This window comes from Camelina sativa, chromosome 14 (genome assembly GCF_030686135.1).
Source record: "Camelina sativa cultivar CO46 ecotype springtype chromosome 14, ASM3068613v1".
Lineage (NCBI taxonomy): Eukaryota > Viridiplantae > Streptophyta > Magnoliopsida > Brassicales > Brassicaceae > Camelina > Camelina sativa.
Window position 1 is genome coordinate 32,887,774 of NC_141893.1, and position 114,703 is coordinate 33,002,476.

Consider the following 114,703-nt stretch of genomic DNA (forward strand, 5'->3'; position numbering starts at 1 on the left):
GATTTAAAAGTAACAAGAGGGCTATGTAAAGTACACACACAAAATGTCCTAGCTCAGTGTATGCGAAGATTTAAATAATTTTATTCGAGTTAATTAGTTGTTGAGTATTATAGATATACTTGGTTACAAGAAAATAAGTAGACTTACAGATTCCACCGGAGCTCCGAGAAGAGTAGCATCGGCGACGGCGAAACTAGCTCCACGTGAGACATTTACGTTCGGTTTAAGAGCAGCGGGGATCTCGATCGGAATCCCCATGAATTTAGCTGTATTAAAAGTAGTTTTGTTATGCGGACGAAAAAAATAAAAAATAAAAAATCATCGATTTGTGCATAGATTAGTGAAACTATATATGCACTAATCTTCCTATTTGTCTTATATTTTTTCAACATTATTTTAAGTAGTTAATGGCAACACTCGTGATATCTTTAGCATGTATCAAGATTGGAGACTAGTGTAACAAAAAAAAAAAAATAATAATAATAATAATAATAATAATAATAAAGGAAAAAGAAAAAAAAGAAGTGTTTACGAACCGACGAAGTCCGGAGCGATGAGGCCGTCGGAGAATTTGCCGTAGGGATCATCTCGGGATTTTCCGTACGGCCAGAAACCTTGAGCGACGAAAGCTTTAGCGAGAGTCTGTTTGTTTCCGGCGTCGAAGTTGGAGTCGCCGAAGGTAAACAAGCCCACCGCCGGAATAGTCTGTCCGGCGACGGTGATCGGGTTGTGAAAGAGGGTCAATACCAAAAGTAACCCTAGAACACTGACTAAATTACAGTGGTCTGCCATCACCCTTTAGTATAGAGAGAGTAGTGGGAGAATGATGAGAGATACACAGACAACAGTGAGTGAACCAATTGAAGTGCCTTTAGCTCGTATACCGTTTCGTTATATAAATAGATTTGACATCAGAACCAAGGATTCATTAACAAATACATTCTCTCTCATCGACACGCACTAGTTTGGTATTTACTGTGTATGTGAATAGACAGTAACACCCTCAACACATATTGACATCGTTCCATTTTTTTTTGAAATAGCACATTCTTACCTCTTCTCCCATGTTTGATTCTTTCTCCGACCAAACGAGCGAGACTCCTCTTATCTCCTCCAGCATCTCTCCGGCGGAACATCACTGTCTTCGCCTCTCTGTGATAAGACCTGAATCTCTCTTGTAACAGCTTACATCTCAGTCGCCGGCATTTAGATAGCTCGATTGTAAAATAAAAATCAAACATAAAACTAACTAATTTGCAGGAAAATGGCAAATGATGGGATCTCTGTTTTTAGATGTAAACAGATTACACACGTTATATACGTAAAATGATCACTAACGTCCAAGTATATAATTAATATACTGGGTTAAATAAATGATTAACGTGGATCAGTAGGTACTTATTTTAACAAGTTATATGATAATAGTATTTAGTAATAAGTTATCATGCATGCACGATTCGTACTTTGAATAGTTTATTACAGTAACATATAAATCATGTTTTACACAATGATAAATGTAAAGTGAAACGTAAATCTAAGTTGTTTTTTAAAACTCTATGTACTATTATTGTTCTATGTAAGTTGTTATTTTAATGGATATCATGTCACCAATTAAGCTTGCTTATGAACATATAAAGTTTGTCTCACAATAACCAAGTTAGTTGCTAATAAAGTACTTATCAAGTTAAAATTACTTTTTTACTGCGATAAATAAAAAAAAGTTAAGACAGCTTTCTAATTAAAAAAGAGAGTTTTCTTTACAATGGCAGTTTCTGTAATTAACTTAAAAAAGAAGGATACATATGGTAAACAAAATTAAAATAATTAGTTAATAATGGTAACGTGTAGCGCGAGGTTCATTTCTTTATACTATTCCTAATTAACGCAATCGGCTACTAGGTAATAAACGATTATTGATCAATTGAAGAGGTAGTTTGCTAAAAAAAAAAAAAAAAAAAAAAGATCAACTGAAGAGGTGTTATTGAATTGTGATTTTCAGTTGATTTATAAATTTTTGATGAATTCAAAACATACATATATATATATATATATATATATATATGTAACTTGGGTGATCAGGCTTAACGGATAACATGACCATCTAACCAGGTTGCGTAAGACTTTTGTTGTAACTTGTTTTCGGGTCAAGGAGCCATGAGATCTGACTTATTCCAGAGCCAGGAGAAGCTATCTGAAAACCTCGGACTCAGACATGTTTGTAGAGTAGTTTCTAGGATGGATCGAATCTAAAGTAGCTTATTACAGCCGTTTGCCAAAAAAAAAAAAAACACAAAAAGTAGCTCATCAACCTTTCTTAGTCTTACTACCACAGCATCACTAGATCATGCTCGTGTGGGTTATACGATAATTTTTGTTAATAACAGTTCATATTAACCCCGTCTGACGGATTACTGGTTTCTAATTTATTTCAAAACTATATTTTTTTCTAATAGTACGTAGTATCAAGATAGTGCATTATTAGAGGCTAGACCAAGATTTAAAATTATATATTTTAATGAAATATTTTTTATTATTTTTAGTTTTTTGTGAAGTGACTTTAGTGGAGTAGTGGGAGCCAATTGTGAGATAATGATTGACAAAAAAAAAAATATGTAGAGTTAAACCTCTCTTGTTGTTTCCTCTAATTAATATTAATTCTGTTTACCATCCAAGTGTCTATAAAATTAAGGATAGAGTTGAAAAACAATCTGAGAAGCAAACATAATGACTGACGCTTAGTTTCATTCTGGTAGATGTGACGATTGCTAAGCCTACAAGTTCCATTCGGTTTCATTGGAGATGATTTTTTTTATATTCACTCTACTGTAAACACTGTACAAATTATTAAACGAAATTAGATCTGAACAAATATTTAAAGATTGTTGATATATGAATTAGAAAATATAATTAGAATTAATGAAATAGAATTTTTTTTGTCAACCAAACATTAATTAGAAAAAAACTCTAAAGTTGGTATTCCAAACTAGAGAAAACAAAAGTTTAAATTAGTAAAATAGAATTTATAATTATTTAAATCCTAATATATTTTCAATCAAATCTACCATATATATCAATTTAAAATAATATATAAATTTAATATTAATGTATTAGTTAAGTTAGCATTTTATTATACAATTATGAAACAACCCGATCCATTTTTTTGTTTTTAATATAATAAATAACTAGTGATCTCATACTCACTAACAGCATAGTTCCAATAAACACAACAACGGAAATAAATCATCATCAAACCAATAACATTAAACCAGTAATTATCCAATAACTAATAAACCAATAATAATAAATCATCCAACAATTCCAAATAACCAACATGAACCAAAGAATCAGCAATCCTAGGCAACATTCTACAGACTCGACTATAACAACCTATCCGAAGCTAGTCATCAACCAATCGAGCCACTAGAACATCCTCTTCTCCATTACCTCGATTTTACGATCAAATTTTGCATTTACCTAGATCACAAACAACAATTGAGACACATGAATATTATCACAAATACTCAGTGAGTCAATACTCCCATCTATTGGGCTATATACACAAACAATTGAGAATCTCCAATCAACAAACAACAAATAATACAATCAAACCAGGCAACAAACGAAGTTCAAATGCTGCTGAAGGATCATGTCGACCGACACCCTCATGGTGTCGACCGACACCATTCACAATGACACTTGACGAAGGTTGTGTCGACCGACACACTCCTTGTGTCGAGCGACGCCTGGTCAACATTTCCCAAAAACCCTAATCCGCGTCGATAAACACCTGCACATGGCATCGATCGATGCTCGTGAGGTTTTATCGTGCTGTCCTCGCACTGTGTCGACTGACTCACTCCTTGCATCGATCGACACAGATGTCGAGCATCGTTTTCCTGCGATCTCCAACGTGAATCTCCGTCCCAAAACGCCTTCCTCTCGACCAAGGCACACACATAACTAATCCCAAGCCACAGAGACACGCAAAATTCGCAACAATCAAGGTAAATACATCAACCAATCAACAAAAACACAGAAGCTGAGAATCCTCAAGTTTAGATAAATCATGGACATGCACTCACCTTCGAGAGTGACAAAACTGATTCTAAAACCCACGAAAACAGCTTTCTAACAAGTTTCTACCACACTCCTAACCTCAGATCTCCACTCCACAGAAACAGGTACCAAAATTGCTAAAAACTCTCAAAAACAACTTCTCTCTTTTCTTTTCTCTCTGGGAACGACAATGGAGGCTAAAACTCTCAAAGTCGTCGAATTCCCACTTTTTATACCCGATCTTAGAGTTTTCCTAAGTAAACCACATTGAACCAACGATTTAAAAACTAAATTAGCTAAACCGCAGATGCTTGTGTCGACCGACACAACTCACCTCTTGTGTCGACACACATCCCTTAACCATCCAATTTGGTTCATGAATGTTTTAAATAGAATAAATTCGAACTTTATAAACTACATTTTTCTTTTCTTTAGGCATAAACCTGTCAAGCGAATCTAATTCACGATCCATCCTGCACAGCAGTAATTATATGTTTTTGATATGCACCAATTCATCCCGTCAAATTCACAAAAAAAAATATAGTTGACTTGCATCATTCCCACTTGAATCTTTAGATACACATGGATAACTCGCAAATATTAAATAATATTAAAAATTAAGTAATATACAATAGAAAAAAACATAAATTCAGTTGACAAAAAAAAAAACATAAATTCAGTTGATTAAAAAATAAACTCAAAATATAAAATTCATGATTTATAAGTTTCTAAATAATAAAATTTATAAAGAGTAAACATGCAAATATATTTTAAAAATATTTGGGCCAGTCCTATCCTCATAGTTACAAAATTCACATTTTTTTTAAAGAAACCATATGTATAGAATGAACATTCATCTGGTCCGATTGGTAACATTCATAAAATTGTACATAGAAATTGTATGGTAAGCTGTTACAGAATAATGTTAATCTGTTACAGAAAGCGGTATAAGAAATCTATACAAAAACATTGAGAGTAAAGTTTTTAGTAACAGGTTTTGTAATTGATAAATTTTAAAATTGTATACTTTGTAACGCTTTTTACTGCTTTGTAAAATTATTACCAATCAATACCAAATAGTTTTAATAATATATAAATAGAATCTTGTTTCATTTAATTTAGACATAGAAAAAACCATATTGTTCTATTATATTAATTATTTTATATTAAAATTTAATGTATTAATAAAAATTTAACTCTTAATAGTTTTAGTATAATTTTGATGGAAAATTACAATTTATAATATGTATAACTACTGAATACAACAAAAAAAGAGATAATGAGTGTTGCATTATAATTTGGAAAAGAAAGAAAATGATGTAAAATGTTAAATTGTGAAAACTATTAGAATATTGTAATATTAAATTAATGTACAATGTACATAGTTTTACTAGATTATTTATTTTGGATTCTTCTCATTTGACTGAAAAGATTCATCGACACATCGCAAAGCCTAATTAATTTTTAATTAGTGTAAAATCTTTATACTACACTAGATACGGATCCGCATTATACCGCAGAGACATGTTTTATTTTTAATTATTTTATTATTCAATAATTTAGTTTTTTTTAATAAAATAAATATTGTTATACATATAAGATATATTGTATACTAATATATAACGTAAACGTATATACTAAACTAATAGCAATAACTTTAGAGTGGGTTAGTACTATTATAGTACACCACGGGTACACCGCGGATGAATTTAAACTTCAAAAAACGTTATTGAATATTGTTGGTTTAGGGATACAGAAATTGTAAATCACAAAAACAATGATTTATAATTAATTTTTCTTATATTTTCTTAATATGTGTGAAAATTCTAAAAAATGAATTAAATTAGGAACAAAGTGAGCATCAAATTCATAAAATCTTGACTATATATTAGGGTAGATCAATAGCTTAATGAACTCTAGCTAGAATCAATTCCATTATGTGGTAAGAGTTGCAAAGATCAAATCTTTTTTTTTTTTGGTAAGAAGATCAAATATTTCACAAATAGTATCACTGGACATTTCCAATATATCTTTTGAAGTTTTTTAAATTTATCTTTCACTCAAAAGTTTTTTTCATTGAATCTAAATTTACTAATTACTGAGCACATGTAGAATTCAAAATTTTCTTAATTTACATGAAATGTATCAAAATAACATTTTTTTGTGAAACGGGAAAAATATTATATATAGAGGAAAATTCATTAGAGAAAACAGGAAACAACGTTGCGAACCGTTAAACATCAAGATTCCGATGTTTGATACGGAACTCATTATCCTTGTAGGAATCTGATTGATTTATAGAGAGACTTAGTAAAATTTATAACCGCAGCTAGACAACGAGCTACAGTTGCTGGCTTAGAAAGTGGCTGACGTTGTAGGCATCCAAGACTCACGCATCGGTTCATCGGCTGGGTAAACCACAAGCTCACGGACGTTCATTGGTTGGATAACATTTGGATCGGCTCCAAAGAGTAGATTTCCAAACATTTCTTGTGCCTTCTCCGTGTTGTGACGTCCGTCGAAGAATAAGTAAGACCGTTGGTACTCGCATAGCTTCGAGTGCACGTTAGGTAAACCGCAACCGTATGCATTGTGTGTCCCAATTCCGCAGCACGATGAGTTCGTAACGAAAAACCCTAAGAGTAACAAATTTAAAGGTTTCGTATATTAGTTTCCACATGGTACCAACTAATAAAAATTGAAAACCATCGTAATGAATTAACTCACGGAAGTTCAAGTTCCTCTGTGTCCTACGAAGAATGACATTGTAGAAATCGAAGACGGTGAACTGGAAACCAGGAGATGCTTTGGCCATTTCGTTCAACATCGGTCCAATTTTCTTGTTGTGTTGCTTAGCCAAATCGTTGAGTTTTTCATAGCATTGATCCATCCCGGTGTTGTAATCTTGTCTGACGATAGGTAAGCAACCCAATGGAGCTAGGGTTTGGATCACGAACTTACTCGCTCCTGATGAATACAACAAGCTGATATCGTTCTTTAACTTGTTGGTCACGGAAATGACAAAAGCTTGTTGAGCAGATGCATCAGCGTTAGGGTTGTTCTTGGTGAAATTCAAGTAATCGTTTGCACCAATGTAAATTATAAACACTGACTTCTTGATGAAGTCATCATTCCAGTTTGCTGCTTTCATATCAGCGAATTTTCTAACTTGTTGATTCAGAGTCAACTAAAGAAACACAAAAAAAGAAAAAACAATATATATTTATAGATAATTGCAAAAAAAAAAAAGTTCAGTGTCTTTATGTAAAGTACAACACTAACTCAAAAAGAAACCAAATAGAGATGGCGGCGATCGAAGGGAACCCTAATGCTCTGACTACGACGACACAGGATGCTACCATGCTGGATGTGGGGGAGAGAGGTCGTCCACCGGGGGATCCTCCTGATCGGCCTATGTCATGGGTGAACAAAGTGAAGAGTAGTGGTGGTGCTGGGTTTTTAACACCGGATGAAGTGATGGATGATGTGTTTGTTAGGGAGAGAGTGCGGCTGTCTTTTCCTAATGGGAAGAATGGTGAACCTGAGATCGTTATAAGCGAGGAAGTCCTATCAGCGATGAACAGCTTATGGCAGCGGTGCATGATTGTGAAGGTGCTAGGCCGTAATATTTCTGTATCTGTGTTGAGCAGGCGACTGCGGGAGATGTGGAAGCCGGCGGGGAAGATGTTGGTGATGGATCTCCCGCGTCAGTTTTTTATGGTGCACTTCGCGGTGGAGGAAGAGTTTATGGCGGCTTTAACGGGTGGTCTGTGGAAAGTCTTTGGGAGTTATCTAATAGAGCAACGGTGGTCTTCGGACTTTGACCCGTTACGGGATGAGATCGTTACAACTACTGTTTGGGTTCGGTTATCGCATCTCCCAGTGAACTTTTACCACAAGGCTATCCTGTTGAGCATTGCGGAGGGTCTGGGGACACCGCTTAAAGTAGACCTCACTACGTTACACTTTGAGAGGGCTAGTTTTGCTAGGGTGTGTGTGGAAGTTAACTTGTAGGCTCCGCTCAAAGGCACTGTGTTAATCAACGGAGAGAGATACTTCGTTTATTATGAGGGGTTAACAAACATATGTTCGAATTGTGGAATCTATGGGCATTTGGTCCACTCTTGTCCACGGATTGTACATGAAAGAGAGGTGAACCCTAGTATTCCGGGGGCCAGTGGAGAGGATTCCACCGCGGACAGAGTCGGGTGAGGATGGTGTCACATTGGTTGCTTCGAGAAATAGAAAGACGGTTACACAAGATTCTCCGGTGGTGTTTGCGGTGGGGGGTTCCGGTAAGGGCTCAGGAAGGGACCGTCGTGTTGTGGCTCGGGGGAAAGATTCTAGGGATATTCCGATATCTAACAGTTTTGGAAGTTTGGAGCTGGATTTGGCATCCCGCGAATCAAGGGAAATTGATATTGTTACGGGAGATAAGGAAAATCAGGATCCTCATAAGGTGATACGATCGGATATGCGTCTGGAGTACGTAAGGGGGAACACGTCGCATAAGGGGTGATTAAACAACCAAGGGGAGCTAAAGAAGGCTTGAAAGAAAGGAAGGCAGAAAGCCTTAAAGCCCAAGATGTGACTGGTCCGAGGCCCAAATCTTTCAAACCTAATAGGCCCACACGAGGGCTGGTGTTTGGCCCAACTAAGGGAGAATTGGAACTTTCTGCGAGTGGAAAGAGATTGAGAGTGGAGAAGTAGAGTTGGGGTCGATCGGGAGCGATCAGAGTGGGGTCGACAGTTCACTCGCCCCGACGAACTTAGATGTCGGTGGTGGTTCTCCGCTGGGATCCGGTGGCTCTCCCGCGGTGGGGGTCACCATTCTCTAGCAAGAGGAGTCGACGGTGGAAGCAGCGATTGCAGCTCTGCCATTGGGGAATAAATAATGGTCCTCCCCGGTTGTTCCAATCTTCTATGAAAGCTCAATGATAGATCTAATACTATGGAATTGTCGGAGGCGAATAAACCTAATTTTCGGAGGTCAATCCGGTATATGTTGAAGAAGTGGAAGGAAGATGTTCTGGCAGTTTTCGAGACGCACGCCGGTGGGGATCAAGCAGCTCAGATATGCCGTGGTTTGGGTTTTGACTCTTCTTTTCGGGTTGATGCAACGGGTCAGAGCGGGGGTCTATGGTTACTTTGGCGGTCTGGGATTGGCGAGATGGAGGTGGTGGAGTCTTCGGACCAATTCATATATGCGAAGTTAGTCAATGGGGAGATGATATTGAATATGATGGTCGTCTACGCAGCTCCAACGGTGAGAAGACGTAGCGGTTTGTGGGATCAGTTACGGGAGATTATGCGAAGTGTGGTAGGGCCTTTAATCGTGGGAGGGGATTTTAACACGATCGTGAGGGTTGATGAACGCTCCGGAGGAAATGGTAGACTTTCGCCGGACTTTGTGGCGTTTGGAAACTGGATTAATGAGTCATCGTTGATTGATATGGTTTTCCAAGGTAAGCAATTTACTTGAAAGAGAGGGTGCGTTGAGAGTTCTCTAGTGGCAAAGCGCCTTGATAGGGTTCTTTGTTGTCCCGAGGCTCGTTTGTTGTGGCAGGAGGCTTAGGTGACACAATTGCCATTCTTATCCTCGGATCATGTTCCCCTATATGTGCAGTTATCTCTCGATACATCAATGGATGTTTGAAGGAGACCCTTTCGTTTTGAGGCAGCATGGATGAAGCATGAGGGATTCAAGGAGCTGCTGTCGGTATCTTGGAGAAGGGATTTGAGCACTCCCGATGCTCTGAAACAACTTCAATCAACACTGTCCAAATGGAACAGGGAGGTGTTTGGTGTGGTTCAGAAATGTAAGGAGATACTGCTGAAGGAGTTAGACAGTGTCCAAACCCTACTGGAGCTTGTTCCAACTGATGAGTTGTTGAGCCGAGAAGAGAGCTTAATTAAGGAGTTTGACCTGATTCTGGAACAGGAGGAGTTGTTGTGGTTCCAGAAATCTAGGGAGAGATGGATTACTTACGGGGAGAGAAATACTACTTTTTTCCATATGTCCACGATTATTCGGAGGCGGAGAAACCGGATTGAGATGTTGAAAAATAATGAGGGGAACTGGATTACTAATACGTAGGAGTTAAAAACTGGCTGTAGAGTATTACCGGCGTCTATACTCTTTGCAAGATGTGGAGAAGGTAGTTGAGAAGTTACCGAGTGTAGATTTTATGCAGTTGTCAGGTATGGATAAGCTGGTCATGGATAAGTCTTTTGTTGCTTCGGAGATTGAACATGCTATCCAGGGAATGGGGAATTTTAAGGCTCTAGGACCAGACATATATCAACCGGTTTTCTACAAACAGAGTTGGGAGGTGGTTGGTGAGTCAGTGGTGAAGTTCGCTCTGGACTCTTTTGCTACAGGAATATTTTCGCCGGATACTAATGACGCTTTGTTGGTGCTTATTGCTAAGGTGGCTAAACCTGAGAGCATCACCCAGTTTAGACCGATTAGTTTGTGCAATGTGCTGTTCAAAATTATTACGAAGACCATGGTGGAAAGACAATATTGTGGTAGTGCGGGTCATGTCGAAGCTGGTGGGACCTGCACAGTCCAGTTTTATTCCTGGGAGACTGGGGACAGACAATATTGTGGTAGTGCAGGAAGGAGTACACTCTATGAGGCGGAAAAAGGGTCGTAAAGGGTGGATGCTCTTGAAGTTAGACCTGGAAAAAGCTTATGACAGGATCCGATGGGATTTACTTGAGGATACACTTCGAGTGGCAGGACTTTCAGCGGTTTGGGTCCAATGGATAATGCAGTGCGTTGCTGGTCCTTCAATGATTCTGTTGTTGAATGGAGAAAAGACATAGGCTTTTAAGCCGTTGAGAGGCCTCAGACAGGGTGACCCGTTATCGCCCTTTCTGTTTGGTCTTTGTATGGAAAGGTTGTGTTATCTCATTAGTAGGTCCGTGATAGGTGGAAGGTGGAAACCGATTCGGTTGTCTCAAGGAGGTCCTAAGGTTTCCCACATTTGTTTTGCAGATGACTTGATTCTATTTGCAGAAGCTTCAGTCGCACAAATATGGGTTCTCAGGAGTGTGTTGGAACAGTTTTGTGGTGCTTCGGGGCAGAAGGTCAGTCTTGAGAAATCTAAAATCTTTTTCTCCAACAATGTCTCAAGTGATCTAGGGAAACTCATCAGTAAAGCGAGTGGTATTAAAGTTACCAAGGACTTAGGTAAGTACCTGGGGATGCCGGTCCTGCATAAAAGGATGAAAAAGGAAACGTTTAGTGCTATTTTGGAGAGAGTGTCCTCACGTTTGGTGGGTTGGAAGAGCCATTCTCTGAGTTTGGTTGGGCGCCTGACACTTATTAAAGTGATGCTATCTTTTATTCCGGTTCATTCCATGAGCACAATAATGCTCCCTCAATCGATATTGTCCTCTCTGGATAAAACATCTTGATTATTCCTATGGGGGAGCACATAGGGAAAAGGAAGTTACATCTTCTATCTTGGGAGAGAGTCTGTTTGCCTAAGAGGGAAGGTGGTGCAGGACTTAGAACTGCAAAACAAATGAATATGGCACTGATTGCTAAAGTGGGTTGGAGACTCCTTCATGATAGGGAGAGTTTGTGGGCGCGTGTGTTGCGAAGTAAATATAAGATTAGAGATACCGTTGCTAGTCATTGGTTAATGGTAAAGTCGAACTGGTCTTCGACATGGAGAAGCATTGGTGTTGGATTTCGAGAAGTGGTTTTCAAGGGTCAGAGTTGGGTACTTGGTAATGGGCAGTTTATTAAATATTGGACTGATAAATGGCTATCGAACACACCGCTCATAGAATCAGTGGATGGAGGTCTGCCAGATGCGGCGATAAGGTTGCTGGTTAGTGAGGTATAGAGGGATGGCTTGGGTTGGGACTTTGCGAGCATTTCTCCATATCTTCCAGTGGATAAGAGTTTAGAACTCACAGCCTTTGTTGTGAATAATCAACCAGGTGTGAAGGATCATATCTCTTGGGGTGAGACAGGAGATGGGAGATTTTTGGTGAGTTTAGCGTATGCCTTAATAACACAGGATGGTTCCCCTAAACCGGATATGTCTTTCTTCTTCAAGATGATATGGAGCACACAAGTACCAGAGAGAGTAAGAGTGTTCTTATGGTTAGTGGTAATCGAGCAATTATGATTAATGTGGAATGACATCGAAGGCACTTGTGTGACTTCGCTGTTTGTCAGGTCTGTAAAGGGGTTTTTGAGACAATTATTCATATTTTACGAGATTGTCCGGCTATGCATGGAGTGTGGGAGAGACTACTTCCGACACTGAGGCATCAGGTATTCTTTGATAGTGCTCTGTTAGAATGGGTTTATATGAATTTGTCAGATAGACGGTCGGTTGATGGAGTTCCATGGTCCACCCTGTTCTCTATGGCCGTATGGTGGGGCTGGAAATGGAGGTGTGGGAACGTGTTTGGGGCGAATGGGATATGTAAGGATCGAGTGCGTTTTCTCAAAGATTTGGCTAAGGAGGTGACACTTGCGAATCTTCAAAAGGAGTCTTTGACTAAGAAACGGCCTCGGGTTGAGCAGTTGATTGGGTGGCAGAAACCGAGTGTTGGCTGGATGAAAATGAACACTGATGGTGCCTCACATGGTAATCCAGGTCCTGCAACAGCCGGAGGAGTGTTACGGGACAGTGCGGGCCAGTGGTGTGGGGGTTCGCTTTAAACATAGCGCGGTGTTCGGCAAGTCTAGCAGAACTTTGGGGAGTTTATTATGGGCTATGTACTACTTGGGAGAAGGGTGTCACATGTCTTGAGTTGGAGGTGGACTCGGAGGTAGTGGTGGGTTTTCTTAACACAGGGATTAGTGATTCACACCCCCTGTCTTTCCTGGTACGCATGTGCCATGACTTTCTTGCTAAAAACTGGTCAGTTCGGGTTACTCACATTTACAGGGAGGCTAATCGTCTAACAGATGGATTGGCTAATCATGCTTTTTCGTTACTTTTAGGTTTTCACTCCTTGGTTGTTATTCCCTCGGAGCTATGTCAGATTTTTGGAGAGGATGAACTTGGTTCTTTGTTTCCATTGCTGTGTAATTTTTTAGTTTTTGAATAAATGCTGGGAGATTCTTCTCCCGGTCCCTTACCAAAAAAATGTAAAGTACAACACTTAAAGTCCTTTGAGTTAGGTGTTGAATATTATAGATATACTTGATTATAAGAAAGTAAGTTGACTTACAGATTCCACCGGAGCTCCGAGAAGAGTAGCATCGGCGACGGCAAAACTAGCTCCACGTGAGACATTCACGTTCGGTTTGAGCGCCGCCGGGATCTCGATTGGAATCCCCATGAATCTTGCTATATTTAAAGTACGTAGTTTGCTTTTTATTCACATCTCCGATTGTCAATACCAAAAATTTGAAGGTTTTATGAAGGAAAAAAAAAATCATTTCCATGTGATTAATGCATAGATTACCAAAACTATGCAATAATCTTCCTTTTCTTCTTAAACGCATATTTATAAACATTTACAACGCTATTAAAGTACAACACTGAACACGTACTCGTGATTTGTAACTATATAAACGTTTTAAATGATAAAACATCATTTTTACATGTTTCATGTTTTGGAGATTAGTGTAGAATTCGATTAAAAAATCTTTTGGTTATAGAAACAAAAGAAAGTCGTACCAACGAAGTCCGGAGCGATGAAGCCGTCAGAGAATTTGCCGTTGGGATCATCTCGGGATTTTCCATACGGCCAGAAACCTTGAGTAAAGTTAGCTTGGGAGAGAGTCTGTTTGTTTCCTGCGTCAAAGTTAGAGTCACCGAAGGTGAACAAGGCCACCGCCGGAATATTCTGTCCGGAGACGGTGATCGGATTGTGGAAGAGTGTCAATATCAAAAATACCCCAAGAACACTGACTAAAGTACAATGGGTTGCCATCAATTTTACAAAGACCAATGAGAGAGAAGATTGCTGCTTTAAGTGTATCTTAGCTCCTAGATCGTGTAAAGGAGATATGTATCATAAGGCTATATTTGTAATTAGTACTTACCAAAACCCCATGGTCTCATACTATATTTTGTATCTCTGTGTCTTCTGAGTTTAAAAACCTAAAAAAAAAAAATTCTTTGGTGGCGGCCTTCTCCTTCTCTCTTTTCTCTTTCCTTCTTCTTTTTCTCTTTTTTTACCGACCATGTCTGCTACTTCCGAGATCGTTGCTCCTGCTAATGCAACAACCCTTGTTACCGTTAATATGTCTAACGTTACCAATCTCACGTCCACCAATTTTTTGATGTGGAAATGCCAAGTTCATGCCTTATGCAAGGGTTATGATTTGGCCGGATATCTTGATGGTTCCACCGCTGCGCCTGACGAATCTCTTACCACTGATGGTGTCTCAGCTGTGAATCCCGTGCACAAGCACTGGCAGAGACAGGATCAGCTCCTTCTCTCCAGTCTTCTTGGCGCCATATCTCTCTCGGTGCAACCTCTCCTCTCCAAGGCGAACACTTCTGCCGAGATCTGGACCACTCTCACCACCACGTATGCTCAGCCGAGTCGTGGTCACATTCTTCGGAACAACTGAAGCAATGGAAGAAAGGTACTAAATCCATTGAAAACTACTATCTTGGTTTCACGACACGCTTTGATCAGTTGGCTTTGCTCGAAGCCCTATTCCGCATGAGGATCAGCTTGACTATATTCTCAATGGGCTTCCTGAGGATTATAAGCAAGTCATTGATCAGATTGCTGGTCGTGATACACCACCATCACTGACTGTCCTTCATGAGACACTCATCAATCAAGAACTGAAGATTCAGACGCTGCTTACGGCTTCGTCCTCGTCCCTTCCTGCTTCGGCTAATTTTGTGTCGCAAAAAAGCAACAACAACCGCAACCACTCTCAATCTCGGGGAGGTTATCACTTGACTTCTGATATTTCCAATTTAGCTCTTCACCAGCCTTACAATGGAGGAGAAGAAGTCAAACTTGCGGATGGTTCTGGTCTTCAAATTGCCAACACGGATTCTGGTTTACTTCCTACACCAACTCGTTCTCTTAAGCTTCAAGATATATTATATGTTCCTGATGTTCGCAAAAATATTATCTCGGTATATCGCTTATGCAATGATAATAAGGTTACTGTGGATTTCTCTCCTGCCTCCTTTCAGGTGAAGGATCTCAACACGGGGGTTCGGTTACTCCAAGGCAGGACTAGGAATGAGTTATATGAGTGACCGGTTTCTGGAAACATCATCACTGCATTCTCTGCTTCTCCATCGCCGAAAACTGACCTCTCATCCTGGCATTACCGACTTGGCCATCCCAAATTATCTACTTTAAAGGCTATTGTTTCTCATTTTTCTTTACCACTTTCAAATTCTTCCCAAACACAATTGTCTTGCTAAGACTGTTTTATCAATAAGAGTCATAAATTGCCTTTTTATTCAAACACAATTGTCTCTTCTCAACCACTTGAGTATCTTTATACCGATGTGTGGACCTCCCCTCTCTTTTCCACCGACCATTTCAAATATTATCTGGTTATTGTCGATCATTTTACGAGATACACATAGTTATATCCTTTAAAACAAAAGTCCTAAGTCAAAGAAGTTTTCATAGCCTACAGAGCTCTGGTGGAGAACTTTTTTCAGTATCGTATTCGTACCTTATACTCGGATAATAGTGGTGAATTCATTGCGTTGCGGTCGTTCTTGGCACAACATGGGATCTCGCATCTTACCACCCCACCACACACACCCGAGCACAACAGTATTTCGGAGCGCAAGCATAGGCACATTGTTGAGACAGGTTTGGCTCTTCTCAGTCATGCGTCGGTTCCTCACACATACTGGCCCTATGCCTTTGCCATGACGGTTTACCTTATAAACCGAATGCCCACAGATGTGTTACACGGTGTGTCTCCATATGTCAAGCTCTTTAATCAATCGCCTAAATACTTAAAGTTGCGAGTGTTTGGCTGTGTGTGTTATCCATGGCTCCGTCCCTATGCCAAGACCAAGCTCTACACTCGATCCACAATGTGTGTGTTTATTGGATATTCCCTCACGCAGAGTGCTTATCTCTGCTTGGAGATCTCGACTGGTCGTATTTACACGTCACGCCATGTTCAGTTTGTGGAAACAAGTTTTCCCTTTGCTTCACTCTCACCGACCTCTCCATCTCCTACCAAGTCTGAAGAACAAACCTCACATACAGCTTCGGTCAGTTTCCTACCATCGCCACTCACTCAATTCTCGTCGCCTCTGTGTTTGAATCCTCACCCCCGGCTCCTTCTCCCCCGCCGTCACCTCCAGCGGAACCTGTCGTACAACCATCACATGTGCCTTCGTCTCCACCGTCACAGGTTAGTCCACTTAATCCTCCATCTCCTGTGCCACAGTCCTCGTCATCGCATTCTACTCCAATGGATCCCGCTCCGTCGTCACCACGCCAAATGTCCAGCCCAACACCTTCTCCAAACACAGGCCCAATAACACTAAATCACCAAAGCCCAACAACTTCTGGTCCATCGTCACCTTCACTATCGAATTCTTCGTCTTCTCCATCCTCACCAAACATCGCATCCTCCCGACAATCCACATCCTCTGCAACTCCATCTCATGTACAACCTGATCCTTTACCACCACCACTAGAAAATTTACTCCCTATGCGTACCCGAGCCAAAAATCGAATCACCAAACCCACACAAAAACTTAACCTTATGTTTGTGGCGACGCCGGTGATACCAACGACTGTGGCTCAGGCGCTAAAGGATCCAAATTGGTGAAATGCCATAGCAGTGGAGATTGATGCACATATGCGGTACCGTATGTGGGACTTGGAGAAACCAACAACACCGAAGCATGTCATCCCCTGTAAGTGGATCTTTACTCTTAAATATAGACCTGATGGTTTAATTGAACGGTATAAGGCAAGGTTGGTAGCTCGTGGATTTAATCAGCAGTATGGGTTAGACTATTCGGAGACATTTAGTCCAGTGATAAAGTCCACCACCGTTCGACTTGTCCTTGAGGTTGCTCTTAAACGTAATTGGAGTATTCATCAAATCGACATCAACAATGCTTTTCTTCAAGGTACTCTTACTGAAGAGGTTTATGTCTCGCAGCCACCCAGGTTTGTTGACCCTGATCGCCCGGACCATGTATGCCGCCTCCGTAAGGCTCTTTATGGTTTGAAACAAGCGTCTCGCGCATGGTATCAGGCACTCCGCACCTTCTTGCTTCAAGCTGGCTTCAAGAATTCACTCTCTGACGCCTCTTTGTTCACTTACAAGCACAACAATGAATATCTCTATGTTCTGGTGTACGTAGATGATATCATCATTGTTGGACCGCGTCCTCTAGTCAGCCGTTTTATGAGTCTATTGCTTCTCGGTTTTCCCTCAAGGATCTCGGTCCCCTTAGTTATTTCTTGGGTATTGAGGCGACGCGAACAAGACAAAGGTTACATTGATGCAGCGGAAGTATGTCACTGATCTCCTAGCTCGAACGAATATGCAGGAGGCAAAACCGGTTGCTACACTCATGTCCGACATAAACAAGCTCACGCTGCATTCCGGAACACTTCTTGCTGATGCCAAGCAATACCGCATGGTAATTGGAAGCCTTCAGTACTTTTCTTTCACACGTCCTGATATCGTGTTTGTAGTTAACCGTTTGTCTCAGTATATGCACCGCCCAACCACAGACCATTGGCAAGCTGCTAAGCGAGTCTTACGGTATCTTTCCGGTACAAGGCCGCATGGTATTTTCCTCTGCTCTGACTCTTAACCGTTCATGCGTTTTCTGATGCGGATTGGGGTGGTGACAAAGGTGACTGTATTTCGACAAATGCCTACATTGTTTACTTTGGGGGCAGTCCTATATCCTGGTCTTCGAAGAAACAACGCAGTGTGGCAAGATCTTCGACGGAGGCTGAATACCGTGCCGTGGCAAATGCAGCATCAGAACTTCAGTGGATCGGGTCACTTCTCACTGAATTGGGTGTTACGCTATCTCTTGCTCCGGTGATATATTGTGATAACATGGGAGCTACGTACTTATGCTCTAATCTTGTGTTTCACTCTCGGATGAAGCACATTGCTCTTGATTATCACTTTGTCCGCGGCTACATTCAATTTGGAGCTCTACGGATTTCATATATCTCTACTCATGATCAGTTGGCGGATGCTCTCACCAAGCTTCTATCTCGTCCAAGGTTTCAAGAATTGGCTTACAAGATTGGAGTCAAATCTCTGCCTCCATCTTGAGAGGGTGTGTAAAGAAAATATGTATTATAAGGTTATATTTGTAATTAGTACTTACCAAAACCCTATGGTCTCATACTATATATTGTATCTCTGTGTCTTCTGAATCAATAGACGATCTTTTCATAATAGATCGTATTCGTATATTTATATTGCAATACACAATTTGACAATTAAAAATTGTTTATGTAACAATGATAACGTAGCGCTAGGATTTTTAAAAATAATATACTATTAATGCACTAGCTAGTACCATAGCGATAGTTGGCTGTTCAAAGTTTAGCTTAGCGATAGTTGGGTTGTCATATCCATGTTCAAAGAATAGCTTAACCATAGTTGGGTGTTCAAAGTTTAGCGCATGCCCGTATAGCTCTGGTCCAATAACTAATAGCTGCTTAGATCTGGGAATGTGCTACAACATTTCTTTAGGGTTCGAACGTCTCTGTAAACAAAAATCATAACGGGAAATTTGGACCTGGACTTAAAACCAAGTAGTTTACTAAGTAACTCAGTAGCATGTAATCTGGTTATTCTTTGGCATTAGTCGGAAACTATTTCAAATTCGGAACAGATAATATATATTAGTCGTTGGGAAAGAAGTCCACTTTATAGCACTTTGTGTATTTTTACTAGAACTAACCGGATCAACCATTAGAGTTTATTAAAAAAAAATGGAGACTATACAAAATTTAATCGAAAAATAGCTTTTTGATCATTTTTAGTGTTATTATAAAAATTTGTAATGCTATGAACTTATAATACAAATATACAATTTGATAATATGGTTGATTTGTCTCGATTTCAACAACACTTTGGTCACATTGTATTTTGGTTTCCATTAGGTTGAATATCAGAAATTAGACATAAAACAACTAAAAAGAAATAGATTGTTATCAGATTTTTATGTAATTGGGCAGATTTTAACTAAATTCTGTAGAAGAAAAGATTGACTAGGAAAAAGTTTTTGAAAAAATTCCATCAATGTATATTAATCACGTCTAATACAAAAAATTACAAAAAAATCTGTATACTGATACTTGTTTCCAAAAACAATATTTTGTTATTACTCGTCTCAAAATCGTACATTTTTAGAGGTCAGACCAAGACGATTAAAATTGCAAAATATGTCAAATGGAATGACTTTTGTTTTTTCTATAATTTACTAGTGACGTTTGGCCATCAAGTGTTTTTATATAAACTAATAGAGTTGAATGTATCAGAAGCAAAAAATAATGAATGATCCTTAGTATTGAATCATTGAAACAATAAAACGGTCCACTCTTCTTTAACAAAAAAACAAAAAAAAACGGTCCACACCTCAAATTTGCTTGACGTAGAGATAGAGTTTTATGTTAAGCGTGCCTTATTTGTGACTCATCTATATGTATCATTGAATCTTGTTCTAGTTTCGTATGAAATTTAATATATATATATATATATATATACATATATATATATATATATATATTGATATATATATTATATGCATAAGGAAAAGTTTTGAAGCAAGATTCTATTAATTTCTAATCTTTTATTTCTAAAAGGTTTTAAAATATTACATATCCAAGCTTTGTAAATGGTTTTTTTTTTTTTGAATATAATTTAACATTAGATTAAAAAAAATAAGGAAAATTTTTATAAATACCATTAATAAATATTTTTTCAAAATATCATAAAATCAAAATATCATAAAATTAAAACTAAATTTTCAAAATTTTCAGTTGACAAAAAGGAAAACTTAAAATCAGACCTTAAATTCTAAATACTAAACTCTATGTTTCAAACCTATATCCTAAATATAAAATAGTTAACCCAAATCAAAAAAAAAAGTATGCAAACTAATTAAATATTTAAAATCAAAATTTTTTGATGGTATTTTTGAAACATCAAATTAATAATAGTATTTTTGGCAACAAAACTTAAAAGTGTGGCATTTTGAAGAATTTCTCTATCTATAATTAGTTTTTTAAAACAAATTTCTTTATATCTACTTTTTTAATATCAACCATTCCGATTTTTTTTTTTCAACCTAACAATAATTAAAATAGAACTCCTAGATTGGTTGCCCAAACTGAAGGAAAGTTGTTTACAAAAATCGTTTCCGACAATAACAATCTAGAAGAATGAGCTAAACAATCAGCCTTCACATTGGACGTCCGAGAGATTTTGGGAAAGATGAAAGGAGGCAAGGAGGCACTAAGCACCTGGAACTCATCAAGAAGCGTAGAGAACCGGACAGTTTTTATTCATGAACTCATCAAGGAGGCAAGGATGCATTCCGATTATTTTATTCATGAATATTCGTAACTTATTAGTTATACATATTAATATATATACAATAATACAAGAAAACTGCAAAAAGAGAAAGGTAAATGTTGACTCAAGTAAGTTATGAATCAATAACCTCTTAAAAGTATGGATAATTCTAGTAAATACAGCTAAAATGACTTTCTTAAAATAAAAATACTATTTTTAGTTTTATTCTAAAAAATACAATTATAATCTATTTTTCAAAATACCACAAAGCTAAAACTTAAATTTCAACAGTAATAACTAAATTTAAACACCTAACCCTATAACCTACAGCTATCCTAAATTTAAAATAGTCAACAAAAACCTAAAATATTAAATTTAACACCTTAAAAATCAATTTACAGATTTCTATTTTTTTAAAGATAAAATTTATAATATTTTTGAAAAATAAATTAATAACAAATATTTTTTTAAAAAAGTTAAATTGTGGTATTTGAAAAATTCCTCTAAAAGGATTCTCAAATTCTATCACTTTGTTCTAATGGAGTGCAATACATGTGCCCCCAAACTTGTCTAAGTTGAGCACAGAGCCGGTCATCGGACACAACTCATTGAGCTTCCCCTATATAATAACCTAATTTGAGCACAGAGTAGGTTCTTATTCTCAGGTTCTCACATAACTCATTGAGCTTCCCCTATATATAATAAAATAGAGCCGGTCATAACATTGTTTTGTATACTATATAATTTTAATAAGTTGGTTATAAATAGGTTATAGATTAAGTTTTATACTATTTGTATAGTCTGGATTTATTGTTTTTAAAAATATTAAAGAGAATATTCTAAATAATCATTTGATATCATCTAACTTACCATATAAATTTTCTTTATTAAATTATTCATCAAGCAAAATTCTTTGATATCTAACTTAACATATTAATTTGTTAATTATTATTATACTTCACCTCTCATTTTTATATATGAGTCTATTTTGTGAAACAAATAAATTATCATATTATTTATTATAATTAAAAAATAGTTTTATTTCCGGATATACCATAAGTTGAATTTTTAAAAACAAATATAAATGATTCAATCTACAAAATATCAATTTTTATTAATATTATTCTTTAAAAATAATATCTATTGAATTAAAAAATTTACTGATTAACGGGTCAAAATTTGAATATTTAAAATCAATTTCATACTTTTTGTTGAATTTTATAATTTTATATAATATAATAACTTTAAATAATTTATTTTGAAATGTTTTTAAAATATTGAAACTTGATATTAAAGTTAGAAACTATAAACACGCTAAATTGGTTTGTTATAGCAATGTCAATAATATGTCACTATAATATGAAAGAATTTCAAAAAACCAAGTATATTAAAACAAGAGCTGGAGTAAGCTGAACTGGTTGAGGGCGGAATCCTGGCGGTGGTCCTGAGGGAGCCTGATAACCTTGTTGGAATTGTTGTTTAGGCACGAATCCGTGATTGTAAGGCACAAAAGGTTTCTGTTGACCTTGTTATTGCTGCTGAGGAGGGTACACTTGATCCTGGAGATTTGCAACGTTGGTGCTCCTGTAAGATAAATTGGGGTTCATCTTATAGGGGTTGTAACCTTTGTTGTAACCACCTTGATTCTGGACATAGATGATCTCTTCAAATTGATCACCCTCCCCATCTTGAACTTGGAAATGGTCATCCTCAGATACGAAGTGGATGGTCTTTTGCTAACTTAGCGAGAGGCGATCAAGCTTGTCGTTGACAGTCTTAAGGTCCCTCTTGTACTTCTCCTCAGAGCCAGCATCTCCTCTAACTATGCGATCATAGTCATCAAAGTCTTTGTTCAGGAAGTTACCGTTAGAAGCAGTGTCGAGCAGCATGCGGATTTTTGGAAGCACACCACGGTATAGAGTGCTCAGCAGTGACTCGTTGCTGAAACCATGGTGTGGACATTGGCTCTGGTAACCCTTGAAACGTTCCCAGGCTTCACAGAATGATTCTGAGCTCTTCTGAGTGAAACCAGAGATGTCATTCCTGAGACGTGCTGTTCTGGCGTTGGAGAAGAACTTTGCCAAGAATGCTTTCTTGCAGTCATCCCAAGTGGTGATGGATCCTTTGGAAATATTTTTCTCCAATTGATGAGCTTTATCTCCCAGGGAGAATGGGAAGAGTCGCAATTTGTAACTATCCTCACTCACTCTATTGATCTTGGTGAGACTGCACAGACGGTCAAACTCGTCCAGGTGATCGAGTGGATCCTCCATAGGCAACCCGTGAAACTTGTTCCCTTGGATCATGGAGATCAGACCACTTTTGATTTTGAAGTTGTTATTCTGCACAGCAGGAGGGACAATTCCAGCACGCTGAGTATGAGTGTTCGGCGCATCTCCAGCACCAATGTGTCGCAGTCTCGGATTTGGTCAGTTAGGTTGTTCCATAATGACTGGTGCGGGATGATTAGTGAGAGGACGAGCTTGTTGTGGTCTTTGCAACCGATTGATGTCGTCAATAGCAGGAATGAGATTATGAGTTCCTCTTGATATGGTATGCATGCAAGGTTGCAATCAACAGGTTCCTGAGATGCAAAACAAACAAGCAGACAACCAAAACAAGTCAGTATTCAGAATGATAATTGTAGCAGAACTTAATCTTGCAAAACTTGAAATCTTAAATGTATCAAAACGAATCCCAAACGGCAACAGCGTCAAATTGATACTAGGATTTTTGTGTGTCCTAGCAGGTTCAATTAACCTTATGTGTTGTAGTACTTAAGGTGTCAATCCAAATGGGATGTTGCTAGCAATCAAGATGCAATCAAGCAATCACAAGTCAAGCCAGTTCAGAGAGTGGTTTTATGTCTAACAATCCTAGAATAATCAGAATGCAAAACGGAAATGAGTTACAGAACTAGAAACGAAAATGTATGACAAGAAGTAAATATGAGTAAAAAGCAAAAAATGATTCTAAGCATGAAGTAGATAGCAGGATCAGAAACGGTTTCAGGAATGCAATATCAATCAGGAAGATAGAAGTCCTAAGGATGGGAGTAATTGATGTCGGTGGGGTATCCTAATCTACAGAGTGTTTAACATGTTAAAAGCAAACTATCCCTAAACAATGAACATCACAACTTAGCTAATCCAATCTCTTGACGGAAGCTACTCAGACTCAACCACTTCCAAACCTATCTCTCGCTAGAGAAGCATGATCAAGCAGGCATGACAAACAAGTTCATGCACGTCAACAAACATCCTAGACAACTAATCTCTTAGGCTAGGAATGTAAGTCTCTGGTACTAGTTGGTCAGACATTTCATCAAACACCTTTTGGGTGTGGAAATGTCTAAGACTTAGTTCCAATTGATCAGAGAGAAATTAGTAATTCTAACTCTAGTCCAGAAGGGAGTCATACGAATAAGCTTAAACACCCTACATACTAAGATCCTCCACGTAATCTATCTCATCCTCAAGAACTCTAACACTACTCGGATCTAGAAATCATCATCAACGATACAAACTCAGAAAACATTGAATCAAGCATCATTAGATAGATAAAAATGGGATGAACAACTTTGTAAAAAAAATCAAATGCAAAAACTGAATAAACTCGAAGATATCAGATTACAAAGTCTCAAAACGTTTTAGGTGGCTAGGTAAAACCTTAAGAAAAAGAACAAAAACGAGATAAAAAATTCCCCTGGTAAAAACTTAACAAAAAATATTTATAGAAAAACATGGAAAGCCCTAAAACATAAAACGACAAGATAGAGCGTCGGTTCGGGAATCGGGTTGTCCAAGTCGCGTGTCGTCAGTTCTGGGAGTGCGTCGGTCGATCTGGGTCGAGTGGAGTGGTGTTGGTTCAACCAGAGTGGTGTTGGCTCGAGCTGGGTGTATACGCATACACTAAAACGATGATAACTCTTGAACCACACCTCCAATTGGCTTGAAATAAACGGAATTAGAAAAATGACTCAATTCCTTACAACTTTGATGAAGACGTCGAAAGCTGAATCTCAAGGCAAAATCTTCACTCGACTCTATCAAAGAGGTGGAAGAAGTCGGATGACTAGCGTTGTCGGTCGAGCGGGATGACATCCATTCTAGGCATGATGGATCGAGTGGGATGCTGGTGCTTCTTCCTAGGAGCGCGTCCAAGTCGCATGTCGGTCGAGTTACATTGCTTCTCTCTCGGGAGCGTCGCTCGAGTCGCATGACGTCTATTCCGGGCATGCTTGGTCGAGCCGCATGTCTCAACCTCCATTTGGTTCCAATAGTCTGGACTTCTCCTAAACACTTGAAATAACTCCAATATGCAAGATGAATGCAAGACCAATGCAAAGACTACCTAGATATGCAAAAGACACTAAAAACAATGCAAAACAATGAGTTAAAAGAAAAAAAAATGAATAAAAAATGCATGATGAAAGAGTGTAAAATATTTACATATCAGCATCAGAGCCTAAAATTCGTGTCTTTCTTTGGAGAGCTTTGTCAGGAGCACTGGCGGTAGCGGATTGTATGCGTAGCCATGGTCTCTCAGTTAACCCTCTCTGTTCGGTGTGTCACATTGAAGATGAGACAATAAACCACGTTTTACTCGGCTGTCATTTGGCGAGTGGTGTTTGGTTTGCAGTAGCTCTTCCTCTCCCCTCCCAGGGTTTCTCTGCATCTGTGGTAGATAATATCTATCTGTTGTTAATTTTAATAAAGAATCCTGCAATTGCAGAGAGGGTCGAGAAGCAATCCTTTGGATCCTATGGAGAATATGGAAGGCAAGAAATTCTGTGGTTTTTACAAACCGTGTTCAAGATCCCCATGTTATACTGGCTACAACGTTTGAGGAATCGGAGGAATGGCTGAAACAACAGAGTTTGATTTTGCAGACTCTTTCTAGAGAGGCTTGTCGAGGTAATCCACAGTCTCACTGTTGGGTTAGACCTCCTCCTGGTATGCTTAAGTGTAACATCCACTCAACGTGGGTTAAGGAATCATGGTTTTTTGGAGGTGCTTGGATACTACAGAATCATATTGGAGATGTTCTTTATCATGTGAGAGATGCATTTCTTCCACAGATTAATAGAATCGCTGCTGAACTAAGTTTTCTTTTATGGTGTTTACAAAGTCTCCATGATCTTCATATTATGGCTTGTGAAGTTTGGACGGATTGTCCGGCGGTGGTTTTGGCGTTAGAATCTCCAGATAAATGGCCAAAGTACAGGGCTGAATTGGATAAAATTACTAGTGTAATATGGTGATGGGGGAGTTCGTTATCAAATTTTCTTCACCGAAAGCCAAGAACGGCTTAACTCATACCTTGCTTTAGACGGTCCAGCTTGGTTGCAGAATCAGATTGAACAAGAACGGTGAAGGTTTGGAACAGAGTCATAGGTTTCTCTGTTTTATTTTTTAACTTGTCCCTTTGTTCCTTCTAGCTATATTAGCTTTTTGTATCTGGATTATCCATTTCATTTATTCACATTTTGAGTAAAAAAAAAACAGAATGAGTAAATAATTAATCCAGATAATAGTATGACATACTAGTTTCTAAGGGAGAAACCCCAAAATCACGGATCAAGTTGTGACAACAGAAAGCGTAACTAAATTAGTTTTGCATTTTTGATAAATTATTAGTTAGAAGATAAGACTTGTAGTCATGAAGAACATGTCAGTTAAGAGGAAAGACTTGTACTCACATTTTTTAGTTCTCAACTACCACCACCAAGTCCGCCAGGACCACCACCACCGGTCCATGAATGTATCCACATTTTTCGATTACTATTAAAAGTAAAAATTAGACAAGCTAGGAAAAACATGTACCCCGTCTTTTGAAGGTAACTGAAGTCTATTGATCTATTCCTCAAAAGACTGGAAAAGCCAATCTCTGCATGCATTTTTCTTAATTTAATGTGTAGCGCTGACAAAAGAAAAACGTTGTACAATAAGACTATAAGATAAGCAGGAATTGTTATTTATTATTTATCAGCCGAACCATAGATAAAGTTACAATATTGTATCAAGGGTTGGCAGAAAAATTGGATCCGGAAATTATCTAACCCAATCTTTTTATCTTATTGGATCATATGTAGTTTTATGCATGAATATCGGGTTAGAAAAATTTGAAAGTAAACATGAGATAAATGGATATTCAAGATGAACAATACTTAGTCGGACAATGTCATACATGACGAATTATATTACGTTGGTTAGCAAATATAGCTCAGTTTCATTCCATATTAGACTATATACAGTATATATTCTTTTCCATTTGCCGATTTTAAATTGGATTTTTAGAAAAAAAGAAAAAAAAAACAGTATCACGGTTCTTTTTGGGAGGGCGAAAAGAGCGTGGATAAAAAAAAAAGTAATTCATTTGACTATTAAGTATTACTTTTATCCACACTCTTTTCGCCCTCTTAAAAAGAACCATGATACTGTTTTAATACGTCAAATGAAGAATATATATGTTGCCATAAAACCGTAACATATAGGAAGAAAGAGTGTAGATTCAGTTCTAGAACCGAAAAAAAAATGATTGGAGGCCAAAGTGGCCAACTTATTTATTTGGTAAGGTTTTAAGGTAAGGTATTCAGGGTTTTGGAATGGGGTTGAAGCTCAACGGGAAGCGGATGCAGTTGAAAAGATTAGTCCTAATTTAAGTTTTTTCCTTGTAAGAGACAAACAAATATATATATAAAAGATACATTGCTTCAACGTAAGTCCAAAGTTTCTGTTTATATCATGTTGGTGTCCTATCTCTTGATGGAGAGAGAAAAAACCTCTCAGACACGATTCCACATCTCCGCTTCGTTCAAAACTTTTTTGAATCTAGCTTTTAGATCTGAGCTTGGTTTCTTATTTCTCGGATGAATATTTATCACATCCATCATCCTATTCCTCCACATCTCCTTCTTCCTAAAGAAAGGCTTTATCTCTCTTGGAAACTTTTCCTGCAAATTGCAGAGTCCAACTTACAATGCTGTAATTATATATTCAGTTCAACGAAGCTTCCTCATGAGTTCCCTCTGTGTCAAATTAGGTTTGTGTGGGGAGATTCTCACCTAACTATTCTCACACTTGTGAAGAAAATTTGGCTACTAAAACATTCAAGGATGTCTCTTCTTCTCTCGGTGGTCTATGCCTTGTCAAACCCAATGGATCTAAGCCTCCACTACGGGTCATCGTCAGATCTGAAATCAATAGCTAAATCCTCCTGCATGGAGAGAAATCACATTTCAATCTTCTCCATTCTATCTGTTGTAGTTTGGATTTCCAACAATTTTAACCCAAAAATCACAGTCTGCCTCTGGTACTGTGACCCACTTCTGGGTAGGTTGATTTTCTCGGGATGTACACCTGAAGCTTCATACTGGTGGTGGCGATTCGTCCTCTGCTGCGCCGCCGGTGATACGTCTTCTGCCATCTCCATCAAGGGGAAGAGAATCATCTCAACTAATTACTATTTCTCCTTTGAATCCGCTTACATCTCCGCTGCTCTCCCCAATTACATACCCAGATCTCCTAGTTCTGGTGCCTGTGACATCTTCCCTCCAGTTCTGTTACCACGGACCCGGAAAATAATTAGAAGAGTCCCCTACCAGTCGAGGGTGAGATCGACTCAACCATCCCGGAAAACTACTCCGATGCTCCCTCTCTTCCCTCCGGTTAACCGTCGCCTTTGCTCCGGTGTTAAAAAACCGAGTCTTTTAACAAATGAAACCCTATTTGGGATGGGCCATAGAATAATTCTTAAGTTTTTGGTGCTAACAAATGATTTATGTAAGATGGACCAGTTCTTGGCTAATGGGGAGGTATTGGTTTAGGATTTAGAAAGAATTTTAATAACTTTTATGTTCTTTCTGATTGTTAGAATCATAGAAAATTGAAAGTTAAAAATGAAGGATTCTAAGAGATTGTTTAGTAAGTTTTTTAAAATCTTGATGATTTGTTTTTTCTAATCTTGTAAAATCTTTCTATTTGATGAAAGAGTTTTCATGATTTTTGTTATGAAGGAAATGATATAAAATCTTAAACCAATAACATAAAATTTGAATTCATTAACAATCCAAGATTCTTTTGTTTTACTTGAATAACATAAAACTTTTAATGACTTTATAAAACTCTTAATCCAATAACACTAGATTTATCAAGATTTTAGATAACTTTTTACAAATCCACAACCAATAACACCAAATTTTTAAAGAGTTTTTAAAAGTCTTGATTGAATAACAACATATTTTACCTAACTTTTAAAGTCATTAAAATTCTTTCTAAATCCTAAACCAATACCTCCCCCTAAGATGATTATAGGACAATTTTTTTCCCCCATGCTAATGGGACAATGTGGTGTTTCTTTGTTAATGGACCTATTGAAAAAGTCTTCATACTTCCTTCTTAGTGAAGTGTATATTTCAGCAAAGGTTACAATTCCGAGTTGCAAGTTTAGTACGGTGGGGTTTTTTTCTCCCTCCGGAACTAACTTATGAGAACCATAGCATGGAATTGCCAAGGGGCGAGAGCTAAAGAGACTTTTCGTCGACTGGGAGAGATGTGTCGAATATACTCACCAGGTTTCATGTTTTTATCTGAGACTAAAAACGATAAGACGTTTCTGCAATCTTTGCAAGTTGATTTAGGATTCGAAAACCTCCAAACAGTTGAGCCTGAAGGTACAAGTGGAGGTTTAGCCCTTTTCTATTCAAAGGACTATCCGGTTAAGTTCTTGTTGTTAGATGATCGATTGATCGACATCGAAACAATCATTAATGGAAACAGAGTTTTTATGACTTTTATCTATGGTGACCCTATTCCCGCAAATCGTGGATATGTGTGGGAACGTCTAATGCGTATCGGAGTTACCAGATCCGAGCCTTGGTTTATTATTGGGGATTTCAACGAAATAACCAGGAATCACGAAAAAGAGGAGGAAAAAAGAGATCAGAATCATCCTTTTTACCATTTCGTGTTATGATTGATTCATGTGGATTAATCGATTTTCCTTTCCAAGGTAATCAATTTTCATGGATTGGTCAACGGTCAAATGGTAAGATTTAGTGTCGTTTGGATAGAGCCATGGGAAATGAAGAGTGGAACAATATCTTTTCCCACACTAATGTGGAGTACTTGAAGATGTGGGGTTCAGACCATCGTCCTCTCCTTGCATCAATACTAACACGTCCAAAAAAGTATTTGAGAAGGTTTATGTTTGACAAGAGGTGGATTAGTAAGCCAGGCCTCAAAGAGGCGGTGTTAGACGGATGGGGAGGTGATGAAATATCCATCGAACGATTCATCATGAAAAAAATCCAGAATTGCAAACGAGCTATCTCCATTTGGAAGAAAAATAATCAAACAAATTCAGAAAAATTGATTAAAGATCTCCAAAAAAAGATTGATGAGACCTATGAAGATGATCAAGCATCGTCGGAAACTCTCCTCAACCTAAAATGGCAGCTCTGTGAGGCCTATAGGGAAGAAGAAGCATACTAGCACCAAAAAAGCAGAGAACTTTGGCTTGCAAAAGGAGATAAAAATACAAAATTCTTCCACGCTTCCACAAAACAAAGAAGGGCAAGGAACAAGATCACTGGTATCCTTAATCAACTTGGAGTTTGGGTTGATACAGAAGAAGGGATAGAAAAAGTAGCGGTGGAGTATTTTGACAATCTATTTTCTTCCTCGAATGCGAACGACCCTACATTGGCCATAAAGGATGTACCTACATTGGTCACACCTGACATGAATGAGCATCTCACAAAAGAAATCTCAGAAGAGGAGGTCAAACGAGCTTTGTTCTCCCTGAATCCGGGAAAGGCTCCAGGACCGGATGGGATGACTGCTTTGTTCTTCCAAAACTTTTGGGAAACCATAAAAGGCGATCTCACTAAGATGGTGAAGAACTTTTTTAGCTCAGGAATTTTTGATGGCAAGCTAAATGAGACAAATATATGTTTAATCCCGAAAGGAGAACGACCTCGTGAAATGTCAAGATTTCGCCCTATTAGCTTGTGTAATGTGAGCTATAAGGTCATCTCAAAAATTCTGAGCTTACGTCTCAAGAAGTTTTTGCCGGAACTTATATCCGAGACCCAATCTGCCTTTGTGTCAGGAAGATTAATCACAGATAATATCCTCATTGCTCAAGAAAACTTCCATGCCCTCTGTTCTAATCAGGCCAACCGGAAAAAATTTATGGCAATAAAAACGGACATGAGTAAAGCTTATGATAGGGTGGAATGGAATTTCTTAAGAGCTTTGATGGAAAAAATGGGATTTGATCAAAAATGGGTGGGTTGGATAATGCAATGCATTACTTCTGTCTCCTACCGTATTTTGATCAATGGAGATCCCAAGGGACGAATTAGGCCAACACGTGGGATTCGTCAGGGGGACCCAATCTCTCCATACCTATTTATACTTTGTATTGAGGCCTTAATTGCTCAAATTAGGAACGCCGAAAGAGAGGGAAAGATCCAGGGTTTACGTATTTCAAACGCAAGCTCACGTGTTTCCCACTTACTTTTTGCAGACGACAGTTTATTCTTCTGCAGAGCCGATCCTCAGCAATGCAAGGAAATTATCGATATAATCCGCTTTTATGGTGAGACGTCTGGACAAGAAATTAACTTCTCCAAATCTTCCATCATGTTTGGAACCGAGGTCCCGTCCCATATACGTCAAGAGATCAAATTTATTGTTGGGATATCACAAGAAGGAGGCATAGGTACATACTTGGGTCTCCCTGAGAAGATTCATAGGTCAAAGGCACAAGTCTTTGCATTCGTGAGGGATAGACTCCATAAGAAGGTAAACTTATGGACTTCGAAATTTCTATCCAAGGGAGGCAAGGAAGTCCTGATCAAATCAGTGGCGCAAGCAATTCCGACATATGTAATGTCGTGTTTTCTCTTACCAAAAGCTATATGCTCAAAACTAACTAGCGCGATAGCCAATTTCTGGTGGAGTAATAAAGCAGACAGTAAAGGACTACACTGGATATCATGGGAGCAAATGTGTACTCAACTTTCGGAAGGTGGGCTAGGCTTTAGAACACTAGAAGAATTTAATCTTGCCCTTTTGGCAAAGCAACTATGGAGATTGCTGAGATATCCAGATTCCCTTCTTAGCCGAGTTCTAAAAGGGAGATACTTTCGATATTGTAGTCCATTAGAGATACAAGTATCAAATCGACCTTCGTATGGCTGGAGGAGCATGTTGGCAGCAAAGCATGTTCTTTCGTATGAAATTCGTAAGACCATAAGCTCGGGTTTTAATACGTGCATCTGGACTGAACCATGGATACCAGATACGCCAGCACGGCCACCCCAAAGTTTAACTAATGAGAGAAATCCCTTGATTTGTGTTAACACCTTGATAGATTTTAACACAAAAAAGTGGAAAATTGAACGTCTTCGGGAACTCTTCCCCCCGAAAGAAATTACCCTTATTTTGGGGATTAAACCGAGCTTGAATGCCTCGAGGGACGGCTATTCTTGGACTCTGACAAAGTCTGGAAATTATACCGTTAAATCTGGATACGAAGCCGCGAGAGCTATCTCTCGCCCTGCTTGCGACCTCCCTTCTCAGGGACCTAGTGTTACGACACTTAAGGCGCAAGCATGGAAGTTAAAAACATCACGGAAGCTTAAGCATTTCGTTTGGCAATGTGTGACTGGGTGCTTGGCAACATGTCAACGCCTGCATTATCGCCATATTGGTAGAGATAAAGATTGTCCTAGATGTGGAGCGGAGGAGGAAACTATAAACCATATGCTATTTGAATGCCCCCCCAGCACGTCAAGTATGGGCTTTATCGACAATCCCTTCCCATCCTATGGTGTTCCCTTCATCTTCCCTATTTAGCAACCTCGATTTTCTATATGGGCGTGGTAGAGACTCTGGTGCAACTGATCAAAACTTGAGAATGTTCCCGTGGATGATGTGGTACATTTGGAAGGCAAGAAATAAGAAAGTGTTTGAAAATATCTCTGAATCTCCGCAAGATACACTGGAGAAAGCTATCCAAGAAGAAGAAGTTTGGAGAAGAGCAAATAACAGAGACTTAGCACGAGCGGTAGTAGAAGCATGCATACCTTCGATCCCAATTCCTCAAGAATCCCTTGTATGCTTTATAGATGGATCTTGGCATACAGAGGTGGATAGGAGTGGGCATGGCTGGATTGCGTCTATCGGTGATAGAATCCTGCACATGGGGCTAAAAGGATCGCGCAGAAGCTTATCCCCATTACATGCAGAGTTAGATACCCTTATTTGGGCTATGGAGTGCTTATTAGCGTTGGACTTGGATAAAGCCCTTTTTGCTACGGATTGTTCAGACCTCCTAAGGATGACATCTAATATCGAGGATTGACCGACCTTTTCATCAGAATTGAAGGATTTTATTCATTTCAGAGATAGATTTGCTAATTTTAGTATTAGATATATTTCCCGAGAGGATAATATCCGTGCCGATAAACTTGCGAAATGTGCAAGAGCACGAGGTTTCTGTTTTTCCCATGTAAGCTCGTCGTGTACCTAATTGGCTCTCTTTCGAAGAAAGTCATCTCCGATAACTTAATATATGGGGTTTGATCGTCAAAAAAAAAAAAAAAAATCATGTTGGTGTCCATTTTACATGTTGAATCGGCACGCTAGAGGCATGCGAATGATTTACTTTTTGTTAGTGTGATGTCTATTTTACATGTCACGACTCATGGAATTTGTTTGTCAACAACTGAATACAACTCATCATTTCTTTTCCAATGTTATCTAATCCAAGTTCGCAAGATTGAACTATATATCGGATTGGGTTGTTTTAGTCGTCAAATATTTAGAGATCAGTTACGAAATTGTCTTTGATGGATATATATATTGCTGAAAGTTATTAAATCCCCCTTGGGGAGGATGATTGTATTCACCGGCTTTAAATAGCCATAGAGGTTACATCGATGTCCTATATACTTGGGATACATGAAATAATATAAACTAGATATTAGCTATGAAGTTGAACAGAATATCCCTATATTCTATCACCCTCCCTCAGTTGAAACTTCGGGACTCTGATGGTTAAACTGGCTCGAAACTCATTGAAAAGGCAGGTTGGTAAGCCTTTTGTGAAAATGTCGGCATATTGAAGAGAGCATTGTACATGGATAACTTTCACCTCGCCAATGGCTATCTTTTCGTGGACAAAGTGGATATCGAACTCTATATGCTTGGTCCTTTGATGTTGAACCGGATTGTTGGCTAGGTAGACTGAGCCTATGTTGTCGCAGTAGACCAGGGAAGCTTTTCGCAGTGGTAAATGTAGTTCCCGTAGTAGATTGCGTAGCCATGTGAGTTCTGCAACCACATTCGCCACTCCTTTGTATTCTGCTTCTGAGGTAGACCGTGAAACCGTTTGTTGCCGTTTGGATGACCATGAGACAATATTCGAACCAAGAAAAACACAGTAACCTGATGTGGAGCGTCTAGTATCGGGACAGCCAGCCCAGTCTGCATCCGTATAAGCTGTCAGAGTTGTAATGTCACCTCTCACAAGCTGCAGACCATGTTTCATTGTCCCCTACAAGTAGCGGATTATTCGTTTCAGTGCATTCATATGTGGGATGCGCAGATCGTGCATGTAGAGGCAGATTTGGTGGACTGCATATGATATATCTGGGCGTGTGAAAATGAGGTACTGAAGAGCATCAGCCAAGCTCCTGTAAGTCGTCGGATCTGGTATTGGTTCCCCATCAGCTGCAGAGAGCTTGGACTGAAGATCCACTGGAGTTGCGCATGGTTTACACTCAGACATACCCGCACGATATGTAATGTCTTGCGCATAGCTAGGTTGACTTAAAAACATACCTTGTTTGTTGTAGTCAACTTTGATGCCGAGAAAATGTCGAAGCTTCCCCTCATCAGACATTGGGAATCCATCTTTTAGCCTGTCTATTATCCGCTTGAGGAGTGTGACAGATGAAGCAGTTAGCATTATATCATCAACATAAAGCAGGAGATAGGCAAGATGAGGACCACTTTTGTAAACGAACAAAGAGTTATCGGCCTTGCTAATGACAAATCCAATCTTGGTTAGATACGGTGTAAACCGAGAGTTCCAGGCCCTTGGAGCTTTCTTTAAGCTATAAATGGCCTTATTGAGCTTGCAAACATGATTTGGAATTTCTTTGCTCACAAAACCAGGTGGTTGGTGCATGTAGACTGTCTCATTCAAGTCCCCTTGAAGGAAAGCATTCTTGACATCCAGTTGATGCATAGGCCAGTTCAAAGCGACTCAAACATCCAAAACGGCTCTTATTGTAGCAGGTTTTACAACCGGACTGAAAGTCTCGTCGTAATCAACCCCTTGTTCCTGCGATTTCCCATTCGCTACAAGTCTTTCTTTGTGGCGCATTAGAGCTCCATTGGCATCATATTTGTGTTTGAAAAGCCACATTGAGTGAACGATATTGACTTTAGGGGGCCGAGGAACCAAATTCCAACTTTTAGTCTTAATCATGGCACCAGATTCATCAGTCATAGCAGGATTCCATTTAGGGTCTTGTAGGGCATGGTTGTGACCTTTTGGAAGTGGTGATTTGGTGGTGATGTTAAGGGACAGAACAAGTTTTGGTTTAGCTATGCCAGATTTTGATCTGGTGGTCATTGTATGGCTAGGATTGGAAGATTTCGAAGTTGTGGTTATTGGTGGAGGAAGAGTCGGAGTTGGTGTTTGTTGGTGGATAGGTGTTTCGAGTATTGCTTTGAAATTTGTAGGGGTATCATCAACAGCATCGAGGAATGTGTAAGAGGAAGGATGATGAAGCTGTTGATCTGCTGCTGGAAATTTCTCTTCGACAAAAAGGACATGTCGCGAGATAATGATTTTCTTTGTTTTCAAATCCAGGCAGCGATATCCCTTGTGTTGTGAAGGGTATCCAAGGAAAAGACACGGGGTTGATCTTGGTGAGAGCTTAGAGAGATTGTTATGGTTTAAGGAAGGGAAGTATAGGCACCCAAAGACCCTAAGATGACCATATGATGGAGGTTTGTTGTACAGCAAAGTGAAAGGGATTTTTTTAGGCGTGATTCCTCAAGTTCCAGCATCGATTTCGCCACTTCAAAGGTAGGGAACGGGTCCTTGTGTTTGATTACATTGATTATGTAATCAAACTTTTCATTAAGTCCATTCAGCAGGTACATGACCAAGTGGCGTTCACTTACTAGGGCCTCGACATTGGTGAGTAGGTCGGCGAGGGATTTGATTTTCTGACAGTACTCCTGAATTGAACGATCGCCAATGACCAGGGCCGGCCCTGACCTAAAGCCAATGAAGCGAGGGCTTTAGGCGCCAAATATTAGATAAATTTTAGGGGCATCATATAAAGAAAACTTCCTTTAGTGTAGTGGCTTTTATTTTTAATTTTTAGTGTCATGTAAGGGGTTCAAACCAGCCCCACATTTATATTTTTCCTATTTTTATCTTAATCCATAATATTTTGTTCTATCTAAATTTCTTAATATTGTTTTATTACATAATATAAAGATTATATGGTTAAAAATAGCAATTGAACTAGTTTACAAGTTAATTTGTTATGGATGTCATCGTGATCCATAGACTAACTTGTTACAAGTGTAGATAATTTGTTACAAGTTAAAACGTTCATGCACTTAGACTAATTTCTATTTTAACATTCGAGTAGATTTATTCTCTACTAACTATTTTCTATTTGATGATGTGTTGTTTCGTTGATTGCTTGTGGTTTTGGTGTATAATTTGATATTGCCATCTTTAGCAAACGTAAGTGGTTAACTGATTATACTAAAATATTAAAGTGTTTTATGTGTTCTCCTCTGTTCTTTCTCTATTTTTCATTAAAATAGAATCATCTCATTTTTTTTTGGAAAAAATAGTTGAGTTAAGGGGCACCATTTTTTTTTGTGCTTTAGGCGTCATACACCTATGGGCCGGCACTGCCAATAACCATGGTGCGAAGCTCGTTGTCCAGCTGAATTGCACTTGCCTCCTTGTTGTTGCGAAATTGATTTTCAACACGAATCCAAACATCACGAGATGTCCCACCAGTTTTAAAGGAAGAGCGAAACAAATCTGGTGCTAGAGTGCCGTAAATCCAGAGTTTGACCAAGTCATCACGCTTGTACCAAGCAGCATCGTTTGCATTAGTCGGACGTAGAGTCTCGTCGATGTGCCCGAGGACATCAAATGTTAGGCAATGAGTGAGGAAAAGCTCTCTCCAGGCGTCATAGTTGTGGTCGTCGACGTCTAGGATGAACGGGATGTGAGATTTGATGTTTGTGACACCAAAGGCACGCTCATAGAGACCTTGAGGAGCATCCAAGTTGATTAAAAAAAATAATAATAAAAAGAAAAAAATAAATAACGAGAAAGAGCTAGAGAGAGATAGAGAAAGAAGAGAGACGGAAGCAAATGATATTAAGAGCGAACTCACTCTGATACCAAGAAAGTTATTAAATCCCCTTAGAGAGGATAATTGTATTCACAGGCTTTAAATAGCCATAAAGGTTACATCAATGTCATATATATTTGGGATACATGAAACAATATAAACTAGATATTAGCTATGAAGTTGACAGAATATCCCTATATTCTATCAATTGCGACAGGTTTGCACTGGTACGCTTTGTTAACTCGTGACAAAACGTCGTTTCGGTCGATGAACATATGTTTACTTTTCAAGCTTGAAGTTGATGATACTTAACTTAATACTTGCATTTAATACTCGACTAGCTTAGCTTGTGTCCGCGAACGATTCTAATGTCAAGGTTAAATTAACGATCGTGAAACCACTTGACACAAAGAGAGTATAAATTATATTTTAGTATTTGATCGAAATAAGTACTACCACAACACACTCTTCTAAATAAAACAATGATTTTTACATATGCTCACAACATGTAAGTGGATGTAAAATGAAGTTATCATCATTAAAATGGTGTAATACTTTGTTTTCTTGTCGACTAAATTAGTAAAAGAGTCCATTACTATATTAAACACTTTTTTTGAAAAGTAATTGGAAATATAAACAGTTTTTGTTAAAAAGTTTGAAGAATAGGCACTTTTTAGCTTTTGTGAGATAGATAATTTGTGAGAGAGAGTATAAAACAAAAACAAATAGAATAATCAATATATCCATGATTATGTGTCATATAAATCTGGTGTACCATATGAATTTGGGATATCATATGGTGTACCATATGAATCTGGTGTACCATATGAATCTGGTGTACCATCTAGCTTTGGTGTACCATCTGAATCTGGTGTACCATATGAATCTGGTGTACCATCTAGCTTTGGTGTACCATCTAGCTTTGGTGTACCATCTAAATCTGGGATATCATTTGAGTATGGTGTACCATCTTTGGTGTATCATTTACGTTTGGTGTATCATCTAGGTCTAGTGTACTATCTGGCTATGGTGTACCATCTGACTCTGGTATACCATCTGACTCTAGTGTACCATTTGGGTCTGGTGTACCATCTGAATCTGGTGTACCATTTAGATATGGTGTACCATCTGAATCTGGTGTATCATCTAGATCTAATATACCATATGGATTTAGTGTACCATCTAGGTTTAGTGTACCATTTAGATTTGGTTTATCATCTAAGTTTGGTGTACCATATCGGTTTAGTGTACTGTCTAATTAATATTTCAAAATGTAAACCCTACAATCTGTATACCAAACCATATCCCTTCAAAACTATACCCTAAATGTATAATAGAGAACCCAAACATAAAAAATCTAAAAACTAACTTAAAAAATTGAAATGTGTGAAATACTGTAATTCTGGTGTACAATCTGGGTTGGGTGTACCATATGAGTTTAGTGTACTATCTGGGTTTGGTGTACCATCTAAATAAATTTTCAAAACTAAACCATACACTCTAAATACTAAACCCTATTTCTTCAAAACTGTAACCTAAATATAAAATAGAGAATTCAAAACTAAAAAAAAAAATTTAAAATTTTGGGAAGTTTATGAAATTTCTAAAAATTAATTTAAAATATTGTAATGTGTTTAATAATGATATGTTGGGAAGTTTATGAAATGTGTGATATAATTATCCATAATACATGTTTTAGTGTTGTTTAGGATAAATCAATCACACATCTAAAATTCAAAACACATAAATCCATTAAAAAGAATTTATTCATTTATAAAGATAATTTTTTTTTAGGTTATTATTTTGGTCATGTCTAAAAAATAAAATGTATAAAATTCATCAATTATTAAAACATACATTTGTTATTGAGATGATTTTTATTAGGTTCAGTTTTAAAATAAATTTGTCTTTATGCAAATTTATCAAATAAACAAAAGGTTAAAAATGTCATTTTCTAAATATTTCTCTAATAAAACTTTCCATTAGAGAGAAAATAGAAAAATGTCTATTTTTTTAATTTGTTTTGAAAAGTGTATTTAAGTCTTAATAAATAATGCCACCAACAAAGGGATAACGTAGAAAAGACATAATATAGGAGTAGTAAATTTTCTTTTTAAAAAAAAAATTAAAAAACGTTGATCACGTAGCTTCATCAATGCGTTTACGTTCATTCCTTCATTGTTCGTGGTTTCTAACTAAGTAACCAACGTCGAAGCTCTCTCTCTCTTTCCGATATTTCAATGGCGAGTCTCAAATCTCACTTCTTCGCTACTCTACTACCTCTTCTTCTTCTACTTCACTTCCCCACCGTCTCTTTTGCTCAGACGCTCTTCGTGTTCGGTGATAGCCTTTACGACGCCGGAAACAAACAGTTTCTCTCTCAGAACAGAGTTGACGCAAGTTTTCCTCCTTATGGAGTCACCGTAGGACAAGCCACGGGACGGTGGTCCGATGGTTCTATCGTTCCGGATTATCTTGGTAATTATACTGATCACTTCAAGAATCTATGACTAATATGGTTTTTTTTTATTTGATATTTTGTTTTTTTTATTATTGTTTTTTTCGCAGCTGATTTCATGGGAATTCCTCATATCTCTCCGATTCTCCAAACCACGGCGGATTTTTCTCACGGAGCTAATTTCGCTGTCGCTGACGCCACCGTTCTCGGCTCTCCTCCGGAGACGGTCAGTTTTCTTTTTCTTCTTTAAATTATATTGCTAAGAACACCCTTATTGGTTTAGATACCTAAAGTATCTGATGAGAACCTTTCAACTCTTCTCTCTCAAATTTTTAAAAAAAATATTTTTAATTTATTTTAATGGGCAGGTATCTAACTTAGATATTCCCATGGAGTCATGGAGATGGCCTTATTGTTGGATATATATTTTTTATGACTTCGGAATCAAGTTTGTAGTCAAATCAAATCTTGGGTTGGGTGCAAACAAAAATCAATGTTACATTTAGAAACAATTGCATAAGTATAATAACTGGTTGAAGCTTTTGGTTCTTGATGGTAGAAATTTCATTATAAGACAAATTTCTAAGGAATTTCAGATTAAAAGATTTAGATATTTTTGAATGCTTTGTACAGATGACTCTGTCACAACAAGTGAGCAAATTTTTGGAAAACAAGAACAAATGGACAAATCAAACATGCTCTGAAGCTATCTACTTGTTCTACATTGGGTCTGATGATTACTTGAACTATGCTAAGAATAATTCAAGTCCCTCAGATGATGAGAAACAAGCTTTTGTGGATCAAGTCATCACTACCATAGATTCACAAATTAAGGTTAAAACTCTCAGCAGCTACATCTCGTTGATCTGTTTTTTTCTTCCCGCTATATATTTTGTTTTCATCTGTTGATTTTACAGGCGGTTTATGGAGCTGGAGGGAGGAAATTTGCGTTGCAGAACTTGCCACCGTTGGGTTGCTTACCAGTCGTGAAACAAGCAAGCGGAGATGTTCAAGAATGCGTGAAACTGCCTTCTGAAATGGCAACTTTACATAACAATAACCTGTTGCAGCTCATGGTTAAACTCTCACGAGAACTCAATGGTTTCCAATACTCGTTTTACGACTTCTTCAGCTCGGTCCAAAACAGAGTTATCAAGTCTAAGACTTACAGTAAGTATCTTACAATAATGTATGCATCCGTCAATCATCATCGATCACCATATACCTTTGACATTTATATTGTGTGATGATGCAGCATTCGAGACAGGGATCGCTGCTTGTTGTGGAACTGGATCTCTCAATGGGACAGGTTGCTCGGTCGACAATGTATGCACCAAGCCTGAAGAATACATCTTCTTTGACGGGAAGCATTTGACGCAAGAAGCCAACCTTCATGTCGGGCATTTAATGTGGGGAGCAGATCCGGAAGTGGTTGGACCGAACAATCTCAGGGAGCTTATGGTCCTTCCTCTGGACATTACAGTCATCTTAGCTAATATACAAGAAGCTATGGCTGCCATGAGACCTAGACAGAGAAAAATTGAGAGTCTTTATGATATCAAGAAGATGGAATCAGAGATGGAGAATCATTGGCTTTATCAGTTTAACGAAGCTAGCTCTTTCATGATATAAGATTGTGGTTACGATAAAAACTAAAACATCCCTTTTTTTTATGTTCTTAATCAATGATAAACTAGACAAGCTAATAAACTAATGATAATACTCACATCACAACAATCATCTGTTCTTAATTAAAAAGGAACTAGACAAGGAAACTGAAACATCTAATTTATTGAAACAACCGCTTTACAAAAGGAACAAGAATCCTTAAAAGATAGATCCAAACTTGTGGTTGTGGACATGGACCAGAAAACATGAGACAGAACAGAGTCCTTACAGATCCAAAAAAACAACAAACTACAAACTAGATAGGACACAAAAAAAAAAACACGAAGAAGGAAACCATACTCAAGAAACAGCGATTTGGACAGTCTTAGGCTTAGGCGGCTGCGGCGGTAACTTGCCAACGGTGACAGTCAAAACCCCATCTTGATATTTAGCCGTAACGGCAGACACGTCAGCATCTTCCGGTAACCGGAACTTCTTAACAAGATTCTGAGCAAGCCTCCTCTCGAGTCTGATGTACTTAGAACCTTCTTCACTCTCATCACCATCATCTCTCTTCCTCTTCCCATTACTCTTTATCACCAATGTCCTCTCTTCCTCCACAGTCACCTATCACCATCACCACAAAATCGTATCAGCAAAAAACCCTAATTCTCATAACCAATTTGTGATTTATATAAGTAAGTACCTGGATATCGGATTTTGAGATTCCGGGGATGTCGAGATAAAATATGTATTCTTTGGAAGATTCCAAAATGTCGATTGGGATATTGTTATTTCCTCCTCCACGAGACTCGGTATTGTTACCTTCGCCGGAACGAGCGATCGGGAGAATCAGCTTCTCGATCGTCTCCGGGAAGCCGAACAAGTGGTTTATCGCAACAGCACTCATTTTCTTTTTCTTTCTCCGATTCTGAAAACTAAAGCATCAAACTTTTCTAACTGAATCGTCTTCGTGTTCTCTCGATTTGTTTCTCCGATTTGAAACTTTAGCTCCATTGTTATTATATCGAGGATACAAGAACGTTCCAGAGGTTAAATTCTAGAAGGAACTAGTGATCTTGAGCTGTTTCCAAAAAGCTTCCACGCCATCATCAAATCTCTCTTTTTCTTATTGGGCCTTCACAGTTATATTAGGCCTTTAGTCCACTGGACTTTATTTATCTCATTGTTCTATTTCGGGTTTGAGCTATGAGGCTGCTTTTTAAAATAAAATAAAAAATTATGAATTCAAATTTGTAATTTGTAAATATAATAATATTTTTTATTCATTTTGTCCACTACACAAAAATATATATATATATATATAGAGATTGAACAAAATTAAATTCATAATCTGTCGGCTGTCAGGGTGTGTATATTCAATATTCTTCATTTCTTCTAATAAAAATGGCAAAAGAATAAATACCATATAGCAATAATGTTAATTTACCAATAAAAACCAAATCGAATATTCACGGTTTCTGATATCGCTCGCTTTCACGTTTATTTTTAAAAGAAAGGGAGTTGAAGGGTGTTTTCGTCTTTGAACATAACCATCGGGTCAATAACGGAGATTTCACCTATCCGGTGACCTTATCCCCTCGCCGGTGAACGAATCTCAGATCCAAAACAATTTGGCATAAAATTCCTCAGATTCTCTGAAAAATTCAAGCTAAGCGATGGAGGAAGACGACGAGATTCAGTCGATTCATTCTCCGGGAGATTCTTCCCTTTCACCACAAGCTCCTCCCTCTCCGCTGATTTTGCCGACAAACGACGTTACCGTCGCCGTTGTGAAGAAACCGACGGCTGCTTCTGTTTCGTCTCAGTCTCCGTCGAGGAACGCTTTAGCGTTAGTGGTTCATACTCCTGCTGTAACCGGTGGTGGTGGTAGCGGTAACAGAAACGGACGAGGAGGAAGCGGTGGTGGCGGCGGCGGAAGAGACGATTGTTGGAGCGAAGAAGCTACAAAGGTTCTAATCGACGCTTGGGGAGATCGGTTCTCTGAGCCAGGTAAAGGAACATTGAAGCAACAGCATTGGAAAGAAGTAGCTGAGATTGTGAACAAGTCTCGTCAATGCAAATACCCTAAAACTGATATACAGTGTAAGAACAGGATTGATACTGTCAAGAAGAAGTATAAGCAAGAGAAGGCTAAGATTGCTTCTGGTGATGGACCTAGTAAATGGGTCTTCTTCAAGAAGCTTGAGAGTTTGATTGGTGCTAGTACTACAACAGCTATCACTACCAGAGCTTCAGAGAAGGCTCCTATGGGAGGAGGTCTTGTGAGTAGCCGTTCGCATCTGTTTAAACGGCAAGCTAAAGGGACGCAGATTCTTCAACACCAAGGAGGAGGAGGAGGGGATTTGAAGAGAGGATCTGATTCCATGCGTTGGCATTTTAGGAAACGAAGTGCTTCTGAGACTGAGTCTGAGTCTGATCCTGAACCTGAGGCTTCACCTGATTCTGCTGAGAGTTTGCCACCGCCTCAACCTGTTTCGTATCAGCTGCCAAAGCGGTTGAAGGTGGATAAGAGTGAAGGGAGTGGAGTTGGAGATGTGGCGAGGGCGATACTTGGATTCACGGAAGCTTATGAGAAAGCTGAGACTGCTAAGCTTAAGCTAATGGTGGAGTTGGAAAAGGAGAGGATGAAGTTCGCTAAAGAGATGGAATTGCAGAGAATGCAGTTCTTGAAAACTCAGTTGGAGATAACACAGAGCAATCAAGAAGAGGAAGAGAGGAGCAGGCAGCGAGGAGATAGAAGGATCGTTGATGATGATGATGATGATGATGATGATGATCGCAATGTCAAGAATAACGGCAATGTAAGTAGCTGACAAACAGTTGAAACACAAAATGTTCCTATTGATATTTGCTATGATAAAAAGCTGTCTAGATTGCTGGATTTAGGATTTCATGTTGGTGTTCTTGTTGTTGTCGCTGCCTTGTGGGATGTGTAAATGTAGTTAAGTTATTATGACTCTGATCATTATCACCATGTTGTTGTTATCATCGTTGTTGTTGTTATCCGTCTTGGCTGAAATATGGGCAAATTAAAAAAACGTTTGAACTTGAATATCTTGAAACCTCTGTAATTCTTAGTCACTGTGATTCTAAAAAGATTTGAGACTTTTCTTATTAAGAAACCTGAATATTTAGCAGTTTGTGATTCTAAGTTAAGAAGACACAACTTATAGCCAATGTCTTAGTAGAATGAGATTAGAGAGACTATTGATTGATTAGTCAGCATCTTTTTATCCTTAAATTAAAATCTTCTTAATTAAGACAAAGCTTATAATTAACCTCACTAAAAATATTCAATGCTTCTCTTTCTCGTTATTTCCTCTATAAAAACCATTTACATGGCAGAAGAAAAAATAAAGAAGATAGAGACAGTAAAATAAAAACCTGAATTAATCAAAAAATATATTATATATATTTTGGATAAATTTGTTGATCGGATGGGGTTCCTACACAAGCTGTGGGATGAAACGGTGGCCGGACCGACGCCGGACAATGGTCTCGGTAAATTGAGAAAGCACAATTCATCATCATCCACCGTCCGATCTTCTCGTCCTTCTCTCTCGAACGATCAAGTCACCAGAAGCATAATGGTGACCAAGGGGAATAACAATGTCCTTGGTCTTCGTAAATTGAAAATGGATTCGAATCGTGTTCCGGGTTCTCCCACCGGGTCATGTAGCATCCCGGGGACGCCTTTAACCCGTACTTATTTCTCTCCTCTTTCCTCTTAATCAAATTTACAATACAATTAGAGACTTTTCGCGGGTAAAATGTTTAAAAGTTCTAGTTAATGAAAGGTTTAGCCTATGTTTCTTCGTATGCATTGAAGTTTATGTTACATGATTGTTTTAGTTGGAGTATGTGAATAGCAGTAAATGATAATAAAGAATAGAGAATGATTGGTGTTTTTCGGAGTCTCTTTTCATATAAGTAGTACTCCCTCCGTTTCAAAATATAAGATGTTTTAACTAAAACACGCAGATTAAGAAGTCTTTACTTTTAAAGAGTTCAATCAATCAGAAACAATATTGCATAATATAAAATACTAAACTAATCTAACAGTCGCATAGAAAATTGAAAACATCCTATATTATGAAACACAAAACTTTTCTAAAATATCTTATATTTTGAAACGGATGGAGTATTAATGAACGTTAACTGTTAGAAAATGAACTGTCTGTAAATGGTATGCTATTTACAAAATTAACGTTATAGTATTTTAAAAAGATAAGACTTATGTAGTACTCACGTTTGGGTAAAACATAAATTATGCAGCTGGGACACCATGCGATGATTTGGGACCATTCACTGCCGGTAAAATCCCTTCCTCTGGCGAAGACGATGCCGCAAGTCTCACCACTTATGATTGGTTTGTTATTTTCTCCATCACTTTAATATATCAGAAAAGAAAAAAAAAAGAAAAAAAACCTTTGCGTATCTAACTGCATTGATATAATCCCTCTATGTCTATGCAGGATTGTGATAAACGCGTTGGACCGTTGAACAAAGCCGAGAGAGAAAAATCTTACGAGGTTTTTGTGTAAATAACATTTAAGTAACCTATGCATGTAATTATGTATATATTTACTGATACGGTCAGTATTCAATTGATGTCTCTTGAAACAAAGCCTACATTTATATGACAACGATTATTCGAACTCTTCCAAATATCTAACAAGTGGTGTTTTCATTTGTTTTTATGCTTCAGACAAATTACTTCAGTATAAATGAAACTAGAGAACTTTTGTCCTGTATAAATAACCGACAAATGTAGTTTCATTCAAATCTACCATTACAGAACAACAATACATCATACACCTCAAACAACATAAAATCCCCAAAACTAAATCCCTTTTATTTGATGTCATCTTATTGCTTGCTTTCAGTCCAAGTAAGACCCATAGGTTACAAACTGAGCATCAAGCTCTCCATACATAAATAAAAACCAAATGCTTTAATAAGAGACACATACATAAAGACTCTTGAACCAGGTCTAGAAAAAAAAGCAAGAAAAACTTAAAATTAAGAAGAAAGGAAGAAAGAGAAAGAAAAAAAAAGTATCACAAGAGCTAGGACCAGAGTTTATTACTGATAGTACATGAGCTGCTGATGTGCCGCAGCTACATTCTGAAAGCCACCATCGTACATAGCTGCACTTGCTCCAGCTACATTGACTCCAAGACCTCCTTGCCTTAGAGAATGTTGAGCCTGAGGGTGCATCTTAGCTATAGCCAGTTGTCTCTCATAGGCTAAAAGGTCCATTGCAGATAGAGTGGGGACTGAGACCGGGGCTGGTGGGGTAAGTGGGTTTGAGGCTGTGCCTGATGGAGTTGGTTTGCTTCCCCACGAACACTGCAATTAATCACAGAAACAAGGAATGGGTTCTAACACTTCTCCAGAGAAAGTCAGAATGATGAAACAACAGTTAGATCTAGGTAAGCACAGCTAAAGTTAGTACCTTTATCTGTCTGCTAAAGAGGAAAGGCTGAGCGTTGCCCATCTGAATAGCAAGAGCAGCCTCTTCATGAGTGTTATATCTCACAAAACCAAACCCTTTGTCCCGCTGGACACGGACCTCTTCAATCACTCCAGCGCCAAGTGCATAAAATAGACGGTGTAGATCAAGCTGAGTTACCTGCAAGATTGACAACTATCACAAGGTGCCCAAAGAAAAAGAAGTGCTGCCTCTGTGTTATGTAGAGCAATTCGTTAAGTTGATAACTTACTTCTGGAGAGAGGTTTCCTACATAGACAGTTGTATATTGAGGATTGTTTTCAGGGGCATCTTCATTTGCGAGCTCTCTACCATCCTCTGCATAATCAAATGTTCAATCAGTGTAATCTTCAAGAAAATCTTTTTTAAGAGAGTGTGAAAATTTTAATAGTTGCACAGTCATCAAATGAAAACCTGAAGAGCCATTTGTAAGTTCCACAACACTTTTTCCATCAGAGCTATGCTTGTCTTCGCCAAAAGTAGCACCTTTTGTCGCCCAGTTGCATCTGATCTGTCTGCTACTTAACCATTTACCTGAGATGAAGTAAAACAAACCAAGGTTGTAGTACTGACAAAAGAAAGCGCTAGGAATTCAGATAGTAACTCAATTCTAGAGGCAAAGCATGATTGGCCTTTCCAGCCACAATATTACACAGCAAAATGCATCATAAAATATCAGCATGGAGAAACCAAAGTTCAAAAAGCAACCATAAAGCTATAATACCACAAGCTGCTACAAGATAATTCTTACCATTCATCTCATTTATGGCAGTTTGAGCATCCTGCAAAACAAATTTAACATTCAAACATCAATGAAAACCAAGAATGGAGCTAAAAACAACAGTCACCAATGATTTAAGAATACAAAACCTGCTGATTACGGAAGGAAACAAACCCAAAGCCCCTTGAGCGTCCAGTTTTCTGGTCCCACATTACTCTTGCATCCCTTCATAAGAATAATGATGGAGTGTTTAGAAAAATAAGCTTCGTCAATAAAGAAACCTTGTAACACGATAGTAATATATAGGTACAACTAAGTTGTGTAACTAGATTTTTTTTTTTATAACCAAGCACTTACGAGCAGCTATTGAAGGCAGCAAAGCTATCAAACAATGCTGCATCAGTAACCTCTGGACTGAGATCTCCAACAAAAATGTTGAAATGGCCTGCATTTCATGTAAACAAAACCATTCAACATCACAGCCTCACTGAAAGAAAAAGCGAACAAAATGCAATATCAATCCGTACTAATCCTAACTTACTTGATGTATCTTCCCTCTGACCAGTTGCATACGCCCAATTAACTTTCATAGGCTGTCCAAATCTGCGAAATCCAGTATTACTTACAGTCGAAGGGAACATACAAATGAATAAAAAAAGCATAGAGTACCAGTGTCAGATACTTACATATGCCGTCCGTTAAGAGTCATTATAGCCATAGCAGCAAATCTACGATCGAAGTAGTGAACAAATCCATATGATGACTGCCAAGTGTGGAAACATTCATGTCTACAAGTTAGCTCCAGTAAGTAGTTAAGCATTGGAAAAAAAAAAAAAAAAAACCCAGGGGCAGTTTTCAAAAATCAACCTTATCCTTTCTGATGAGTTTACAGCTTTCAATAGGACCAGCGCCTGCAAAAATCTCTTGAAGAAGAGCCTCCGTGACCTGCGTGTGAATGTTGCCAGCATACCTGCAATACCAGAGAACGATTTACACAGGTTGAAACTCAGCATTTCACAAAAAAAATCTTTGGTTCCAATGTCACAAAAACAAATCATAGAAATAAAAACACTCACACACTACGGCAAGTACTGGGATCAAAACCAGGAGGAAGGTTTCCACTTGGCAAAGGCTCCATCTGTAATAATAGCATAACCAAACATTTAGAAATGATTACAGAACAAGTTGCTCAAAACCACTCTTTTCTACCATTGCCAGCAAAAATTGAACACAAGAAACACAAATCAGCACATAAACCGAATTACTAACACAAAACCTTAGCCCACAAATCAAAAGCTCAAAACTTTACAATGATAACTAGCCACATAGATTCATAAGACGAGGTTAAAGAAGTGAATGGAAACCTACGAATCGGAATTACAAAACAAACCCTAATCACGAATGAGGCAAAAGACAAAACCAAAACAGATCAATGAAATGAAAAAAAGACCTGAGGAGGAGGCATAACACCAGGATGATAAAGAGAAGGATGTTGCTGTTGCATCATAGCTTGCTGAATCATAGCTTGTTGCTGTTGTTGCTGCTGCAGCTTCAGCCTTTGATTCTGCATTTTTTTTTCTTTTGTGGCTTCTTTCTCACTGCGATAGATAAAAATATCTGTTTGTTTCCCCGAGAAAAAGTTGTGATTTTTTTCCCCTTCAGCTAGGGTTCAAAATCAAGTATGAAGAAGATGAAAGAAGAAGAAAAAAAAAGAAAAAAAAAAAAGAGAAAAAAAAAAAAGGAAAATAAATCAAAGAAGAAAGAGAAGATAATCGCACGCACTCTCTCTCTCTCTCTCTCTATCTCTAAAGGGAGTAAAGAAAGGCCGTACGAAACAAGTGACCATTTTATAGGAGTCTGACGATTTCTTCGAGAGAGAGAGAAGAGATAGATAGGGTAAGTTCTAATCTCACGCGGCTGTGAATATTCATTTTCGTCACCGACCAATCATTTGCTAACGGCCCAGCTCAAGGCCCAAACTCACTTTACTCACACAGTGAAGTGGTAGAGTACAGTGCGTTGCGTTCCCGTGACTGACAAATTAGCTACTTGTCTTTTTTTTACGGCCCAGCCCAAAGTCCCAAACTGATTAAGACACAAACTGAATTGTGTTCAGTTTAAACTTAAACTGAATTGTGTTCAGTTTAAACTAATTCTTTTTTTTTTTTAACTAATTCATGTAATTTTACTATCAAACATCAATTTCAAACAAAAACGACAACGATATCAAACCAATTGATACTTAAATTAACACTTTTTTTTATGCCTAGGTGGATTACTTAATACTAATTGTTTTATATTCTTAGGAAGCTTACTGTTCGTTTATTTGTTCTTTTTTGCATGTCGGCACAGCAGTATATGCTTTTAGAGTTTATTGTAATAACACAGTCTGTGTTATTACAGTAGTCATGATTTGTAATAACACTATAAAAAAAAAACTGAAACCATGCTAATTATTAGAGATCTACTTTTTAAGTGAGAGTAGATTGAACTCGCCGGAGTTTTCTGTCTTTCCGGTAACGTCACGCCGCCGGCGAGAATCATTGATAAAATTTTAGTACTTTTCTATGGTTTTTCCAGACATAAACAAAAATAAAAACACACCCAACGAGCTGAGCGTTGAATAAGTCAGTCTATTGACTCTTTTCCCAAAAGGCAAAAGAAAAAAAACGAATTTTGATTTCTTCATTAAAAAAATTCACAAACCAAATTATTAGTTTTCTTCATCACCACCAGCCTAAATCTCATTTCTAAAGGAGACCTAAATCGATCGGTGAAGTCAAAACACCAATCCATGTCAACACTTGAGGAGAATCGTGGCGATGGTTCCGATTTAGAGACGGCGGAGAAGATAATACTCCGGTGGGATTCAACAACATGTGAAGAAGCTAAAGAGAATCTTATTTTCCAAAGCGGTGGTGATCGAGATGAAGTAGATCGCTACTTACGAGCCGTCGACGAAGTTCAAAGACACATCTCTTCAATCTCAGTCTCCGACCAAGTCAAAGCAGCTACCTCAACGATTCAAATCGCCATGGCTAGGCTCGAAGACGAGCTGAGAAACATCTTGATCTCTCAGACTTCTACTTTCGAACCTGATTCGCTTCTTCTCGATTCATCGCTTTCTTCTTCCTCTTTCGCTTCTTCCTCTCGCACCGAGCTTGACGATGACTACAGCGTAACAACATGTGACGAAGATGAAGAGCAGCAACAGCAAGTGGATCTGGTTCTACCGGATGGTTCGGATTCCGGTTCACGCCGGTTATCGAGGAGCAGAAGAAGCAATAGCAAATCCACTAGCAGTATTCGAGAGATCGATCTTGTATCTCCCGAAGCTGTCTCTGATCTGAGATCGATCGCTCAGAGGATGATCGGAGCTGGCTACTCACGCGAGTGCCTTCAGGTGTACGGAAACGTAAGAAAAACCGCCATGGAAACGATGTTTAAGCAGCTAGGGATTGTGAAATTAGGGATTGGAGATGTTCAGAGACTTGACTGGGAAGCTGTTGAAGTGAAGATCAGGAGATGGATCCGTGCGGCTAAAGTTTGCGTTAGAGTAGTCTTCGCTAGCGAGAAGAGACTCTGTGAGCAGATATTTGAAGGAACCGTGGAAGAGACGACATGTTTCATGGAGATTGTCAAAGGCTCTGCTTTGCAGCTTTTCAATTTCCCTGAAGCTATAAGCATTAGTAGAAGATCGCCTGAGAAACTATTCAAGATTCTTGATTTACACGATGCTTTAACAGATTTGTTGCCTGATATGGAAGAGATCTTCGATTCGAGTTCATCCGAGGCGATTCTTGTTCAATCTACAGAGATACAATCAAGATTAGCTGAAGCAGCGAGAGGTATACTCACTGAGTTTGAGAATGCTGTGTTTCGTGAGCCTTCGGTTGTTCCTGTCCCTGGAGGAACTATACATCCATTGACAAGGTATGTGATGAACTACCTCAACTTGATCTCTGACTATAAAGAAACGTTGATTGATCTCATCATGACCAAACCATGCCGTGGTTTGGAATGTACCAATGATAGAAACAATCCCGATATGGATATCTCTCAGCTTGAAGGAATATCTCCGTTAGCTTTGCATATGATTTGGACGATGGTGATGCTACAGTTCAATCTTGAAGAGAAGTCTTTGCACTACAAAGACGAGCCTTTGTCTCACATCTTCGTCATGAACAATGTCCATTACATAGTTCAGAAGGTGAAAAGCTCTCCGGAGCTAATGGAGTTGATAGGAGACAAGTATTTAAGAAAGCTTACGGGGATATTTAGACAGGCAGCCACCAAGTATCAGAGAGCCACATGGGTCAGAGTTCTGAATAGCTTGAGAGATGAAGGATTACATGTGAGCGGAAGCTTCTCTTCGGGTGTATCGAAAAGTGCATTAAGAGAGAGGTTTAAAGCTTTCAATACAATGTTTGAAGAGGTTCATAGGATTCAGTCGACATGGTTGGTTCCAGATACTCAGCTTAGAGAAGAACTCAGGATCTCTCTATCCGAGCATTTTATACCGGCTTATAGATCATTTCTTGGAAGATTCAGGGGACATATAGAGAGTGGAAGACATCCGGAAAACTACTTGAAATACTCTGTTGAAAACCTTGAAACGGCTGTGTTGGATTTCTTCGAAGGATATACCACAGCTCCACATTTGAGACGGTCTCAGTGAAAGAAGAAGATTGGAAAAATCCATAGAGGTTTCCTTTTTGGTTTCCCACGTTAGACGTAGCCATACATATCATTCTTTGAATTCTTTCCATTTTCATGTGGCAGTGTTCAGCTTGTTCTCCAGCTTCTGGTGAATAGTCTCTCACTCTTTTGTACTTGTAAGCATATTTATTTGTTGTGTGTTGTTTGTTTGTTGCCAAATTTCAATACTCTCCATTGTTGATATAAATGTTTGATTTTTGTATTTTGTGACTTTTGATGTATTAGTTACTTCATAATTGCAGTTTGATTTCTTCTCTGAGTCATAAATAACCCACTAAGGTTTATCCGAATCCCAACAACACAAATGGTGTTAATTGAAAAGTTCAGTGACCAAAATGGTTATAGCAGCAGCAGAAACTTAAATCTTAGTTACAAAAGGAACATGTATTCTAAGAACATGGGAGGACAGAGGCCAGCACCAAACTATGGAGGAGCACTGGAACATAAGAACATGGGAAGAGGCCCACCAAAGGCAGGATGATCAGGTAACAACAAAAACTAACAGCAGTAGAGTGATCGAGCATGTTCAAAATCTACCGGCGTAAATCCCATATTTTGACACTTTCAATATCCCCAACATAAACCAAAAGCATCAGTCATAAGTGCAGAAATATGTTCTAGGGGGATCGATCTCATCCCAAACCAGAGCACATTACTCTTGACATCTCTTATAACCAGGTTTCTGGTGTAGCCTAATACAAATGCCTCGGCGTAGGTATGAAGTCATCTTAAAATGAGTTGATATGAGGTAGAGACGGATTGATGATGGTGCATAAAATGAGGTAAATATAAATTACGTTATGAGAATCTGTCACTTGTTAAAAACTTTGTGAATGAGATAAATTGTTTGAAGTTTGAACCAATTCTTTTGATACTACTGCGTCGTAGAAGAAATGGTTTGAACCAATCTAGTCTTAAACATTAAAAGTATCAAGGTTTCATCTACGAACCTTGTTTGGTGAATTGGCGATTATCTTCTCGAAGAAGGCAAAGCGATCTGTGATGTGTTGGAAACAATAATTAGAGAAATTTCGAGCCTGCGGGTTTCTTGCACGCTTTATCTTTAAGTACACGTGTCTACTCCTCATTTGTTTACTTTCCTAATCTCTGGATATACGAGTGACTGACCGGGTGTCTACACAGCCTGTCCATTTGTGAAGTGTGTCTTACCCGGTTCGGACCAAATAATTTTTAAATTGTTTTTAAGGTTAGATTTTTTGGGTTTGAAAATATAAAATTAATCAGTAAAAATATTTGGATAAAAACGCCAGCTTGAAAATTATATATGTAGACGTATTACTATCTATGCAATCAAAATTTATAATATAGTATTTCTAAACTTACGTTTTGCAGGTCAAACGTAAAACATATGCTGCTAATCAAATAAATAGTAGTAAAATAATACTAACAGCTTAGCTGGCGATGACAAAAATATTACTGGCATGAGCATTGTTGACTGGTAATTTCCTACACACTGGCAGCGAATAATTGGCTTAAAACATATGCTTACGTGGAATATTAACTAACAAATCAACATTTGTCTTAATTTTCTCCTTTTGGTTATTAATGTTTTTAATATCTATGGTCGACCCACAACAAATGATTGTGTTGAAGAGTCTCTTTTTATAAAAAAAAAACATTTCCTTTAAATTTCGACGATTCGCTCTGCTTTCTTCAAAAATCAAATATTTTCTCTCCTTGATCAAAACAAAATCTCTCTTCTTTCTCATCGTCTTCAACAAAACATCCACTTGTGATTTGATCAAAAGTTGAAGCAAAAACAAAAAAAAAATATCCTCAAAATTATGAATTTTGGGTCTTGCTTGGTTTGAACTTTTAAGTTCTTCTTGTTAGAAAAAAAAAATGATTTTGTTTTGTGAGCTCTTCTACAGCGAAGTTCAAGTTGCAGAGTGGGAGAAAGAGAGATAGATTTTATATATAGTAAACACTTTTACATACATATATATCTAACATACACACTAACTATACATATATATAGATAGATATCATTACACAACAGATTCCGAGTAGAAAAGGTTAGTTATGTTTTAAAGATGAATCAGATTCGTATCTGTCTTTTTTTAATTTATAAAATGGCTAACTTTGATGTTTCTTTCTTTTGATAACAGAGGCATGACTACGAATTTAACGACGATCACCGGATCGAAGCCGTCGGAGATAGACTTCGCGAGATGCGAATGTTGCCGTATGACGGAGGAATACACGGCGGTTTATATTGAAACCGTACGGAACCTTTACGCGGGAAAATTCATCTGCGGTCTCTGTTCCGAAGCCGTAAAGTACGAGATGTTTCGTTGGGGTAATAAAAAAGAGAGACGAATCGGACTCGACGAGGCTTTGGCGGTTCACATGAAGTTATGCGGCGAGTTTGTTGCTTCGCCGTCTCCTAAGAAGGTTGATTTAATATCGGCGATCGGAGAGATGTTCAGGAGAAGACTGATTCTGAACTTGCCGCCGAGTGTCGTGGCATCAGGAGCAACGACGGCGTCTCCGAGGAGTGTTGCGGCTATAGAAGGTGGGGAGATTTGTGCTGCGGCGGTGATTGATGGAGGTGGAAGCTGTTTGCCTGCTTTGTCAGGAGGTGCGTAGATCCGAATATTCTATTTCCGGAGAGGTATCTAATGGAATAGAGACGAAGAAGGAAAGTGTGCGCGCGCGCGGCGCGAGTGTGAAATCTTCTCGAGAAGGTTGTTGGAAATATTTGTTTATTTAAAATCCGAAGAAAATATAAAATAAATTAAAATGGAATGTACAGAAAAAAAAATTCGAGAAGTCTAGGTATTGGTTCGTTTGACTGTACTTGATATATGACAATGTCAATTTGTTAATATGAGTGATTAATTGTTATATTTCTTCTCCCACAGGAGTGGTTTTTTTTTAAATAAATTAGATATGCAGTGCAGAAAAATAAAAAAATAATTAGATATAATAGATTATATTTTAAAAATATAATCAGTGTAACAGTGTTGTAATTTTTAGTTTAAAAAATATATATAAATCATTATTAAATGATTTAGGAATACATATAAGGAACTTGTTAAATAATTTCATTAAAAAATTTTGAAAATATTATTTTATAAACTAATATAAAAAAATTATTTTGTTAATTATTAAATTAATTAAAATGTAATGATATTTTTGGTGATATGTCACATGATAGTTGGGTTAAACTTATAACAACATTGTTTAAATAAGTACATAGAGATATCCATTTATTTGCATAATGTGATTTTTAAACTAAAAGTATAAATTAATGGAGATTTTTTTCAAGTGATTAATTTCTTTTACAATCGCACTAAAAAAGTGTCATAATTAATTCACAATTATTGTTGACATTATTTGATTAAAATTGTTTTCTTGATTAAGTGGATCCGTATTAGTTATTACGACCTTGCATGTGCGAATGCCTAATGGATTATTATTGATAAGATTACTCGTAGTCTCGTACAGTCAGGTTGGATTTTGTAGGACCTAACTATTTCTAACATGGTCTAAAGTCTTCAATAATCATATTAATCCATATCGTAAAAAAATAGAGGAAGAAGATTCTAGGTTCCACTACTTCTTTAAATTCTTGAAATAAAAGAATTGGACAACAATTTTAGCCGATTTCCACGAAATAAACGTTTGCATCACTATAAACGAATAATGCGTTGTATTATGCGGTACAAACTTATTCAAAGAGATCATTTTCATGTATCTTACGTATGTACTTGGATTTATCATATTTATTTAAGTTGACATAAAAATAACATATATTTATTACTTTGTGTATCTTACGTATGTACTTGGATTTATCATATTTATTTAAGTTGACATAAAAATAACATATATTTATTACTTTGTGTATTATTATTTGATATGTATGCACATAAAGAGGTATACAAACCCTTTTTCTTGTATACCTATCTATTCAGGATCAGCATCAGCATCTTGAAATGGTATGACTGATAACATCAGGAAACGATTTTTATTACACCCATGATTAGTCTGGACTAACCATTATCTTATACTTTAATCCGATTAATCTTTAAATTAATACTCGAAATAACATTTTAAGTATTATTATTGCGATTTATCATTTTTAAAGTTTAAACCCATACAATACAAGCACCCGATCGAATTCCGAGACAACATAACATTAGGCCGGTAAGTCTCTCAGAACTTAACCGAAGTTGATGCCTTGCGCTAGAGGTAACTCGTTCCCATAGTTGATCGTACTGTCAAAATATTAAGTGGACCGTTTCAACGAATCAAAAATCAAAAACTTAAAACCGGACACTAAGAAGAGAAGAGATGAAGGAGTAGAATTTTACCAGGTGGACCGACGCATGTACTGTTTCCATGAGTCGCTTCCAGCTTCACGACCACCACCAGTCGCTTTCTCGCCTCCAAAAGCTCCGCCAATCTCAGCTCCATTCGTCGGTATGTTCACATTCACGATGCCACAATCACTTCCCAGTGGTCTAGTAGTCAAACCAACACAGTGAAAAAAGTAAATTTGACTTGAAAGATTGAGAGGAGTTGTTTTTTTTTTTCACTTCTTATATAGCACTTACCCAATCCACTTGAAGATGTTTTCGGGTTTGCGAGTGAATATTGAGCTGCTTAGACCTTGGGGAACCGAGTTGTTTATCGCAACAGCTTCTTCAAATGACTGTCCACAAGAAAATTTATGTTAAGGTCTATTTCCAAAGAAAACGGATGATATAAGGGAGTCTATACCTGAAGAAAGTTGATGATGTTAGAGAGTTTTTACTACCTTAAACTTTAGAACATAGAGAACCGGAGCAAAGAGCTCTTCTTTAACAACAGCAGCATCTGCTGATATCTCAATTATCGTAGGCTCCACAAAGTTTCCTTCACCTTCGACTGCTTTACCGCCCGTTAGTATTTTACCACCCTGCAATGCAAGAGAAAAGTTAAAGTTGGTAAGGTTTAACTTTTTCGCGGTTTTCAGTATACAGAAACGCATAGAATGTGAGGTACTTGCCTGGGATTTGATGACTTCGATTCCTTTCTCAAAGTTCTTCTTTGATTCAGGAGTATGTAATGGTCCTAACAATGTCCCTTTCTCAAGAGGATTACCGATTTTGACTTGTTTGTATGAAGGAAGCAGTTGCTCCAGTACTTTGTCGTAGATACTCTCATGCAAAAGCTTAAAAAGACAATAACAACATTTAAAGCATTGAGCCAAAAGGAAAGGTAGTAGCAACAAAGCTATAACGGGATTGATTATTTTTTACCAGCCTACGGCAAGTTGTACAACGCTGACCAGCCGTTCCAACCGCAGCAAACAGAACAGATCGAGCCGCTAACTGTATGTCAGCATCATCCATGACTATGATTGCATTGTTTCCACTCAACTCGAGCAAAGTTTTTCCAGATCTTGCACTCACTGTTTGTTGTACTGTTAAACCCACCTATGCATAGTCAAAATATTCAAACAGGAGACAGTGACGTTCAGGCTCACTTGGGTAGTGGATGATAGTAAAAGTAGTACCTTGGAGCTTCCAGTAAAAGATACTAAGGGAATGCGTTTGTCTTTGGCTATTGCTTCACCAATTTCAGCCCCACCACACATGGCCGTAAAAATGGCACCTGGTAAATTGTTCTTCTCTAAAACTTCAGCTACTAGCTTGGTCATTGCGATAGTTATCAACGGTGTAGTTGGAGCACCTTTCCTGTGGAATCACATGTATCAACTACACTAATCAGTAATCAAACCAAAAGAAATTGCATTGTCAACATTAATGCTATGTCATTATTATGCAGACTCTCAGCAATATATCATTTATGAAACGTTTCTGCAACATTGACGATTAGGTAGACAACAGATAGTAACTGTAAACAGTATATCGTTGATTCAGCTTCTTGTAAACAGTATTATCCCCTTAAAGCAGCTACTAGGGTGAATTTCAGAGCACAATTCAGAGTCAAATTCGTCATTTACCAGACTACACAGTTTCCGCAGACCAATGCAATACAAGCATTCCAACCTGCAATAATACAAAATTGTACATATATTTTCAGGAAAGGAACACAAACACACACAAAAATTTGTATTGCATTATCAAGATATGAAATTGGGACACAAGACTTACCAAGTACTGCACATGGGAAATTAAAAGCTGTGATAACACCAACAATGCCAAGAGGATTCCACATCTGTGTTACAATATCCAAGCAGTATGTTAATTTTGCTACTCTAAGAGAAGTATACTACACAACTCCTAGGAAAGAAACTCGCAATCACCTCCAACATCATGTGTTCAGGGCCTGAAAACGAAGAAATGATTTGAGTTTAGACAAATCAATAGATATGTAAAACAGGAAAACAAGCATTTCCAAATCCAAGTGCCTTTAATAAGAAACTTGACCAAAATATATAAGTAACTTAGGAGAATATTTGTTATATAAGCTCTATATACTAGAAGAAGCCAACTCACGTTCTGAAGGGATGACGGATCCATTGAGTTGTCGGCTCAAACCCACAGCAAAGTCACACATATCAATCACTTCCTGCAAAAGTTGTAGTAAATGTGTCACTTAAAGCCAAATGAGAAAGGTGCTGTTCGTTTTTGATATTAGCTATGCATATCATATGTTCCCATATTTGTAAAATGTGTAACAAAGTTATCACTAAGCTTTGCAGAGAGCAAACATAGAGTACCTGAACTTCACCAATACCTTCAGCAAGGATCTTTCCCATTTCAAGTGAGAGAAGACGGCCAAGATAGTCAAGTTTTGATCTAAGTGCATCACCAATCTGTCTCACAATATCACCTCTATTTGGAGCCGTAACCTGTACTGACATATCTCGTCAGCAATTTTGCTTAGGAAAGCAATACGCTTAATGAAAAAGTTTTAAGTAAAATTACAACCTGCATCCATATCTTAGCAGCTTCCTCACAAGCTTTCAAACCTTGCTCGTAATCTTCTAGAGAAGCTTCCACTACTTGAGCAATTGGCTGCATCAGTGTTTTTTTTTTTTTTTTTTTTTTTTTTTTTTTTTTTTTTTTTTTTTTTTTACAAAAAAAACAAATTAAATCCACAAACTATAATAATACAGCTGCTTAAGAAGTGTTTCAATAAACAAGAGCAAGAACCACAGGTAAGGTCTAAATATAGTATATAGAACCATTCACTTTCGATTCTCTTATGCAAGAAGGAACAGAGAACCTGATTGTCAGCAGGATTGAGAGTGGAAACAAGAGGCCCGTTAGCTTGCCATTTGCCAGCAACGTAACAACCCAAGTTGAGAGAAGACAACCCAATCTCACTCAGAAACTCGTACTCTTTATTGTTCGCTGAACCCATCTCTTTCTCTCGATCTGCCACAAAAACCAAAATTCATGGAATAAAGGAATGAAATTGACTGTAACAAAAACCCCAAAAAGAGAGCTCCTCAAGGATCAGAGAAAATTAATCACCTTGATCGTATCGAAGAAGTGAGGCTTCGGGTTTAGCTTTGATCACGGAAGGGCTTAAATTAAGGTGAGTGAGAGAGAGAGAGAGAGACGTGTACGTCTTTGGTTAAAAGAGAGAGCTTCAACAACAACGATTGATTATTGGACTGAAGACGATAGCTGAGCTGCTGTGCTCATCCTTTACCACTTTTATGTTTTTGGCATCACTCGTTATTCATGTGTATAATTTAATACTACGGTTTTGCCACGTGTCCTACGGTTTTCGTTTTCCGGGCCGGAATAAACAAGTTAAGAAAGAGACAGAGACAGAGGAAGAGGAGGAGGGAGTTCTTTTATTGTTGTTATCGCCCTTGCCACGTTTTGTATTTTTCTTTACCAGGCCTCTTATCTTATGGCCCGGCCCATTAAATTATTCAAACCGGTTTAACTTTTGGTTTTCCGGGTGAGCTAAATAAAACTTTCCCGTTTTGACTTTGGTTTAATAATAACGAGTTCCGGGTCAAATAAACCCACCCGATTAGGATTGTCATTTTAATTAAGCAAGTAAAGAATCCTACGGACACAACTGTGAATGTGATTCTCTTTTTGCCGATCGATTTTGCCGTCAGGAGAACAAACACGCTTTTGCTGCTGATCACAGATCACGTCGATTCATATCGGTGAGCAACTCAACCTTTGATTCAATCCAAACCCAGAATCCTAGGGTTTCAAAAATTTCTCACTTTGGTTCAGAACCCTAAGCTCTGGTTCGTTTCGGTGGCTTTTTTTAGCCTGTTATCGCGTGATCTATGGCTGGTAATTTGTGCTGATACAATACAACGTTCGGATTTGGAGAATGAGAGCTGTGAATTTCATGTATAGCTCGAGCAATCCCAGATTTCGCGGGGTTTTCAATGGGCTCTGCGCTATAATTATCTTCATCTTCTTCTTTGATCAGACCGATATACTCAGGAACCCTTTATTAAAGAATCTGTCTTTCCTTGATGCTAGTGGTAGAGGATTTGTTTCCCAAGGTCAGTTTAGTAATGGGTTTAGCAAGTTTACTGTAACTCGTCGACATATGAGTGAAGTTGATGGCACTCATGGTTCTTCCGGTAATAATAACAGCTTGAGTGGTAGTGGTGGTGATAGTACTACTGTATCGTGCTCTGGGTTACATGAACATAGAGGTTATGCTGATGAATGTGAGTTCTTGAAATCGAACCCGATTTGTTCTCCTGATGGGTTCTTTGATTACCTCAACTTCTTTTACTGCTCCTGCGGAGATTTTAAGATCTTGGGTTATGTTGTGTTAGGGGTTTGGCTTGTTGCTCTCTTTTATCTGCTGGGTAACACTGCAGCTGATTATTTTTGCTGTTCGTTGGAGAAGCTTTCTAAGCTTTTGAAGTTGCCTCCAACTGTTGCTGGTGTTACTTTACTTCCACTCGGTAACGGAGCGCCTGATGTGTTTGCCAGTATCGCTGCTTTTGTTGGTTCGGATAAAGGGGAAGTTGGTCTTAACAGCGTCTTGGGTGGTGCCTTGTTTGTGACTTGTATTGTTGTTGGGATTGTTTCGCTTTGTGTTGCGGATAAAGACGTTAAGATCGACAAGAAGTGTTTCATCAGGGACTTGAGTTTCTTCCTTTTCACATTGGCTGCTTTGTTGGTGATTTTGATGGTCGGCAAGGTGACCGTGGGTATCGCCATAGCCTTTGTCTCGATCTATGTGCTCTATGCTTCTCTTGTTGCTGCGAATGAGATTTTGAGGAAACATTCGAGGAGGTTGAAGCTGGATTCTTTTATGCCTTTGCTCCCGATGCAAGGAAGTGTGTTCTCCCCAAGCGTTGAAGAGGATATTCCTATGTACAGTCCCTTGCTAGAACTTGACACTGAGGAAGGTCCACCTCGGCTACATGATTCTCTACCACAGTGGATGTGGGCTACAAATGTAGCCATCTATTCAAACCATTTCTCAAAAGCAAATGCAAATGATGAAGAAAGACCTCCATGGGGATGGACTGAAGACGGTGCAGAAGTCGAGAGCTCGTTATGTTTGAAAGTCACATCCATGCTTGAAATGCCATTGACTGTTCCTAGACGTTTGACAATCCCTTTAATCGAGGAAGATAGCTGGTCAAAGACGTATGCGGTGGCTAGTGTCTCATTAGCTCCTGTCCTACTTTCCTTCCTTTGGAGCAGCCAAAATGATACGAGTCTTCAAGCTAGCATTGTAGCCTACCTTATCGGTATTGCGATTGGATCTACTCTTGGATATCTTGCATACAAAAACACAGAGCCAGATCGTCCGCCTCAAAGATACTTAATCCCTTGGGTACTAGGTGGATTCATCATGAGCATTGTATGGTTCTACATGATTGCAAACGAACTTGTTGCCCTTTTGGTTACATTTGGTGGAATCTATGGAATCAACCCGTCGATACTTGGTCTAACCGTACTTGCTTGGGGGAACTCAATGGGTGACTTAGTGTCAAACATCGCATTGTCGATGAATGGTGGAGATGGCGTACAAATCGCATTATCAGGTTGCTACGCTGGTCCAATGTTCAACACGCTTGTTGGATTAGGTTTGTCGATGTTTCTTGGTGCTTGGTCGAAGAGTCCAGAGACTTACATGATCCCGGAAGACAATACCTTATTCTACACTCTAGGATTTCTAATATTTGGTTTGATCTGGGCTCTTGTGATGCTCCCTCGCAACGAGATGCGACCGAGCAAAATGATGGGCATTGGTCTGATCGCATTGTATCTGATATTTGTCACTTTCAGGCTCAGCTCCGCCATGGGATTCATACCTTGGGCTTCTTGAAACGCCATTGTAATCAGCTCCTGTAGTGGCTTATTGTATTCATCATCTAGTTAGAGATATCCCACTGGTTCTGAAGTAAATGTTTGTTTGTATTTTTTATGTTAATGTAACTGATAATGAATCTGAGCCATTGGATCTAGGTCGTTGTGGTAGATCTTGATCGTGTATTCGAGAATGGAAATTGATGGGCCTTGATACTAATGGGCCGAGTTTATCAACTCAATAATGTTGTTTCGCCATCTTCCCACATGTACATCAATTTCAAGTTACGTAACACAGAAACATACTTTTTTATAAAAATAACTTATAACGTGTTGAAGAAAACAATAATATATAACAATATTTGTAATCTCGAATAGACGAGTTTAACCAATAATAGTTTACTCAATTATTTTTTGCTTCGTTAATAATTAGATTTACTAATCGAGAAAACATTATTTTAAATCACCGGAAAATTCCACACCAATATATAAACTAATAAACAGTTGGACATTGTTATCGTTTTATTTTAGCAACGAACAATTTGTATCGGATATAACTTGCAGGGGCGTCGTGGGTCTTAAGAGATGAAAAAGGGCTTGTTGTGATGCATAGTCGCAGAGCTTTTACAAATGTCCCCAATAAGGATCAAGCCAGCTTTCTTGCTACTCGATGGGCAATGGAAAGTTTGGGTTTTCACAGATGTGTCAAAGTTAGTATCGCTTTGGAGGATACTCGTTTAGTGAATTGTGTGTTACGGCCAAAAGCTTGGCCATCCTTTTATTATGAATCAGGAGAATTGGCAAGACTGTTAATTTTTTTTGTGCAGTGGACGGTGGAAGTAGAGAGGCCAAAAGCTAATAGAGGAGCTCATCTCATCGCACAGAGCGTCACAAGGGAGTGCAGGGTCCAGTCGTACGTAGCTTCTGGCCATCCGGCTTGGTTGCAGCAGGTTTTCGACGATGAGAGAGTTCAATCCTCTGAGTAGCTAGTTTGGATTTTAGGTTGGGATGTTCTCTGGAAGGACCTTTTTGTAAAGACCAGGTTTTTATAACTGACTCAGAGTAGAATTTAGGTGGTAGGCTAACGTAGCCCTCGTTTTTTGGGAAAGGGAGATAATTGTGTATCTTGTGGTAAAACTGTTCCAACAAATCAGTAACATATCTATATATAAAATCAGTTGATCAAAAAAAAAAAAAAAACTACTCTCAATCCACTCAGAAAAGAACAAGAAGATGATGACAAAAATAAAAAGAACAAGAAGTCAAATATATCATTTTCTTGGTGAATGGTTTCCAAATTACACTATATAGCATTAGCATAGCTTACATGTACTTATTGATTCTCTCGCATTTAATTGAATAGACTATGGAGAACAAAATGGGTCCAGTAGAGCAATGTGAAGTATGTGCCGTCGTGGAGACCAAGGCGTAAGGCTAGTCATGTCGTAGAAACTTTATCCACATGCATTTATATATTTCTTCTCTTGCGCAGGAAGTAAACATATTACGTGATAGCTTATGTCATTAGTCATTTGACCCTTTTTATAAGGGTAAGTATAATATATATACATTTTGATGCCATATATCAAAATCTCCTAACATTATAAATATATACAGTAAAACCTCTATAAATTAATACTCTATAAATTAATAAACACTATAAATTAATAAATTTTGCTGGTCCCAAGTCGGGTCAGTATAAAAATTAACAATATTCGATAAGATAATAAGATAATAATTTTTTCGAAATCTCCTTATAAAATATGGTCCCAATAATATCATAAATTAATAATTATGTAAATTTATATATATATATATATATATACTAATATAATAGTGTATGTTTCTCCTAAAGCTCAATTCTATAGAACAATTGTAATGTTGTATTTTCAACCTATAATAATATCTCTAAAATATTTTATAACATGTCATACAAATAATTAAAATTTAAAGTTTTAATTTTTAGATATGCATCATTTACAATTTGATAATTTGACAGATTATTAAAATAGGAGAATTGATATTATTATTCATAGATTTGAATTTATGTGTCTCATGTGTATAAGTCAATTTGTCTATAATATTTATAATTTATTGTAAATAGTGTTTTCTAAATATTACAAGTTCAATTCCTAAACCATAGAATTTATAACATCCGAAAGTTTAATCTTATTTTGCTATAGTTGTTCCAATTCATAATTTTTAAAAAAATAAACAATTAAAAATATATCTATAAATTAATAATTATTAATTTATACTATAAAATAATAATTATTAATTTATAGATAAATTAATATCACTATAAATTAATAAAATGTTTTAGTCCCAATATTATTAATTAATAGAGGTTTTACTGTATATAGTACATAAATATAAAGATATAATAGTGTTGGAATATGCTCAACTTAGGACAAGACATCCAAGAACATGTTATATTATATTGCTCTGTTCTCGCAAAATGACAACTCTGACACTCATATGGGTTGTTTTAATTATTTTTGGGCTTATGTATATGCCTTTTTGATGTTTCTACTGATCAGTTTGATGTTGGATTTATATATGCGCATAACAATTATTTTATGTGAAATCACCAGATTGAAAACCATTAGTATATATATGATCGATACTCATGCATGTTATATATTATGTTACTTTTTTTTTTTTGAACAAACTAAGTTTTCTTTCATTCATCGGACCAAGCAAATAGGATTACAAAGTTTGAGAGTTTTTAAAGCTAAAACTGAATAATACACATAAGCAACAAACTGAAAGATAGGTAAGTCAATAGTCATGGCCAAAAGGTGTTGGAGATTTGAGTAAAGCATCAAACCGCAAGCGAGCTCAAGGTGCTTCGACGCCATATTCACAAGCAAGGTGGAGATGTGGTTGATGGTCCTTATCAAAATGACATTGGGACGTTGAATGGGTTTCCATAGCCGAGAGACACAATGGTTTGTTTGGCTCATTGGAAATGAGGAGGGTGGTAGAGGGATTGAAGTTGGGGATGGCTTTCTTGAGGAAGGTTCGGTAACCACACTTCTATGAGATATGATCATAATGCCGATATTCTTCAGACTTTTCCAGAGGAGAGCATAAATCCTAGCTTTTTTTATTTGTTCTTGATAACATTCAGGCCGTAAGGATGATATGTAGGGAAGAGTAGGAAGGTTTCGGTAATCTCCTCTCCTTAAAGAGAAGACCGTAATGCCGATCTTCCTGGGGCATCCGGTCTCAGAGCAACTAGTGCAAGGTAGCAAATGGGGTACTTGGGAGCACAACGGAGACATATAGAGTAGACATAAGAGGAATCGGTAACCTTCTCTCAATAGAGAAGAAGTCATAATGCCGGTCCTCATCAATCTATGGTGGTCAGAGGTAGGGACCCTAAGCGATTCTAATGGCAAGGTTCTCAAGTAAACTTTGCAACAACAGAGCAACGATGAGTGATTATGTTCGAATTGCAGTCTTCAGACAATTGAAGCAATAAATCGACACAAAGGTATGCTACGGGAAAGCAATTAAAGACTTGTAACAGACCTGGATTTGTGAAGTACAAGGATTGGGTCTCGGGGGCTTATCGAGGTCATGCACAGCTCCGTCGTTAACATAGAGCTCCTGTCCAACTGCGACCAAACAATCGGCTTGGTGAGGGGACCTAGATCCGAGGAGCAGAGAGATGATAAACTTGACTTCAAGGGACGCATGTGGCAAGGACGAAACACAAGGTGAGGAAGGCGAATTGGAGTCTCAGATTTTGCGTTTGGGGGCTGGTAACTCGTGAGAATCATCTCACTGGGAGAAACTACCAGAAGAGACAGAGGGAGATGGAGGGGATGAAGCTGAAGCATAGCCGGATTTTTTGAGCGTAGACTTGGTGAACCTCCAGAGCGTTCACCGTCAAACCAGACAAAAAGTGGACTTAGGTAGAAGAGGAGAACACGAGGGTGATAGAGCAGTTTCCCGGCGATGCCGATCTGATTCGACGCCGCCGAGGATTGAAATCTTGGGGGTCGTGCGAGAGAGAGCGACTAGGACGAACACTCTGATATGTTGAAAGTATATATTATGTTACTATGTTAGCAAAAGTTTATTATTCATCAGAATAACAGGGAATCGTTTGTTTATGAAAACAAAACAGAGAATCCATTGTATGTAAATTTGTTTTGATATTTAGTTACAATTTACAAATAATCAATTATTTGGATTTAAAGTTGTAATTAAACTTAGTTTAATATACTTGATAATGAATGATATATATAATATGTTTTCCTATAGAAAACTGTATCCGTTTATCATCTTACTCAAGTAATGTGGACCATGGACAATATAAAATATACTATTGAATTAACAACCATTAAGCTGAAGACAAACTATGCGATATGACTCATCTTGTCAATCATTGAAATTTCTTGTTATCATAGCATTGTAATAAAGCATACGAAAATAAGAAGACATGTGTTTATTACAAAGTGTTTTAAAATTTACAGAAATGTTTTTATGGTTGAAAAATGGAAGACATGAAAACAAAGTTCATGCTCTCTACATGAGCCCTCTAAATTAAACAGTCTATTTGCTCTGCGATATTATTGGAAACACAAGAAAACATAAAATGTGTTGCCCATTTCTAATCTAATTGATACATCTCTCACTTGGCTCCCCTACCTTCCTTTGTTTTGTTTTCGTTTCAAACAAATATGTGATGATCAGGTTACAATTATTGGGTCTATCTATTTATTAATAGGGAGGATTACTAGGTCGTAAATCGTTGTTTATTACTAGAATGGGGGTAAGGAGGTTTGATTCTAAATGGCAAAATTGCCCTTGGAGAAATGTGTAACGAAAAAAATAATTACGAAACATGCCATCGTAATTAAAAGCCACGTAGGAAAGAGAGTGTTAAAAGGGAGTTGTGTTTGGAGGGAAAATATCCCGCCAATCCATAAGTCTACTATTGTAGTTACGGTAGAGTTAGATGAGGTTGGTAGAGTTAGTGAATAGATTTATAGATTTTCATAGAGTAATGATGTAGATTGAAGTAGAGTGGTGGTAGAGATATAGTTATATGAGAGAGTTAAAACACTAGTAGAGTTAAGCGACAGAGATATAAATAGTTATGGTAGAATTAGTAAAACTCGTAGAGTTATGAGGTAGAGTAAGCATCAGCCGTAGACTTAACTTCAGTGGTGGTAGAGTAAGCACGAAAAAGATTCTTAGAGTTATGGGCGAAATAGAGATAGGCGATAGACTTAATTGTAGTGGTGGTAGAGTAAGAAGGTAGAATTGAGTTATATAGCATACTAATAAATAGTGACAGCAGAGTTATTGTTGATGATAGAGTTATTGTTGAGAATAGAGTTTTTGAATTATGTTGTGGCACAGCTAACGTTTACTAAAATAGGTTAAAATTTGTAGACTTAGAATTTCGTGTGGTGATAGAGTTAGTAGATTAGAAAAATAATTTTTAGGTTAAATGAGATTGCCTAAATGATGAAAAGACAAAATTGCCCTAAACGAAAAATACTGAATTTGTAGTAAGTTAGATATGTATTTTCTGGTAAAGTGCTGATGGAGATCACTATAATTGCAAATTTTTGTATGGCCTAAGATGGGCTAAAAGAGTTAACTTATACTTATCTAGTTATCTTCATGATCTAAAAACAAATCATGTTGTTTTCATTTGCCTCCTTGGTATGTACATGTTATAATAAAGTTTGAGGCAATTGAGTTGGGTTTATAAATGTGATCAAGCCAATTGGATATATGCACAATAAAGCTATTGGTGGTATGAATTGCATATAAGTGGTATGAAGCTACTCAAAGAGTCCATGAAGAACAAAATAATAATTTCATAAATTTCAAAACAAGACAATATCCCAAGTTGTTTTAATTTGTATTTATCCAAACATAAAGAATAGAGGTATACAGTAAGCCTATATAATTCACTGGAGATAACATAACATCATGTCGTTTCTTCTTACAATATGATCACTAAGGACTAAACATAAACACCATGTCGTAGCTCTTTGTTCTGCCAGTGTTGAAGTTGGTTCTGAGCTCATCTACAACCAAAACGTGAAACTTTAAAAACAAGAACCTGCATTTCAAAAACCAAAACCAAAACTTGCAGTTTTTGAAAAACTAGAACCTGCATTTTGAAAACCAAAACCAGAACCTACAGTTTTTGAAAACCAAAACCAGAACCTGCATTTTAAACTAGAACCAACAGCCATAATAGCACCCTAGAGATTTGAGAACAACAAGATAATTAGATATAGCTTGTAACCACTGATCATATAGAGGCAAATTCAATTTTATTTTACATACCTATCCTGGCGGAATAATATATATCCTTAATCACAATCCTTAAACACACTTCACATGTGTATCATCTAAAAAGTAAAGAAAAGGAAGCAACAAGATGAAAGCAAAAATATGGTTTAGAAAGCAACAAGATGAACGCAAAAATAGAAACTTGTAACACTCAAGGAAGGGAAAAGACGTAATAGTTCTCTCTTACCCTGTCATATGTGTCCGACCATATGTTGTTTTCAGTCCCGTTATACCACAAAGGCACAAAGTGCTGCAGGGACACGAACAGAAACACAAAATGCATTAAAACATCAGATCATGAGGAAATAACCAAGAGGTCAATTCAAACATGAAACATCAAATCGCATGACAACAACAATCCTCTATTTCTGAAGTCATGATTACAGAGCAACATTTCACTAATCAAATTCATCACATCTAATCCATACAAAAAATGAAAAATCGAACTCAGTCCGTTCATCGTGGATCAAATAACATAGAAGATTTGAATCCGGATCAATACATTAATCCAAATAAATCAATCATGAATTCAGATAATAGATTTTTTTTTAAAAACGAGATACGAATCGAGAGGAAAGAGGATCGAGACCTTGACACCATCGACGGAAAGGAAACCGCTGAGGATACACTCTTTGAGACCGGTGACAAGAATGATAACCTCGTATTCTTCATCCATGGCTGATTCTGAAAGGTTCGTAGAGCAGAAGAGAAAAAGAGATCGGACAGAGAATTTTTTTTCGGCCATCGCCGGCTATTAGAGAATTTTTTTTCTTGACGGCTAGGGCGAAAAGTTTTTGTTTTCGAAAGAAAGAAGAGTTTTTATTTTTTTCTCCCAAAAATAATTTTTAATGGCACTTATGTAAATACAAGATTATAAAAGTGGTTTAAAGTACATTCTAGTAAGTTAGTAATATTCTAGTAAGTTAAAAAAAACAGATACTAGTAATAAACTACCATTTATGCACTAGTATAGTAATTCTTTCTTATTAATATTATGTATAGCTTTACTAGCTAACATTTCTCAATCAACGTCTTTGTTTAGCCTATCCGAAGTAATAGTAGTATATATAAGAATCCGAAACAAAGACATATATGTGAGATTGATGTGTGGTCAGGCTGAGTTTTATGTCAAATTGTCGTGACATATAGGCCATATCTCTTAAATTAAAAACCACATATACTAATGTATTGTATAATTTACAACCATAAAATAGTACTATTTTACGGAATATGTCACATGTCACATGAAAGGTCACTGACCCCAAAAACTAAAATGTTTACACATTAATATTTATTTTCCTATTACGTGTATGTGTGTGTATATATATATTAGTTTCTCAGTATGGTGACCCTCTAAAACATAATATATCTCTCTTTCTCTTTCTCTTTCTCTTTTTTTTTCCCAAATTTGTAACCCACAAATAATATGGATCAGCGCATCGCCGCAACCTCAGTCTTCAGGTGGTCTCGGAGTCGTCGGAAGATTCATATCCGCCGTCGTAAGTCACAGGTGGTACGTCTTGGCGGGAAGAGCAATGCGGTGTTACGTGGCGGATTCTCGTTGAAGAAGATGGTGAGGAGGATGAAGCTGAGGTGGTTGAAGCTGCACTATGTGAGACTTGTCAAGAAGATCAAAGGTTTTTATCGTAATTTGGTTAAAGAGTTCGTAGACGCAGGAGCTGAGCTTGAAGCGATTCAGCAGCGAATGGCGGTTGAAGCGGCTTCGTTTGCGGTTCCCGGTTTAGGTCTCTCTTTCTCTTCCTTGTCAGTCCATGACCGAGCACGGTATTTTATTGTATAGTGACGATATTAAAATTTTATTCATTGTAACTTTTATTTTATTTTATTTTTGCTGTTGTATCTTATAAACTACTTATTATATATATATATATATATATATATATATATATATATATATCGTGATTTCGTATTTCTTGGAATATCACTGCAAGAACGAAACTATCAGTATATGGTTAAATATTTTCTTACTATTTACGATTTCAATTTGTTCATAACTGTAAAAGACTTGTTCGCAAAACAAAACAATTATAATCTTATGGTAAGATATATGGTTACTGCTATATAACATCAGCTCCAACTAAATAAACTTGTCCACGTAATACAAATTAAGTAATTGCCATTCACTCTGGTGAAAGGTGAAAACTAAAATTAATTAACATTTCGTTTGTTACTATATATTGTCACTATGATAGATTAAACTCCACAAATGATAACAGTTTATACATCATACATACACTAATTTGATGAGAAAAGCGAATTAAGTATAGCTAGAAATGATTATTATTTTACAACAATGTTTTTGTTTTTACAATATAAAATTACTAACACTTGAATACATTATATAAGCGTGTATATGTATGGGGCATGGTAACGTGATTAAATGATCATGGCCATGGGATGAGATGAGTAATATATCTTGTATTGTAAGTGATTGAGTTAAGGTGCATGCCTTGCTGGAAATGTAATCAGACGATGAATTAAGAAATAAATGATCATTTGATATTCAGATCTTTATTGATACTGTGTACTCTGTTCCTTTCTTTTTATTATTATTTTTTTTTTTATATCAACAAACACTCCATTAAATTAAGTTACAAGGTTTTTGGTACTCCCTTCTAGCGGGAGCATAATGCAACCAACTAATTTACATAGGAGGAAAGAAAACCACGGTATGTTGTTTAAACAAGAGTATAATATCCGGGTGAAACTACAACAGAAGAAATAACAAGCTTGAACGCTAACAGACAAATAGCTAAAGCAAAGATAAAGAGCTACTGAAACCATAAAGATAGTGAGAACCACCAAGGAGATATGCCACATGAAGTGACGGGAGGTTAACCAAGACCGAATCACTGGCCGCATAACGACAAATTGCCACACTGGAATACAAAGATTCCGACGGGTTTTTAAAAACCTAATTCGCACTAAAGATGATGAATCTTCAGCTCCCTGAAAAGGGAGGCAACATGTAGGTTAGAAAGAAGTTCCCAAGAGTCGAGTGCCGGAAGAAGGGTCCAAGATAGAACCACCTTGCCACACCACGTTGCAAGATCTGAACCAAGTGGATAAGGAAGATTGGAGATTATGATGAAACTATGTAGTCAAAGGACATTGACATGAGGAGGAAATTTTTGCGTTATATCTCTTAATACATAAGGAATGTCTCTCATTAGATGAGGAAATTAAAATGTTTAAAATGTTTTCACTAAGCTGGCAGCTTAGTGAGGAAAGTCTCTCATTAAATGTGTTATATCCAAGCTGCTCGCTTTCAGAGGTGAATCTCATCGGCATCAGAGTCGGCCAACTACAAGTAGAGAGGGAGGGGGATGTGGATCTAGAGAATGCTTGAACAAAGTCTTCGAAACCTACTAATAAGGAGCAACCAACTTTATTCTTTGATAAATTGTTACGTACTAGAGGAGCTCCATTCAATTGCCATACACCAGCACGCAAAATTCCAAACCGGCGTACAAACTGCCTAAAAAAGCCACGGTATCTCAACACCGAAATGTGAACATTATCGTCACACTTTCGGCTTCTATCTAACATTTTTGAAAAGAGATCCACGACAGGATCACCTCTCAACAGACAAACTCGTCGCTTCCCCATAAAATTATAATATTTTAACACACTCATATGGACTTTGAACGATTGCTTTAAGATTCGAGAATCTCTATGCTTAGTAGTACCAACTTGAATTAATTCTCAGTTTTCCACTTTTGATTGATTGTATCCGACAGTATTCAGGTTTTTCACATGCATGTATACCGTTACTGTTTCAAATAAATTTACATTGCTTTTGCTTTTTTATTTTAGTTGAACAGCTGAATACTTCATTAATCATAGCGCAGAACATATATACAAAGTTGTTATATATGTAAAATATCTTCTAGAAAACTAAGAGCAACTCCATTTGGAGTCTCTCTCATTGAGGTGACATAGAAGAAGACAAAATTGAAGAGAGTGGCTGATTTTGAACTTTGGATATAGGGTACAAAGGTTTTATCAGATTCAAACCAATCGGTTTGAATGAGAGTCGATTTAAACCCGAGCCAAACCGATAATATATATAGAACAAAAATAATCAAAGCTTCCTTTCGGTTTCTGCCTGAAACCGAAGTAGAAAGAACCCAGGCACCCAAACTCCGCTGGTTTGTCCCGGTTTGGATAGATCGGTTCGGTCGAAATTTCTTCTGTTTTTGCCATCTGCACGTGGACCTTGCCCGGATGCATATACAAGTGGCCAGGTTCAAAAACACTGCTTAGCATGTACGCACTGTTATTGGACATATTTACTTTCTCTTGTTTGTATCACAAACCACTGTTCTACTCAACGTTAATGAAGAAACACTCATGTTTGATTCTGCAATTATAACGTACTCCTCCTGTCAATTAAGCTTCTCATATCCTCTCGTTAGGAGAACTTGCACGGTACAACTTCTACCACGACATCTCACAGGGCTGAATCTTAGTTGTAACCCATATCTCCATCTCTCTAATGCATCACACCTCTTATATAACACACCAAGCTGTTCTTTTCTAACATCAAGAACCTTCTGGGAATTTATGAAACTTTTGTGAAGTCGAATTCATGGAACTTTTATTCAACGCGGGAATTCAAGAACCTTCCGGGAATGACTTTAGTTTAGAATACATACACTTGGCTCTCAAAATTTTCATGATTTAGTGCACTCATACCTCAAGATTGTGGTTCTTGTTGTCATCATATCCGAGATCATACCTATATATCTAACATGTGGTTATTATTACTGAGTTCGATCCATTTGGTTTGCCCCAAATGCGGGTTCCAACCCACTAGCCAAGTGTTGTTGTCCTAGTTAATGACACATAACAATAAGCCTTTGAAGTTATGGATGCGACCGATATCACAATTACATGATGACTATTCTTACCCATTCTCTTAGTACGTAGATGGATCAATTTTTCGTCGTGGATTCCATGGAGATTGACGCTCACAAAACAAGCCCTAAAATCACACATCATGATTCATGAACACCCTTTGCTATATCAAGGTGTTTCTTTGTAAATCTCGTCTCCCGTTCCATATCGTTTGCAAGTGAATCTCACTGTGCTATGGGAACCCTATAGAGAGTACCCTCTACCAAATCCTGAGGAAGATAGACATCGTCATTCTAAAAAGTAGGGTTTCACTTGCCCTATGTTTTATTTTGTTACGTTTTATGGATCTCAGAGCATTTCCATTGGTAATACTCACATGAATGTCTTAAATTTTAAATAATATTAAATATAATACTAATTTAATTTTAGATCTTTACTAACTTCTTTTTATTTTTTTCTCCTCCCATTAGTCATCCTCAATTATGAGTGTCTTTACCATGTATGATATAACTTAACTTAAATGAGAAACAAAAATGAAGCAACAATTGGCTTTTGAATCTTTATTGTTGGAACTGAGAAACAAAAATGAAGCAACACTACTCAAATTATTATACTGGATTATTCACCTTTAAGTTCGTCTCATCTCCTTTGTAACAGAGCTCTCCGGTTTGTCATCACTGGACAGGAATTACCTGCAACGCAAACCATGATCGAGTTGTATCCGTTAGATTGCTTGGATTCAACGGTTTGATTCCTCGTTTGATGTTAAGCTCTGCATCTTCACTTCTTCCTATTTCTCCTCTTCTCTGGTTCTTTAACTTCATGATAATGGTTGTTATCCTGCATTCACCACTAACCGAATAAATATATAACGTATGAAATAACTAACAAATATGGCCTATTATATATCCAAATATACAAACCGGGTAATCATCACCAATATAGATCAAATCATCATCATCAAACTTGGAGGAAAACAAGAGAGTTAAATTATAGTTTACCTCCATCCATAGAAGCAGAGAAGATTCCCTTACTCCATACACGAGACTCCATAACGATGACCATCCATTGCTCCTACAAACGGCCTTGTGATTATCTACACAACAAAACAAGTTTGCAATTTTATCCCCAAAACTAATCAACTCTAATCTGCAATTAAAGCAAAAGAGGTTAATAATATGGTTTTAAAAATCGACAAGTGACTTTGCGTTTGAAATGTAACAGAGGTCCAAACCTGAGTTTATCATCCACAAAATCCATCTTGGTTCCACTCTGCTTCAACTAGCTGCAACTTCTCAATGTTAAATTCCTGTAACATCAAAATGCTTTTACAGTTAGAAACAAAAAAACTAGTTTCTTCACAATGCATATCTTCTTCTTCTTCTTCTTCTTCTTCTTCTTCTCTTTGATTCTCTGTTTTATTCTGATTTCTTCATCTCAGACTCTTGAAGACGACAAGAAAACTTTGCTTGATTTCTTGTCTTATTATTATAGTATTCATCTACAAGTTTCTTATTTGTTCTTGGTTCTATTCTCAGCAAGAAATTAAGGAAACTCCTATGACAAACACGTAAAAGATGTAAGTGCAACAATATATGTAGACATTGAATCTGTTCTAAACTGAATCTATTCAAAGTTAAAACAACGCTGTTTTCTTCTCCATAGTGGATCAAAATTTCTTAGGGCAGTCACATCTTCTAAATTCATCATCTATACTCAAACATAGAACACACCAAATAGGAACAAGAAAAGATGCTAAATCCCAGTAGTGACATGAACAACACCAAACCGGAACAAAGTTATCTCAGATGATAATATCAAGTAAATAAGCAAACTCCTCATCAACTGCCACGTATCCTATAACCAATTATTCTGTCATCATTGCATGGTAAGGCTAATGAGAACTGAATACGTAAGTAGTAACAAAAGGGTCACACTTTGAGTTAACTATATCACAAAATGCCCTCGATCAGTATACAATGAATTCGAACTCAATTGTTACAGATGAACTTGTAAAAAGCAATACCAGATCCAACACAAAAATCAGAAATACAAACCAGAGCATCATATTTTTAACTTCCAATCAAATATCAAACTAAAACCCAGATCAACAATTAGCACAAAAGGGGAAACAAAACCAAAAAAATGAAAGCTTACCAACCCAAATCTTCTGAAGCAGAAATCAAAATCAACAAAATCTAACAGCTGAAAGGGATTACAAAATTATACCCCAAAAAAAAAGAGGAAGAAGATATATTGTAGAACATACCGCCATGGATTTGATTGCTCTCACGCAGATTCAGAGATTGAGGCCTATAAACCAAAACGAGCTTCGAGATCGATGGGAACTTGGATTGGGTTGTGATTCAGATTTTGAAAATTCGATTTTTGGTTTCGACTTTCTGTTCTGTCGAAAGAGAGAGAGAGAAGCAAACCCAAAAAAAAAACAAAAAAAGAAAACAAAAAAAAAACTAAACAGAAGCAATAGAAACATGACACGTGGCGGGTCTCTGAACTCATAATATCATCTGCGCAGTTCTGTGGGATAAAACAATTAAATCTTTATTTTTATTTCTTTATTATTAAAAAAAATATAACAGATCCCATCGGTTATTACCCATGGGAATGCTCTCATAAATCTTTAGCCTGTCCTCGTTGATTTTGTTTCTTAAATTATTTTTAATAATATAAAGAAAGATATCAAGTAAGAAAAGTTTCCCACATTCCTTATATTAGAAACGTCCCTTTAATTTGTTGAAGAATGTTTATTGCTTATTTTATTATTATTTTGGACTAAGGAAAATTTTAAGAAACCCTTTACAAACACCAACGAGGATAATCTTATAACCCAACACACAAAAAACTGATCACCAAAATGGGCATAATTAAAAGTTTAGCTTGGTGAGAGAAAGCCCATAAGGTCACACCACCGGCCGGTCCACAAAAACAAAACCAAATCAAGCCAGCCCAATAAACCAAACAGACTAAACCGAATTTAAACACGTTGTGACGAATGTACTACGTACGTTAGTTATTACGTGGTTGCGTGTGGAATAGAAGAAGTCCCATGTGGTTAAGTCTCTTGGGTGACTAAAGTTTGCACGTTGCCTCTTACCACAGATGCTTCTAACATAACCACTTCTAATTTTCTTTTGTTTATTTTGTGAATCGTTCACCCCTCCTGTAATAAAGTACAATTTCACGGAACTGAACCCTTTTTATTTTAATTAACCAAAATTAGAAGAAAATATCATATACCTATTTGAAAATTTTAATCAATCGAACGTATAGATCGAAGATGTAATTAATCAACTGATTAACGTTTTCGTGTGCTGCTTATTTACACGTGAATATCATGCATATATGCATTTTTCATTTCTCCGACCAATAATGAGGTTGAGGTCTAATTTGACTTGATTTAGACATGTAAATTGTAAGAAAAAGTTAAATAAATTGAATCGAAAGTCAAAATACAAAAACAAGTGTTGGTATTTTTGATTTGAGACCGGTAAGTTGAACAATATATATTGTCGTGATTAGTTTTGACGGCTATGATATAAATCGCAAGACTCAAACACGACCGTCGATTCTACACTATGGTAAACGACGACTCCCACAAGTCACGGAGGCTGAGCGGCTGAGCCTTGAGCGTAGACGCTGACCTGGCACACAAATGTAAAACTTGGCCACCAATTAAGACACTTGTCTACTTTTGCTCCGTCCTCTTGAACCACGTGGCATATGTTTTTTTTTTCTTTTCCTTCTTCGAGAGTTCGTCGGCGTCCTTATCAAAAAATGATTTCTTGAAGAAAATAAAAGTTTGCTAATAATAGTTTTAACTTGTAGGCCTAGAAGGCAAACCGAGTGAAATGTATATGGGAATGTCTATATTGTCCTTAAGGTACAGCACTCGGTGATTTGGGTTAAATATGTGATTAGGAGTCAACAACAACACTAAATACTACTCCAAACAATCAATCGACCACATTTAAAATGTTTACACAAACAAATGTTATTTTTGATGACTTTCATTCCATTCATCAACGGACGTAAATATTTGTAAGTGTTTGTAATATATATATATATATATATTTTTTCTTTTTGTGTGAAGAGAAAAAAAATTGGGATTCCTCATCCACAAATAGATTCAATAAATCAAGAAAAAATCCCAGACAAAATAAAACATTTAGAATCTCAACAGTGGATCCCACTTCCGATCATTTGCTGATTTTTTCTCGAATAATTCTAGATATATATTTTTTTTTTAAATATACAAATTTCGAGATTATTATCATAATTACAACTTTTAAATTCGGGAAAAAAGTTTAGTGAGTGTGTAAAAAATCAGATCGAACAAAAAAGTACCCGAAAATGGTTTATTTATAGATTTATGGATAACAATATTACTAAAATAACAATTAGAGTTAGTAATTCTCTGATTAAAACGAAAGGGTAATTAAGTAACTTCGTTATGCTCAGCTTCGCCTCGATTGCTGGATTTAACGGGCGAATAAGAACACCCACCACCACCACCAGGCTCCAACGATAGATTATTTTCGTTTCTTTCTTTCTTCGGAAATCATTAAGTAGAAGAAAAAACAAAATTTCTCAATTTCTCCCTCACAACCTCTTTGTTTTCTCTGATTTAATTAGGTTTTCCCCTTTTCAATTTTCGTGTTTTGGAATTGTATATACTTAGATTCGATTTGTTCATAGATCTACGATTTTAGAGCTTTCTAGGAAAAATTTCTTCGTTTTCCCGAGAAATTGACGAAGCTTTTGGAGTCAATTCCGAGATTTCTTAACGATTTCCGAATCAGAAGAACCAGAGAAGAGAGCTTCAAATGGTGGTAGCGACGACCATAGCGCTTTACGCCAGTCCAGCGAGCACTATATGCTCTACAGCTCACCAGATCAATGCTCATATCTCTTGTGATCTCGATCTCAACTCCAGGTCTTCTCCGGGGTCTTCTTCCACGTCTTCCCCCACAATCGGAGGTCTCTCTTTGCTTTTCTCCGGCACATCCGTCAAATCATCAACCTCTTCCTCCTCATCGTCGCATCCAACGATAGGAGATGAGCTGGCTTCGATACGCCATGATCGTAGCGACGATCGGACCTTAAGCGGCTCCTTCTGTTATTCTCCGAGCAAATTCATCGGTTCTTCGTACCTTAAACGTGATCACCATAGCCCTGTCTCCGTGCTTCACGGTCCGATCTCATCTAGCAACAGTCCTCCGATGAGGATTTCGAGAGATCGGAACTTAGATGGTGGCTCTGCTCTCTGTGTGGGATCTAGCAGATTGTTCAATGGTTTCGTCAGGAAAGCTATTGGCTCTTGTGTTGATTACGATACAGACTCTGTTCTTGTCGATGAGCAGCTACCATTCGCCATGGACAATGGTTTCGAAGGGGAAAGAAGACAACCATATGCTAGGGATTTGCTTAGACGTGCTCAATCGAAACACAAAATCTTCGAAGATGAAAATGTGGTCAAAGCATTTTACGAAGCTGAGAAAGCTCATAGAGGACAGGTGTGTGATTGTGAAGAAGAACTTTATATATCACAAACTTGTCAAATAATTTTTGTTTTGATTTTGCTCATTGCTGTGTTTGAATCAGATGAGAGCAAATGGTGATCCTTACCTGCAACATTGTGTTGAGACTGCAATGTTGTTAGCTGACATTGGAGCTAATTCGACCGTTGTTGTAGCTGGTATTCTACACGATACTTTAGACGACTCGTTCATGAGCTATGATTATATTCTCAGAACTTTTGGATCAGGAGTTGCTGATCTTGTTGAAGGGGTAAGTAAAGAAACAGCCATGAATGTGTTTCATCTAAAAGCTTGTTTTATGGTTGAGACTTTAGATTTAATTGAGTTCTGTCTTCTTATCGCGTTAGGTGTCTAAGCTTAGCCAACTAAGTAAACTTGCTCGGGAAAACAACACGGCATGTAAAACCGTTGAAGCAGATCGTTTGCACACTATGTTTCTTGCAATGGCAGACGCGAGAGCTGTTCTTATAAAGTTAGCTGATCGGTTACATAACATGATGACGCTCTATGCTTTGCCGCCAATGAAGCAGCAAAGGTTCGCTAAAGAGACTCTGGAGATATTTGCGCCTTTGGCTAATCGTCTGGGAATCTCTACCTGGAAAGTTGAGCTCGAAAATCTGTGTTTCAAGCATCTCCATCCTGATCAGCACCACGAGATGTCTGCTATGCTTGAGGATTCATTCGATGAAGCTATGATTACTTCAGCAATTGAGAAATTGGAGCAAGCGCTTAAGAAAGAAGGCATTTCTTACCATGTTCTCTCTGGACGACACAAGAGCTTGTATAGTATCTATTGCAAGATGTTGAAGTAAGTTCTCATTTCCTCTTTATTCGAAAGTGCTTGTTGGTTAATCGGCTTCACAGAGAGAACCAGAATACTGACACTTCATTTTGTACCAGGAAAAAGCTAACCATGGATGAAATTCATGACATTCATGGCTTACGTTTGATTGTTGACAATGAGAAAGATAGTTACAAGGCCTTAGGGTTTGCAGCTCACTGGAGATACAAGGAAGGTGACTGCAAACACTCTTCATTTGTGCTTTAGATGGTTGAATGGGCAAGATGGGTTGTGACCTGGCATTTTGAAACCATGAGCAAAGACAAATCCTCGGTCTGCTCTTCGGAGCCCTTGTGCAGTTTCCCGTCTCACATTGAAGATTGTCCATTTTCTTATAAGCCCAAATGGCAACCAAGACGGACCAGTCTATGTCATTGTAATCGAAAATGAGAAGGTTAGTTATGATCACCTACAAATTCTTCTCATTGAAGATGTTTCTTTGCTTGGAGTATAATTTGATAAACCTGAAAATGCAGATGACTGTGCAAGAGTTTCCTGTGAATTCCACAGTTTCGGACCTGTTAAGCAGAGCAGGACCAGGGAGCTCGAGATGGTCAATGTACAGCATCCCGGCAAAGGAAGAGCTAAGGCCAAGACTAAACCAGACACCTGTAAGTGATCTAAAATGCAAGCTGGAGATGGGAGATGTGGTGGAGCTCACTCCAGCCATACCTGACAAGTCTCTGACTGAATATAGAGAGGAGATTCAGCGGATGTATGATCGGGGGCTTGCGTTTTCACGCCCTCACCGTGCAGCTGCTGGTACCATGGTTGGCTGGGGAAGCTAACAGATTATCTTAATTACCTTTGTTCATGTATATATACTATAGTTGCATATATAGTAATGCTTCAGAAGATTTGTTGTATCTTTGGTATTGTGATTTCTAATAGTGTATATATATATATATATATTGCTCATATGTTCTACGAAAACTGACTCTGGTCATTAATATATGATTCTCTTACATTCTACTCCTTGATACCACATATGGTCATTAATAATAATTCTGTTACTACATTAACATAATAGTCTTTTGTGTATCTACTTATTGGGTCTTCTAGAGAGAGGGAAAGAGACTCTTTGGGGAGTTTGACCTGGGAGGTCTGATGTTTGTTGTTGCTGCTGTTCTTGCGAGGACTCCGCAGGATCTGTCATTTCTTCATCCTCCTCAGTTTCTTCAGGTTCTGTGGAAGCTGACTTCCTTGGTATCACAAGCTGGTAGTTTGGGGTCAGCAATGTGTCCTGTTCAGGTGGAAGAGGAACACCCGGTCCTGCTATCGATTTTGGCAAAGGGATCTTGTTCCTACTTGCAGCAAGTTCTAGCAGAACCTAATTCAAACATCCAAAAACAAAGACATCGAGATTACAAAATCATACGACATGGATTTGGCAGACGAAAACATTTGAGGTTCTCCGTAATGCACTAATGTGGCAAGAGGGTTACTGTTCACAAATCGTAACTAAGGTGATACTTTCCTAATGATCATTCACATAGCAGCTACCAAATGACTCTGGCCTTATCATATCTCTCTCTTTTCAGACAACAATCTCAAGAAAATGAAAAAAGGAATCGTCAACAACAATGCATACCTCTCTTGGAGGTGGCTGAGAGAAGCTGAAATTAACTTTGGATTGAATAGCGAGCTTCACATCATCACAGTCAATGTTGGATTTGCTAGCATGCTCTGAGTAAACCTGAGCATCTGTCAACACTTCCACCACATACCGGTACCATAGCTCCAGAAACTGGTGTATCACACGAGGCTCGTAGTCTTCTACACCCATCGACTTAAGCAGAGATCTCACAATCTTAGCATCTCTAGGTACATCCTCTTCACCTTCTCCAGCCATGTTTTCCCTAAACAAACTCAAAAGTAAAGCCTCAGAGTCAATTACGCACCGTTCTTACACAAAAAAACACAAGCAAACATCAAATAGGAGCTTCTATATCAAATAGATATGAATCGGAGCTCCACGAATCAGAAAAAACGAAGATGGAGATATGATTGACACAAGAGGAGATTTTAACCTAGCTTCATCAATAAGTACCAAAACACGATTTTCTAAACAACCAAGAGCCGATAAATACCTATCTCGTAGCAGATTTGGTGGATCGGTAATGGCAGAATCACGACGGAGGTTGATGAAATCGGCGACTAATCTCTCTCTCTTAGATCTGCTCAATTTATGGTTCTGGTTCGTAAATTTCACATAACGTTGAGGGTAAAACTGGACTATACGTATTTGCATTTAGCGGTTCTGAGCAGCTAAAATGGGGTTAGTTTAGTCTTTTGCAGTTAACTCGTGCATAGGCCCATTAAAGACCCAACTTAGAAACGACCGTCGTATGAATATATATTAATACCGATAATAGCCTCATCTCTCTCTTTCCTCTTCACTCGTCCCGTTGTGCGTGTCTGCGTGGAGATATTGTGAAAAATTACCATTATGTCCTCGCCGGAGCGTGCCATTATCAATCTATTGCTTGACCTCGCTCTCTCCTTCGACGGCGCAGTCCTCGGACTGACGTTAGCTATCAGCGCCGTCGGTTCTGCTATCAAGTGTGCATCTACCAACGCCGCCTTGAACAAGATCAAAGATGCACCCGATGTCTCCGTCGCTGACCTCCTATCGCTGCTTCCGGCGTCTGAAGACAAATCCGAGACTAACGACCACGGGACCAGCCCTGATCAGCGGCTCGTTGTGGTTCGCGGATTCGTCAGACCGAAGATTTCCGGTGACGACAACGTGTTAATCTCGTCGGAGACTGGAGATAAAGCTCTTATCATCCAGAGAACGCAAACGGTACGCTTACTTAAACACACAAATGTTTTCGAACAGGTTTGTGAATTTGCTGCAAACAAATTGCAATTGACCTAATTTTGTTTTATGTGGCTTAACTTTGGATGATTTGGTTCATGATTAGATTTTAATTGTGATTGATTAAGTTACCATGAAGATTATGTGATTTGGTGCTGCTGTGATCATCTCAGAAGGGAAATGTATGTTTTGAGGACAAGTTGAAGCCTTTACTAATGTCTATCAATTTTGTTTACAGTATGTGTATAGTGGATGGAAAAGATTGTTCCACTCGACTGCCCAAACAAGGAGTTGATTTTATGAGAAAGGTAAAAGTTTGTTTGCCTCCACTCTTTATCAGTTTTCAGAGCTTTCAACTTTGGCTCTATCCATGGCCAAACTCGTTTGCTTTGTGCAGGTCCCATTTGTCATTGTTGGAAATGATCAACAGTCGCAGTCTAGTTATCTCTTTGTTAATATGGACGGTTCAAGGCAACCACTTCCGCTTACCACTGTGTATAATCGTTTGCAGCCTATTAATACTTCGTTTCTTCAAGCCTTTTTGTTCCCCGAGTATCCTGTGAGTACTTTCTTCAAAGAAATCTTTGGTTTTGAGAACCTATGGTTTACTTGTTCTTGGCCACTTCCTTGCTAACTTTGTAATCCTTTCTCTTCCGAGGTCGGTCTGCTTGATGTAGAGAAGATTTTACCACCTTGGAAAGATATAACAGCTGTTGGCATCTGCAGTTTTAAGAATGGAGTTCCTGAAATCAAATCGTGCGAAGATCTTCCTTACTTCTTGTAAGAGTTTCATCTGGATACTTTTCTCTCGTCAGAGCCGAAATTATATATCTAGCTATAACACAAATTACTACTTCCGTCTTCTACTTTTTGTTTTCTCAGTCTTTTGATCATTTGACAATACTTACTCCATTGTTACAAAATGGATCTATTGCTGTTCATATATAAATCTTATTGATTAATCTTTGCAGATCAGAGATGACCAAGGACCAGATGATAGAGGAACTTATGGATCAGACCGGCTTAATATTCTTAGGCAGTGTTATCTTGGGCATTGTGTCTGTTGGCATCCTTAGCTATGCTGCTGTCAGGTACTGGAGTTGTGTGAGATCAAATATAGTTATAGATCTGGGCAATGTTTTGATTCGAAATCTGTTTGGCTGTCTTATCTTCAGGACCTGGAATAGATGGAAACTACGGAACCATCAGAGAGAGCTGTCACAGAGACCAAGTGAACCCATAGTCGATGATGAACCCGAGGATGCAGAGGAAATCCCAGATGGACAATTGTGTGTGATCTGCGTGACAAGAAGAAGAGTACCTGCGTTTATTCCCTGTGGACATGTAGTATGCTGCAGGCTATGTGCTTCAACCGTTGAGCGAGAGTTAAACCCTAAGTGTCCAGTTTGTCTTCAGAGCATTAGGGGATCTATGCGTGTATATTACTCATAATGACTCTGAATCTTTTCTCATTGTATCTAAATAGGGTAATGCACTTTGTCCTCAAGAGAATCCGAAATTTTCAATTAACAAAATAGTTTGACAATGATTTGAAAGTTCTTCAAGCCACTCTATATAGAGTGAGAGATTGCATAGGATATGGAAAGCAAAGTTTTTAAAGGAAGAATTTTTGTAAAGAAACCGATAAGAAAAAGTAGCCAAGGATGACTTCCCGTCATATATGATCACCAGGTCGCCGGAATTTATCGGAGTTCTCCCGGAGCAAGATCCTTCTCAGGTGCCTTCTCAAGTCCCTGACATGAGAGCTGAGACATGGTGTGTTGATGGATAACCTGAGAATCTGAACTGCGGGTTTTGGAACATGTTGATACGGTTTGAATTGGAGATCGGTGTGATTGAACTAGAGCCGATTCCGCTTCCACCACCGCGAGGGCTCTTAGAGAAATTCTGTACATTTGCCATTTGAGAAGAACACAGTGAGTTTGATGATTCTTGAAGCTTCTTTGTATTGAGGAAACGTCCACCAGAGCCTCTAGCTCTCTTTAAAGCATGAAGATGGCGAGACTCATGTAGGTACGGCTACAGAAGAAAGAAAACAAAATTTTGTTACTCATTCCCGAACTGCATTGAATCATCTTATAGGCCTTCTGAGTGAAAAAAGATTCATACTTTACGGCATTTGATGAGTTTGTTCTGAGCTTCGAGTTTAGCACGGTGCTTCCTGCGACGGAGGATTGCATGATACTGTTTCGCATTGACAAATATTGGTTCATTCTCTTGAATGTTATGAGGCAATGGCACTCTTGAAGAAACCAAACCCATCATCTCTAAATGTGGTAGCACCTGCACAAAAAGATTTTCCAATTAAACCAATCAATGCGCCAACATCAGTTCAGAATTGTGAAAGCACAAGGCATCACAGAAACAGTACCGTTGGTGTTGATGCATATTCATGATGAGGCAAGAAACCATTGAAATGTGATGTTTCAGCACATTGAAGAGACCAAGGTGTTTGACCACAAGTAGGAGGAGGAAACACAGAATCTTGAGAAACCATAGACGAGGTGAAAGTTGACTTAGTATATCTTTCAATAGGCTTTCCCGGGTGTTCGATGTACCCTGCATCAACCAAAGACAAAGAAGAGAAACCCATTAGCGTTTTTTAGGCAATGCGATTAGTGTTCAAAAAAATCAGTTAAATTTATTTGACCTGAGAGATTGGTATTAACAGTGCTGCATCCATAACGGTTACGTTCTTCAAAGCTTGCAACTTCACCACCACCGCCGCCGCCGCCTGATTCTCCCGTAGACTGTGTTGAGGATGAATCTTGATCTTGCAGCTGCAAACTCGAATGTTTCATCCCAGGGAATTGTGTAGTAGACATCATCATATCCTTTGTCAAGGTGAAAGATTCAGATCCTTGAATGTTTGAGTTTGTTGGCATTGAGTTTCCCCAAGATGAATCTTTCCTTTGATGAAACACTTGCATTGTCTTCAAATCTTTTTACTTCAAAAAAGGCTAAATGTCCAAACCAAACAAAGTCCAGTCATAAGTCAACATTTTCTTTTTACCATGATCCGCAAAAGAGAAAATGAATCCAAAAAGATCATAAACACACAGATTCCAGGTTCAATCACACCGTAAGATTTGCTAAATGATCTAAAGGGTTTCTAAAGATTCAAACTTTGAACATGGTTAAGAACTTACACATACATGCAACACACAAAGAGAGTGAGAAGAGGGATTTTGAATAGAAGGAATCAGCTCATCTTTCACGCGAACCTAGTACAAGAAATCAAATCTCTTTTGAACTTACTGATCCAACCAAACATAGAAACCAAACAGAGTTTTCTCTCTCATCACTCAAAAATTGAGTTTTTTTTTTTTAGTTTTGTAATTACATCATCAGAAGTAAAAGTGGAGCAACCAAATCATAACACACTACCAAATAAATTAAGCGAACAAGAAAGAGAGAGCGAGAGAGAGAGAGAGAGAGAGAGAGAGAGAGAGAGAGAGAGAGAGAAACCTTTGGTGTTTTGGATTTGGTAATGAGATAGGAGAGAAAGAGAAGTTAAGTAATCAGTTTGAGATATGATGATGAAGATGAAGATGAAGATGATGATGATGATGATGATGATGCATGTCTCCTTCCTCAGAACATGGCTGTTTCTTTCTTCTCGCTTCCTCTCTCTCTCTCTCTCTTCCTCTGTCTTTGCAAATTGGGTATTGGCTATGGCTTAAAAGACTAATCTTGACTCCTTTTCACTTCTTTTTTTATATGTTTTTCCTTTTCTCTTCTTCTCTCAACAAATACCCAAGTTTATTTTCACACACGGTATAATAATTAGTTAAAGAATAGTTAATTCCTTTTAATATAAGTATTTTTTTGTTTCCATTTCTATTTTTTTTGCAGAGTTTGACATGTCTATTTATGGTAATTTTGTTTATATTTTTATTTATTCATATTGTTTATGTCACGAAATTAGATGTATAAATTGCAAATATCGTCATGTGGCACTTTTATAATTATCAAATTTGCGAAGCGCGTTTGGTTTTATAAGAAAATTAAAGAAAATATGTAGGCAACAATAGAGAAAAAAATATTGTACAATATAAACGTAGAAATGCCACGAGTGTATAATTTTGATAAGGCTATATATTTAGGATGAAAAATTAGGTTAAGAAAAATCAAAGAAAAAAATGAATAGTTTTGAAAATATAGAAATGGAACCATTCTTGCAAACTGTTAAACATTTTTGAACTTTAAAACAGTGAAACTACATGTTTTGCTTTGTGTATTTTTATGGAAAATGCTACATTTTTTTATTTTATTTCATATCAGTGATGTTTTTATAAGAAAAATTATAGGGATTCTAAGGTTCAAAGGTTTTAAATAAAATATAGAGGGTATTTTTAAGAATCATATTCTAATCCTACGTTGTTTCATAACAAATGTGCAGAATAACATATTTTTGGATATATATAGTGAAAGATAGGTATTTTTTTTTTATCTAAACGTGCTTTTTTCATCTCTGTCTTTTTTGTTTTTGTTAGAAGGTCTGATTTTATTTTTATTTTAAATACAAAAGCAAAAGTTTAAGTGGAAGGTTGTCAACATCTCTTTATAGCGCAATCAATATTGCATTTAAGCGAATAAATGAAATTGTTTTGTTTTTTGTAGTTGGGGGTAATCGAAATTTATTGCAAGTCAAGCAAAGCGAAGATCCCTTTTTTCCAGTTTTCTTTCTTTTTTCACATTTCTTGATGCACATCACAGCTTCCCCAAATACACAAACCAATGAATCCTAATTTGGTAGTTACTTCTGCAGTATCTCTCTGCATTTAATCCACAACTCTGTATAGTAATTATTAGCATGACAAAAGAAAAATAAAACATTAAAAATATATGTAAAAGAAAGGAAGTTATTAATACTATTTTCTATGTTCAGTTCAATAAAATGACTTTTTAATAAACTAATTGGAGTAAAATATGACTATGTCAGTATTGTGTTTGCTACGTACACCTTATTTATTTGCTTTAGAGAAAAGAAATGGGTAACTATCATCATGCTTCGAAAGAGTTTACAACAGTACAGGTGTTACCTCAAAATATTATTATAATATCATCGACAGAATCTAGAAGTTCTTAAGACTCAATTATTTGATTGTGCTAATGTTTTTATAGGACATTAATTAATAGTATTTTCAAAGACGACAAACGAAATTTCCCCTAACCTAGATCTTTGCTTAACTCACCGCAATAAGATTGATTAATATAATACGAAAATACGAAGCATAAGACAAGACATGACTAAACCCATTAATCTAATAATCCCAAAATCTAAACATCACGCTTTCAAACTCCAATCATAGACACACCATTCTGTCCCTACCGTGTCTTAACACGTATATGTAAGATTGAACTACAATCGTTCATTTTTCTTTTTTAAGTAGAGTATATATAATTAAAGAAAAAGGTATTTTTTTGCCTACCTAACCTGTTTTATTATAGAAGAAAAAAACCTCAAACACAGAATATGTCATACATCTAAAGATTAACGTTAAAGTTTGAATGGAGACACAAGTGAATAAAGAAATGAGATCAGCACGAATCTGCTGTAAAATCTAGTCTAATACCTAAACACAACTAAATCACCATCACATCACAATGTGTTTTGTTAAATTCTCCTCACAAAGGGACCATCATACATACCCATTCATCAATTTTTTAAAAATCAAAATAATTTAATAAAAAATGAAAAGATTCGGTGCTTGAAATCAAAATAAAGTAAATGAAATTAATGGAACTCATTCCATCAGAAGGATTATTCGAGAGACCTTGTGCCACTACCATTCATGGTGGTTTTCAACAAAAGCTAATAAGAGTCTCTTCCTTTATATGGCATTTCCTGCAATAAAAAGCAAACATGTCAGTAAACTCTCAACTCTTTCGAGCGTTTTTATTTTATTTTTGTAACTAGACAAAGCAAATATTATGAAGGATGATAGTTAACCGGTTGGTACGGCGTTGGCGGCATGAACAAGAGTGGTCTCTGCGGAGTAACCATCATCTGTTGTGGGTACTGTTTGTCATTGATTCCAAGATTCAGTTTTACAATAGAGAGAAGGTGGGAGAATTTTTGAGTCATGGTTTTTATAGCAATAAACAAACCTGTGGACCATTTTGAGAATAATATGTTTGATTTGGACCAAGCTGTGTTGTATTATTATACATCATTGGAAGTTGTTGTCCAGGGAATGCTGCTCCCATCTGTCAATTTGCAATTTTTTGAATCAGAAATAATCATCATTTCGGCGTTTTGATCATTAAGAGCAGATAAAGAAGAAAGAAAAGTTACTCCATATCGAAGATGTAATCCTGGCATCGGTGGAAGAGGAGGGTAATACAATGACCCGTCTGAGACTGGAGATTGAGGACGTGTAGTAGCTGATGGAGATGGTTTGAAACTCTTTGCATTGGGGTTCAGTTTAAATTCCTGATCAGACCTTCGTTAGTAAGAGTTTAGAGTATTTAAGGACAAGTTAGATGATAACCTAAGCAACAAGAGAAATAAAACCTTAGCATTTGGGTTGAGTGTAGATTTTTCTGAAGATAAAGAACCAATTGAAGAGCTTGGTGATAGTATTGGACGATTTGATGCTGGGGAAGATGCAGAGTTTTCTGAATTTCTAGAGATGGAGCTTCCAGGCCACCCAGAGGAGGTCTCAGATTTCGATCTGTCCGAGAGTAGAAAGAGTCCTCCATCAGTGAAACTTGGCCTCACAGACGGTGGTGCATCTTCATTGATATCTTGAGGTAGCATGAAAATAACTTAGTTGGAAATTCAATGGGTACCAACATTTAAGATGAAAAGGAAGTCATAGATACGATAGGCTTAAGTTGCACATACCTTCAAGACCAGACACTGATTCCTCGGATGGCTGTGTTCATAAAGATTGAAGCAAACAGAACAGTGTTATACATAATGGTTATGCAAATGCCAAATGCAATTATGAGTAGATGCTCGAAGGAGTTTAACTTACCTTTTTATAATGGGAAGCTCCTAGGAATTTGCTGGTTCTTCGCTCACCAAGCTGGCTCTCATTCCTGTTAGAATGAGCTTTCAGAAACTTATAGTTTAATGGAAGATATTTTGAAAAACAAAATGTATGTATATTCCAAGGACAAAAGACCTGATATTTCCTCCAACAGGAAAATCTTTGGATGGCTGTTCGGACATAAGCGGGAGAGTATGCTTATTTGAGTTCGACCAGCTCTGGTCTATGAATTTGCTATTCCGTAATTGCCGGCTGTCACCCTGAAGGAACAAAAATGGCAATATAACCGATGATTCTCCTAGAAACTACTACCAGTGAAGAACTCAACCATACCCATGATCCTTCACAGACCTTGCCAGTTGAAACAGGTTTCTTGCCATCAGAGGCAGATGAGTCACCAAAAGTCAAATTGTTGCAGCAATCCAACAATATGTCTTCTTCTTCTTCTTCTTCTTCCTCTTCGTAACATGTATCATCAAATCTATTCAGCGTACAGACCGATGAGTATTTGGTTTCCTCATCAATATCAAACTTTCCACTAAGCTGGAGTCCTCTTTCCTGTGTAAGATGATTGCATGCATGAACCATTAGTAGGTAGATATGGTACAAAGATGCAACGTAAAAATACAAGTGGCACATAAGACATTTGTCATTTCACCTCTGCTACATGAAGGTCTCGGGTATTCTCACCCACAATCTCTCTCGCAATCCTCAAGGCTTGCTCTTCTAGCTCCCTCGTTCCAGGACCTCTCTCCAGTTTTGTGGTATACAGTTCCTCATCAAAAGTGCTTGTTACTCCAAATAAAGTCTTATTGACCTCAAACTGATTCCAGCCCCTATAATATCATCACATATAAGATATGTTATAAGAGGTGTCGTTCAACCCAGAGAGTGTATATGACCTAAGAATGAGAAATGAGCACAGGTTAACCCACTGCGGATGGAGGTCTCAAACTAACACGCAAGTAATCTTCAATGTAGATGTAAAAGCTTTTTCTGTATTCCGTTACTAAGTAAATTGATATTTGTTTGAAACTTAAATGTACTCTACTATATTTTTCATTTACTATATGTGAAAAAGGTACTTAAAACAAAGAAGATTGAAAATTTTAGAAACTGCAGGTGCATTAGCGGCCCACCCCGCCAAAACTCGCATACTGGTTTAACCTACTGTGGCATGGTTTTACCCGCTTGTACATTCTAACCAACCAATGGGAGGAATCAAACCGAGATAATAAATACATGGCTACCAGATAAGAGTTAAGAATCACGATCCAGAAATAAACACAAAACTCTCTTTATTAAAAAGAAATCATAGTAACAAGAACAGAAATCTATGTTGTCTCTCTAAGCCTAACTCTCTAGCTTAGATAGTAGAAGTAAACACTCGAGGGAAAGAGAATAGAGAAGTAGAAATACTAAACAGTTTCTAAATCAGAAATTAGCAATTCTAATAAAAAGGTTAGGTAAATATCCTACTTTAAAGAATAAAGTCACTACCTCTTCCAAGGATCATCAAACACATTCTCCAGATCTGAAGAGTCTGGAATATCTTCATCAGGTACCCAAGGTTTCAGCTCTCTTTCCACATCAACATTATAAAACTGTGATATCAGAGAGTCTGTTAACAGCTCTAAAGGTTTCTCGGACGGAACAGAATTTGAGAAGTTATCGCTGGATATAGGAAGGTCCTAACACAGAGACCAATGACAAGAGAATAACAATGTCAATACATGAAGTAGTCTTTCTAACAATTCTAGTGCCTTGACATGAACACAAAAAACCCAATCCCATCTGCAAGAAAAGTGCACACACCTTAGCTATAACTTGCACAAGTTCTTCAGCAGGGATAATGAGTAGCTTTGAAGGTGGCTTGCTGACAAGCGAAGAACGGGATTTTGTTCCAAGTGAATCCTTAATCAAGCATGCCATTTTCAAAATAATTCCTGAAAGTTTCAAAGCAGTTTGTAAGAGACCAAAAAAGTGACCTCTTCTTATATTATATCACATCTCAAAGGAACAAACAAGGTTCCCCATTCAGAGCCTTACCAAAATCCTCCTCCACATTCGCAGCATGAAATATGCCACTGTAAATGGACCCATTTTTAAGGTGAACTTCTACCTGATGTCCAATCTTACAAGTTGTGAAATACAATAACAGCTCGTGAGAAGGGGTATCCACACTTCCAGCTTCCCCACCGTTCTCTACACATATGCATCAACAAATAAGAGAATGCAGAACATGATGTTGGTGCTAGATCAGAATAAAGATATACACAAAACCTGTATTGTTGACAGAAGGATGTGCCTTATTCACCCCTAGCTCATTTTCAACCATTCTGTGTGGAAATCCATTGGATGAAGAAGTCGAGTGAAGACCAGGCTTCATAGTTGCCTTATCCTGTTGAGTGAAAAAAGAGACAGGGTATATGGATCAACTTGAGTGTTCAATAAGATGACAAAGATAACTGTACAAAATCAATTTAACTTATGTTTTTTTTGTTCGATCTCATGGAACAACGATGAGTGTGATATACATACTGGCCTCCAATTTTTATTCTTTCCCGCATTGAAACTCCTTCTAAAATGTCTAAGTGCGATACAACTTAAGTGTCATAGTCAAGTCCATACATCAATCTAATTAAATAAAACCATATTACTGAGGGTTTAGTCAACTAAAAACTATACAGAGAATCAATGGGAATGATTAGCAAGTTCCGCGGTAGATAAAAGTATGTACTGCAGAGCAGCAACCATAAAGTAACTCCGATTGTGAGCCATGAGAACAACAACAACAACAACAACAAAATTGCCAAAAATGAATGTTTCTGATTGTCAGGATAAAAAGCATCAAACTTGAAAATTGGTGTTCTATCCCCTAACCAAGCATTTGAATCCCATAACTATTCTGTAATGGAGAACACAGAATTAAAAAGGTTACATTGAACGTGATTCATTGCTACGAACACACAAAAAAAAAAAAAAACAATGACTTGATACATCAAACAACGAAATCATTACTCTCAGCTCCAATACAGTTGCACAACAGATAGAAGCCCTAAATCAGCCAACTGAATCACCAAATTCTCAAACAAGTTCCGCAGGAATAATAAGTAAAGCTGAAGGCGAAAAAAAATATCAGAATCTGAAAAATTATAACAGAGACTTGAGAAAATAATATTTACCTCTCTCAATAAGCTGAAATCAACAAACCAGCGTTTAAATAAAAACAATGCTAAGAGGAGACGACGAAGCTAATTTCCGTAGCGGCGAATTTTAGGGTTTATTTTTTTCTGACAGAGTTAGGGTTTACCGGCGAGTTGCGGAGAGAATCGCGGTAAAGGAGTCAACGACAAATCAAATCTCCAGAGAGAGATTTTTGATTTGATCCTTTTTTTAAGCAATGAGCAAATTCAGGGAAGAAGAAGAAGAAGAACATAAGACGAACAGAAACAGATCGGTTCGGTCGAGACGCGAGGGGGTATATGATCTCCTACGCTACGGAACAGCGTATGATTCAGTTATTGGGCCTTTTCTTATGATCCATTAACTTTTAACCACCTATAATATCTTTGATTAACAAGAAAAACAAAAAATTAAAAGATAATATCTTTAGAAAAACTATCTCGAATTTTTCTGAATCCTAGAGATATACAATTTTTGGTTTTTGTTAATTGAAAATTTTAGTCAATATTTTTTTTTAACAGCATTTTAGTTGATATTTTCTTGTAAGTGTTTAAACTAAAAAATAAAATAAAAAACTAAAGTACATGGCCATTGGCACATTCAAACAAGAATAATTTTCACATTAAACAGAAAGTGACCTTTACATTGACTTTTGAGAAGGCATGATATGTCTTGCGCCTGATGATGTGGAAGTTGTACTTGGAGTTTTAATAAAACTCATAATTAAATCAGAAGGCTTGAACTTTCAAGGAGAATAAAAAGATGGGTAAGAAGTATTGTGAGGTGTAGGTGGGGAACAATTCTACAACATTTTATATTATAATCATCGCTTTTTGAAATTTTAACGTTAAGGCTTAGTTGCACGCTCTATCATTATAGTTTCATCGTTTAGACTTTAGAGCAAATCATTTCACGCCTTTTATCAAATTTATAAAAAACAAATTCTTTTATAGAGTAATGTGATTGGCGTTAAGAGAATAATTATGTGTTTATTAAATGATTTTGTGAATTTATAAACTTCACAAAATGCTCATTTAGGAATTAGTTTCTCCTCTAATAATTTTTTTTTGTTACTCGTAATCCTAATGTAAAAACGGATTTATAAATGCTAGTATCTATTCGCATTATATCATTTATATAAATAAAGTTTACGTGACTGTTATGAGTTAGAAAATAAATTTGATCGATTTAAAGTTGGCTAAATATAGTTCAACATTGCAGTTAACAATGCAAGCAAGTAAATCAATCTAACATCTTTTTAAAACTAACATTGCAGTTAACAATGCAAGCAAGTAAATCAATCTAACATCTTTTTAAAACTACCTTTTTAACATTTAAAATTCATAAGGAAAAAGGGTAAAAAGAACATATATACAGTCCCAATATTTTGAATGATGTTATGTATAAGTAACGGTAATAATCACCAGTGCCGTTAATATTTTCCGTTGTGTACATGTCTTTTTTTTCTTTTTTTGGTTATATAAAAAAAATCAATAATTAAATTTAATAGATTAAAGAATCATAAAGAATATATAAAATAAGACTATAATAGTTACGTAATAAGAGAGGGGAAAACACATGATTAGGGATGGCGATTTGGAGCAGCAGGTCACGGGCGTGCAAGATGCAACCATGACTGACATTGGGGATAGGTCTCGACCATCGGGAGATCCTCCGGATGGTGTGGGGACGTGGGTTCAGAAGGTGGTAGGGAGTAACGCGGGGGGATGTTAGTTTCGGAGGCTGTTTTAGATAATGAGTTTGTTATGGCGCGAGTGAGTTTGGAGTTTCCGAACGGGGCGAATGGGGAACCATTGGTCACAATAGGACAGGAAATGTTGGATGCTATGCATGGTCTTTGGAAACAGTGTATGATTGTTAAGGTTTTTGGCAAGCATATTAGACTCTCGGTTCTGAGTAGGAGACTTCGGGAAATGTGGAAGCCGAAAGGGGCCATGTATGTTATGGATCTGCCACGACAATTCTTTATGGTTCGTTTTGAACAAGAGGATGAGTATTTGGCAGCTTTAATTGGTGGTCCATGGAGAGCGTTTGGTAGTTATTTGATGGTACAAGCTTGGTCTCCGGATTTTGATCCTTTGAAGGATGAGATCGTTACGACACCGGTGTGGTTACGTTTATCTAATATACCGATCAGTTTCTACCACCAGTCGATTCTGATGAGTTTTGCTCGTGGTCTAGGTAAACCAATTAAGGTGGATCTAACGATGTTGAAGTTTGAAAGGGGTCGTTTTGCTCGGATATGTGTGGAGGTCGACTTGAGGAATCCTTTGAAAGGCACGATTTTGGTGAATGGAAAGCGTTATTTTGTGTCCTATAAGGGTCTGTCGAATATATGCTCTGGTTGTGGTCTGTATGGTCATATGGTTCATGCTTGTCCATTGCGGGTTCAGGACCAACCTGTTGCGCTAGCTACTCCGGCTGTTGAGATGGCGGTGTCGGAGCCAGTGCAAAGAGATGATGGGTTTACGGAGGTCAGACGCGGGGGGAGGAAGTCATGACCACCGCAGAATAAGGCTATAGCCACAACGGGAGGTTCCGGTGTAGTTTTGGAAAGAAATCTCAGGGACATATCGCAAAATGTGATAGGGAAGGTGAATCTTGCAAACAGATTTGGTGGTTTAGATATGGAAGATACTACCCCTGATCTTAGGGAACCGACGATGCGATTTGGTGCAAACAAGGAAAATGAATATAATTCGGTTCAGTTTGAAGGTGCGAAGCGTGTTGAGCAAGGGAAACAAATGAAATCCAATTTGGGTATGGCGAGAGATAAAGGTTCTTTACGTGATGGGCCTCACGATAAACAGGCCCAGTTTACTAAAGGTGGGGAGACATGTGGGTTTAAGAAACAACAGAAGCATGCTAGGCCTGTTCGGGGTTTAGTATTTGGGCCTATCCGAGAGGAGGGTTCTCTGCCTATCCGAGAGGAGGGTTCTCTGCCTGCCAGTGGTAAGCGACTGCGAGTCAAAGCAGAGAGCATCGGAAGACTGGGTGGTGTGTTTATGTCTGGGGTTGGGGACACGATGCCGAATTTGGGGCCTGATGGTGTCGAACCAGGGTCGCAATCATTGATTTGTTTGGGATCAAGTGGTGTAGAGTCATCTAAGGCGATGGAGGAGTCTAGGGGTTCGTCTGCCGGAGACATGAGCCCTCTTAAACAATAATGGTTGTCCCCGGTGATTATTTATTGCTTAGGTAAGTATATGATTAATTGCTTGTTGTAGAATTGCCGGGGGGCAAATAAACCTAATTTCCGCAGATCAATTAGATATCTTCTGAAGAAACACAACACATATGTGTTGGCGTTGTTTGAAACACATGCTGGGGGCGATAGAGCAGGTCGAATATTTCAGGGATTGGGGTTTGAAAACTCCTTTCGAGTGGATGCGGATGGCCGAAGGGGTGGTTTGTGGCTTTTGTGGAGAATGGGTATAGGTACGGTGACGGTCTTGGAGTCTTCGGACCAATATATATATACGCAACAATAGTGAATGAGTCTGATGTTATCTATTTGATCGTAGTATATGCGGCACCGACAGTCAGCCGACGGAGTGGTCTGTGGACACAGCTCCATGATGTTATTCAAAAGGTGGATGGTCCATTGGTAATTGGTGGAGACTTCAACACGATTGTTAGAGTTGATGAGAGGATTGGGGGTAATGGGAGACTCTCACCAGACTCGTTAGCTTTTGGTGATTGGATTAGTACAAAGTATTTGATTGATATCGGTTTTCGTGGGAATCGTTTTACATGGAAGAGAGGAAGAGTGGAGCAGAATTTTGTGGCTAAACGGCTAGATAGGGTGTTGTGTTGTGCAGAGACTCGCTTGAAGTGGCCGGATGCGTCTGTGGCACATCTCCCCTTTTTAGCTTCGGATCATGCTCCCCTGTATATACAATTATCTCCGGTGGTGAGTAGAGATCCTAGAAGGCGACGATTCCGGTTCGAGGCAGCATGGCTGAGTCATTCGAGATATGTCTACCCCAGAGGCACTTGATTATTTACAGGTGACGTTAAAGAAGTGGAACAAAGAGGTTTTTGGTGATATTCATAGGAAGAAGGAGGGTCTGCTGGGAGATATAAAAATGATACAAGACTTGTTGGAGCATTCACAAACTGATACCCTGCTACAAAAAGAAGAGGAATTGCTTCGAGAGCTGGATAAAGTATTGGAGCAGGAAGAAACTTTGTGGTTCCAAAAGTCGCGTGAGAAATGGTTTGTACAAGGGGATCGAAACACGAGTTATTTTCATACATCCACGGTTATAAGGCGAAGGAGGAACCGGATTGAGGCACTAAAAGATGATAGGGGTGTATGGAAGACAGAACCGCATGAATTGGAACAGATGGCGATCACTTATTACAAACGTCTTTATTCTATGGATGATCTTGAGGCTGTGGTGGAGAACTTGCCTAGGGAAAGTTTCCAGAGTTTGACAAGAGATGAGAAGCTGGAACTGAGTAAGCCATTTTGTGAGCAGGAGGTTGAAGCTGCTATTAGGAGTATGGGACAGTTTAAAGCTCTTGGTCCTGATGGTTATCAGCCGGTCTTTTACCAGCAGTGTTGGGAGATTGTGGGAGAGTCTGTGGTAGCTTTCGTGTTTCGTTTCTTTGAAACTGGCATCTTAGAGCCAGGACGTAATGATGCTTTGGTTGTGTTATTGGCAAAGGTGGAGAAGCCAGAGAGAATAACACAGTTCAGACCAATCAGTCTCTGTAATGTGTTGTTTAAAACGGTGATGAAGGTAATGGTGTTGCGACTCAAAAATTTGATGACAAAGTTGATAGGTCCAGCACAATGTAGCTTTATCCCAGGGCGTCTTAGGACTGACAACATAGTCATTGTCCAGGAGGCCGTCCATTCGATGAAAAGAAAGAAAGGGAAAAAGGGTTGGATGCTTCTAAAACGTGATTTAGAGAAGGCATATGATAGGATTCGGTGGGATTTTCTACAAGATACATTAGAAGCCGCTGGTTTGTCGGATAAGTGGGTTCATTGGATCATACAGGGTGTCACGGGTCCGTCGATGAATATATTATGGAATGGTGAAAAAACTGAAGCTTTTCAACCTTTGTGGGGTTTGAGACAGGGGGATCCGTTGTCTCCGTACTTGTTTGTGCTATGTCTGGAGCGTCTATGCCATCAGATTGACTGTTCAGTGGGGAGGAAGGAATGGAAGCCTATTCGTCTGTCTCAAGGAGGGCCCCTGTTGTCACATGTTTGTTTTGCAGATGATCTAATTTTGTTTGCGGAAGCCTCTGTGTCCCAAATACGAATTATTCGACGGGTGTTGGAACGGTTTTGTGTTGCTTCGGGGCAGAAGGTGAGCCTAGAGAAATAAAAAAAAATTTCTCTAAGAATGTGTCAAGGGATTTGGGGAAGCTTATCAGTGATGAGAGTGGTATTAAATCAACACAACATTTAGGCAAATACTTGGGAATGCCTATATTGCAGAAGAGGTTAAACAAGGAGACTTTTGGGGAAGTGTTAGCGAGAGTCTCATCAAAATTGTCCGGGTGGAAAGGAAAATGTTTGAGTTTTGCGGGTCGTCTGACACTTACAAAATCTGTGCTTACGTCTATCCCTGTGCATACTATGTGTGTTATTTCTATGCCTAAGAGTTTGTTGAAGGAGTTGGATAAAGTGTCGAGAGCGTTCTTATGGGGTAGTACAAGGGAAAAGAAGAAACAACACCTGATTTCTTAGAAGAGAGTTTGTCTCCCGAAGAAGCAAGGTGGACTTGGGATTCGTCTGGCAGCAGAAATGAATAACGCCTTATTAGCAAAGTTGGGTTGGAGACTTCCCCATGATTCTGTTAGTCTTTGGGCACGTGTGTTACGTAGTAAGTTTAAGGTGGGGGATATGCATAATGTGTCTTGGTTGTCACCTAAAAATACTTGGTCCTCTACCTGGCGGAGTGTAGCTCGGAGCATTCGGGAGGTAATTAGTCTGGGACACTGTTGGGTCCTTGGGAATGGTGGTGCTATTCGTTTCTAGCAGGACAGGTGGCTCACAAATGAGCCTCTCTGTGAGGGGGTTACTGGGTCTTTACCTGCGGAGTGCTTGAGTGTGCTAGTCCAAGATATGTGGCGTGATGGTTCTGGGTGGAACTTGGGAGGGATGTTGTTACCACAATTACACACACATAGTGGTACAACCACTTAGGAGGTTTTTAGGATCAATGCTAAGTGTTTAGGAAGTATTTTAGAAAATGATTATATGATTATGTAAGGATATAAGAAATCTGGATTCTTCCATAAAGGAGATGAGCATTTTGTGAGAAACTCCGAATGAGATGTGGCGCAAGACGTCTTTGCAATTTCTTCTTTTATGGGATTAAGCATCTCCATAGGGTATAGATGAGACACCGTTGTCCAAGGTAGCAACTGATTTTTGTGTTTGAGACCTTTCGGGTGCCACGAAACTCTCCGAAGACTATGAAGGATGTCAAATCCAAGTGTAAAGTCCTTTCCAGGGAGTTCAGAACCATATACTTTGGATTTAATCATGTATCCGGGGAAAAGTTAGATGTAAATTGGCTTGCTGATAAGAGAGATATGAAATATCTGGCCGTTGGCTGCTTTGAAAGCGACTGAACATGAATTCCAATGTGAGGCTGGGAGGAGGTCTGGTTTGATGATGGATGAAGCAGCTCCAATGTCAAAATAGGCAATGACCGGTATTGGTTTATCATACTTGTTTGGGAAGATGTAGATCTTGGCATTTGGAGATGGTTGGGTTAGATACACCAATTCTTCTTGATGTGATTGCTCTACTTTGCAGAAATCGAATGTGTAGAGGTCAAACAACATGAATTGGTCGTCTATATCACTTTCATCTCCAATATCCTCTTCTGAAGATTCATCTTCTAATTCCATACCCATTGCAAGAACTGTATCATCAGTTGGTTCATCAAGGGAAAAGATGGATTCAATATCTGAGTCGTCAATATCTTCAACTTGTGCCAAGTAGCCAAGGCGGTTGTATCTCTTCTTCTTGTTAGGACACTGTTTCGCATAATGTCCCTTCTTCTTGCAGATGTAACATCTGTCTGATTTTTTGAAACCTCTTTGAGTTTTCTTCCTTAAGAATTTCCATTTCTTTCTAGAAGATAGCTTTGGATATTTCTTTTGCCACTTGCTTCTATAGCTCTTTTCTTTCCCATGACTTGTAGAACAATGACATCTCTTGTCTCTACATTTGATATTGAGTTTTGGCCAATCACATGCTTTTCCTAGAAGCTTTCCTTGTTCTTGAAGTTGTTTGAAAAACTTATGGTGGTTGAATAGCTTTTCAAGGGCTGCCAGAGAAATTTGATATATTTCTCCAAGTGAAGCTTGGTTGAGAGGCATATTATTGAGAGACAATATCCTTGACGTTTCATTTCCAAGTGGTTCTGGAAGTGAATTCAGGTACGCCTGCTTGAGATTGACGTCATCTATCCCATTCAGGGCATAGAATCTCTTTGACATTCGCTCATAATGTCTTTCAAGATCCTTCCTCTTGAAGGAGCAGCATCTCATGCTAAGATACTCTTTCCTGGCTTGGATAGTATAATGATCCCATGTGCCGAGAAATTCATTATGGATGTGTCCCACCAAGGCATCGATTGTTGGAGATTGTCGGATTTGTAATTGTCGATATTGGCCTAAGCTTATCCACCATTGCTTGAGACGTCCTTGGAATTTAGCCACCAATTTATCAATCGATGTAGGCAAAATGGCTCCTCGGTTGAGTTGTTGTTCTGTTAGCCATGCATGCATCTCATATACTTTGTCGCGCCATTTTGAAGCGGGAACACCATCAAAAGAAAAACCCTTATGTGGTTCTGTATTAATCCGCAGATTTCCTTCTGTCTGATTTCGTCCAGTTTCTTGAGTTTCTTCATATACGTTTCCACCTTCACTTTCTACGTCTTCTTCAACCACAGCCGGTGAGGCCATCACAAAAAGGTGGGATTATGCCCTCATCATTTTCATCTTTTATTGGCGTCTTTTTCATCATACTTTCTTGAGAAAAACTTTTTTCTCGTTTTGCAACCTTCTCAAGAAAAACAGTGATTGGATTAGCACGCTCCACCATGAATCTGCGCTTTGTTGGTTTCGGGTTGATCTTGAGATTTTGATGTCTCAGTCAAAGGTTTGGGTGGTTCAAGTATGGCTTCCTTCCCTGTTCTTTTTTCTATTGGCTTTTTTCTTTTTGGTGGACTGTTGTTCATAAACAACTTTTGTTGGTAAGAAGGAGGATGCTCCGAAAATACTTGGGTCTTGAGAAAAAAATAAAGGTTGTGTTTGGGCTGCGTAAGGTGGTGTGTAGATGGGGTATAGTGTGAAAAGATCATATGGCATTGGAGGTTGGGTTTTGGATTGGTTTTGTAAGGAGTTTAGCTGATCTTTAAGGGACTTTAGCTCAGACTCTTTTTGGGACATGAGGGGAGAGTTTATGGAGACAGTAGTTGCAAGGTGGAGAAGTTCTTGGTGGAGAGAGGTTATCTTTTTGGTGAGTTCTTTGATGGAAAGGTCCATGATGGTTACCTTTTTGTCAATCTGGCTTAGGAGATAGTTTTGGGTTGTGGCGTTCTCCGACTGCTAGTTCAAAGTTGCTTCTGCGGCGCTGATCTGCTTTACTGAGCCATCTAGGTTCTTAACATTTAGATTCCGGATTTTCCATGAGTGTTTTATATTGTTTTCTTCAAACTCTTTGGATGGAAATGGTGAATCCTGCTGTGATGGGGGTCCGAACATGTAACTTAGTTGTACCTCTTCTTTGTCAGGTGTTGCGGGAGTTGAGCCACCTGAATACAATACATAGTATTCAAAATTCTTGCCACTTGGTTCTCCGAGAAGGCCAACTTGTGTGTCTCCAGACTCAAATCGTTCTTTGAGGATTTGTTGTGTAGTTTTCTTTTTTCTCCTTCGCCTTGGGGTGTCATCATCATCAGAACTATTCATCTGGTAGTGTTGGCAATCACAAACATCAAAGAATTTGTGGCCCTTTTCATCTTGAAAAGAGTAAATGAGATCTCCCAGCGAATCAAAAGATGAGATTGGAACACCATCTAAACGTGGATTGTTCTCCAAAGTTTGAGCTTCTTCAAAAGGAGTAATTATATTGATTTCTGTGCAGAAAGCCGTTGGTCTTGACTTTTCTTCTTGTTGCTTAAAAGCAATCTCTACAGCTCCATCTTTTCTCCTATGAATAGAAGAGTCCACCGATTGTATTGGGGTGCTACGGTCATGGAGCTTTTCGTAATTGGTAACCCATGATTCTGGAAGCAACTTGACAAGCTCATCTCTAGGAATCTGTCTAGGAATATGGATGCACGACGGGCTATGTTGGGATTCTAATTGTATGAGTAGCGCATCTTCAGTGTCTCTAGGGAGACTTAAGTCCATTGCATGATTTTGGACTCTATACGCCATTTGATGGTGACGCGTTGCTGCATACGTGTTTCCAATTTGTGGAGCTCCTGTGATTTGCAGCTGGATTTGCATGTTCTGATATATTTGAGGGTCTTCCAATGCCAGGTTGAAATTTGGGAAGAGGGTGACGAAAACAGTGCCAGCGTTTAGTGTTGTCTGGATAGTTGCAATACAAGCATGTTGGTATTCTTTGTATCGGGTGTCGAGGAGAGCTACCCGTGCTACAACTGGTAAGCCTTTTCTGCCATGGAGTGTTAGCGCCAAACGTATCGCTCCATAGTGAAGATGGGTATATCCTTGAGTTCGCCAATGATGTATCATGCTTTCATTGATTCTGAGAGGAATCATTTGTTCTGTTTCTGTCGCTGGAATGAGATGCTGTTCTAACGGAGATGCTAGAACGAGCTCCTTTGCATTATGTTTGTTTAGGGACAAACACTTGACGGATGACTTTTGGAAAAGTGGAATTTGGTTTAGTGAAAGCTTTGTAAGGATTAAGTAATGGGAGTTGGGTAATAGGAACTTTGCTATCATCACTCACATACTCTACTTCATATAAGTAATCAACCTTTTTAGAATTTGATCGTCGAAAAGAGGGAGTTTTAGACAAAGAAGATGAACTTTCCATAATATATGATAGAACCAGAAACCAAGACAGAATACTATAACTCTCTTCTAGCCATTGAAGTAATAACAATCCATAAGTTGTCTCCCTGTTTTCTTTTACGTACCATGAATATAGAGAAATAAATCAAGAGGTGCTTAGCTACGCAAACCGAGGCAACATATTTGCAACATAAAAAGCCTCAAGATACTTCGAGCATTACAACCTCATAGAAATTTTTCTCTATACCGTTTTTTCTTAGCATACTTAGATTTCTGATGTGGAAAATCCATTAATATGGCAACCACAGAGCATACTTTCATACTAGCATGGTAGAAGACAACGTCATGGCGTATTACCTTTCTGGAAGAGATTAGGTGGAATTGTGGTAGACAGGGTTACCGGTGCCAAAGATCGTTTGTCCTGGGGGGGAGTTCAGATGGTTCTTTTACTGTTAAGTCGGCGTATGATCTACTAACGCGGAGTACAATCCCGTTACCTGATATGACTGCTTTCTGGTCCCGTGTGTGGAGTGTGGTGGTTCTGGCAAGGGTTCAGGTTTTTCTTTGGCTTGTGGGGAATCAAGCTATAATGACCAATGCGGAACGGTGGAGACGACATCTTGCAGATTCAGCTTTATGCCAAGTTTGTAAATATGGGAATGAGACTATTATTCATGTTTTAAGAGATTGTCCTGCAATTGAGGGCGTTTGGAGGAGACTGGTGCCAATGCGGAGACATAAGGTTTTTTGGGACATCTTTGTTAGAATGGTTATATGAGAATTTGAGTGGAGATTGGTCAACTCTGTTTGCGTTATCAGTATGGTGGGGTTGGAAGTGGAGATGTGGGAACGTATTTGGTGTTAATGGGAAATGTCGTGATAGAGTGCAGTTCTTGAAAGATCTGGCAAAGGAGACATCGGAGGCATTTTTGAAGAATAAAGGTCTTGCACATAAGCCGTTGAGGGTAGAAAGAATGATAGCGTGGAAACCACCAAGGGAGGGTTGGTTGAAGATGAACACAGATGGGGTTTCGCAGGATCAGACGGGTTTGGCTACTGTTGTTGGGGTGTTACGGGATGTGAAAGGGGCGTGGTTAGGTGGTTTTGCGGTCAATATCGGAATATGCTCGGCTGCTCTTGCAGAGCTGTGGGGTGTATATTATGGGCTTCATTTTGCGTGGGGTAAACGAGTGTCTCGGTTAGAAGTGGAGGTTGATTCAGAAGTGGTGGTCGGTTTTCTTCAGACAGGGATTAGTGATTCACATCCGCTGTCGTTCTTGGTACGCTTGTGCCATGGCTTTCTTTCAAGGGACTGGTGTGTCCGTATTGTGCATGTGTATAGGGAGGCTAACCGTTTGACGGATGGTTTAGCGGCTTATGCTTATTCTCTTTATTTAGGTTTTCATGTTCTAGAGGTAGTTCCTTGTAGGGTTGTTTCGTTTTTATCGGATGATGCTAATGGTACTGCATTACCCAGACAAGTTTGTATTTGAGTTTTAGTTTTGAATAAATTACGGGAGACAAAAGTCTCCCATCTCCTACCAAAAAAAAAAAATCATAAAGAGTGGGCATGTGGCACAGAGGATCAATAAGAAACACAGTAGACCACACTCTTCGTGTTTTGCAGTGTCCAACGAACTCAAAAAGCCCAAATCTCAGAGCTTTTTCCCCAAATCCGCAGATTCTGCTTCTTCAGCTTTGTGTTTCTACAGTGTGAGAGATAGAGAGAGAGAGAAAGATCGATACTTTGACTCTGCTCTCATTCTCTCTATCGCTTTGAACCAGACGAAGAAGCAAGAGAGAGAGAGAGATAAAGAGAGTTTAATGCGAATTTATGGGTTTGATCTACAGATCTGTGTGCCCTAATTTGTCTCTGGCGTAACGGTCATATTTTACCCGGTTTCAATTCGAGCTCTTCATCGCTGCGTTTCTGTGATCTCGGACCCATCCATCTTCCAAGTGTAAGTCTTTCTTTTTTTTTGTTTCCTCTTTTGGTATCTGCACTGAGCAAGAATCGTGATTTTTGGGTTTTGGAGTCTTTCTTAGTTCCAAGATTTGATTTGGGTTTTGCCCAAAATGTGATTTTGTTTTCTGGGTTGATCTCAGGAATTTTGTAGGGTGAAAGAGAGGGAGAGATGCTGACGTGTATAGCGTGCACGAAGCAGCTCAACACCAACAATGGCGGATCTACTCAACAAGAAGATGGAGTTATTGGGACCCCTAGGACTAAGCAAGCGATTAAATCACTGACGTCACAGGTAGATTAGTCTTGTATCTTTCCGAGTTCGTTCACTTTCATGGATTGTTGTTTGGTTCGAAGAGAAAATGACAAAACAAAACAAAAAAAGACATAGACTCGTGGTTTGGTCGAGACTTGACTCCTAGTCGTAATCTGTATTACTTTCTTTTGAGTTTTTATGATTAATTCTTGAAACATTTATTCCTCTGAATTGTCAATTACTCTCTTATCTGTTAGTTTTTGTCATGGCATGTGACTCTTGTACATATGTGACTACTGTTTCATTTCAGCTAAAAGACATGGCAGTAAAGGCTTCAGGGGCGTACAAAAACTGCAAACCGTGTTCCGGGACATCAAACCGGAATCAGAACCGAAACTATGCTGATTCAGATGCTGCTTCGGATTCTGGAAGATTCCATTATGCATACCAGAGAGCTGGGACGGCTAGCTCGACTCCAAAGATTTGGGGGAAGGATATGGAGTCCAGGTTAAAAGGGCTTTCTAGTGAAGAAGGTACACCTACGTCCATGAGTGGCCGAACAGAATCCATAGTGTTCATGGAGGAGGACGAGGTCAAGGAATGGGTTGCGCAAGTGGAGCCTGGTGTTCTCATCACATTTGTGTCATTGCCTCAGGGAGGGAATGATCTAAAGAGGATTCGGTTCAGGTAATTGTTTCTAGCCAATATTGACCTGAATGTAATGTTGTGTGTTTACCAATTGATCTGCTTTTGCTGTATTATTACAGCGTGATAGGTTTTACTCTTGATCTGATTAGTCTTCTTGTCACATCCATGAATATTACAATTTTCCAGCGTGATAGGTCTTACTTCTTGAACTGTTGCTACTTGTCCTTTTGCTTAGTCAATTGAAGTCCAGATGACCTTGAGCTTAAAGAAGCCTTTGTTTGTCAATGGTTTTCACGCTATTGTTGAAACCAAGAAACACTAGGCTCCATATTACCGAGACTAGCTTCTGTCATGGTCGTCAAATATGGATAGTTTGGCTCCAAAATTGGTATATCTAGCTATTGGGTGGTATTGTGCAGATGCTGGTTTTTTTGTGTCACACGTCAGACACGTTCCCTTTTGTTGCTAAGCTAATAAGAGTTTGGCTGATTTGAGGCTAGATGGTGATGTTTTAAAATTACTACTTCTTGCAGTCGTGAGATGTTCAATAAATGGCAAGCTCAAAGATGGTGGGCAGAGAATTTCGAGAAGGTCATGGAGTTGTACAATGTGCAGCAGTTCAATCAGCAGAGTGTGCCACTTCCAACTCCTCCTGTATCCGAAGATGAGGTAATGCTATTTCACTATTGAACGCGCAAATTTATTAATCTATCACAATCAAAGCTTTATGCGTTTTATCTCTCTTTGGGTTATACAAAGTTGCAACTTTTAGCCCTAAATAGATTGTTTGGAACAACCTTGTTGTGCCAGGGCTCGCAGATCCAGTCCGCAAAGGACAGTCCTGTAACTCCACCCCTGGACAGAGAGCGACCTCGCAGCAATATTCCAGGCTCTTCTGGTATTGCTTCAACACCAAAGCTCTCTAGCATCAGTGGAACCAAGACTGAAACATCATCAATTGATGGTTCTGCTAGAAGTAGCTCAGTAGATCGATCAGAGGAGGTCTCAGTGAGTAACGCAAGCGACATGGAAAGTGAATGGGTAGAACAAGATGAGCCTGGTATCTACATTACTATCAGAGCTTTACCAGATGGTAATCGCGAACTTAGACGCGTTCGATTCAGGTACATAACACAAAAACCTATTGTGCTATATATTACATACCAGTCTCTTTCTCAACGTTGAAACGATGTTGGTTCTATTTTGTAGCCGAGACAAGTTTGGGGAAACACATGCGAGGTTATGGTGGGAACAGAACAGAGCTAGGATACAACAGCAATACCTGTGACTTGATAGATTTACTAAGTGGAGCAACTACAAGACAAAGAACATTAACAAAACACTTTTTTTCTTTCTATAGTTGTAACTTAAACAAAGACTTTCTAGTTTTTTTCTCAATGACCTTGCTTCGTGTTAGATATTATTTATTTTTTAGGACAAAATTTGTCTCTCAGTAAGTTTCTTTTGTTTATATAAATTAAAGTACAATTAAGAGTTGACATGAAAGAAGTGAAATATGTGATACGATATGAATATAATATGTAATTCAAATCATCAAACTGGAGGAAATAATGAATTAACAATTTCATTACAGCAAAAGTGATGATATATCATTTGAAGATTAATTCAGTCGTCTCATATGCAGTTCTAAAGCGTCTTTCACCCGCCACAGCGTGGTCCAATGGCGAATGCACACCATATGGGGTTTTAACATGGTGGTAACGCTGGCCTCGAGGTTGCTCCATCTCCATCTCCAGTTCAAGTCGATTCCTAGCTACCAGCAACCACAGCTATGTGATCTTAACTAGCAAGCAAACTTCTGAACAAAATCTCACATGCTTACTTGTTGAGTGAATCATAACAAACTCTACTTATTCCTTTATTCAATGCATAAATGTCTCAGTTGTCTATGAATAGCTCTCTCCTTCTATATCCTCTCTCTTCTTCTACAGACACTGCTTCAGTATCGAATCTTCCAAGGCAGGACACAACATAGATTAATTCTCTGGGCCAAGTAATGCGGTCCTGTCTCTATTAAGTCAAAATCAAATAGGAAAAGCAGGAAGAGAATTTTATAATGCATGTGCTTGGTCGTTTTAGTGTTGTGCTTCTTTTGGAATCCCCTGTTCTTTTTATTTCTCTTTTCGCCATGAGAGGGTTTTGGGGATTTGGGGTGAGAGTTACTGTTATTTTGAGTGATTTTTCGTAGAAAAGATTGTGTTGTCATTGTTCTTCTTTGAGTTCTGTGTCACTCTTTTGTGTGCTTTTCTTGGGATCCCCAAAACATTTCTTTCATATACTCTCCCGGATTTTCATAAAGAACATTGGTTCTTGAGCTTGACCCAACTTTCTTCTGCACTAAGAATATGAACGCCACTTTAAACAAACGTTGTTAATTAGTTTGTGAGTTGATTAACTCATTGATTGCTTTGGTTTCTTTTTGTATAACTTCATGAGTTGATTAACGTTAATGATTACGACAACATAATAAGAAGAATCTAATTGATGATGTTGTTGACATTTATGGAAAATTAGGAGTTAGTTTAAGAAAATGGTCTAGAATCTTAATCAAGTGCCTATTTGTTTCCTCTCCTTTTTTTTTTTTTTTTTTTTTTTTTTTTTTTTTTACCCTTTTGGTAAATGATTGATCTCTATGGGCTTCTAGTTTCTTGCCTTAAGTGATTTGGAGAGTAACTAATACTCTTTTCGCTTCATCGTTCACTTACATGTTCATTAGTTGTTTTCTTGTCTTTAATGATGTGTTAGGAATCATAGGAGTCAAAGCTAACAAGGATTGACAAACAGGGTATTTGAGAATCCTACAATTTGTTGTGTTTATAAACTTATTTTTTACTCAAGAATGGTTGAGAGGCCTATAGACTATTACTATAGGGTAATAGAGTTCATCAATTAGGGGGTTTATAATCAGATTAGTTGACATTATCTTCAAATAATGAAGTCTGTTTTCAAAATTAGCAGATAATGATGGGAAATCATGCTCTACTGACCCTATATTCTCCTTAAGGAGCAAAGAATTAAAATGAAAAAAATCTTATACACAGTCGTATATCTATTAAATTTAATTTTTCACTTAATTTGTAGAAATTAAGTAGAAAGTACTGTCATGATTGGTTTGGTAATTGTAGAACCCCTAAACCCCTTGTTGAAATTTTCTGAATTTTTATAATTTTGTCTCTCAAGTTATCAAAATGGAATCTCTTTTACTGCATGCACAAACTGATATATATATATAATGAGAAACTGTCATTTTCTTATAACAGCAGTCCGCACATGCGTGCAAACTCTGCAACTCAGAATATTTGTGTGTTTCCAATAAAAATGGAGAAAGTATTATAGATCAGCATAGCTTAGAATTATAGATGAAACTCGATGAAATTTTTAGTTCTTTAATATAAACATATACTATGTATTATTATTTGTGCTATATATATTACTTTCAGCAAATGGAAGATACTTATAAATTATCTGAAATAAGTGAATATGAAAATGAAGTTCTTGTGTTTTAAGCATGTTATAATGTACGTTACGCATTTATCTTAAAGATATGACTTGTCTAGAATTCAATATATAACTGTCTGTTTGTTTATATAAAAGCTAAGTAAAGAACAGCAAAAGTGTACGAGGATGGGTCCGGTTTTAAAGTAGGTGTTATGAGTGGGAAGTTTCGTCGATTCGAAGGGACGATCATTTTGCATTTTTTTTTATATACAATAACTAATTTATTTGACAGAATTTTCAAATTTGCCAGAAATAGTTAATTTGTTTATAATGTTAGCAATTTCCCTCACTTGACACGTTAAATGTTGGGTATAATGGCCAACCATCTCGGACGTACACATCTGAATTTGTAACAAATTATTCCATTTAGAATTTTATAATAATAGTAGCTTCCTTTTAAAAACTGTATCTTGCATTTATCCCTAGTTTCTCTTTTTTTGAAATATTTTTAGATATTTCTTGTCTTGTTCTTTGTATTTCCCTTTTATTTGGGTCGTAATTCCTTCTTTTTTTAAGTGAGTTTGAGATTTAATTTCAATGAAATTATCAGTTTATTCAAGAAAAAAAAATTATAGTAGTATTGTATATAAAGGAATTTATCAATCAAACATTTGGAACAATCTAAACTATGGAAAAATTATAAAAAAGAGCTTTTTCTAAACATTTGGCCATTTACGCCTTTTTTTTATTTGTTTGGTTAAATAGGTTTTAGGGTTTAAACAAAAGCCAATTATATCCTCAAGTATATATTTAGATTAATTTTGTAGATTTTTATTATCTTAAATTAAGAAAACACCAATTTTTTTTCCAAATATGTTTTGGTTGAAAAAAAGTGGGTCTCGGTTGAAATCGAGTGGGTCTAATTTGGGGTAAAATTGAAATTGAAACAAAACCTAAATTTTGAAAAGGGGGAAAAATTAGAATCGATTAAGAAAATTTCTCTCACCATCGTCTCTATCTCACCGTCGTCTCTCACCATCTCTCTCACCGTCGTCTCTCTCCATCGTCACCGATCACGATATTATAAGTTATGTCGAATGTCAATTTTTCCTATTTTTGTCTTTCTTCTAAAAAATTTAAAATACACATTCTAAAAATAAATTAGAACATATCTAAACAATAAATACAGAATCATAACCATAAATTACGATTATTCAAAAAATATTTACTTTCCGTATTTAGTTTTTTTCTTTCTATTTCTAGAGTATTCTAAGTTTTACAGATTATAAATTCTAAAATGTTTATGATATATCTTCTACTTCTTTTAGTATACATGGTAAAACGTAGAAAATATATTCTGAATTAATGCAGAATGAAGAAAAATATAGAATACATATTCTTAATTTGGTAGAACATACAAAATTCAGTTTCTGAAGTTTTTAGAACAAATTTTCCGTCTAAACTTCGTAGAACATGTACAAACTGTAGAATGAATAATCTAAATGTTTCAGAACTTGAAAAAATCGTAGAAAGTTTTTTCTGAACAATTTAGACCAGAAATCATCAATTTACAAACTGATTTTTGATACTCAAAACATTTTTTATTCAATTTTTTTTGTACAGTTATATACTAACATGAGTTTATTGTTTGTTTTATGGTTTAAACTCCTAAAAACTTTACTATATCTATTATTATGAGCATTTTCGTTACAATTGACAATCTTATAAAAAAGATGTAGATAGCGAAATGTTTGGAAAAAACTCCTTTTTCTGTAATTTTCCCCTGAACTATACTCTTATCAAAATCCAAATCATCCCAAATGGTTATCATTTATCTCAATTTCTAGTGTTTTTTTTTCTTTTGTCAGCTAGCCCCAATGGACATAATAGAAAACTAATCTCAAGACTTAGCCCACGAGAGTAATCATTTAGCCAATGAGCACCATTTAACTTTTTGAACATGCTCTCATTCTTAACTATTGTTTCGTTTCGGTTTATTTTAGTCCAAAAAGTTACCCATCCAGAAAAAATCGTACAAATTGACGATTAAATTTGTTTAATTATTAAATGTATATTATAAACAAACTGAACGAATACGCGTAACGCATGCAAGGTGTATCATTAGTAATATTGTTATTTTGGTATTATTTTTATAATATTTTAAAGATTGAGGTTGGACATACAGATTTACAAAAGAGATTGCGGCTAAAAGTGGAAAATAAAACACATACATTTAATAAAAAAGTTATTTCTGTTAGCTAACTGTATTTAAAATTAAATACCTATAGGTGTAATCACATGCTAAAGACTGATTGAATTAAATACATCTATAGTACACTTTTATCTGAGTTAATCGTTTAACCTATACAGTATTTTTGAATATTGACATATATATAGACTTCCTTTCACTTGTCCCAAAAATAAGCCATAATTACTTTGAATGGAGACTCGATCGTTAACCTTCTCCATATATCAAGTAGAGTTAATGTGGTAAATTCATAATTATCAATTACTATGCATAACAGAATATATAGCCAATTAATTTAATTAAACATATGATCAAAAAGGGAACGATAAAGGTGAAAGAAATTGGGGAACATAGAATGATTTTAAAGTATGGTCATGTGGTGAAAATTAATAATTACTTTTGGGGAAATAAAAGACAAGATAGAGTTTTTAACAGTGAAGACGATCAAAGTGTGGATAGCTCATAATATGTTGAATTTTTCTATAAAATCATCTTAAAAAAATTCGAGTGTTCATAAATTTTAAATATTCAAATGATCGAATCATTTCCATAGTGTAGTGTGTTAAGATATAAATATTATTTGACTATTATTGTATATACATTATAAAATCTAACCTCCTTCTAATGCTTTAAAGTATATGTAACTATTAATTTGATAGATAAATAATATGGATATCATAATCTCGATAGGTTATACATACCAAATTATCGTCATTGCTTTTTACAATTAATCGAGATAAAACGCTCTAGTTCAATCTAAAAAAACAATGATGTGTTTCTTACCTGCAGAAAAAACATTGGATATCCAACAAAAATGACGAGTTTGTTGAAGATTATGAATATAGTAGTTAAGTAGTTGAAAGATGGCAGATATAGAGTTCAAAAAGAGAAAAAGATTCGAGCATTTTTATTAAGATTTCGATGTTTAGTGACTTAGATGATTCACATAATAAAAATATCAAACTCTTTACAAAGTTAAGAATAAATTAGCTTAGATTTCGGTTTATGACATGATCATTATTTATTAATTAATAAAATGTGTGTTTATGATCAATGTCTACTTCAGTACTCCTAGTAAAAAAAATGTATATTACATGAAAACATTAGTTTAATAAAACAAACTTTCCTAAAAGTAATTGCAATGAAACGGTGTAGCAAGGTAGTGGCTTGCAACATAATTTCTGTTCATGAGGAGTGTTTGGGTGTTGGTGTTAGGTCAAAATTATGTGATTGATTGAGCCTCTCTAATTAGCCGCATTACTTGACTATTCATTCTCTAAAGTCTTTCTTTTAACCATTTTTTCTTTCACATCACAGCATTTACATTTGTTCTTTTTTTTTTTTTTTTCTTTCCCACTTGTATAAAATTCTAAAGCAAATCCTATAGTTATAGTCCTAGGGTTTCTAAATATTTTCTTTATTACTTTTTTGTCTCTTTGCCCTAGCTTTTTTCTTCAAAGTTTGACAAATTGCTTCCGTTTTGATTGTTACATTTAAGACAGACAGCAAAACGATTTGTACATTTTAACAGCATGATGCATGCAATATATACTGGAAGTTTCTACCTTTTATCTAAATGTACATCAATTATAATTTCAAAAAAAAATGTACATCAATTATTTTAAAATAATAGAAAACTATGTAGCAGAAATTTAATATGTGTTCGAGAATTGATTATATTTCTTCATATATCCAATCCAAACTTATCGATTTCCCCTCTATTTCTTCAAACTATTTAGATCTGTTTCCTTTTCTTTTGTTCATCGACTTCATCGTGATTTCAACAAGGAAGCTGATGTGATAGTCATTGGTAAACTATGTACCGTTTCTGGTTTAATTCAATTAAGTACAGTTTGCACAAAAAAAAAAATTGTAAATGACAACGATCATGTCTTTAATTTTTTACTACAAAAGATCGAATTACATACTCGTGACTATTATTGTGTAACTAATTATACTGTTCCAGTATTTAATGATTAATTAATGGAACGTACGAGTATAAATTTAAGAAAAGAAAAGCTGTAATGGACCCAAGATCAAATACTGGATTTGCTGTTCTGTTATGAACGATTTATATCATTCGTTTGTGTTATAAAATTACACGTACAGTTTTTTTTTTTTTTTGTTTACTTTGTTGTTTTTAAAAAAGAACGACTATTCAGGATGAAGATGTATTGGTTTGTCTGAACTAGTGTCTGTGTGATTCAGGACGTGATACAAGATTGTTGTTGTTTTATGTACCTGAGAAATTTCCAGAAGGTTTGAGAAGGCAATATTGAAGGGCGGTTTGAGGATGAATTGAAGAGGAAAACTACTATTTATTGGGTTGATTAAATTGGAGTTTTATAATGAAAAGGAAAATAGCAAAAAGGAAAAAGTTATTTTCTTAAGGAATTTGGGAATCTTCTCCTATGGTGATTAGGAAGTATTGATGGGTATATAAGGAGGTGTTGGGCACGTCCTAGAGAAGTAAGAGAGTTGAGACATAAAGAATAAAATCCTAGAGAGCTTTCTCATTGTGTGCGGCTTAGTTTTGCGGTTTGGTGCTTGGGTTGTTCAAGCTTCTTTGTTCGTCGGTGTGACGTGTGCGTGAAGGTTGCCAAAAGAGTTGAAGATCTGAAGTCTAGGCTTAGGGGGAGTTTAGCCCAATGTTAGGTTATCTTGGTTTAAATCTAGGCTTGGTGTTAGTCTAGTTAAGGGTAGAGAATTATCCTTAAGATTCATGTTATAGAACGGAGCGGTGAATTAAGAGGGTTGTGCTTAATTTATGCGTTTGCGAATAGGTTGTATTTGCTTTCTTGTTCTAGTGGAATCAAAATCTGGACGTGGTTCCGGGGAGTAGGAAAAACCGAACCTCGTTAACAAAGTTCTTTTGTTATTTACTTTCTGCACTTTATTATTTGCACCTCATCCGCATTTATAAGTGGTATCAGAGCGGGTTCTCGATAGAGATTAAGTCTACTTTCGGGTAGATCAAAGGTGAGGGTAGTTCAGGAAGTAAAGCAGAGCTTTGAATCAGTTGTGATGAATTCATACAGAGAAGGCACGTCTATGTCAAGACCACCGTTGCTTGATTCAACGAATTACGGGTATTGGAAGGTTCGTATGCAAGCGTTTATTAGTAACCTTGATGAAGATTGCTGGAATTCGATTTAGCTTGGTTGGGAGCCTCCTAAAGTTGTGGATGAGAAAGGGGTTGAG

General features: G+C 37.5%; 18 protein-coding genes, 3 long non-coding RNA genes, 1 other non-coding gene and 4 pseudogenes across 34 annotated transcripts in view; 14 read left to right on the forward strand and 12 right to left on the reverse strand.

Annotated features, from left to right (window-relative positions):
- The window catches only part of LOC104742919 (inactive GDSL esterase/lipase-like protein 23), a 2,484-nt gene extending 1,161 nt beyond the window's left edge, over positions 1-1,323 (reverse strand). Inside the window, exons 1-2 of the mRNA XM_010464002.3 lie at positions 537-1,323; positions 148-266 (exon numbers count right to left, since the gene is read on the reverse strand). Coding sequence (XP_010462304.1) covers positions 148-266; positions 537-792 — 375 coding nt within the window. The 5' untranslated portion in view covers positions 793-1,323. The remainder of the gene's footprint in view (positions 1-147; positions 267-536) is intronic.
- Positions 1,324-6,212: 4,889 nt separating this feature from the next.
- On the reverse strand, positions 6,213-14,044 carry LOC104742920 (inactive GDSL esterase/lipase-like protein 23). The gene is made up of 4 exons (XM_010464003.2): positions 13,716-14,044; positions 13,264-13,382; positions 6,784-7,243; positions 6,213-6,692 (listed from the first exon to the last, which is right to left on the reverse strand). The coding sequence occupies exons 1-4, from the start codon at positions 13,969-13,971 to the stop codon at positions 6,412-6,414; spliced, it is 1,116 nt and encodes a 371-aa protein (XP_010462305.1). The 5' UTR covers positions 13,972-14,044; the 3' UTR covers positions 6,213-6,411.
- LOC147928944 (uncharacterized) lies at positions 7,417-8,268 on the forward strand (annotated as a pseudogene).
- Positions 14,045-22,501: 8,457 nt separating the features above from the next.
- LOC147928945 (small nucleolar RNA R71) lies at positions 22,502-22,608 on the forward strand. The gene has a single exon (XR_015581037.1). It is a non-coding gene; the product is annotated as a small nucleolar RNA R71 (small nucleolar RNA).
- A 2,485-nt stretch (positions 22,609-25,093) lies between these two features.
- LOC147928946 (uncharacterized) lies at positions 25,094-25,820 on the forward strand. Its single transcript, XM_087486335.1, has 2 exons — positions 25,094-25,122; positions 25,292-25,820. The coding sequence occupies exons 1-2, from the start codon at positions 25,094-25,096 to the stop codon at positions 25,818-25,820; spliced, it is 558 nt and encodes a 185-aa protein (XP_087342461.1).
- Positions 25,821-33,175: 7,355 nt separating this feature from the next.
- On the reverse strand, positions 33,176-38,277 carry LOC147928947 (uncharacterized; annotated as a pseudogene).
- Positions 38,278-39,051: 774 nt separating this feature from the next.
- On the forward strand, positions 39,052-41,146 carry LOC104742922 (inactive GDSL esterase/lipase-like protein 25). The gene is made up of 5 exons (XM_010464006.2): positions 39,052-39,452; positions 39,543-39,658; positions 40,066-40,266; positions 40,350-40,602; positions 40,688-41,146. The coding sequence occupies exons 1-5, from the start codon at positions 39,215-39,217 to the stop codon at positions 41,062-41,064; spliced, it is 1,185 nt and encodes a 394-aa protein (XP_010462308.1). The 5' UTR covers positions 39,052-39,214; the 3' UTR covers positions 41,065-41,146.
- On the reverse strand, positions 40,012-42,106 carry LOC104742921 (17.4 kDa class III heat shock protein). 2 transcript variants are annotated; one of them, XR_015580498.1, is made up of 4 exons: positions 41,747-42,053; positions 41,401-41,667; positions 40,658-40,957; positions 40,012-40,493 (listed from the first exon to the last, which is right to left on the reverse strand). XR_015580498.1 is itself a non-coding variant. In XM_010464005.3 (3 exons), the coding sequence occupies exons 1-2, from the start codon at positions 41,948-41,950 to the stop codon at positions 41,401-41,403; spliced, it is 471 nt and encodes a 156-aa protein (XP_010462307.1). In that variant the 5' UTR covers positions 41,951-42,106; the 3' UTR covers positions 40,012-40,957. The 2 variants fall into 2 exon arrangements, 1 of the variants encoding a protein (XP_010462307.1); XM_010464005.3 differs by having other exon boundaries at positions 40,012-40,957; positions 41,747-42,106.
- A 324-nt stretch (positions 42,107-42,430) lies between these two features.
- Positions 42,431-44,116, forward strand: LOC104742927 (trihelix transcription factor ASIL1). Its single transcript, XM_087483801.1, has one exon. It carries the CDS (start codon positions 42,720-42,722, stop codon positions 43,875-43,877), a length of 1,158 nt encoding a protein of 385 aa, XP_087339927.1. The 5' UTR covers positions 42,431-42,719; the 3' UTR covers positions 43,878-44,116.
- Positions 44,117-44,416: 300 nt separating this feature from the next.
- LOC147928948 (dormancy-associated protein homolog 4-like) lies at positions 44,417-45,732 on the forward strand. The gene is made up of 3 exons (XM_087483802.1): positions 44,417-44,766; positions 45,340-45,433; positions 45,540-45,732. Exons 1-3 carry the CDS (start codon positions 44,502-44,504, stop codon positions 45,565-45,567), a joined length of 387 nt encoding a protein of 128 aa, XP_087339928.1. The 5' UTR covers positions 44,417-44,501; the 3' UTR covers positions 45,568-45,732.
- Positions 45,733-45,898: 166 nt separating this feature from the next.
- LOC104742924 (oligouridylate-binding protein 1A) lies at positions 45,899-49,153 on the reverse strand. Its single transcript, XM_087483800.1, has 12 exons — positions 48,730-49,153; positions 48,356-48,417; positions 48,147-48,249; positions 47,966-48,042; positions 47,821-47,882; positions 47,637-47,724; positions 47,429-47,504; positions 47,310-47,340; positions 46,973-47,092; positions 46,791-46,876; positions 46,523-46,699; positions 45,899-46,416 (listed from the first exon to the last, which is right to left on the reverse strand). Exons 1-12 carry the CDS (start codon positions 48,847-48,849, stop codon positions 46,150-46,152), a joined length of 1,269 nt encoding a protein of 422 aa, XP_087339926.1. The 5' UTR covers positions 48,850-49,153; the 3' UTR covers positions 45,899-46,149.
- Positions 49,154-49,671: 518 nt separating this feature from the next.
- LOC104742923 (exocyst complex component EXO70A1) lies at positions 49,672-52,265 on the forward strand. Of its 2 annotated transcripts, XM_010464008.3 has the most exons (2): positions 49,673-51,212; positions 51,315-52,265. In XM_010464008.3, exons 1-2 carry the CDS (start codon positions 50,074-50,076, stop codon positions 51,955-51,957), a joined length of 1,782 nt encoding a protein of 593 aa, XP_010462310.2. In that variant the 5' UTR covers positions 49,673-50,073; the 3' UTR covers positions 51,958-52,265. The 2 variants fall into 2 exon arrangements, with proteins under 2 accessions (XP_010462309.2, XP_010462310.2); XM_010464007.3 differs by having other exon boundaries at positions 49,672-52,265.
- A 1,628-nt stretch (positions 52,266-53,893) lies between these two features.
- LOC104742928 (uncharacterized) lies at positions 53,894-54,868 on the forward strand. The gene is made up of 2 exons (XM_010464011.2): positions 53,894-54,034; positions 54,128-54,868. The coding sequence occupies exon 2, from the start codon at positions 54,132-54,134 to the stop codon at positions 54,606-54,608; it is 477 nt and encodes a 158-aa protein (XP_010462313.1). The 5' UTR covers positions 53,894-54,034; positions 54,128-54,131; the 3' UTR covers positions 54,609-54,868.
- A 1,199-nt stretch (positions 54,869-56,067) lies between these two features.
- On the reverse strand, positions 56,068-59,783 carry LOC104742930 (aldehyde dehydrogenase family 7 member B4). The gene is made up of 15 exons (XM_010464013.3): positions 59,453-59,783; positions 59,202-59,353; positions 58,904-58,990; positions 58,693-58,824; positions 58,469-58,541; positions 58,276-58,298; positions 58,124-58,187; positions 57,973-58,018; positions 57,523-57,703; positions 57,266-57,442; positions 57,013-57,177; positions 56,782-56,922; positions 56,579-56,676; positions 56,336-56,485; positions 56,068-56,239 (listed from the first exon to the last, which is right to left on the reverse strand). Exons 2-15 carry the CDS (start codon positions 59,337-59,339, stop codon positions 56,185-56,187), a joined length of 1,530 nt encoding a protein of 509 aa, XP_010462315.2. The 5' UTR covers positions 59,340-59,353; positions 59,453-59,783; the 3' UTR covers positions 56,068-56,184.
- Positions 59,784-59,933: 150 nt separating this feature from the next.
- Positions 59,934-62,478, forward strand: LOC104742931 (cation/calcium exchanger 4). The gene is made up of 2 exons (XM_010464014.3): positions 59,934-60,108; positions 60,220-62,478. Exon 2 carries the CDS (start codon positions 60,285-60,287, stop codon positions 62,253-62,255), a length of 1,971 nt encoding a protein of 656 aa, XP_010462316.2. The 5' UTR covers positions 59,934-60,108; positions 60,220-60,284; the 3' UTR covers positions 62,256-62,478.
- A 60-nt stretch (positions 62,479-62,538) lies between these two features.
- Positions 62,539-63,770, reverse strand: LOC147928949 (uncharacterized). Its single transcript, XR_015579731.1, has 2 exons — positions 63,564-63,770; positions 62,539-63,373 (listed from the first exon to the last, which is right to left on the reverse strand). It is a non-coding gene; the product is annotated as an uncharacterized LOC147928949 (long non-coding RNA).
- A 4,292-nt stretch (positions 63,771-68,062) lies between these two features.
- Positions 68,063-69,532, reverse strand: LOC147928950 (uncharacterized). 3 transcript variants are annotated; one of them, XR_015579157.1, is made up of 5 exons: positions 69,156-69,401; positions 68,754-68,816; positions 68,561-68,625; positions 68,382-68,475; positions 68,063-68,295 (listed from the first exon to the last, which is right to left on the reverse strand). It is a non-coding gene; the product is annotated as an uncharacterized LOC147928950 (long non-coding RNA). The 3 variants fall into 3 exon arrangements; XR_015579155.1 differs by lacking the exon at positions 68,382-68,475 and having other exon boundaries at positions 69,156-69,532; XR_015579156.1 differs by lacking the exons at positions 68,382-68,475; positions 68,561-68,625 and having other exon boundaries at positions 69,156-69,427.
- Positions 69,533-69,917: 385 nt separating this feature from the next.
- On the forward strand, positions 69,918-70,446 carry LOC104742933 (uncharacterized). Its single transcript, XM_010464016.3, has one exon. The coding sequence runs from the start codon at positions 69,993-69,995 to the stop codon at positions 70,365-70,367; it is 375 nt and encodes a 124-aa protein (XP_010462318.1). The 5' UTR covers positions 69,918-69,992; the 3' UTR covers positions 70,368-70,446.
- Positions 70,447-73,949: 3,503 nt separating this feature from the next.
- Positions 73,950-76,080, reverse strand: LOC147928951 (uncharacterized). 5 transcript variants are annotated; one of them, XR_015580973.1, is made up of 4 exons: positions 75,717-76,080; positions 74,682-74,756; positions 74,449-74,543; positions 73,950-74,287 (listed from the first exon to the last, which is right to left on the reverse strand). It is a non-coding gene; the product is annotated as an uncharacterized LOC147928951 (long non-coding RNA). The 5 variants fall into 5 exon arrangements; XR_015580976.1 differs by having other exon boundaries at positions 73,950-74,299; positions 74,682-75,004; positions 75,717-75,933; XR_015580974.1 differs by having other exon boundaries at positions 74,682-75,004; positions 75,717-75,908.
- Positions 76,081-77,972: 1,892 nt separating this feature from the next.
- LOC104742935 (putative GTP diphosphokinase RSH3, chloroplastic) lies at positions 77,973-80,818 on the forward strand (annotated as a pseudogene). The gene is made up of 5 exons (XR_015579732.1): positions 77,973-78,981; positions 79,070-79,255; positions 79,353-79,813; positions 79,906-80,240; positions 80,323-80,818. The product of XR_015579732.1 is annotated as a putative GTP diphosphokinase RSH3, chloroplastic (transcript).
- On the reverse strand, positions 80,769-82,127 carry LOC104742934 (transcription initiation factor TFIID subunit 9). The gene is made up of 3 exons (XM_010464018.3): positions 81,937-82,127; positions 81,438-81,705; positions 80,769-81,176 (listed from the first exon to the last, which is right to left on the reverse strand). Exons 1-3 carry the CDS (start codon positions 82,095-82,097, stop codon positions 80,889-80,891), a joined length of 717 nt encoding a protein of 238 aa, XP_010462320.1. The 5' UTR covers positions 82,098-82,127; the 3' UTR covers positions 80,769-80,888.
- Positions 82,128-82,217: 90 nt separating this feature from the next.
- Positions 82,218-84,216, forward strand: LOC104744159 (E3 ubiquitin-protein ligase SPL2). Its single transcript, XM_087483803.1, is given in 7 exon segments — positions 82,218-82,652; positions 82,906-82,934; positions 82,936-82,975; positions 83,065-83,226; positions 83,326-83,447; positions 83,639-83,758; positions 83,843-84,216. Coding segments are annotated over 7 exon segments (1,107 nt in total). The 5' UTR covers positions 82,218-82,295; the 3' UTR covers positions 84,120-84,216.
- Positions 84,164-86,438, reverse strand: LOC104742936 (nuclear transcription factor Y subunit A-5). Of its 3 annotated transcripts, none has more exons than XM_010464021.3 (6): positions 86,157-86,438; positions 85,844-85,912; positions 85,339-85,648; positions 85,060-85,247; positions 84,798-84,971; positions 84,164-84,707 (listed from the first exon to the last, which is right to left on the reverse strand). In XM_010464021.3, exons 3-6 carry the CDS (start codon positions 85,616-85,618, stop codon positions 84,414-84,416), a joined length of 936 nt encoding a protein of 311 aa, XP_010462323.1. In that variant the 5' UTR covers positions 85,619-85,648; positions 85,844-85,912; positions 86,157-86,438; the 3' UTR covers positions 84,164-84,413. The 3 variants fall into 3 exon arrangements, with proteins under 3 accessions (XP_010462323.1, XP_010462322.1, XP_010462321.1); XM_010464020.3 differs by having other exon boundaries at positions 85,838-85,912; positions 86,157-86,435; XM_010464019.3 differs by lacking the exon at positions 85,844-85,912.
- Positions 86,439-88,219: 1,781 nt separating this feature from the next.
- Positions 88,220-93,406, reverse strand: LOC104742937 (polyadenylate-binding protein-interacting protein 3). 2 transcript variants are annotated; one of them, XM_010464023.3, is made up of 15 exons: positions 92,875-93,406; positions 91,973-92,090; positions 91,739-91,894; positions 91,505-91,635; positions 91,190-91,380; positions 90,348-90,525; positions 90,041-90,247; positions 89,825-89,949; positions 89,675-89,738; positions 89,542-89,572; positions 89,209-89,441; positions 88,990-89,127; positions 88,803-88,901; positions 88,645-88,713; positions 88,220-88,539 (listed from the first exon to the last, which is right to left on the reverse strand). In XM_010464023.3, exons 2-15 carry the CDS (start codon positions 92,076-92,078, stop codon positions 88,507-88,509), a joined length of 1,761 nt encoding a protein of 586 aa, XP_010462325.1. In that variant the 5' UTR covers positions 92,079-92,090; positions 92,875-93,406; the 3' UTR covers positions 88,220-88,506. The 2 variants fall into 2 exon arrangements, with proteins under 2 accessions (XP_010462325.1, XP_010462324.1); XM_010464022.3 differs by having other exon boundaries at positions 90,023-90,247; positions 92,875-93,364.
- A 1,101-nt stretch (positions 93,407-94,507) lies between these two features.
- Positions 94,508-95,397, forward strand: LOC104744160 (uncharacterized; annotated as a pseudogene).
- Positions 95,398-104,353: 8,956 nt separating this feature from the next.
- On the forward strand, positions 104,354-107,301 carry LOC104742938 (protein Brevis radix-like 3). Its single transcript, XM_010464024.3, has 6 exons — positions 104,354-104,889; positions 105,035-105,186; positions 105,458-105,834; positions 106,329-106,464; positions 106,606-106,919; positions 107,005-107,301. The coding sequence occupies exons 2-6, from the start codon at positions 105,064-105,066 to the stop codon at positions 107,081-107,083; spliced, it is 1,029 nt and encodes a 342-aa protein (XP_010462326.1). The 5' UTR covers positions 104,354-104,889; positions 105,035-105,063; the 3' UTR covers positions 107,084-107,301.
- The last annotated feature ends 7,402 nt before the right edge of the window (positions 107,302-114,703 follow it).

Excerpts from the sequence above, each read along its gene's own strand:
- LOC104742920 (XM_010464003.2), bottom strand. The coding sequence starts at position 13,971 with ATGGCAACCCATTGTACTTTAGTCAGTGTTCTTGGGGTATTTTTGATA. Across the intron at positions 13,383-13,715 it reads CATCGCTCCGGACTTCGTTG|CAAGATTCATGGGGATTCCA; the intron begins GTACGACTTTCT and ends CTTTAAATATAG. Across the intron at positions 7,244-13,263 it reads TCGGAGCTCCGGTGGAATCT|TTGACTCTGAATCAACAAGT; the intron begins GTAAGTCAACTT and ends GTGTTTCTTTAG.
- LOC147928946 (XM_087486335.1), top strand. The coding sequence starts at position 25,094 with ATGGTCTCTCAGTTAACCCTCTCTGTTCG. Across the intron at positions 25,123-25,291 it reads CAGTTAACCCTCTCTGTTCG|AGAGGGTCGAGAAGCAATCC; the intron begins GTGTGTCACATT and ends CTGCAATTGCAG.
- LOC104742922 (XM_010464006.2), top strand. The coding sequence starts at position 39,215 with ATGGCGAGTCTCAAATCTCACTTCTTCGCTACTCTACTACCTCTTCTT. Across the intron at positions 39,659-40,065 it reads TCGGCTCTCCTCCGGAGACG|ATGACTCTGTCACAACAAGT; the intron begins GTCAGTTTTCTT and ends TGCTTTGTACAG. Across the intron at positions 40,603-40,687 it reads TATCAAGTCTAAGACTTACA|CATTCGAGACAGGGATCGCT; the intron begins GTAAGTATCTTA and ends GTGATGATGCAG.
- LOC104742921 (XM_010464005.3), bottom strand. The coding sequence starts at position 41,950 with ATGAGTGCTGTTGCGATAAACCACTTGTTCGGCTTCCCGGAGACGATC. Across the intron at positions 41,668-41,746 it reads TCTCAAAATCCGATATCCAG|GTGACTGTGGAGGAAGAGAG; the intron begins GTACTTACTTAT and ends TGATGGTGATAG.
- LOC104742927 (XM_087483801.1), top strand. The coding sequence starts at position 42,720 with ATGGAGGAAGACGACGAGATTCAGTCGATTCATTCTCCGGGAGATTCT.
- LOC147928948 (XM_087483802.1), top strand. The coding sequence starts at position 44,502 with ATGGGGTTCCTACACAAGCTGTGGGATGAAACGGTGGCCGGACCGACG. Across the intron at positions 44,767-45,339 it reads CCCGGGGACGCCTTTAACCC|CTGGGACACCATGCGATGAT; the intron begins GTACTTATTTCT and ends TAAATTATGCAG. Across the intron at positions 45,434-45,539 it reads AGTCTCACCACTTATGATTG|GATTGTGATAAACGCGTTGG; the intron begins GTTTGTTATTTT and ends ATGTCTATGCAG.
- LOC104742924 (XM_087483800.1), bottom strand. The coding sequence starts at position 48,849 with ATGCAGAATCAAAGGCTGAAGCTGCAGCAGCAACAACAGCAACAAGCT. Across the intron at positions 47,883-47,965 it reads ACTCTTAACGGACGGCATAT|ATTTGGACAGCCTATGAAAG; the intron begins GTAAGTATCTGA and ends TGGATTTCGCAG. Across the intron at positions 47,093-47,309 it reads TGCCATAAATGAGATGAATG|GTAAATGGTTAAGTAGCAGA; the intron begins GTAAGAATTATC and ends ACTTCATCTCAG.
- LOC104742923 (XM_010464007.3), top strand. The coding sequence starts at position 50,074 with ATGTCAACACTTGAGGAGAATCGTGGCGATGGTTCCGATTTAGAGACG.
- LOC104742928 (XM_010464011.2), top strand. The coding sequence starts at position 54,132 with ATGACTACGAATTTAACGACGATCACCGGATCGAAGCCGTCGGAGATA.
- LOC104742930 (XM_010464013.3), bottom strand. The coding sequence starts at position 59,339 with ATGGGTTCAGCGAACAATAAAGAGTACGAGTTTCTGAGTGAGATTGGG. Across the intron at positions 58,542-58,692 it reads AAGGTATTGGTGAAGTTCAG|GAAGTGATTGATATGTGTGA; the intron begins GTACTCTATGTT and ends CAACTTTTGCAG. Across the intron at positions 56,923-57,012 it reads TCGAAGTCATCAAATCCCAG|GGTGGTAAAATACTAACGGG; the intron begins GCAAGTACCTCA and ends CTTGCATTGCAG.
- LOC104742931 (XM_010464014.3), top strand. The coding sequence starts at position 60,285 with ATGAGAGCTGTGAATTTCATGTATAGCTCGAGCAATCCCAGATTTCGC.
- LOC104742933 (XM_010464016.3), top strand. The coding sequence starts at position 69,993 with ATGGATCAGCGCATCGCCGCAACCTCAGTCTTCAGGTGGTCTCGGAGT.
- LOC104742934 (XM_010464018.3), bottom strand. The coding sequence starts at position 82,097 with ATGCAAATACGTATAGTCCAGTTTTACCCTCAACGTTATGTGAAATTT. Across the intron at positions 81,706-81,936 it reads CCAAATCTGCTACGAGATAG|GGAAAACATGGCTGGAGAAG; the intron begins GTATTTATCGGC and ends GAGTTTGTTTAG. Across the intron at positions 81,177-81,437 it reads CTCAGCCACCTCCAAGAGAG|GTTCTGCTAGAACTTGCTGC; the intron begins GTATGCATTGTT and ends TGTTTGAATTAG.
- LOC104742936 (XM_010464019.3), bottom strand. The coding sequence starts at position 85,618 with ATGCAAGTGTTTCATCAAAGGAAAGATTCATCTTGGGGAAACTCAATG. Across the intron at positions 84,972-85,059 it reads AATATGCATCAACACCAACG|GTGCTACCACATTTAGAGAT; the intron begins GTACTGTTTCTG and ends CTTTTTGTGCAG. Across the intron at positions 84,708-84,797 it reads AACTCATCAAATGCCGTAAA|CCGTACCTACATGAGTCTCG; the intron begins GTATGAATCTTT and ends TTTCTTCTGTAG.
- LOC104742937 (XM_010464022.3), bottom strand. The coding sequence starts at position 92,078 with ATGAAGCCTGGTCTTCACTCGACTTCTTCATCCAATGGATTTCCACAC. Across the intron at positions 91,636-91,738 it reads GAATGTGGAGGAGGATTTTG|GAATTATTTTGAAAATGGCA; the intron begins GTAAGGCTCTGA and ends TGAAACTTTCAG. Across the intron at positions 88,540-88,644 it reads CGCCAACGCCGTACCAACCG|GAAATGCCATATAAAGGAAG; the intron begins GTTAACTATCAT and ends TTTTTATTGCAG.
- LOC104742938 (XM_010464024.3), top strand. The coding sequence starts at position 105,064 with ATGCTGACGTGTATAGCGTGCACGAAGCAGCTCAACACCAACAATGGC. Across the intron at positions 105,835-106,328 it reads CTAAAGAGGATTCGGTTCAG|TCGTGAGATGTTCAATAAAT; the intron begins GTAATTGTTTCT and ends TACTTCTTGCAG. Across the intron at positions 106,465-106,605 it reads CTCCTGTATCCGAAGATGAG|GGCTCGCAGATCCAGTCCGC; the intron begins GTAATGCTATTT and ends TTGTTGTGCCAG.